A 111686-nucleotide genomic window follows, 5' to 3' on the forward strand; every position below is an offset into this window, starting at 1 on the left:
GCAGAGGGAGAAGCAGGCTTCCCACGGAGCAGGGAGCTTGATGCGGGGCTCGATCCCAGGACCCTGGGATCATGACCTGAGCCGAAGGCAGTCGCTTAACCAACTGAGCCACCCAGGCGCCCCTCAGAAATTTTTTTTTAAGACACAAAAATGTCATCTTAGATTATGATTATTTAAGTGAATTAATTTTTTAAAAGAACTATGCATCTCCTATAAATATCTATTTCTATTATATTTCTATTATTTTGATATATTAGTTATGTATTTGTATTAGTTTGACAAACGCTCTAAGGTATAGACAACTAGGAGCTATGTACTGAGTACTCACTATGTCAGCTGGGTTGCTGGGATTCAAAAGGGAGGACCCTCACTCTCGTGGGCAGGTGATGAAGTAAAGAAATATTCACGTCAATGTAGTAAGTGTAGAAAGGTCTTTAACATTCTGTTGGCACACAAAGTTCAATCAGATTATTATTTGGTGAGGCTTTTTTTTTTAAGATTTTATTTATTTATTTGAGAGAGAATGAGAGACAGAGAGCATGAGAGGAAGAGGGTCAGAGGGAGAAGCAGACCCCCCGCTGAGCAGGGAGCCCGATGTGGGACTCGATCCCGGAACTCCAGGATCATGACCCGAGGCGAAGGCAGTCACTTAACCAACTGAGCCACCCAGGCGCCCTGGTGAGGCTTGGATACACATCACAAAGGGCGACACAAGCTGGCTCCAAGTGTGACCAAAAAAGCAGGCAGTCTCATCAAGCAAATTCATGCATAAGCAGGTGGGAACTCAAGAAAGGGGCTCCGAAAGTCTTCCAATTTGGCCCTATTCTTTCACGGTGAAGTTTCCAGACATAGCAGCTATGGTGTGTGCAAGGTCGCCCATGTCTAGTGCCTTATCCCACCTGACAAGGTGCTAGGAAAGTTTTGTGTTACCTGGCCAGGTGGAAACCAAACTCTATACTCAACGCATTAGAGAGATGCTTTCGATTTCTATTTTATTTTTATACTATGTTCTACTAGAGTTGTGGTTAACTTTTCTGATTTAGGAAATAAGCTTCGGGTTAGCAATAGGCTAGATACTTCCAGCTCGAGGGTAGACATTTATGTCAACCATAGGGGTCATGAATACATCACATGTGCCGAGGGAATATGTGTTAATCGAGAAGACCCTAGGATGCTTCAGATTCTTGTTTGTCACTGAAGGATATGCCAAATAGGAAGAAGATTGCAGTGAATTGGAAATGAAAATTAGGTGTCTTCGAAAGGCAAATTATTTCTTTCCTTTTCTTGGATTCTCTTTCATGTGTGAGTATTGTAACGCCTCTAGTAACCAAGGGATCCAGAAGCAATCTATCTCTCTGTTACCTGCACTATTTTGTTAAAAGCAATGTTTTTTGATTTTATCTCTTTCTTTTTTATTCCTTTTTCTTTTCTTTCTTTTTTTCCCTCTTATTTTCATGGTGTGATACTTAGAAGCCCCTAGTGCCTTTGGCAGGCATGTTAGCCAGAGATACCCTACAGTTTCTTTTAGTGATATGTTAGAATCCTTCTCGTTCCCCCTTGGAGAGCATTTCAACTGACTAAGTTTTGATAGTGCTGTTTTCACGTTTGGATGGCAACATGCAGATGCATTTTCCCAAACGTCTCACATGCCTTGCAGCCAGGGGCCACAAGCTCTAACAGGTCTAGAAGGAAAGTGAAAAGTACGAGACTGTTTCCAGTCTCTTCTTTATGGTCAGTTTTCCAGGTGATCTTGAGATGGTCCCAACTGCGTAAAGCATAATGGGGATAATACTACTTATGGATAGGTTTGTCACACGGATAAATAAGGTTATGTCTACAAAAGATTCTCAGCTCCTCAGAGGATGATGATATTATGGAGCGATAATGATTACAGCAGTTAAGAGTCTAATTGTTTTTAGTGAGATCTGCTCTAGTGTACCTTGTCCCTGTCTGGTTTCATTATAACAGCAGCTTTCTCAAGGAAGGGGGTGCTTCATGAGAACATGAACAGATAAGAGAATTAAGAATACCAGTCCATGTGTAGGATGATGTGTTATAATCATGCGTTTTCTTCACAACTATTTTTAACAACTGGTCTCCTAGAGGCACTGGTATGGCCCAGGGTGATCACTTCTGCATTCATCAAGGTACTTCAGGAGGTCCTCATGACCTTGTCTACACCACTTTGTCTAGTTGGCACATATTCCTAGGGTCTTTGCACTTGATCTTAGCCAAAAGGGCGAGAAGCGATTCCTAGTGTCTTTGGAAGTGGAGGACAGGACAAGTAAATGCGGGCTGAGGAAGCCACCTTGTGCATTTCCACCCTAGACTTTGACTTCAATCCACAGCTTGAACAATTTTGAGGCTTCCAGGTGGTTGAATGGGTTTCAGATTGCACATCGGACTTCTGGAAGAAGGTACTCAAATGAAAGCTTCCTGCACATGGGAGGCCCTTTCATGGATTGACGGATAGCCATTCTCTGGAAGGCCACAAGATCTTACAGGTAGCTCAGGGGGTCTGTGGGGGTAGTCAAGGCCAATGACACGGAGGACACTGTGTTCAATCCTTTTCCAACACTGTGGGACCCTTATGTCAGAGGTCCTCAATGCTATGAGACCTAACAACCTTCCTATTACAAAGGGGTAACTCCCCTTTACTGTCTGGAAATGACATTCACAGATAATAATGTATATAATTAAATACATGTATGCATATATACACATGTACACATCACATATACATCATATATATCATGTGCATATATATATTCCAAACTATATATATGTAAATATATGTATATATTCCAAACTAAAATAGAAGTAGAAAAAAAGTAGTTTATAGAGAAATACCACATAATATGTATTTCCATATGTAGTTGTTCTATCATGACTACACTAGAAAGCATAATAAAAGAGCCAATGCTTATACCTGTATGTAGAAGTTAAAGTTATACCTACTTGTAAGTAATACTTTTGGATTTAAAATAAGTGAGAAGTTCTGAATACATTCCAGATGAGGACAGAAAAATAAAGGATAACATTTCAGGGTGGAGGATAGACTGAAAACTAGCGCTCAGGTAAGACAGAGCAGACTTATTTGCATATGTAAAGCGAAATGCAGAACTAATCTTAACATAAGCAGGGATAACATGTCAGGACAAATATACGTCTGAAGAGGGACATGGTGGACATACGAAGTACCCATGTGCTCCCCAGCAGGACACAGACGGCACGCTTGAAGGAGGAGGTGAAGGATGTTTCATGAAGGTACAGGCAGGCTTCCAGGAAACCATCAGTGAAGGCGGAGGCTCTCAAGTGGCTAGCAAACATTCCTGCAGTAATGGATGGAACTCAGGGAGCTGTGGAGCTGGCTACACCAGCACTGTAGCCGTGGGCGCAGGAACTGGGCCGCCACCAACCCACCGCTGGGTGGGGAGGAAACTAGAATATTAAGTAGCCTGACCTCTCTCCTTCTACCCTCCATTCTCTTCTCAGGGCCTCACATTGGCCAGATCCAACAGGAGCCAGGGGGCAAAGAACATATGAAAGCTGTGTGGGACGTTGGCTAGTTCTTTCTTTTGCACGACTGCCTTGCACATTGCTCCACCCCCAACCACACTTCCACAGATTTCCAATATGGCCTCTGGGAATGGTACCCCGCTAAGAATCACTGCTTTACCTTATGAGACTGAAAAATGCTTACTTTGCCTCGACCCTTCAATGGCCTTTGGAAAATAGGTGGATGACAGTCATCTGCAGCCTGTGTCTAAGGGTTAGTGAGTGGGTCTGACTGTGGAATTGCTTTAAAGGTGCTCTAACTTGTCACAACAAACTGGCTATACTGGTTTTCTATTCCTGCATAACCAATTACACCAACCCCTGGTGGCTTACAGCATAGTAATCATTTCTTATTTCTCACTGTTCCTGGAAGACAGGCATTTAGACAAGGCACAAACGGGTGGTTTATCAGACCCAAAGCTTTGTTTGTGGCTGGAATCGGCTGAAAGCTCCTTCACTCACACGTCTGGTAATTGATGCTGGCTGTGGGCTGAGGGCCTGAGGCACCCAGGGAAACAGCCACACATGCCCTCTTCTCATGTGGCCCAAGCTTCCGTACAACATGGTGACTGGGTTCCAAGAGCAAGAAAGAAGAGAGCAGAAGCTGTATGACCTGGCCTCAAAGGTGACGGCTCATCAGTTCTACCACATTCTGTTCATCAGAAGCCCACACGTATTCAAAGGTGGGGCCAGGCGAGAATTCTACAGGGAGGGGATTAGGTCCACCCTTTGAGGAGAGGCATTTCAAAGAATTTGTGGACTTATTTTAGAACTACCACACTGACCTTCCAGAAGATCCAGCTCCTGCCCTCTATACATACAGGAAGGGGAGAGGGTATGTCAGAGCCTCATCTTGTCCTTCCTTTATAACCCCAAAATTATATGCGAAGCCCTTCATCTGTCTGAATGCTTGCGAGCCAAGGGACAGCTCCCGGTCGTCTGGGTAAGTCAGAAGGCAAACATGGGTAAGTCCAGCTTCGTCTTCTCCAAAGGGGACCTTGAGACAGCTGTGAAAAGGAGGGATCTGCAGGGACTCCATCTATTCAACTTTCCACTTCCTCCCAATGCACTCACTGGAGTGTCACCACTGCTCTGGACCTCCAGTTGACTACCTTAGTTAGCTGTGCCGTGGTAGCAGCCTGACTGTACTGGTCATTCTCTGCAGAATCCCCTCGGGCAGCAGTGCCAGAAGCCTTACTGTGTGGCCTGGCCTTTTGGGAAGACCACTGCTGAGAGAACACTGAGCCTTTGCCAAAGGTGGGTCGTGGGCTGGTGAGTCTAAGCAAGCATCTTAAGCGACCCTGGTGTACCATGTGTCCCTAAGAAAATCATATGGTGATAAGCTTGAACCCATCACTTTTTTTTAAGATTTTATTTATTTATTTGACAGAGAGAGAGAGACAGCGAGAGAGGGAACACAAGCAGGAGGAGCGGGAGAGGTAGAAGCAGGCTTCCCGCTGAGCAGAGAGCCTGATGCAGGGCTCGATCCCAGGACCCTGGGATCATGACCCGAGTGGAAGGCAGACGCTTAAGTGACTGAGCCACCCGGGCGCCCCTAAAAACCACTCTTTTAATTGCATCTTGTTGCTTCTCTAATTAAATGCCAAGATGAGAATGAAATCTTAAATTTGAAGTTTGAAACCTAATTATTTGGGTATTTTATATCTTGCACTATTATCTATCTTTCATTTATCTTTTATCATGCCTTGAGGAAGATACTCTTCCCCAACAGTGATTATACAGAAAGAGAAACTAAGGGATAAGTAATATAATTACTTTAATATTTTTAATTAAGGTTTTAATAGGCACCATAAAATAATCACTTAAAATACTAACATGGCACAATGAGATCATTTACCCTAATTCAGAATGCATTAAGGACCAAATTTGTGTGAGGATTTGGTAGCCACACAGTGGTCATCTGTTTTCTCTATTTGGTAGCCATACACCCGTCATCTATTTTCTCTATCCTACTTATACATAGTAATGTATAAGAAGTATGTACATATCTGTTGAATGAATAATTTTATCTGAAATGAAATGCTTCCATTTGTAATTTATTAAAAGTGAAAAAATCAGTAGGTATATTTTTTTCTATAAAAGTATGTATGTTGTGGGGGGGGGTACCTGGCTGACTCGGTTGGTGGAGCATGACTCTTGATCTCCAGGTTGTGGGCTCGAGCCCCATGTTGGGTGTAGAGATTACTTAAAAAAATTTTTTTTTTAAAGATTTTATTTATTTGACAGAGAGAGACACAGAGATGCAGCGAGAGAGGGGGACACAAGCAGGGGGAGTGGGAGAGGGAGAAGCAGGTTTCCCGTGGAGCAGGGAGCCCATTGTGGGGCTTGATCCCAGGACCCTGGGATCATGACCTGAGCCGAAGGCAAACGCTTAACGACTGAGCCACCCAGGTGCCCCACTTAAAAATAAAATTAAAAACAAAACAAAGCAAAGGCATGTACATAAGTAACCAAAATGATGGAGTAAGAGACGCAGCACCTCCATCCTCTGACAAAGGTCAACAGTTAGACAAGTATCCGTGAACCAAAGCCGATCTGGGAGAGCTCAGGAGTCCCCTAAAGAGGTTTCAGCAACAGAGTGGAACAAAAAAACCTGAGAATAACTGCACAAAAAGAGTAGGAAGAAGAGCTCTATTTTGTCACCACCATCCCATCCCCCAGGCTGGCACCACTCAGTGCCAAGAGGAGCTCCCTGGCTTGAAAGAGTTCCCCTTGCCACTAATTAGTAACATGAAAACATATAAAATATACAATACACTGATAATGGTAGGCATATAGTCAAATTCAGAATACTCCAAACCATAATATGGCAGTGTGTTGATCACTTAACTCTAGTATAAAGGTTAAGAGACAGAAGTATTAAATATAGCTATAACCACATTAATTTGTTAATGTACACAATGTAAAAAAAAAGTAAATTGTGATATCAAAACCATAAAATGTGGACAGGGAGTAAAAGCGTAGAGATTTTGTACATCATCAAAGTTAAGTTGTTACCAGTCAAAAATAGACTGTGATATTTAGATACCCCAGGGTAACCACAAAACAAAAATCTATAGTAGATACACACAAGATAAAGAGAAGGGATTCAGAGTATACCAGTATAGAAAATCACCATCAAATCACAAAGGAAGAGAGATAAAGAGATAAAGAAAGGAACACAATGATAAAGAAAGGAACAAAAGAACTATGCAACAGAAAACAATATGGTGGCATTAGTAAATCTTTACCTATCAATAATTACTTTAAATGTAAATTAAACCCTCCAAACAAAAGGCAGAGTGGCTGAATGGATTTAAAAAACAAGACTCAACTACATGCTGTCTATAAGAGATTCACCTCAGCTTCAAGGACACACATAGGCTAAAGTGAAGGGATAGAAAGAGATACTCCACACAAATGGAAACTAAAAGAGAGCAAAGGTAGCTATACTTATATCAGACAGACTATCAAAACAGACTGTCAAAAACTATTGCAAGAGAAAAAGAAAGTCATTATATAATGAAAAGGGGGTCAATTCGTCAAGAGGACATAACAATTGTAAATATATATGCACCCAACATTATAGCACATAAATATATCAAGCAAATGCTAACAGATTTGAAGGGGAAATAGACAACAATACAACCATAGCAGGGGGCTTCAGTGCCCCACTTTCAACAAAGGATAGGTCATCCAGACTTAAAAATCAATAAGGAAATATTTAACTTGAACTGTACTTTAGGCCAAATGGACCTAACAGATATATAGAGAACATTCCATCCAACAGCAGCAGACTATACATTCTTCTCAAGTGCACATGAAACATTCTCCAGGATGGATCATATGTTAGGTCACAAAGTAAGTCTCAGCAAATTTTAAAAGGTTGAAGTCATATCAGATATCTTTCCTGAATACAGTGGCATGAAACTAGACATCAATAATAGGAGGAAAACTGGAAGATTCACAAATGTGTGGAAATTAATCAACACACTCCCAAACAACCAATGGGTCAAAGAAGAAATCGAAACACATCTTGAAGCAAATGCAAATGGGAACACAACATATAAAAATGTATAGGATACAGGAAAAGAAGTTCTCAGAGGGTGATTTATGGTGATAAATGACTACATTGGGAAAAAGGAAAGATCTCAACTAAACAACCTAACTTTACACCTCGAAGAACTAGAAGAACAAGAACAAACTAAGGCAAAGTTAGCAGATGGAGAGATAAAGATCAGAGCAGAAATAAATGAAACAGAGAATAGAAAAAGAATACAAAAGTCAATGAAACTTTGAGTTGGCTTTTTGAAAATATAAACAATGGACAAAACATCAGCTAGATTTACCAAGAAGAAAGAAGAGAGAGTAATCAATGAATGAAGTTATAAATGAGAGAAGAGACATTAAATAGATACCACAGAAATACAAAAGGTCATAAGATATTCTTATGAACAATTATATGCCAACAAATTGGACAACCTAGAAGACACAGATATATTCTTAGAAGCATACAACCTACCAAGACTGAGTCATGAAGAAATAGAAAATCTAAACAGGCCAATAATGACTAAAGGAGATTGAACCAGTAATCAAAAGCCTCCAAAGAAAGAAAATCCCAGGGCCAGATGGCTTTACTGGTGAATTCTACCAAATATCAAAAGAAGAATTAATGCCAGTACTTCTCACACTTCCAAGAATTTAAAGAGGAGGGAATACTTTCACATTCATTTTATGAGGCCAGCATTACCCTGATATCACACCTGAATAAGGTCACTACAAGAAAACTAGAAGTCCATAGCCCTGATGAACATAGACGTAAAAATTCTCGACAACAACAAAAACAACAAAAACAAAAACAAAAAACTGAAATGCTAGCAAACCAAATTCAACAGCACATTGAAAGGATAATACACCATGATCAAATGGGATTTATCCCCAGGATGCAAAGATAGTTCAACACTGGCTCGTGCAGCAAGAATAGTGTACTTTTGGTGGGATGCAAACTGGTGCAGCCACTATGGAAAATGGTGTGGTGGTTCCTCAAAAAGTTAAAAATAGAACTGCCATATGATCCAGCAATCTCACTTCCGGATATATATCCAGAGGAAACGAAAACAAGATCTTATAGAGATACCTGCACCCCCATGTTCACTGCAGCATTGTTTACAATAGCCAAGAAATGGAAACACTCTAAATGTCCATCAACAAATGAGTGGAGAAAGAAAATATGGTATATACACACAATATAATATAATTCAGCCATAAAAAAGAAGGAAATCCTGCCATTTGTGACAACGTAGGTGGATCTCAAGGGCATTATGCTGTTTGGAAATAACTTTTAGATACAACACCAAAAGCACCATCTATGAAAGAAGAAAGAGGTAAGTTGGACTATATTAAAAGAAAAGACAAATCATGGAGTGGGAGAACATCTTTGCAAAACACATATTTGATGAAGGGCTATTATCCAAAATATACAAAAACTCTTAAAAGTCAATAAGAAAACAAAGAACCCACTTTTTTAAATGGGCAAAAGAATTAAATGGATATCTCATCAAAGAAGTTATATACATGACAAGCATATGAACAAATGCTCAACACCATACATCACACGGGAATTATAAATTAAAACAACAGTGAGATACCACTACAAACCTGATAGAACAGCTAAAATCTAAAACACCCAATGCTGGTGAGGATGTGGAGCAACAGGAACTCTCGTCATTGCTGGTGGGAATGCAGAATGATATAGTCACTTTGGAAGACAGTCTGGCTGTTTCTTACAAAACTAAATGTAGTCTTATACAATCCAGCCATCACACTCCCAGGTATTTAAAAAAACAAGTTGAAAACTTATGTCCACACAAAAGCCTGCGTATGAACACTTACACCAGCTTTATTTGTATTCACCAAAAATTGGAAGCAATCAAGATGACCTTCAGTAGGAGATTGAATATACTTACCGTGGTACCTCCATACAATGGCATATTATTCAATAATGAAAGGAAATGAGCTGTCAAGCCACAAAGAGCATGGAATCTTTAATGCATATTGCCACATGGAAGAAACCATTCTGAAAAAGCTGCATACTGTATGATTCCACCTATATGACATTTGGAAAAGACAAAACTACGGAGATAAGAAGACCAGTGGTCACCAGAGGTTTGGGGGTTGTGGGTGGGGATGAATAGAGCACAGGATGTTTTCAGGGCTGTGAAACTATTCTCTTTGAAACTATAATGGTGGATACATGACAGTATGCATTTATCAAAAACCTATAGTTTTGTACAACACAAAAAGTGAATCCTAATGTAAATTATGGACTTTTAGTTAACAATAATGTAATAATAGTGGTTCAATTATTACATAGGTGGTTCAATTACTACATAGGTACCACACTAACTTAAGATGCTAAAATAAATATTGTATAAATAATAGATACAAGAGTGTGTGAGTATGTGTGGTTATATAACATATAGAGATGTACTATTTAAGACAATAGTATCATAAGGAAGTGAAGGGAATGGATCTATACTAGGGAAAGATGGATATATTTTATCCGAATTCAGTCAGTATTAACTTGAAGTGGGCATCAGTTAAAAACACGTATTATAATGCCTAGAACAATCCAAAAGAACCTAACAGAGAAAAGAGGAAACAACAGCGTTCTTGAAAGTACTTGGTAGAGTCTCGTGTTGCTGTGGGTGTCGTCCACGGGAGTGTGGCGCCTTTCACTGATCACATTGATGGGAAAACTGAGAAACTACCAAAAGCCACAGGGAGAATTGGCAGCTGACCCCAGGAGCACATAAAAAGCAGGTTTCTCTAGACTCTGCCACACCTTTCTGGGGACTTATTAGGGGAAAAAAAAAATCCTTTAAGTCCTTGTGAACCTTAATTTGTGATTTCCTTTGGGGCAGGGAGAAGACGAAACAAAAATTGTCACCAGAATTTAAGATGTTGACCTAATTAGCAGAGTTTCCAGGTCCTGAATCTAATGTACGTATTTTAATTATTTGGCGATTTTTCCAAACCCACCCGACACTCTGGATAACAGCTGGATAAGTGCTCCATAACGCACTTATGTTTGAATCAGTAAGATGGAATCCTCTTGAATATTTTTTTTTTCAACTTGAAGCTTTCCTGTACTTGAATCTTAAATGCTTGGTCTGAGAACAGGAAGAAGACTTTTGAGCACTGATGCAGTATAATATGTGAGTAACACGGGATAATGAAAGCTGTGATTTGGACAGTCATTTAACATAACATGTTGCTTGCTGGCCTCCCAATGGGCATTTCCTCTCTCACCAGCGCCAGAGCTGACCACCCTGCAGACACCTAACCCTACGGCAATTCTGGGTATATCTTTGTGCCAGCAATCCTTGTCACATCCTACAAACGTCCCTGTTATTCGTGGTGAGTGGAATGCAAGGTGAGCCCCAGAGCACCCACTCACCTTCAGGCTGGCCACCCTGGGGAAGTGCTCACCTTGCACCTTATCTTGTGGGTCTGCTGGACCCCAGCAAGAGCTTGATTAATATAGGTTCATTCACTAATGTGGTCAGCACACATTTGCAGGCTTTTTTTTTTTTTAAGATTTATTTATTTATTTATTTGAGAGCGCAAGAATGAGAGAGAGAGAGTACATGAGGGGGGGGGGGGTTAGAGGGAGAAGCAGATTCCTCGCTGAGCAGGGAGCCCGATGTGGGACTCGATCCTGGGACTCCAGGATCATGACCTGAGCTGAAGGCAGTCACTTAACAACTGAGCCACCCAGGCGCCCCCCACTTTTTTTTTTTTAAAGAGACAGAGAGGGAGCAGTCAGAGGGAGAGGGAGAAAGGGAATCTTAAGCAGGCTCCATGCCCAGAGCGGAGCCCGATGCAGTGCTCGATCTCACGACCCTGAGATCATGACCTGAGCTGAAATTGAGAGTCTGCCGCCTAACCAACTAAGCCACCCAGGCACCCCACATTTGCAGCATTTTGATTGAGTGGGGCCAAATGGATTACATTTTCTACATTACAAACACTCCCCAAGGCTCTGCACCCCACACTCTTGGTTCTAGGTGGGGTCCTCGCCATCTCTTACCTAGACATTGCAGTAGCTCCCTAATCAGACTTGCTACCTCTGGTCTCATCCCTTCTGAGCCCAGCCCACACACTGGCCAGAGTCATCGATTTAAAACTCAGACAAGGCCAGCTCTCATCCCTGCTCGGTGCCCTCCAGGGGCTCCTGCCACTGTGAGCTACACTGCTCAGTTAAAGGTACCAGAACTTTCATAGTCTCACTCCCCAAGCAGGCCACCCCATTGCTGCAACCTCACCAAATCCTCCCGCAATGCTGATTCATGGTTCTTCACGCATTGTTTTAATTACCTCCTATTCATCACGCTGGTGAGGAGGGATTTCCGGCTCAGGTTATGAGGTTGGCCGAGTACACACACATGGCATCGGACAGATAGAGATGGAGGGCAGTTTATTAGTCGCATATACTCACAGCCCAGGGAGGAGGACCCCGCATGCCATGCCGGGGCTGCACTGGAAACAGAGCGAACGACCTGTTTTCTGTGGCGGTTGGCTTCGTTAGTATCAAGAGGATGGGGTGACCTCTGGCTCAGTGGGAGGATGTGGCTGGCTTGCTTGAACAATTCCGTGGGCTCCCAGATAGGCAGGAGGTGCACCTGCTCCCCTCGACAAGGAAGGTTGTTTGGCTAGGGGACCTGATCCTCGGGAGCAGAATGGGGTGGGGAACTTGTGGTTGGGGCATTTGGGGCTTTCCCTGTTCTACCAGATGTCATGGCAGCACTAATATTGGCCCTGATTTTAGACCCTATGTCACAGGCCCGAGGGTTCCTTCTCTGTGCTTCCCGATTGCCCTGCTCCCATTTGCTCACTGGGCTAACTCCTGCTTACCCCTTATCTGTCAGCTCAGGCACCCTCTCCAGCAGGACACTCTCCCGGACCTCTCTTCTCCAGTGGGCTCACTTCCCTATCCTAAGTAACCCGCCTTGCGTTCTCTTGCCCAGAAGATAAAAAACTCCAGTTAATTTTCTGTCTTTCCTCTAGAATATAAACTCCTTGGAGGCAGGGGCTCTGCACAACTTACTTGTTTTTGAACCCTCAGTGCCTGTCCAAAAGAAAAAAAGGATGGTACATTTTAAAACTATAACTCAAAAATTTACTTTTACAAAAGAACAAATTCACTTTTACTAAATTTTATAGTGCCGGAAAAAGCAAGTCAGTTGGAGTCCCTCAGAGGAAACAGGCAACAATGAAAATGCTAAATGCTATAAGAAAACTGTGAGGGGGGCGCCTGGGTGGCTCAGTCGTTAAGCATCTGCCTTCGGCTCAGGTCATGGTCCCAGGGTCCTGCAATTGAGCCCCGCATCCGGCTCCCTGTTCAGCAGGGGGCCTGCTTCTCCCTCTCCCACTCCCCCTGCTTGTGTTCCCTCTCTTGCTGTGTCTCTCTGTCAAATAAATAAATGAAATCTTTTAAAAAAATAAAAAAGAAAGAAAACTGTGAGGGGAAGTTGTTTAAGAACTGTTTTGCGAATACATCCTCTCCCTCTTCCTCTTCTTCACAACGTTTAGTTTGACCCTCCCCGAACACCTGCCCTCTGGCTGGCTGGCCTTGGTCATTTTGCTGCCTTTCTTTTAAAGGCACAGCGTAAGCCCAGGTCAGAGAGAATTTGTCATTCTAGAGCACCATTCCAAATCAGCACGCTGGTAACCAGTTCACACGGACAGGAGTTGAGCTCATCGTTGGTAGCATACAGGGTGTATTGGAATCAGCTGTGAATGTTAGCTCAGTGAATCCAGGGCCCCTGGGCTGAGCCATTTGGAGTGGGTTCCTCCAGAGACTTTCAAGGGGGAAACAAACACAGGGACAAAGCTGTCTGTAGAAGTGTCCAACATCTCATGACTAGTCAGGGGCAGAGCCAGGATTAAAACGTAAGTGTGCGGGCACCTGGGTGGCTCAGTCCATTAAGCGACTGCCTTCGGCTCAGGTCATGATCCCGGAGTCCCAGGATCGAGTTCTGCATCGGGCTCCCTGCTCAGCAGGGAGTCTGCTTCTCCCTCTGACCCCATCCCCTCTTGTGCTCTCTCTCTCTCTCAAATAAATAAAATAAAAAAAACAAAACGAAACAAAACCCTAAATGTGCCCAGCTCCCGAGGCTGGCTTCCAGATCTGGGCTGTGCAGGAAAGTGGACAGAGTGAACAGGCTGATGTGGAGGGTCACAGAGAGCAGAAGGTACAAGCTAGCAGCCTCAGGCCCCACCGGGACAAGAAATAAGTTTTGTTTGGCCTGCACTGTACTTTAACCATTTTTCCCCAGCGTTTTTAATTGTGGTAAAATACACATAACATAGAACTTACCATCTTAACCATTTTTCTTTAAAGATTTTATTTATTTGTCAGAGAGAGAGAGAGCACAAGCAGGGGGAGCAGCAGGCTCCCCGCTGAGCAGGGAGCCCGATGTGGGGCTCAATCCCAGGACCCTGGGATCGTGACCTGAGCCGAAGGCAGATGCTTAACCGACTGAGCCACCCAGGAGCCCCCAACTTAACCATTTTTAAGTGTACGGTTCGATGGCATTAAGCACCTTCACACTGTTGTGCAACCATCCCTACCAACCATCTTGTAAAACTGAAACTCTGTCCCCATTTAACAATTAACTCCCCACTCTTCCCTCCCCAGGCCCTGGGAAGCCATCCCACGCTCTAGAGAATTTCTATGAATTTGATGATGCTAAGTACCTCATGTGAGTGGAATCATACCGTGTTTGTCTTTCCGGGATTGGCTTATTTTGCTTCGCATGGAGTCCTCAAGGTTGTCCATGTTGTAGCATGTGCCAGAATAGCCTTCTTTTTTAAGGCTGAATAATATTCCATTACGCATATATCACATTTTACGTGCCCATTTATCCATCAATGGACACTCGGAGTGTTGTTCTGTTTTTGCTAATGTGGAAAATTCTGCCATGAACATGGCTGTACAAAGATCTCTTCAAGACTCTGCTTCCAATTCTTCTGAGTCTAAACCCAGAAGTGAAATTGCTGGATCATATGGTTGTTCTATTTTTAATTTTTGGGTGAATAGCTGTGCTGCTTCCCACATCAGCTGTGATATGGTCTTCCCGACAACACTGCACAGGAGTTCCAATATGTCTACATTTTTGCCAACACTTGTCATTTTCTGTTTTTCTCCTCTTTTTAATAATAACCATCATACTGGGTGTGAAGTGGTGTCTCATTGTAGCTTGAGTTGCGTTTCCCTAATGCTTAGTCAAGTGGAGCACCTTTTCACATGCTTATATAATGCTTTTCTTGATAGCTGCCAACAAGAAAAATTTGGAAATTTCACAACTTCACTGACTGAGCCACCCAGGCACCCTTGGACATTTCACAACTTCAGATTCCCGGCCTCTTTGGACAAATCAAAAGATCTGGCAAAGCTGCGCACTCATTCCCACGAGGCAACCGTTGGCTACAGGGGCGGGGCTGCTTTCTGGAAGGGGTAAGCATTCTCCCGTTCACCAAATTTCTGCTGCTCCCTGTGGCCTCACCTGGGGAACACGGGAGTTCGCAGGGATCCCTGTGGGGGTGTTCAGCATCGCCCTCAACTTGTCGATGTGTCCAGATCTTTAGGTGAATGATTCACCCCAAACCAGCCTCACGTGCCACCTGCCAGGCCCCTCTGGAAAACTACTGGGGCAGCTTTGGGGAGCACATGTGACTTGGGCCTTCACTTCTCCATAGGCTTCTTGTAATCATCTCCAAACTGGAGCCAAACAGTTATTTGCCAAACAAATAATACAGAGGAAACTTTCCCCATAAAACTCAAATCAGTCAAGAATCTAGGTGTGACCAGGGAGTGACGTCCTAAGCCCGAATGATTTGGGGAGAAGCTGCCAGAGGGCTTTTTAAAATAAAGAACAGTCTGAGTGCGGCGGAGCCAAGCACGCAGCCCACGTTCCTGGCATTATGCTTTTATGGGCCCCGTACTTTTGAGTAAATGGCAATGGATTGATGAGACTTTCTTGAGCTGACAAAGCCTGGAATACCAAATAAGTTGCCGGCGTGGAATCTGTCTGTTGCTACATCCACTAAACCAATGTGTGAGAGCTTTGCTAGGTGACTAATGCCCTGACTATGCCTCCCAGGAAGGAGCCCCTGGGTCCTCTACTCTCCCACGGCCGGCAGCCAGTACCCAGAACCCAGCTGAGGACACCAAGATGCAGAGCAAGAAGTCAGGGATCCTTGCGTGTCTGGGAAGATGGGCAGGACCCTCAGTGCTGGCTCCCAGACTGAACCCGGTGAATCACCCAGCATCTCACGGTAAGGAAGGCAGAAGTGTGTCGGGCAAACCCAGCAAGGAGAGGAATTATCTGGGGCTCCCCTCCCTGGGACTTCCCAGTCAGACCATTATGCAAGGCTTTTCCACCTTAATAGGAATGGCTTCTCCTTCCTGCCACCCTGAGGAGGTGTGCCCATTTCACAGGGGAGGAAAATGGAGGTTTGTGTCACAATGGCATGTGACCTTGGACACGAACTATAAACACTATTAAGGGTCTGTCTGGCCATTTTGGAATTCCGAGTTCCTAGCTAAGTTGATTAGGTGCAGCCTTTATCAATTATGGTTTAAGCAAAAAAAATTGCTCAAGCTACTTACGGCAGAAATCTCACCATTTTGCAAATGTAGGATGGCCCCAGACATACTTAAGGGGCCAGGCGTATCAGAATAAGCCTCAAGCTGCATTATTATTGTAGTAACAATAAGTACGTTTGCTGAGTATCTACACGAAGCACCTCCTACAGGCCAAGCGCTAGTCCATACAATATTAACTCCTAGAAGGCCCTTGAGGTCATACTGAATTCAGACTGTGCTTCTATAAAAGAATTGCCCTTTGCTCACCCCGCCTGCTCAGAGCACCATTCCAGAAGCAAATCCATCCCCCATGCCCTTATGGAACACAGTGCAGGGAGTGCTGCTCTGGGACCTGGTGAGGGTCAGCAGCGTGGCCACAGGGGTGTGGCAGAGGCAGGTGCTCAGGGTGCCCTCCCCCGGGCCCGGGGCCCGACTGTCTACCCACAGTGGGTCATCAGCAAATTTCAGATGGATGAATAAGCCCATTCAGGAGCTCTTCTACGTAGCCAACTTTAGATCACTCACGACTTTCCCCTCTACTGCTCCACACAGCACGCAGTCTTCATATATTGGATTAACATCTTTGTAAAATACGTTATCGTTTTCCTGCCCCCCCTTTCTTTTGCTTCTTCAAGTGCCAATTTTTATTTTAGCAGTTTTGATGGAAAATTTTCTAAAATATACATTTCCTTATGTTTCACTCCCCCCAGAGCAGCTTAGAAAAACCTTTATTATGAATTTTGAAGGCACACAAACAGTTCAGAGTTGAACACTATCCATCAACCTCGCCTCAACCTCTACCAGTGGTGGTGTCTGCCCAATACACCCTATCACCCTACCCAAGGACCCTGGGCCCGCACCAATTCTGAAGCAAATCCCAGACATGATATCACTTCACTTCTAGATATTTCTGCATCAGTCTCTAAAAGAGAAAGTTCTTTTTAAACATAATTGCCCTACTGTTATTACATGTAATAATTAATCATAATTTCTCAATATCATCATATATCCGGTTGTGTTTACATTTTCGGTTGTATCACAAATTCAGACTTTAAGCAGTTTTTTTTTTTTTTTGAGGTAGGGGGGCAAGTTTATTTAGTAAATTCAGGACTGCTGATTTTTTTTTTAAATCAAGATTCAAATAAGGAGCTCACATTACAATTGTGATACGATTTTTTGTGTCCCAATCTAAAGATTTGCCCTCCATCTCTTTTTTTCTTTGCAATTGATGTGTTGAAGAACTCTGAATTCTCTTTATCAGAAAAAAAAAATTTTTATTGCTCACGTTATAGACAGAGAGCAGAGAGAGTTATTTGTCTTTTTTTTTTTTTGATGCTTTGAGATTATCACATAAAAGAGCAGTTACTGTTTGTTCTCTGCTGTGACAGGAGCCCTTTCAGGGCTCAAGTGCATGGGAGTGCCTGAGGGCTTGTACACCTTCTTCTGTCCTACCTCTGCTGTTAGGGCCGCCAGTCACTCCACATGCCGGTGGCTGGGGCCTGTAACAGCCACCCTCCTTCTCCCTCCCCCAACCAGCAGCAGGCTGCACACATGGCTCACCAGACTTGGGGCCCGCCCCACTCTGCCAGGGAGAATGAGCGAATGTGCTACTGGTCTTGAACTTGAGCCTTGGTGCGAGACTCTGAAACAACCTTGGCTTCTTACCGCTTCTTACTGTGTTTACTCTCTCGGGTGGTATTTCTGACTAACCCGGCTCTGGCTGGAAGAGGTCTGTGTGGTAATAAGGAAAAGCAGCTAACAGCATTGTTTGTCTTAATAAGTTTTGTCCAGAATCCTATTTTCAACGATCGCTACTCTTTTGAGGCTATCAAAACAATAGCTCGCGTTTAATTGAGCATGTATGATACGCCATGCCCTGTTTTGAGCATTCCACGTAGATCTCATTCAATCCCACAACCACCTTATGACGCAGGTACTTCTGGACACCCATCTTACAAATGAGGACACAGACGCAAGGGGTCCATTCCCTTGTCCTGGGATGCCCGGCTAGCTGATGGGGCCGCCGGCACCCACACTCGGGAGGCTGGCCTCAGAGCCGCAGATTCTGACTAGCACTCTGTTCATTAATTAACAGTCTAATACAGTGGGGAGAGATTCAAGAATGCTTGTTTCCCCCTTCCATCCCCCCAAAAAAGAATGCTTGTTTCCATCATTCTCTGGGCATTTAGATGAGTAAATTACCTTCTCTCTTTTACTATCAGTAAATGGGAAGCAAATTATATTGCCTGAGCAGCATTTTACAATCTGTTGAAAATGAAGACAACTGGGATCACTTACAAGCCCTACCAGACCTCATTCGAATTATTCAAATATAGGAATTATTTCATCATTTAAAAAAAAGCTTTCAGCTCTTCAAGCTCACTAACTCTGGGCAGGAGTGAGTTGGTGTAAGCACCCAGGAGACCTGCCTGACACAGTTTCCAAGCCAATCACCCTCTGAACCAGCAAGTCCACCTGTATATCTGTACACTCAAGACAGATGAGTGCCCAGAGCCACCCAAAGTCACGGGCAAGAATGTTCTCGGCAGTTCTGCTTGTACCATCCTCCACCTGGAAACAGCTCCAACGTCCACCAACAGGAGGATGGACAAACTGTGGTTTATGGACACAACAGAATCTTTTACAGCAATCAAGATACTTGAAAGAAACATGCACACAACGAGAAGGAACATACTCCTGCTACACCCCACGGCGTGAGTGGATCTCACACACGTCACGGGGAGTGTAAAAGGCTGAAGCTGGCAGAGGGCACGCGGCGGGGTTCCGTTCCCGGGAAGCGTGACGACACAACCGCGGGGTCAGGTGTCCACTCACATGGCGGTTACCTTGCAGTTGGGGAGTGACTGGGGGGAGTGACCAGGAGGGCTGCTCGTGTTCTGTTTCTTGATCTGGTGCTATCCACACAGTGTGTCATTGTATATTGTACACTCGCATTTCTATGTGTTTATGTCATAAAAAGGGTTTTTTCACTGCTAAACATATATAACATTAAAAACAGAATGACTGCCAAAGACCTGATGGCTGTTAGTGGGCGAAGAAGCTGACAAAATGAGAATCATCACATGGCCTGCTTCCCCATAGCACAGCGACTGTCAAGGAGGGGTAAACTCTGGGTCTAACTGGTGCACAACGAGGAGGTGAGGACATGGGAGCACCCCAAGAATCATCTGGTTTTTGACCCAATCTCATCCTCAAATAAAACTGACCTTCTTCCTTAAAACTCAGAATACGTCCCATACAAAATTCTCTCCTCGTGGTAATGTACTTAAACCCTTAAATAGCACTTACTCATATGTTAATTATACTTCATTTAATCCTCATAACAACCCTTTGAGGGAGGCAGTTAGCATACCCATTTGACAGATGAGGTGACTGAGGCCCAGAGAGGTTTTAAATAACTTGACCAACGTGTCCCAGCTGGTGAGTAGCGGAGTGGTCGGGTGGGGGCAGGGAGGAAGGTCAGTGTGGCGGAGGGACCGGCGCCCAGGGCATGTCGCAGGGGAAATGGCTGGTAGTGGAGAAGCTGGGCTCATACCAGATGGAGGAATGATGACATGGGATCCTTAGGTTAGCCATTATCAGGGCTCCAGAAAGGATGTCTCAGGACCCAGCAGAGACCCCACTGCTGCATGGGGGTTGTGAGGCAGGACTTAAGTCTCAATGTGTCTGGGAAATAGGACTCTTCCCAAATCCCTGGCCTGGACCTGCAGAGTCATCTGCCTGTTGGACTTCCACTGGGCCTGCCCAGAGTGGAAATGTTCCTCCCTGGCTCCAGATCTCCTCCCCAGCTGCCACTGGCTCTTTGGCCAAGTGGCAGCCTCCCAAAGCCTCAGCTCTCCAGGACTCCTTCTCGGGCCCTCCAGCACTCCACAGGGATTCAGCAGCCATGTCCCAGCATCAGCACAGCCACCACCTGCCTGGGAGACTGGGGCACCTTACTCCTTCATCTGTGAATGCTGTGCAAAGATGCTAGACGACTGGGCTTCAAGTGCCCATATCGGGCATCTAGTAAATGCTCATTAAGTGTCAGCCAACTTTCCTTCCTTAATCACACCCGGGGGCTGCTGGGTGATAGCTGGGTGCTCTCACCGCGAGGGTTGGGCTGGTCAGCTAACCCATCTCCTTCCCTTAGACGGGTTGTTCACTCTACGATCTGGCAGAGTGCATCCACGATCTTAACTCCAGATACAATCCTGTCTTTCCTCTGCTTAAAACAATTTTCTGTTAAGTTTTATGCTGGTGGGGAATCAGCCATTGGGACCCAGAATAGAAAGCAGAACCCATTGGAGCTGTAGACACAGATTTCCAGGAGAGAACCAGGTGCTCCTTGCATGGATCTGCAATGAATCCTGGAGGAAAAGTAAATGTGATTCACTTACACGAGAAAGTAGAATTATCAGTACTTGCAGGCGATGTGACTGCATATCTGGGGACCCAGGAGAATCAACTGAAAAATAAATAATAAGAAAGTTCAGTAATGTGGCCACTTACACATTTAATATACAGAAAGCAATTGCTTTTTGATATACAAAAGACCTGGTTAAAAAATACAATAGAAGAAAAATTCCACTTACAATACCCACTGAAGTCAGAATACCTGGGAAATAAAGTCGATTAAAATGAATCTAAATAAACCCAAACTTTAAAACTTTAGCAAAGAATCTTTTTAATTGGACAACTGGTGAGACACACCCTGTTTTCAGATAGGAAAAAATCGTATTGTATTTTTTCTCTCTGAATTTATCTAAAAACTTAATGCAATCTCAATGGAAACATCTACTTTTAAATTAGACAAGCTGATTCTAAAGTTCATAAGAAAAGTAAAATATGCAAGTATAGCCAAGAAAATTCTACAAAAGAAGGCTACCAGGGGAAACTATCCCTTCCAAATAATAAAAGGCATTATAAAACTATACTTAGGGGCACCCGAGTGGCTCAGTCGGTTAAGTGTCTGCCTTTGGCTCAGGTCATGATTCCAGCGTCCTGGGATCGAGCCCCACATCAGGCTCCCTGCTTCTCCCTCCCCCTCTGCCTGCCTGTTTGCCTACTTGTGATCTCTCTCTCTCTCTCTCTGTGTCCAATAAATAAATAAAATCTTAAAATAAATAAAACTATACTTAATAAAGAAGCTTGAGGGGCGCCTGGATGGCTCAGTCAGTTAGGCATCTGCCTTAGGCACAGGTCATGATCCCAGGGTCCTGGGATCGAGCCCTGCATTGGGCTCTCTGCTCAGAGAGGTGTCTGCTTCTCCCTTTCCCTCTGCTCCTACTCCCCATTTGTGCTCTCTCTCTCTCACTCTCTCTCAAGTAAATAAATAAAATCTAAAAAAAAAAAAAAGAAGAAGAAGCTTGAAAGAGCATATGAATGTACAGATAGACCAATGGAACAAATCAGAGAACTCCAAAATAGACCCAAATACATATGGAAAGGTGGCATTTCAAAGCAGTGGGAAAAAGATGGATTATTCAATAAGTGGCTTCAGGACAGCTGAGTGTCAGCTGGAGCCATACCTTACTCCTTACACCAAAGTCAATTCCAGATGGATTGAAGTACTTTTAAAAACATAAAAGTACCAGAAGAAAAGTCGAGGGTTGTTTTTGATCATCTCTAAATATGGAAGATCTTCCTAAGTAAGACATAAAGGAAAAGGCTGCTATACTTATGTACATATAAAGTCTATTTAAGGAAAAATATTTATTTAAAAAGTTTTTGAAAATGAAAAATTAAAAAAAAAAAACGTTTGCTTCTCATACAACAAAAACCTGGTTGCCTTAATATACAAAGAACTGTTATTTAAAAACAAGAAGAGATGGTAAATATCAATAATCCAACCACCTGAAAAAAAATGAGCAAAAGACAAGAACATGCAGTTTATAAATGAAAAGGTGCTCAGCCAGTTAAGCATCTGGTTTCAACTCAGGTCATGATGCCAAGGTCCTGGGATCGAGCCCCTTGTTGGGCTTCCTGCTCACCAGGGAGTCTGCTTCTCCCTCTCCCTCTTCCTCTGCCCCTCCCCACCAGCTTGTGCTCAGTCTCTCACTTTCTGTCTCTCTCAAATAAATAAAATCTTAAAAAAAAAAAGAGAAAAGAAAAGGTATTCAACCTAACTTACAATGAAAGGAATGGAAATTCCAACAATGGGACAGCAAAATTTAGAAAGATCAGTAATTCACATTGGAGGCAGGTAGGGAAGAGGCACAGCTGATGAGAAGTCAATGGCTGTGATTTCTTTCCAAGGCCATTTTGCATTATTTGTCAAAAATAAAAATGCATCTACCTCTTGATCCAGCAGTTCTTTCTTGACTAGTGGTTTACCCTACAGACATACCCTGAGGGCAAAACCTGCTAAATGAAGATGTTACAGAAACATTGTTTATAATAGCATTGGATTGGAAACGGTTCATATGGCTGCTGGCCAACCGTAGAATTTTAGAATGAGGATTGACAAGCTTTTCTTAGAGGGTCAGATGGTATTTTAGGCTTTATGGGTCAAAAGGCAGAATAGAGGTTATTATGCAGGTATTACTTTAAAACTATCCTCAGCTCAGGTATGAAAACAGGCAGGGTTTGATCTCTGGCCTAGAATATCCACACAATGAAAAGCTATCCAAGGTAAGATGAGATATGTCTAAATATTGATTGTGTGGAAAAGTCCCAATGCATACATTTTAAAAAGCAAGGGATGGGGGCAGTGACTGGCTGTTTCCGTTGTTGGCTTCTCCCTGCAGGAATTGTATTTTGAAGACAATGTCTGGAGGCTTCTACCTTGTAATTGTTGGCCACCATGATAATCCAGTTTTTGAAATGGAATTTTTGCCAGCTGGAAAAGCAGACTCCAAAGATGATCATCATCATCATCTGAACCAGTTCATAACTCATGCTGCTCTCGACCTCGTAGATGAGAGTATGTGATTGTCCAGCAACATGGACTTGAAACCTGTGAACAAGTTCAATGAGTGGTCTGTTTCAGCATTTTACTGCAGGTCATATGAGATTTATTATGCTTTGTGATGTAAGGCAAGAAAATGGAATAAAAAACTTCTGTACTGATGTCTATGATTTATACATAAAGTTTGCAATGAATCCATTTTATGAACCCAATTCTCCTACTTGATCAAGCGCATTTGACAGAAAAGTTCAGTTTCTTCAGAAGAAACACTTTTTAAGTTGAATGCAGAAAAATTTGGAAATAAACAATGTCACTATAATGGGGTCTTCTCAGGAGTGTGTACATTGTGAGTAACTTGATTAAATAGCCTGGAAAAGTGTTACAGTTTATCTAAACCTAACGAAATTCCTTAAATATTTCAAAACAGTACATTCAGTTTCTTACGATTGTCAACAGATCAATATTTGCTTGTGAACAGTGTTATTTATAAACTCTTTACAACCTTGAAAATACCCTTATTCTAAAAATTAAGAATGAGCTTTTGGCTTTACTCATTCAGATTGCTTGATCTTAATGTCCCAATCTAGAACCAAATGTCATTGTCAAGATTTGGGTAGACAGATTTAAAACTTTAGAACAAAGTATAGTATGAGCTACATTACCCCATGCAAGGAATTGCAATCATTTGTAATATGAGCTAAGGGTTCATTTGTACAAACCTGGGAAACCAAAACAACCTGTTAATACTAAGTCAGCAAGGAGCAAAGCAAGAAGGAAAGTGTCAGTTACCTTAACAGTTGGTTTTTGTTCTTTCTCCATAGACACGCAAGTCTGCTTCTCTCTACATACCGTAAGTCCATAGGTGCCTTATGAAACCAGACCATTCTGAACCTTAAAGGTAAACTTTTTCTATGGAACCTAAAAGAGACCTGCTTCCAAATGTATTCTGTCCTTTTTATAGAAGATTTTTTAAAAAGATTTATTTATTTATTTATTTTAGGGAGAGAGTGTGCGCTCATGAGAGTGAGGGAAGAGATAGAGGGAGAGGGAGAGAGAATCTCAAGCAGACTTCCTGATGAGTGTGGAGCCGGGATGGGGGCTTGATCTCACAAACCTGAGATCATGACCTGAGCTGACACCAAGAGTCAGACACTCAACCAGCTAAGACACTCAGGTGACCCTTATTCTTTCCTTTTATAAAAAATTTTTAGATTTAGAGAAAAGTTGCAAAAATAACAGAGTTCCCATTTACATTCTCCCAGCTTCCCCTAATGTTAACACCTTGCATAACTCTATCAAATTTAAGAAACTGATATTGGTACAATACCATTAGCCAATCTGTGGACTTTATTTGAACTTGAGCCTTTTCCTCCACCTTTGCATTTACGTGTCCCATATCCTCAACTCCTCCAATCTGAGACAGTTCTTCAATTTCTCCTTGTCTTCCATGACTCTGACATTATTGAGAAGTACTGATCAGTTATTTAGTAACATATTCCTCAATTTGGGTTTGTCTCAGGATCAGATGTAGGTGATGCATTTTTGGCAGGCACACCCTGGTGACATCGTGCCCAGCCTGGTGTTTTCCCTTGGGGGGCATCATGCTGACATATGCTCTTACTACTAAGGAACTTACTGTTCCTTTTGATGTCTTGGATAAGGTGGCATCTGCTGGATTTGTCCACTATAAAATTACTGTTTTTCTCTTTGTAATTAATGAACATCTTCGCAGAGATATTCAAGACTGCAAATACCCTGTTTCTTCTCAGAGTTTGCTGACTGCTTTTAGCATTCACTGATCCATCAGACAGTTGTCAGGATGGTGACTTCAAGGTGGTTTTCTGTTTTCCTTGTGCCTTCTACATTTATTAATTAGAATTCTTCTGTAAGAAAGAGCTGTTCTTTCTCCCTTATTTACTTATTTACTGATTTTTAAAAAAGATTTTATTTCTTTATTTGTCAGAGAGAGAGAGAGAGAGAGAGAACAAGCAAGGGTAGTGGCAGGCAGAGGGAGAGGGATAAGCAGGCTTCCTGTTGAGCAGGGAGCCTGATGTGGGCCTCAATCCCAGGACCCTGAGATCATGACCTGAGCCGAAGGCAGATGCTTAACCGACTGAGCCACCCAGGTGTCCCAATTATTTACTGATTTTTAAAACTCAGTTACTTATATCAATATGTACCCATGGATGTTTACTGTTATTTATTTTGTTCTTATTGGCCATTAGGAGCTCTTTGAGGTTGGTTCCTGTGCCTTTTGACATGTCCCCATCCTCTCTAAATTTTTCTTTACCTAATGGCCCCCATGATGCTTCAGGCTCATCTTGGTTTTCCCTGACCCAGTCCTGGGATAGAAACACAAATAGTACTGCTGTCTAATTAATCATGAATAAAACAAAACATAATTATTTATATCTGCATGAGAGAACTAAAATAATATACCAGACCTCAATATCACCACCATTTAGAAACTCTGTAATTAGTTTAGATATTGTGGTTTTATTTTATTGTTTGGCCATTTAAGGAACATCTAGATCAGTGTGTGACACACCATGGGTCATAGCGTAACAGCTCTGAGGATGCATAGTCCACACCAGCATCTTTCTTTCTTTGCCTCAGAATAATTATCCACGAGTCCGAATTTATGTTTCTCTTTCTTTAGAATATGGAGAAAACAGTTGAATTACATTTCTGCTCATTTCGGGTCTTAAGCTCAGAACAGCCCTCAATTCTGGGCCTTCGTTGTGGAAACCAGGCTGGGAACAGTAAGGAAAAAGAAGGCAGGGCTCAGGAAGGATGCACAGGAGAATCAGAAAGTCACCACCTCTGGAGGGCCTCCCAGCCTGCAGGCCCAGCCAATGGGCCTCACCAACTCATTTTCCTGGTTGTTATTGTTGTTGGATTTGCTATCTCAACCCTGACACTATTCAAATCTTGTCTAGAAAGAACAAGAAAGCAAAGCAAGCAAACATAGGGATTTTTCTCTGCAAGTGTTTCTTGGGTATTTTAGCTCTGGCATTCAACCAAGAAAAACATATATGATCCAAGAAGCATCACCCTCAGCCAGGACCTGCCACCTGTCAGTGCAGAGATTTTCTTATTTTGCAGGCAGGGGTGAAGAAGATAGAGATTGGTTTAGTCTCAGTCCTTAGGCTCCTCAGCCTGCAGTTCTGCCCCCATGCATGGTAAACTTGTCAGAAGCTTAAGACAGGGCACTGCCAGGCACACTTCCCATGGGAGCCTGCAGAACAACAAAAAGCAAAGAAATGAAAAAACTTGAAGACTGAGGTTTGAGAACCCTCCCCCAGGTGATGCAAAGATACTACTCACTTTCTGGGTCCTTGAAACTATTTTTGTTTGTTTGTTTGTTTCTGTTAGCTGATAGGAAGCTGCATAGCAAGAATAGGATCTAGGATCATGCCAAGCTTACTATGGACTCGAACCTGGAGCTTTGGGATAGATCTTATTTTCCCAGTCAATGACAGAGCTTGCTACAAAGGAAGTATTGTTTCATTTTTTTTTTTAAAGAATATGAAAGGAGTGTAAGAGAACTCTTGTATTTCTTTATATCTCTATAATTTTGTATGTCTTCATTCCTGGGAAACTGGAAGCTAGATGAGAAAAATGTACTGAAACCAGGGCACCTGGGTGGCTCAGTTGGTTAAGCGTCTAACTCTTGATTTCGGCTCAGGTCATGATCTCAGGATCATAGGATGGAGCCCTGCATTGGGCTCTTCACTCAGCATGGAGCCTGCTTGAAATTCTCTCTCTCCTTCTCTCTCTGTCCCTCCCCCTGTGCATGCTCTCCCTTTCTCTAAATAAATAAATAAAATCTTAATTTAAAAATGTACTGAAAGCATTGGAAGTGTAAACAGCTGTTATGAATTTCATTGTGTCCCTACTGTAAAAGTGATGTGTTACATCCAGTACCACAGTGACCTTGTTTGGAAATACAGTCTTGACAGATTTAATCAAGTTAAGATAAGGTCACTGATGTTCTTATTAAAAGGGGAAATTTGAACACAGACACACACAGACAGGATATAGCTAGGTCTTGCTTTTATATTTAGTTTGATAATCTCTGCCTTTTGATTGAAGTATTTGGTTCATTTATATTTAATGGAATTATTAATATAGCTGCATTTTAGTCTACCATTTTGCTACTTGTTCTTTATTTGTCTTGTCTGGTTTTTGCTCCTTGGTTTCTTTTTTCTTACACTCTTTTGTTTTAATCATATATTTTATTCAAATTGCCATTTAGAATCTCAGATTTTCTAAGCAATTGCTCAAGCCAGTGAGCCTCAAACTTAGGGTTGTGAACTCTGATTTTTGAAATAGCATGTTTTCTTTACCATCCATGACAATGTTTATGAAGTTAGCATCAGGCTGGATTATATTCAAGTCTCAAACCGGGGAAGTGAAGTCTTCAAAGTTATTCATTTGGGAGTTGACTGAAACAGTAATTTGTGAGTTGTTACTGTATAGAAATACCTCCATATGACCCATATAAAGGAGAAATTACATAGCTTAAGATAAAAAATTGAGTTTAGAGAACCAGCTTAGAGAAGCCAGCTTGTAGGCAAGAAAAATTCAGCAAGAACAGCAATTATCATCTAGCTTATTGGCACTATATTTTGGGGGGTTTATTAGTGCTCTCCAAAATCAGATGGCATGTCCGTGATATGTCTGGTTTTGGAAATGAGTAGCAAAAATGTTTGCTGGTATTTCTTTGACCTCGTTGACTTATATAAAATAAATCAAACTTTGTGGCTATGTCTCCCTTGATTTGCCCTCTTATATGGTAGATGAGGAATTGGCAGAAAGCCCATAAGTGTCTAACAAACATTAATTGATTGATATTTGCAGCTTTAGTTTCATTGAACAAAAAGTCAGAATATGCAAAGATTAGTTAATGCAACTTGGTGACTGGGTAAGCATGGGAAAAAAGACCCCCACACAAAAAAGGGAGGGCAATTAACATTTACTGAATCCTGACTATGCCCCTGGCAAGGTACTGTGAGTGTTTAAGATCAGGATGGATCAATGGACCCTCACAGGAAGGTTGGACATATCAGATGGAGAAATGCACATGGAAGCTCCTTGAAAACTATCAATGGGGTAAATGCTGTCTTCTGTTGGGTTGCTTAGAGCAGAGCCTGAGCCAGGGAATCAGGTGCACAGGATAGACTGAGGAGGTGGGCTCAGGAGAGGGAGAGAGAGGAAGATAAGTTCTGTGTCTTCATTTCCTCATTTGCATGTTGGGGATAAGTATTGGAAATTTTTCACTGACTCAACAATTGTTTTTGAGCACACTATACACGAGGCACAGTTCTAGGTAGGGTGGATAATACAAACCAACGAAACCAAGTCCTTCTCATGGGTGACATTCTTGTAGATTCCATTACTTCCTGGTTCCCTTTCACCCCTCCTGGGAGTATACTGATTAAAGTGCCTTGTTCCAAGGCGTTGCCCTGGAGTGAGGGGGACACAGAGCCTTGACTGGCATCTTCTGAGCAACCCCGAGTCCTTGCTTGATCCGTGTCATCCTCATGTCTTCCCAGGGAGCAAGGAATAGGGTAAGTATTATTTCCACTTTGCAAGGAGGGGACTGGTGGTCCCATGACCACCCCACCATCACCCCTGAGACCCAGTGGCAGAAACGTACTACAAGTTATGTCTCTTGTGTTCTAGACTGCTTCCTTTAGTCTTCCAGCAACCAGCATTTGAAGTGAAGATGTATTAGATTTAATATGAAGTTGAGCTAATCAAAATCCTTCTGTGACACCTCTGATTCCTGACTACACTGCCTCCATCCTGCCTCATCACTGCCTGTGGGGCCAGTCCAAGGCTAACTTATTACCTTGGGCATAGGATAAAACCTCTGATCCTTCACAGTTTTTGACACACAGAAAACTGTTTATCACTGTAAATCACTGAGTTTGAGAGTGGTTTGTTACACAGCAGAATTGTGGTGATAGCTAACAAATAGAGGGGTCTGTTCATTAGTATAATTGGGCAGACCTGGTCAAAGGCCATGGCTATTTCAAAGTTCCTGATGCATTTTGCCAATTTGCTTTCCAGAAAGATTGTTGTGATAGATGCTCCTGATATGATATTTGACTGGATTTTTCCTACGGAAACACTAAGGTCTTCTATCCTTTTCCCCTTGCGTGCTCCCATCAAGTAAGTTTTGCCTTCTTGCCATTTTGTTTTGTTTTGTTTTTCAGTTGGCAATAGGACCCAGGAAACAGGGCAAATTCATTCATGAGTGTGTGAAGGCAGCGGTCTGTTAAGTGATCTTATGAACCACATGTGGGTGGATGTGTTGCCAGGAATAACATCACAGTGACTCTCTGCAAGGCTCTGGGCAATGCCCCGGTAAACCCTGCCGGCCTGCTAACACCAGCCCCAGATTTATATAATAAATTGCATCTCATTATCTCCTCTCTGGCGCCTTCCTGAGTAATTGCCAATGCACGCTTGGTGGAAAGCGCTAGAAGAAATGGCAAGCTTGCCAGAGCTCAGCCCTGAGGCCAACACTTAATAACTTACTTCAAACAGGACTGTTTTGTGACTGTGCCCCTTGTGGCGGGGAGGGAGCCAGCTGTCTCTCTGTGTGGGCCTTTCATTCCCAGAGGACGTGTCTGCTCTCTCAGCCCCTGTTCCTACTCTGAGAGATTACAAGTTCAAACCCACCCCACCTCCCCAAATGAAAGGCCCCCAGAGGCTCAGCTCTTGAAGACCAGGATGAAAGCCAAGGAAAACCTTGGAAGTCAAGGGGCTTTCACACAGAGAGAATACTGAGGGCATTTAAAAGTGCCACCACCACATCCTCAGAAACCATTCCCCACCCCCAACGTCAAAGCAGTTTGTTTGCATTAAAGCATGGCCTTGTTGGTGGAGGATTTAGAAAACCTAGAGCAAGGACTGGTAAACTTCTTCTGGAAAAGGCGAGATAGTAAATGTTTTAGGCTTTGTGGGCCATATTGTCTCTGCTGCAACCCCTCGACTCTGTCACTGTAGGTGTGAAAGGAGCCATAAACAATATGCAAACCAATGGGTGTGGCTGTATGCCAATAAAACTTTATTTACAAAATCCTGTGGTGCAAAGGCGTAGTTTGGTGACTTGTGACTCAGGAGACGGTGGTGAAAAAAGAAGCAGAGCCTTGCCTTTAGACTTATTTTCATGTTTTCATTTAACAAACACTGAAATAGCCTCATTATGTTCCAGACATTTGGAAGAGCTTTATAAATATTGATGCACTTAATTATCACCATAACCCTATGAGGCAAGTGCTATTGGTCTCCCTGGTTGGATACAGAGAGGTTAGGTAACTGTCCAAGGTCACACAGTGGTAAGTGAATGTCAGGATTTGAATGCAGGCAGCCTGTGTTCTTACCCTTCAGCATGCGCTGTGGAGAGGCAGGTTGGCCTTCACGGAAGGAACGTCCACTGTGCACCTTGCTCGGCATTAGCCTAGGGGGGAAGGGAATGGGCCAGTGGTGATTAAGACTTAGTCCTACCCTCAAGGAGCTCCAGCCCTGCAAATTAACAAGTATGAACATAGGAAAGCATGGGATTCAGGATGATTCCATTTCTATGACAGCCAGGAACCAGCCAAACTCATCTATGGAACAAAGGTGAGAAAAGAGGTGACCTTGGACCATGCCAAGTAGGAGAGGCACAAGTAACTTTCCACAGTGTTCTTCATCTAGGTGTCTGGTATACCTAGGTTAAAAAAAAAAAATCGTCAGGCTGACTCAGTAAAACATACACATTTAAAAGAAAAATGGAGGGCGCCTGGGTGGCTCAGTTGGTTAAACCGCTGCCTTCGGCTCAGGTCATGATCCCAGGGTCCTGGGATCGAGCCCCGCATCGGGCTCCCTGCTCACACGGGAAGCCTGCTTCTCCCTCTGCCTGCCGCTCCCCCTGCTTGTGCTCTCTCCCTCTCTCTCTCTCTCGCTATCTCTCTCTGTGTGTCAAATAAATAAATAAAATCTTAAAAAAAATAAAAATAAAAGAAAAATGGAGGGGTCCCAAGGTGGCTCAGTCTGTTGAACAGCTGGCTCTAGATTTTGGCTTAGATCATGATCTCAGGGTCATGCGTTGAGCCCCGAGTTGGGCTTCATGCTCAGTGGGGAGTCTGCTAGAGATATTTTTCTCTCTTTCTCTGCCCCTCCCCCTGCTCACTCACGTGCGCGCGCTCTCTCTCTCTCTCTCTCTCAAAAATAAATAAATAAATAAATAAATAAATAAATAAATAAATCTTAAAAAAAAAAAAAAAAAAAAAAGACCTGGAAAATGATTATCCCAAGCCTTGGGATTGAAAGAATACCTTCAAAAATTGGCCGGGCCCTTGCTCCTCCGAAGGAAAGCAGGCTCTGCACTCAGTGTCTCCAGCTCAGAGGACCACGTTGCTCATGTCTCCTTGATTGCAAAGGCTATCTCATTCCAGTGTAGACCTCAAACCTCAGGCCCTCAGCTGGAGCTTCCAGGAAAGGCCACCTGGAGTCTCTGATTTCTTTATTTCCTGCCCCTCAGCTTTAGTAGAACCCAAGCAGAGATGAGGTTGCATGGTCCTGAGCCCACCATATTGTGTACTTGACGACAACCCATCCACCCAGCCATCCAATCACATGCACACTGAGGCCCCTGACCATCTATGGAGTCACCCATCCACAAGCCCACTGGCATGTCACCTCCAACTTTCTGTCTCTCCTTTGAGGAGCTAAGGGTCTTTGGAGATGATTTTCTTCTTTTTTCTTTTTTTTAAAAGATTTTATTTATTTATTTGACAGAGAGAAACACAGCGAGAGAGGGAACACAAGCAGGGGGAGAGAGAGAGGGAGAGGCAGGCTTCCCACTGAGCAGGAGCCTGATATGGGGCTCGATCCCAGGACCCTGGGACCATGACCTGAGCTGAAGGTAGACGCTTAACAGCTGAGCCACCCAGGTGCCCCGATTTTCTTCTTCTTGAGGTTGACTGCTGTGTTGGGGGTTTTTGGAGAGGATGACATCCTTGAGGGCTGTCTTCACAGTCAGGAAGCCCTCACGGGCTTGGAGAGATGGGAGGGAGGTTGACTACATGGTCACTGGTGTCTGACTGCCTAGGTTCACATCCCCCACTCGCTGGCTTCGTGAGCTTTTAAGACACCTCTAGGTTCCTCACTCTTCTGACCTGCAGAAGCCAGTGAGGTAGGTTACCAAAATGCCCACGAGGCTCCACTCCCCCTTGTATCCATGCCCTTCACAGTGTGATTTCGCAGCTCTTTCCACGGAGAGATGGAGCCTGTTTTCCCACCCCTCCAATCTGTGACTTGCTTTGGACAACAGAATGTGGCAAAAGTGATGTTGTGCCAATTCTGAGCTAGACCTAACAAGCCTTGGTACCCCCTTGTCTTCCCCCCTCTTCTTCCCCACCTGTCTTCCCTCTCAGTCCTGCCCCCACAATGTAAACAAGACCAGGCTAGCCTGGTGGAGGATGGGGTGCCCCCCAGATCAAACCCCCCCCATCGCTGCAGCCACCCACAGCCAGCCAACTCCCAGAAGCCGAGCCTCCTAGCTGACCCGTGGCTGACACATGATGGAGCCCAAGCAAAACCAGGAGGACTGCCCAACCGAATGCTTCACTCACAGAATCGCAAGCCAACGACAAGTGGTTAAGTGGCTGTGTTCTGGGGTGGCCTTATGCAGAACTATTGCAGCAGTAGGAAAGCGATGTAACAGGATTCTATGCCTCTGGTACCTCACAGAGTTGCAGGGAGAATAAAATGGAGTGGTCTGTGTAAAAAGGTTTAGTTCAGCGGCCGGCACAAGGCAACAGTCCGTAAATTTTTTTTTTTTTTTTTTTTTTTTTTTTTTTTTTAATTTTTTATTGTTATGTTAATCACCATATATTACATCATTAGTTTTTGGTGCAGTGTTCCATGATTCATTGTTTGTTCATAACACCCAGTGCTCCATGCAGAACGTGCCCTCCTCAATACCCATCACCAGGCTAACCCATCCCCCCACCCCCCTCCCCTCTAGAACCCTCAGTTTGTTTTTCAGAGTCCATCATCTCTCATGGTTCGTCTCCCCCTCTGACATACTCCCCTTTTCTTCCTCTCCTGTTATCTTCTTCTTTTTCTTTTTTCTTAAAATATGTTGCATTATTTGTTTCAGAAGTACAGATCTGTGATTCAACAGTCTTGCACAATTCACAGCGAAAAATATGGAACGCTTCACGAATTTGCGTGTCATCCTTGCGCAGGGGCCATGCTAATCTTCTCTGTATCGTTCCAATTTTAGTATATGTGCTGCCGAAGCGAGCACAACAGTCCGTAAATGTTAACTGTTAGTCTCGGTGTGGGGCCTTGAGTCCCAAACCAACAATCTCTGCCAAACTAACTGTGCTAGAAGTGGACCCCACCTGAACATCCAACAGACCACTCATGGACCATATGTGGCCCCACCTACAGAAGCCTGGGGTCTGCGGACAATGTCTAGGCAAAACTTTTTACAGTTACATAATCCACAGGCACTCATGGACTAGCTGTGAAAGGATGTGTGAATTTGTGGGACTCACCTGCCATGCCAATATGGGGCACCTGCCACGAGCCAGCACACAGGTTGCAACAGTCTCTTTGTGCCCCACTTCCTCGCGGATATTCCGGCCCTCCTCTGGAAAAGGCTGGGACTGCATGCAGCAGGACGAGAGCAGATGGCCCCTGGAGACCAGCCTTCCTCCCACTGCTGAACAGCTTTGAGTGTAAGTAGATCACGAAGAACTTGTGGTGCCGACTCTAATTCCAGTTTCAGAAGTGAGTCACAGCCTCGGCACCTGTATAGTGGGTTATACGCACAAGGATGCTTTTTGCTTCCTTGTGTGTAGCGGCAAAAAACTGGTAACTGCTGGAGTATCCATCGTTAGGGAGGCGGGCGAAGAAATTATGATAGTCATACACCTGTGGAATATTATGTAGCTGTGTTTAAACTTAGGTCTTTTGACCTGGCAGGAATCTCTATGATGTATTGTTAAGGGAGAAAATCAAGCTGCACAATAATTAATGCACAGAGAATGATCCCATTTTTATAAAACAACAAAATCCCATCTAAGTGAATACATATTAGTATAAGTTTGTGTGTGGTATGGAGAAGGTATGGAAAAGGTATGGAAGGATACACACCTGGAGGAGTGGGGTGGGAGAAGCTTATTAGCTTATCCTTTCTTTTCATTTTATTTTTTATTTGCTAAATGATTCATATATGTTCCCACCCCCATCCCTCACTTTCTCCCTCTCGTTCTCTCTCTTGCTTGGGATCTACACACACACACACATAGACACACACACACAGTTTTTTCTTAAACCATTATCAAGAACACTACTCATTAGAGAGTAAGTTACATATGTCATGGAAATTCACCCCTAAGTAAGTACTTCAATGTGTATTTATGGCCCTAAGAATAGGACCACAGTGCAGTCATCAGCTTCAGAAATTTAACATTAATACTAAGCATGTTCTCCAATCCCAAGAAAATTAAACTAGAAATCAATAACAGAAAGATATATGGAAATTTTCTGCAAGATATGGAAATTAAATGACCCACTTCTAAAAAACCCATGGGTCAAAGAGGAAGTCATGGGGAAATGAGAAAATATTTTGAATATAACAATGTTAAAGAATAATACTTCTATCTAAGCTACAGATTCATGTTTCCTTTATAGACTGTTTATAATTCATGTCCTTTACCGTGTGACTTTATTTATTTATTTATTTATTTATTTATTTATTTATTTTGAGAGAGAGAGAGAGATCAAGTGTGTGTGAAGAAGGGGAAGGGCAGAGGGAGAGAGGATCTTAAGCAGGTTCCACGCCCAGTGCAGAGCCAGACACGGGGCCCCATCTTATGACCCTGAGATCATGACCTGAGCCAAAACCAAGAATCTGATGCCTTAACCGAATGAGCCACCCAGGTGTCTCTGTCATGTGAGTTTATACACCCACCCACTGGAATGGGTAGAGGTTAGTTTCCTTCCCTGCCAATATTGGGCTGGGACATGTAACTTGCTTTGGTCAAAGGAAAGGGGTCAGAGTAGTTCCTGACCAAAGCCTTGTGTTTTTCCAGTGTCTTCTGCCTCTGCCTTTGTCATGAGAAGAGCTTGCCCCTGGCACCTGATGCAGTGTTGCCTCAGGAACCAGAAGGAACATGTGTGGGGCAGACCTGAGCTTAACCCAGCTGCACACACAGATCTACAGCGGCCCAGCCAACCCCTAACAACCCATAGATGCATAAGAAATAAACACTTACAGGGGCACCTGAGTGGCTCAGTCAGTTAAGCATCTGCCTTTGGCTCAGGTCATGATCTCAGGGTCCTGGGATTGAGTCCCACATCGGTCTCTCTGCTCAGCAGGGAGCCTGCTTCTCCCTCTCCCTCTGCCTGCCACTCCCCCTGCTTGTGCTCTCTCTGTCAAATGATAAATAAAATCTTTACAAAGAAAGAATGAAAGACTTATTGCTGTAGACCACTGAGATTTTTTCATTTGTTATACAGCAATGACTGATCAATGCAATAGCTAATGGTTATAAAACAATTTAGGGATTGTTGTCAGACCTTTACTTATATTAAGTCATTATACACACAACAGTCCTTTTTCACATATGAGGAAACTGAGTTTAAGTTGCTTGCACAATGTCACCTAGTTAATAAGCTAAAAATTTATGTGACCATGGGACATATTGCCTCTGGACTTCCGCTAGAATGACAGTAATTGGTGGTGGTGGTTTGAGCCACTTTGAGTTGGGGCTTATCTTACTTGCAGCCTAACGCATCCTGCCTGATCCACCTGCGCAGCCTTCCCCCTGCCTCACCTCCTGACCTCATCTTTCAGCCCCAGGGAATCTCTGAAGACCTTGGGGAGAAAGCTTTGCTTTCCCCAAACATTAGTTTACACCTGGGATCCTCCAAGGTGCTCCAAGGGCTTAGACTTTTGGAGCACAAAAGACAGTGAGTCTGGTTTCCTGTCTATACATGGGCAGAGAGGGTGAGAACAAACACCACTATGAGGCTAAAGAAAAGGCAGTTGTGAGCACAAGAGGAAATTGAACAGCGCCAGCTTCTACCTAAAGAAGAGAAAGCAGGTCCTTCTCTGGCTTCTGTCAGAGGAGGTTGGTTAGCAAATGCTCAGATGGACCAGCCTTCAGGCTTGGAGAAGGCATGCATTTCAGAAAGAGAGATGAGGAAGCTTGTACCTGGGAGCCCTTCAAGGGCTGGGCCAAGCACAGGGGTGTTTTATCGGGGGGTACAGAAGGTGTGAGAGGAGGTATGCAGATTTCCATCCTTGGTTGGTCCCTCCAGCCTGGGGTTCTCCACCTTGAGCATCCATTAGAATCGCCAGAGCTGGGAAGCTTTTAACAATCCCTGCACCCTGGCCATGCCCCAGACCTGCTACATCAAGTGCTCTGTGGAGGGGACCCAGGCCCTGGGGTTTGTGTGGGCAAGGCTGGGGTACACACAGTACCGGCCCCATTTTAACTGGGGCTTCCTCCACTCCCCTGAGGGCAAACACCATTATTGCGTGCCCACCAGCTACCAGACAGCATGCCAGATACTCCACATGGTATCACAGGTGTTTCCCACAACAAATGACATTTTTTTTTTAAGACTTTATTTACTTTATTTGACAGAGAGAGACACAGGGAGAGAGGGAACACAAGCAGGGGGAGTGGGAGAGGGAGAAACAAGCTTCCCGAGGATGCGGGGCTCGATCCCAGGACCCTGGGATCATGACCTGAGCCGAAGGCAGATGCTTAACGACGGAGCCACCCAGGCGCCCCAACAAATGACATTTTTAACAAATAGGGAAACCGAGGTACAGTTAGCAAGTGGCAGGTGCAGGAGTCAAGTCCAAACAGTCCAGAGGCCAAGCTCTCTTTTTAAAAAATTTATTATTTTTAAATTTTTTTAAAGTAGGCTCCACACCTGATGTGGGGCTTGAACTCAGGACCCTGAGATCAAGAGTCTCATGCTGTACCACTGAGTCGGCCAGCTGCGAAGGTTTATACAGCCACACCACATACCTCTGTGATTCAAATGACCTGAGAATTAGGACAGAAGACAGAAATTTCCGCAAGGTTCAAAGCAGGGCCTGGTTTGGGTGGGCAGAAAGAGCAGTCCACCGTGGCTGACTGGAGGAACCCAGAGAAGGATGCCAGGTTTCTGGTGTGGCCAGGCTTTCGAAAGCCTAACCAGAGCAAAGAGACAGGGGAATCAGGCTAAGCAGCCCAGTTTCTCCTGACAGTCTTTGTTCCTTGGACTCAGAACGAAGTAGTGCAGTGTAGTGCAGTGTAGTGCAGTTCGTTGAGGACCAGCTGAGGGTCTGGAAAAAATGCTACAAGACCTGCCTATGGGTTGTTTTGGTTTTGCTTTGGTCCCTCCCTGCTTTTGCCCTCCCTCCTCTCAGCACTTCCCTCTTTAAGATGAAAGAAACTTTCAAGGGACCCTCCCCACAAATTCCTGAGATGGGACCAGCCCTGTTAGACTCAGAAAAATCACTATTTCGACTGCAGAAAGAACGGATATAAATAAATAAGGAGAACCACCAAATTCCCCTATTGCCTTGAGATTAACAGAGGCCACCAAGAGTTTATTTTTTTTTTTAAGATTTTATTTATTTATCTGAGAGAGAGAGCACAAGCAGGGGAAGCAGCAGATGGAGAAGCAGGCTCCCCACTGAGCAGGGAGCCTGATGTGAGGCTCCATTCCAGGACCCCAGGATCATGACCTGAGCTGAAGGCAGACACTTAACTGACTGAGCCACCCACGTGCCCTTTATAAAAGAAATGCTACTAGGAAACAAACAAGAGAAAATGTTCAAGCACACTAATAATTTAAGTGACAAATTATTGCTTATTTGAAAATTAGACAAAAGTGCTTTGAGTGATAATACCCAATCCTGGTAGTCTGGGGGCAAGACTGACACCTTAGTCCATTAAGAACCATATTGATGAGGAGAAAGTGGCAATAAAATGTTCACATCCTAAAACAAACAAAAAACGTTCACATCCTTTGACTTAAGGTTCCACTTCTGGGAATCTATCTGGAAGTTAAACAATTCCAATCCATGGCAAAAATCCTTAAGCACAAATATGTCCCTGCAATGTTATTGACAAAAGGAGACATCTTAATGAGGATCAACAGAAGAATACCTAGGAAAATGGAGCCACTGAAAATTGGTCATGAAAACCATTTAGCAACTGGAAAAAATGATGAGGATATAAACATTAAGTGATACTCTCAGGGCGCAAAACTTCACGTGTATCATGATTACACTGTGCTTAAAAAATAAATGGACTACCCAAAATGAAGGCAATTGTAGAACGCAAAATTGTTTTTTCCTTTTTTAAAAAACAATGTTCTCTATTGTGTTTATAATAATTTACATACAAAACATCCAGTTTTCTTTAAAGAAGTCCAACCACCTGGCGGCAGGATGGAAGGTGGACAGGAGTAGTGGGACATGGAGAAGGCTCACACAGCAACTCGGGCAAGAGATGCCTAGAGAAGGTGATGGAAAGTGGGGAGGGGAGGGTAAGGTGGGTCAGAGTGGAGAGACATTTAGAAAGCTGAATAGCAGAACGTGATCCTGACTGGCCAGCAGGAAGTGGGATGGGGTAAACTGAGGCTCAAGGTTTTAGTTTGGGCAACGCACTGAGTGCAATGCTGCTCTTGGGTGGAAAACACAGCAAGGGGAGCAGACTGCAAGCAAAGGGACCTGGGGTTTCTTTGTCCTTCTGCTCCTCCTCTTCTTTCTCTTCTCCTTAAAAAAAAAAAATTAACAGCTTTATTGTGCTATAATTTACATACAGTAACATTGACCCATTATAAGTGTAGGAGTCAATGACTTTGTAGCCTATTTAAAAAGTTGTGTGACCACCGCCAGAATCCCATTCTAGACCATTTTCAAAAAGAAATGTTGTACTCATTTACAGCTACTTCTCATTCTTATCTCCACACTGAGTAACCCCTAATCTTTCTGTCTCTATAGATTTGCCTTTTCTGGATATTTCATCCAGAAATATGGATCATGCAATAAGTATTCTTTTGTGTGTGGCTTCTTTTAGTGAACATATTGTTTTGAAATGCTTTCATGCAGGCTGTTTCATCCATGTCGGAATATTTATCAGTGCTTTGCTCCTTTTTATTGTTGGATGGTATTTCATTGTATGCGTATACCATATTTGTTTATCCATTTATCAGCTGATGGACATTGGAGTTGTTTCCATTTGGGGGCTATTCCGAATAATGCTGCAATTTACATTCATGTACAAGTCTTTGTGTGAGCATATGTTTTCATTTCTCTGGAGAAGATTGCTGAGTCATATGGCAATTTCATGTTTAACATTTTTGAAAAACTGCCAAACTGTTTTCCAATGTGACTGCACCATTTTTACATTCTCACCAGCAATGTATGAGGGCTCCAATTTCTGCACAGCCTTGCCAACACGGATTATGTCTCTTTGATTAAAGCCACACTAGTGAGCATCATTTGAATTTCCCTAATGACTAATGACGCTGAGCATCTTTTCAATGTGCTTATTGGCCATTTGTACATCTTCTTCAGACAACTGTCTCTTCAAATCATTTGCCCATTTTTTTTTTAAGAATGTGTTTATTTGAGGGGCACCTGGGTGGCTCAGTTGTTAAGCGTCTGCCTTCGGCTCAGGTCATGATGCCAGGGTCCTGGGATCTAGCCCCGCATCGGGCTCCCTGCTCTGCGGGAAGCCTGCTTCTCCCTCTCCCACTCCCCCTGCTTTAGTTCCCTCTCTCGCTGTGTCTCTCTCTGTCAAATAAATAAATAAAATCTTAAAAAAAAAAAGAATGTTTTTCTCCCAGACTGGGGGAGGGGCCAGAGAGAGAGGGATAAGCAGACTCCCTGCAGAGTGGGGAGACCAACGCTGATCCCAGGACCCCGGGATCATGACCTGAGCTGAAGGCAGATGCTTTACCAACTGAGCCACCCAGGCGTCCCCATTTGCCCAGTTTTAAATTGGATTGTTTGTCTTTTTTAAAATGGATTTGAATGTTTTATGGATTTTGAATTTGAATTAACCAGAATGTACAGAGATTTCCATATAACCCTGCCCCCATATACACATAGCCTCTCCCTCATTATCAACATCCCACATCACAGTGGTATGTCTGTTACAGGATGACCTATACTGACACATCATTATCATCCAAAGTCTATAGTTTACATTACGGTTCAATTTTTTTTTAAATTTTTTTATTGTTATGTTAATCACCATACATTACATCATTAGTTTTGGATGTAGTGTTCCATGATTCATTGTTTATTCATAACACCCAGTGCTCCATGCAGAATGTGCCCTCTTTAATACCCATCACCAGGCTAACCCATCTCCCCACCCCCTCCCCTCTAGAACCCTCAGTTTGCTTTTCAGAGTCCATCATCTCTCATGGTTCGTCTCCCCCTCTGACTTACTCCCCTTCATTCTTCCTCTCCTGCTATCTTCTTCTTTTTCTTTTTTCTTAAAATATGTTGCGTTATTTGTTTCAGAAGTACAGATCTGTGATTCAACAGTCTTGCACAATTCACAGTGCTCACCGTAGCACATACCCTCCCCAATGTCTATCACCCAGCCACCCCATCTACGGTTCACTTTTGATGTGCATTCCATGGGTTTGGACAAATACAGAATGAACTTATATCCATCATTATATTACCATACAGAGAATTTTCTCTATCCTAAAAATCCTCCGTGCTCTCCTTATTAATTCCTCCCTTCCTCACTAGCCCCCAGAAACCACTGATCCATTTACTGTTTCCACAGTTTTATCTTTTCCAGAATGTCATTATAGTTGGACTCATACACTATCCAGCTTTTACAGATGGGTTTATTTCACTTATTAATATGTGTTTATGTTTCCTCCATGTCTTTTCTGCTTGATGGTTCGTGTCTTTTTAGTGCTGAAAAATATTCCATTGTCTGGATGTACCACAGTATTTTCTCCATTTACCTACTGAAGGACATCTTGGTTACTTCCAAGTTTTGGCAATTATGAATAAATGTTGGTGTGGATAGAAATTGTCACCTCATGTGGGTAAATATGAAGGAGTATGACTGCTGGATTATATGGTTAAGACTATGTCTAGTTTTGGGACGCCTGGGTGGCTCAGTCAGTTAAGTGTCTACCTTTGGCTCAGGTCATGATCCCCGGGTCCTGAGATCGAGTCTCACATGGGGCTTCTTGCTCAGGGGGGAGTCTGCTTCTCCTTCTTCCTCTGCCTGCCACTCCCCCTGCTTGTGCGCTCTCTCTCTCTCTCTCTCTCTCTCTCGCTGTCAAGTAAATAAACAAAATCTTAAAAAAAAAAAAACACCCATGTTTAGTTTTGTAAGAAACTGCCAAACTGTCTTCCAAAGTGGCTGTACCATTCTGCATTCCCACCAGCAGTGAGAGAGAGTTCTTGTTGCTCTACATCCTCACCGGCATTGGGTGTTGGCAGTGTTCTGGATTTGAGCCTAATTTTTAATAGATGTGTATTGGTATTTCATTGTTGTTTTAATTTGCATTTCCTTGGTGTCATGATGTGGAACATCTTTTCATATGTGTATTTGTTCTTCATATATCTTCTTTGGTAAGGTGTCCTGATCTTTCACAAATTTTTTATTTATTTTTTAAAAAGATTTTATTTATTTATTTGAGAGAGAAAGGAGAGGGAGAGAGCGCTTGTGCATGAGCAGGGGGAGGGGGCAGAGGGAGAAGGAGAGGCAGACTCCCCGCTGAGCAGGGAGTCCAATGCAGGACTCCATCCCAGGATGCTGGGATCATGACCTGAGCCGAAGGATCAGAGTTCACTTTGCCAGAAATGGGACTAATTGACAGCAAGGGTTTCCTCAGCTGTGCACTAAGAAGACCTCAACATCGCATCCAGGGCGTTCCTGCCAAAGCCACATAGGACTCTGAACAGGAGGTAACAGCAGCTGCCCCTGGACTCGGGGACACCCTGCAAATCAACTAGCCAGTGCTCTGCAGAAGTGACTAGTCTCCATCTAGAGCCTGTAGATTAGGGAACAGCATAGTGTCAATATTAACTTCCCCGATTTGGGTCATTGTGCTGTGGGTGGGTAGAACATTTCTTGCTTTTAGAAATGCATACTGTACTATTAAAAGGGGCATGATATATGCAACTTCTTTTTTTTTTAGAGATTTTATTTTATTTTTTAAGATCTATTTATTTGACAGAGAGAGAGAGAGACAGAGCAGAAGCAGGGGGAGCAGGAGAGGGAGAAGCAGGCTCCCAGCTGGGCAGGGAGCCCGATGCAGGACTCAATCCCAGGATCCTGGGATCATGACCTGAGCCAAAGGCAGACGTTTAACCGACTGAGCCACCCAAGAGCCCCTAGAGAATTCATTTTTAAGGAATCTCTACACCCAGTGTGGGGGTCAGAGTCACATGTTCTATTGACTGAGCCAGCCAGACACCCCTGCAACTTACTTTTAAATGGTTCAGAAAAAAAGTGTATGTACACACGTGTGTGTGTGCCTGTGGAGGGGGAGAAAGTGTGTAAAATATTAACATTTGTACTGTTTTGCAACTTTATGTCAAGCCTGAAATTATGTCAAAAGTAAAAACAAAACACTTGAAACGTTTGGTGGGTCGTTTCTTTTGAACTTCTGTCCCAACCACCCAGCCGGCTCCAGTCCGAACGGGGCTTGCTACTTCTTTGTGGCTCACACACCTCTGTGAACACTTGAAGCTTCAGGCCCCTCTCCAGAAAAATACTCAGATGCACACGCTCACATCACATACACCTGCCTTTGCAAACCACCGCCGCCAGTCGTTCTCTCCGGCCTGGGAGACCAGCAAAGGAGGGTCAGCATGCACGGAAGCTTAAGGAGGCACCAGCCACGGAGTGACTGTGGAAGTGAATAGTGTGGCTCCGAACCACAGGACGCCATTCAAGGTCCAAGGAGCCTTTGGCCGGAGTGAGGGCCCCTCCTCCATTTCTCACGCCTCTGCGGACACAGAGGGGCAGGGGCGAGGCCATGCTGTTGCTGTAGTGACAAACTACTCAGACACGAGCCCCCCACCTAAGGCTCAGGCCCCAGACGCCCTAGTCACCCACAGATCTTGCTTTTCATCCTACCTGGAGCCCGATGCCTTTTGTTGGACAGACTTTCTCATTTAATTTAGCCTTTACCCATATTCGGTTTAACTAGAGTTCTAGACATTTTGGCCAAATGTAAACCTACTAGCAGCTTGTTTGCTTTTCAACTGCTGCTCATCTTCACTTCGAAACTCTCTCAAAATGACACGAATTCTAGGGTTGCCTGGGTGGCTCAGTTGTTAAGCGTCTGCCTTCATCTGCCTTCGGCTCAGTCACGATCCCAGGGTCCTGGGATCAAGCCCCACATCGGGCTCCCTGCTCCGCAGGAAGCCTGCTTCTCCCTCTCCCACTCCCCCTGCTTTAGTTCCCTCTCTCGCTGTGTCTGTCAAATAAATAAATAAAATCTTTAAAAAAAATGACATGAATTCTAAGGTGTCATTCCAAGTGAAGGCAGGTCTGTCTTGAACCCCTGGAGTATCCGCTGCAGAGGAAGAGAACAATACTGCAGATCTGTGGTGCACAAGCATACCCCCTCAAACTGCCCATCTGCGCAGACTGCCAACTCGGCCTAAGGCTCTGGGTGAAAAACAAAACAAAACCAAAAAAAATCGTTATTTTAACATTAAAACAGATCTACTTCAAGAGTAGAATGTAAAATACCTGTAATTCTAAAATCCTAAACCTTAGTGGGGGTCCTTGCAAGATCAGGCTAGGAAGTACCCGCCTAGTTCTCTGGGGAAGGGAGGAAGGTGATTAAGAGTCCAGAGGACTCGTTTCCTGGAGGGAAGTCGTCATGGTTTTGGGGGACTTGGCAACTGAGTGACTCCCTGCGTCCAGCCCTGCGCAGGCGCTGGGGAGGACAAACATGGCGCACGGCAGCCTCTGCTCCCAGAGGGCCCCGCGCCTGATTAGTAGAGACCGCCGCGCGCACCGCTGCGCGGAAGCATCCCGCGGGCACTGACGCAAGCTAACATTTTATGCAGTCTGTTCACGTTTCCCAAGTGAAAATACAATGTGGGGAGGCATCAGCAAATGGCCTCTCCATTGTTCCTTACGTTCATTTTTTTTTTTCCTTGCATTTTAATAGTTTCAAAATTCCGTAATGTAACTTTGATCAAGTTGCTTCCGTTTTTAGAGAGATTGGTTAAAAACATACAGCTCCTAAAGACCGTAAACCGCAAGGAACACACACCATTCCCTCTGCGGCCGTTGCCACGCCCCGGTGACTGGCCGACCACTGGCCCCGGGCGGCCGGCGGACACGACGGGGTCTGAGACTGTTGTCCTGTCGTGACGGGAAGGCAGAGGCGGCCCAGCACTGCTCCCCGCCCATCCTGGCGCCTGAGCCAAAGCCCATCTGCACGGCCCGCTGGGTGCAGGGGAGACATGGGGCACGTCTGCCGGGGGCTTAGTGAAGTAAATGACCTTTAGATCAGTAGGAGAAAGATAAAGGAATATGGCACTGAAGATTGAGATTGTATACCATTTCCCCCCCAAAAAATCTCTTCAAATGTTTCCAGGAGAAAGTTGGTCTGGCTTCCATGAAGATAATTTTTTAAAAATATCAGATATTAGGTTTGAAATCATTATACCCAATTCTTGACCACGGGTGTTCACTAATTGTAGTTCTTGACTGTCACCCACAAGAAAAGCAGTTGATGAAAGTAGGTGATATTGAAACTTTTTTTTTAATTCAAAAATTTCTAACAGTTGAAAGTCTAGCAGCCCATGATGTATTTCTCCCGGACACATGTAATGTTGATAATTGTGAAAACAACGGAATTTGAATCCAGAACAATTCTTTTCTAGCGAAGTCTTTTTAAGTGCTGGAGAAGCTCCAGAGAGGTCTCTGTACAGCAGCTCAGAGGCCACAGTGGCCGTGGACAGACAGATGGATCAACACGTAAGGCTGGAACGGAGGGCTCCTTGGGCCTCCAGGAGCCTCCCTGACCTCCCCGGCCCAGCCTCCCCGGCAGCTTGGGCCTCACCTGGACTCGCAGGGCCACGTGTATGCGCCTCGGAGGACTGTAGGGCGAGCAGCCAGCCCTGCTCTCCGAGAGCCCAGGGCAAGCTGCATGCAGGAGCTGACGGTTAGATTTCCAGGGATCTTGTGAGCCATTATTAAATGTTGAATTACATAAACTTAAAATTACATGAATCACGTTCAAAATCAAGGTAATAAATTCTCAAAACTCACCACTGGCTGATTTTACCATGTGACAGTTAGCTCTGCTCTCGAGGTGGTTTCCATTCATTCTATCTATATGACAGCAATGCTGTGTGATGGTGTGCTACGTGCATGACTTTGCAATTCTGGGTTCAGTGACATCACATTGGTAGCTTTGGATCTGCCATGGTGAGAGTGTTTACGCCATGGAAATCAGCAAATGCGGCAGATCGGTTGTTGACTTACTGCTCATGTCTCCCTGACCCTCGCCCCACCAGTGGTCAAACATTTATCAGCACACCTCTGGTGGCATGACACCGGAGACAAACACCTAGGGGCTCCAGCTGCCCCGAGGGCTGAGGGCATTCCACTGGAACCATGCTTGGACGGGTGGCCTTCATGACACTGACGCATGCTATAACATCACCCACAGTAAGAAACCATCTAATGAAGCTAGAAGGGGAGGCTGAGCTGCGCTCTACATCCGTGGGCTTGCCTGAAGCACACCAGCCATGACAGTGCAACCAGGGGTCCCTTCCAGCTCTTAACCTGAGCAACCTTCAGTCTTCTCCTTTAGCTCATTGCATCCAAATCTGGTTACGGTCTCTGGTTACTCTGGTAGGATTTCCCTAGCCTAGGTGAACCTGTGTAGAGTATTGTAAGGTTCCAAGAGGTACCTAAGAGGTACCTAAAAGGTAGGAGCCGCCTTTATCCATCCAGGCAGAGAGAAGGGGCCTGTGCTCATGCAGACTCCAAGAAGTGAGAAAATTTTAATTTGTGATAAACAGAAAGAGTCTGTGCATGTGAGATTTGGGAAGTGGAAAAAAAAAAAAGAGAGTCACTACTGAGATCTTGCCCCGCACCGGGCCCAGATGCACACAGTAAGACATTTTGTTTTCTCCTCACTCACCCAAGCCTTAGCGGGTGCCCTAAGCCTGTGCCAGGCAGTTCTAGGCACTGCAGGTAGTGGTGAGCCGACCACATGCTGACCGGTCTGAGGACTCCCACCTACCACCCCTCATCCTGGGGCGGGGCCCGAGCGGGGAAGGCCGCAGGCTAACACCAGACGGCCTGGCTTTGAGTTCAGCATCCTTCATTAGCGATTTTCTGGGCCTTGTTGTGCCTATTGTGGCAAACCTGCCAGGCAGGTATCATCAACCCTCTTATAAGGGAACAAGCTGAGGTAAGATATTGTCTGAGTTAATTTATTAGCATGTTCCCCAGAGTCCAGCACATGTTAATGAACGCATAAGTATGAGGTAAGTGTGTACCAATGAAGAGTCTTACAACCACTGGCCATCCCCAGTACTGAGATATACTTTTTTATCCCAATCTCCTGCTAGTAGATAGCAAATGCACATCTTTAACCAAAAAGTGTGCCATGCAACCCAGCCCCTGTGGAGTGGACCCAGGATGCTTCCCCCTAGGGTTTAGTGGGGACACCGAGCTCACTCGAAGGAGACAGTTCCAGGGAAGGCCCCAAGGAAGTGTGGCTTTTAGGTGATGAGCATTTTGCATAAAGTATGTTAACTACATTTTAGAAAACTCAAAATTATAGTTTTAGTCCTCAAACATCCTGCTGCAAAGAGCTCAACCTCCCTAGGAAGACTCTGGGTAAATAAGGACATAGTTAACTCTGGTCTCACTCCTATCTGCATGGGGCCCCTGAAGGCCCACTCAGCTACCACAGGCCACCTCCCCAGGGGCAGGGAGGCCTAACTACAGGTCAAGGACCACCCAGACTCCTCAGGGACACAGAACTGAAGATGGGGTTCCTCAGCTTTTTAAAACTCACACCCGCTTTTGTAAAACAAAAAACAAGCCCTCCTCCTTACTTGGGAATTTTGAAATTTTGAAATAAATTATAACTGAAAGTCCACCAAAACATGGTAATTTGAGAATGCTCTTCCACACCTCAGCCCCCACCCTATGCATCAGTAAGTATCACTTTTGGAGGGTGGTTAGAGGTTTCTGTAGTGTCAGCCTGGGGGAAGGCCAACGGCAGATCAAAACTAGCAGCTGCTTGCTATACTGGGGTCACCAGGCCCATCTCTGGAGGTAGCCCAGCCCTGACACTGAAGCAGGACTGCACAAACAGACTGTGGAGACAGGGCCATCATTCACCTATGGGACCCCCACTTGGACACTGACCCAAACAAATCACTGTAAAGGCACTTTTGAGGCAATCCCTAACTGTGACTACATATTGACTACTAGCTAATTCTGAAAATGAGTTCACCTTGTGAGTGGTAATAGGCATTAAGGTTATGTAAGAAAATACCCCTATTTTTAGAAATATCTACCAAAGTAGGTATGAAATTATATGATATCTGGGATTACCTTAAAATATTTAGCAAAGGGCAGATGAAGCAAATGTGGCAACAATCTCGATAATCACTGAATCTGAGTGGGGGGGGTTGTTGCAGCATAATTTAAAAACGTGGGGTGCCCGGCTGGCTCCGTCAGTGGAGTATGGGACTCTTAATCTCAGGGTTGAAGTTCGAGCCCCACATGGGGCGTAGAGATCGCTATAAAAATAAAAATATAAAACAAAGAGTCAATTAAGGCAATCACAGAATTCCTCAGCTCTTTGAAGTTATGGAGATAGCTGCTTCTGCCACGTTCCGCAGCAAATGTTCACGTACAACAATCACAAGCTGGTTTCCAAGTTTGGAAAATGTCACTTCTTCCATTTTACTTGTTGGGGTCATAATCCCCAAATCTTTAAAAAGTAGAGAACCCTCAGGAAGAAGGGCAGGAGGAGGGCTAGGAAATGCTGCTCCCGGCCCTCACGCGGCAGACCGGAGCCCGGGCTGCTCCCTGAGGACAGAACCAGGTTGGCCCTCAGGCAGACGTGCCACTCCCCGTGAACAAAGGGATGCGGGGCTAGCTCTACCTGCGGGCCTGGAACAGAGGCTCCTGACTGAGGACCACAGGTCTCGGAATCAAGATTTTAAATGTGCACGCACAGTTTTCTAGAGAGTATTCAGCTTTCTTTGGATCTCACAGGGATCCATGTCCCACAAAGTTAAGAACCACTGCTCTTCATTAAAGAGAGTTTGAAAGCAACTTGGTTAGATTGAAGCTCTGGCCATAGATTGTCACAAGGAAAGATTTTTATTTGAGAACATCTGATACTTTTGGAGAAGTTCCTGCTGGATCCAAATCACCCCGCCTGACAGTCCCTCTCCAACACGCCCCCCAAACCTACCAGCCTGGTCCTGTAGGCACCACGGGCTCTGTCCCCCGCTGGTTCTGCTTCCGCCGCCCACAGCCCCAGCCAGCCGCGCAGACCCTGCGACCCCAAACCAGGTGCACGGCCACGGTGGGGGGTGGGGGGGGGTCCGCCGGCGGGAGAGATGCTAACAGCAGAGCAGGTGACATGCTTGTGCACACAAACACTGTTTATTTCGACTGTGGCCAAAGTCAGGGAGAGATGGCAGAAGCTCAGTGCCCTAGAAGTCCTCCTGGGTTCAAGGGTTCAATGACGGCTCAGTGCCAGGCAGGAGAGTGCTGGCCTCCGTGTGTGCTGAACCTCCCGCCCATTCGTGAAGGGCTATAGCCCTGCGGGCACGACCTCCATCGCCGTGGCTACCGCACTGCCTCAGCCTTTACATTAGGCCGGAGTCTCTCTGCGGAGCACGTCGGTTTAGCTACTCCTTTACTCCTGCAGGCTGCCGAGGGGAGGGCAGTGGCATGGTGCAGGTCTAGCGGAGTCCCCAGGTGGAGGCCGAGGCCTCAGCAGATGGGACAGGACAGTGCTTTTGCTGAGGGGCTGCTCACTCCTCAGTGCCACCGCCCACTGCCTGTCTAGCCTCCGGGGAGAGGTCTGAGGTTAGGCCCACGGAGACAGGAGCACCTGCCCGTGGGCCTACGTGAGGACCCACATCGAACAGCTCACGCGTCTCTGTGGAGCGCTGCATTCACCTCAGCGCCGGAGCCTCAGGAAGAATGCGTGTTTACACTCTGTACTCTCCAGGGGGTAATACTTATCATAGAAATCTAAGACGTATTCTTCAGTCTTGAATCCAAACTTCTGGTAGAGCAGCATAGCGGGGTTGCTTGCTGAGACGTGAAGGGTCACATCCTTGCCCATGCAGGTCTGCCAAAAGGGTGGAAAAGTACCAGATGAGAATCAAAGAGCCTGAGGGAAATGAGTAGGTGAGGGAAGTCTGTGAAGTGTAGGTAGGTAGTTATGGCAACCGAGGACAGCAGAGCTGGCAGCTGGGACGCCCAACACCCAGCAACAGCTGGGAGCCCCAGTCACTCTGCGGCCGAGCCACACGCTCACGGAAACGTTCGAGACTGAGGAAAGGGATGGCGTGCTGGTTGTTTTTGCTCTCTGAAGCAAAGGGCCCAGGGGGATAGTCTATTGTCAACTGGATTATTTTACTTATAATTCAATTACACTTCCAAATATCACACATATCAGTACCTGGCACTCTGACAATCTTGAAGAAGTTGAGAACAAGATGAGAAGTTCTGCTTTTTAAAACTAGATGTTATCTTGTACTCAAACTTGTAAAAATGCCCTTCCTACACCTACTAGAAAAGATGCTGTTATGAAGCTGGATACAAGGTATTAGGACTTTCGTTTAGTTATGAAACCTAAAGACCTGGTACAGACCTTCGGAATCCCACAGGCCCCCTGCCATCCCTCCCAAACTGGCAGAACTAGCTTGTGGTTTCTGTATTCAGCACTGCCCTAATCCTAGGGGGTGGGTTGGGGGGGGGAGGTAATCTTCATTCCGTTAATACGAGGCAAGTTCTTAAGATTCTTTAATTAGCTACAAATGAAAAAAACCAAAAGTCATATAAACTAAGACCTTGTTTTCTAATGAGGAAGGCACCGAAATACTGAGGTTGACAGGGTCCTTGAGATTTTATAACCCCTGGGTCCCCACCAGGCCTAGATTAAAGAGGCCTCTCAGGTAGACAGCTCTCCTCTTTTCTCTGCTTCACTCACGTTCTGGGCCCAACAGCACTACTGTGAGTGTATGAAATGAATTTCGTGGAGTAATGCTAGTGTTCTGTGCATGGTCCAACCACGGCACCTTTGAGTACTACTGCCCGGCTGAGCAGTACTGTCTGGGCCTAGGGCTTACAGTCTGGCTGAGGGCCGGGCTCTATGCACAAGGATAAACACTCCCGCACCTACCTGCTGAGCACTCAGTAAGGACTGACCCTGCACCAGGCCTTCTCTGAGGCGCACACAGGAGTGTTGGCCCAGCACTGCCCGTGGGCCGTGCCGCTGAAGGGAAAGGCAGCAGTGCTCCTGGCAGGATGATGGGGTGGGGGTGGGTGTAAGGTCATGGGGGTGAGTGGTGGGGGATGGGGTGTGGTACAAAGAACTCAGAGTCTCAACACAACACCAGGGAGCTCGTGTTAAGTGCCGAGTGGGGAGGGAAGAAAGCAATTTCTAGAAAACAATTCCAGATTCCTGGAATAGAAGTATTGAGCACGTTTCATTAAAAACTGGAAAAATGGGGCACCTGGGTGGCTCAGTAGGTTAAGCGTCTGCCTTCGGTTCAGGTCATGATCCCAGGGTCCTGGGATGGAGCCCTGCGTCGGGCTCCCTGCTCGGTAGGGAGCCTGCTTCTGTCTCTCCCTCTACCCTTCTCCCCTACTTGTGCCCTCTCTTGTTCCCGCTCTCTCTCTCAAATAAAATCTTTAAAATTGGAAAAATGACACTTTATCTTCTCCTTCCTCTATTTAAAAGGAATCTTGCCCGTGTAACACACAATCCTCCATGCCAAATGGCTTCTTTTCTTTTTTTTTTAAAGATTTATTTATTTATTTATTTATTTGAGAGAGAGCGAGAGAGAGAGAGAGAGAGAGAGAGAGAGCAAGCGAGCACACAGAGGGAGAGGGAGAAGCAGGCTCCCCACTGAGCAGGGAGCCCGATGCAGTCCTCGATCCCAGGATTCTGGGACCATGACCTGAGCTGAAGGCAGACACTTAACACACTGAGCCTCCCAGGGACCCCCAGCCAAATGGTTTTGAGATAAAAGTTTACCAGAAAGACTCTGGGGGGAGGGGCGCCTGGGTGGCTCAGTCGTTAAGCGTCTGCCTTCGGCTCAGGTCATGATCCCAGGGTCCTGGGATCGAGCCCCACATCGGGCTCCCTGCTCTGCGGGAAGGCTGCTTCTCCCCCTCCCACTCCCCCTGCTGTGTTCTCTCTCTCGCTGTGTCTCTCTCTGTCAAATAAATAAATAAAATCTTAAAAAAAAAAAAAGGATTCTGGGGGGAAATTCCTTACATGTTTTTCTGATGTTAGTTTATAAATATACGGTATATTTTCTTTAACAGTGGTACAGATATATCAAAGGATGAATTATAATTCAATATTAAAATCAAGTCTCAAAAGCTTATACGGCTCATACAGTAATAATAAAGTGAAGAATAATCAGCGATAATAGAATATGTAGTCCTGGTTGATACAGTTTGGCTAAAATGTTTTAAAAATACTTAAAAACTTTTGCAACAGCATAGGTGGCATTACACTCAGTGAAAGAAGTCAGACAAAGACAGGTACTGTATGATCTCATTTATATGTGGAATCTGAGAAACACACAGTGAAAGCTGAACTCCCAGATACAGACAACAGATTGGCGGTTGCCAGTGGCAGGGCTGGGGGCGGGCGGTGAACTGGCTGCAGGGGCGTCCAAAGAAACAGACTTGTAGGTTATAAAACAAGTCAGTCCGGGGGCTGTCCCCTACAGCATGGAGACTAGAGCTCACAACACTGTACTGCATATCTGAAAGCTGCTGAGAGAGGAGATCTTAAAAGTTCTCATCCCAAGAAAATAAATGTTTGTAGCGATGTCTATGTGTGGTGACGGATGGTCACTAGACTCACTATGTCAGTTATACGCCAGTACGGAAAAGCCCCCAAAGACCACAGTTCTGCTTCCGCTCCTCAGAGTCATGCCAGCAGGCTAAGAGCAGCAGGAGTTACTAATAGGGGTCGGTCCTCTGAGTGCTCTGGGCTCTCACTTCTGGTATTTTCTCATTTTGTTTACTATACGTGTTTACAACTGGTTTCTTTGAAGCCTGGGCCTGAACGGTGATCTTATTTCAGAGGGGCGAAGATTTCTGTGTGTTAAGAGCCTCAGGAGGGATAGTGACTAGTGTTTTCTCACTGGGTTTCCGAGACCACCCATTCTGTTGGGCCGTGCGGGGAAGGTTCAGCCCAGCATCATCCCTCCATGCCTCCTCCATGTCTTCCAGGGGAGCCCAGAGGCAAGCTGGAAGCACAGACAGCTTACCTGAATCAGATGATAAATCATGAATGTTGCAATCCCTGCTCTTCTCCATTCAGGATGGACAAACAGAAATGAAATGTAAGCTTCATTGTACTTTACGTCGGGAACCATGAAGCCAAAGGCAATGATGACTTTTTTATAAAGGACAACAACACTGAAGTCTGGATACTGCAGGCACTCAGACAGGTCAATGCCTAAGGAAAAGAGATAATTGGAGATTCAAACTCTGTGCCTTCTGGAATTAACGAACACCAAGCTGTTCAGTCTGGACTTACAACTACACCTGCATGCTAAAAAAAAAAAAAACCCAAAAAACCAAAAACAAAACTGAAGACAAAGATATTAGCATAGACATCATACATTCAGATCATACAAATAAAGTGAATTTTAGAAAATATCAAAACTGACACCGTCTTTTCTAAGTACACACGTTAAAAGAGAAGCAGGATAGGGCTGGTAGCAAAGGGCGCACAGGTCTAGAACTGGACATACCTGGCTTTGAACTCAGCCTTCTCTACAATGTGTGTCAGCCGACACCCCTCTAGATGTGGGCCTCAGCGTCTGCACACCCAGACCTCACAGGGTGGGAGCAAAGACCCCAAGAGCCCATACTGTTGTCTTCTTCACCTCATACGTGTAGTTTACAAGTCTTTTGTACAAAGGCTACATTTTACAGTAAAGGGAATAAGCGAACAATGATTGCATGCATAAGGTATGGAGGCACCCAGAGTAAAGTCAGGAAGTAGTAGATGCTCCCAGAATGCTCCTTTTGGCCCCCATACCACTCCTAAAAGATGAGCACAACTCTGCCACCACACGTGCACTACTCCATGATTATCAGACAACAAAGATGACACAGCTCTACTCCCAGTGAAATCTTATCTAACATCTGGAAGACATGTAATATTTCCTTTACATTTCAAAGCAGCACAGTAAGACAGATCCACAAAGAACGTGTTTATATTTAGCGATGAAAATGCATTCATTCTTTACTTGGTGGCTTTGGTCTACAGAGAGAAATATATTGAGGCTGATAAAAAGACAAATCATATCGGGTTTACTCGTATTTTCAAATTGGGGCATTTGGGGGCGCCTGGGTGGCTCAGTCATTAGGCGTCTGCCTTCGGCTCGGGTCGTGATCCCAGGGTGCTGGGATTGAGCCCCGCATTGGGCTCCCTGCTCGGCGGGGAGCCTGCTTCTCCCTCTCCCACTCCCCCTGCTTGTGTTCCCTCTCTTGCTGTCTCTGTCAAATAGATAAATAAAATCTTTAAAAAAAAAAAAAAGTTCAAATTGGGGTAGTTGGCTTTTCAAAAATGCCTTTTGGCTTTATTTATACTCTCCCCAAAGAATAGCTAAAAAAACAGAATTACAGAATTATTAAGCAAAAAACCAAAAGTGTCCCAACATGCCCAAGCTACCACTCAGTGTATCACTGGTAGACACTACCTGGTACCTAAACATATGTAGAGGCAAAACAGGATGAATCTTTTATTCTGGAAGCAGAGACAGACAGGGAAGAGAAACATACAAAAATACTGTTTATTACTTTAATTGCTGGCTTCTTGATCTTAGGAAGAAAGATGTGTTCATATCTTACTATTTCTATGTTAGCAGAGACAGACTAAATGAAATCATGAGTAAAGATTTTAGAGTCACATGACATACACTAATTTAAAAATATCACTAAAGCGAACTACACAGAAAACTGATCTGCCTAGTCTGGGAGGGGAACATACCAGGCCAGAAAAACTCCTGACACATGGAGTTGATCGTTGGGATGTGATTTGGCCGGACATAGCAGTAATCAAGAGGTGCCTCGGCTTCCGGCGTCCAGTGAGGGTCACTCCTGTGCAGGTGGGAACGAATCTGTGACAGGAGCTGCAGTTTGGGTGGCTTTGTTTCATAATCACGCCTCCAGGATCGCAGAAAAAAACAAACTCAAGTCAAGAAAAATACTCCACATCATTCCTAGCCAAGTGATTCACATAAACTCTTTACTCTGCTTGAAATTTTAAGCTAACTTGTGCTACTTTCTATGGCAGATAGCTTGACAACTTGAAAGCCTGCTACTTTTCTGGTATGAAATTTAAAATCTGCCCTCTGCACCTGCCAGGAACCCTACTTGTGCTGGCGGCGAGCCTTCATGAACAGAGTGAGGGACCAAACAGCAGCCTGATTCAAGCCTGCGTGCTCTGGCCCAGGACAGAGCCCAGGGAGGGAGGGTGCAGCTCTGCCAGGGCCTCGGGGGCAGGCCCGCACACTGCCTCTCACAGTCCTGGTGGATGGCAGTGCTGGGCAAGGAGGATCACGTGACTCTGCAGCAAGTACCGTCAAGAAGACAACACACTTTCTCAAGACAGCACCGGGGGGCCTCTCTAGTCAGCTCAGCTTCCACAGCACTGCCGAGACAACAAGACTCATCATCCCCAGATGTAAGCCCAACTGAGACGTCTCTCCAATTTTTTTCATTTTGCAGATTACTAAATATATACAACTTTAAAACTTAAAAGAGGGAGCCTGAGTGGCTCAGTCGGTTGAGCGTCTGCCTTCAGCTCAGGTCATGATCCCAGAGTCCTGGGATGGAGTCCCGCATCGGGCTCCCTGATCAGTGAGGAGTCTGCTTCTCTGCCCCTCCCCTCGCTGATGCTTTCTTTCTCTTTCTCTCTCTTGCTCACTCTTTCTCAAATAAATAAATAAAATATTAAAAAAACTTAAAAGAAACACAATGAGTATAATACTCATAATGAAATCTAACAGAGTTAACTTATTCTTGCCTCTTTCAAAGGACTGTCCTTTCTGCAAAAAAACCCCAAAAACTACAGTCGAAACAAGCCAAGGATAAGACTGGACACGGAGCACAGACTCAGTCCATGTTGATGCCTGCTCCCAGGGGAGGGTCTGGACTCACTCCAGTGGGGGACCATGGTGCAGAAGCCACCAATGCCCTTCCTCACAACACACTCAACATCACAGCTCTTCTCCGTGTACCTGATGTAAGGCTTCAGGATCCGAGAAGTGTAAGGGCTGACAATACTCTGGTCCACGGCCAGATCTTCCGATCCCACCAAACGATACAGAAACCTAGTGGTCTGGTGCCGAAACCCCTTCCTGGATGGCAAGGCAGTCTAGGAGAAAGAAACGCTGGTTATGTAGGAATTAAGTCACTCAAAGGATTGGTTTAATTTCACAGGGATAATTAGTACGTAGGACATTTTTATGTGTCGGAAAGTAGGTCTTTTTGTATTACCTACTTGGAACGCTCAAATTTCCATACAAACCTCATAGGTACCTCTCATAAAATCAGATACGAAAAACCAATGCTGGTTCTAACAGTTTATAAAACTGAAATAATTTAAAACATTTTAAAGTTACTTAAAAATTTTAAGTCGTTTAAGTGAGTGGAATGCAGGACTGAGCACCGGATTTACAGCTTCTGTAGGTTGCATTCTGCCTAGTAACACCTCTCAACACGTGGGTCACGCCGCAGGAGTCTGTTATCCACACAGCAGGAGGGGCTGACTACTGCTGCCCCTGCGTATGGGTTTAGTAAAACAGGCCTCTATTCCACTGGGTATATTTGACAGGAGCAGGACTGATGTAGACAGTTGTCCCTATGACAAATCACGAGAGCGGAGAGGCCCTCCCAGGGGTCGACCGAGGAGGTGCTCTGGGTTCTGCAGGTGGGTGTCCAAACAGAACAGGTAGGTTTCACCCTGGGAGCCCGAACAGAGATGTCTGTTTCCGGGAGTGCTGCTCCAGGGCCCTCAGTCGTGTAGGAACAGAACATGTGCAATTAGGGTTTTACAGCAAAGAGCCCAGATGGAAGATTAAAAGGCACATTTATAAAGTGGTTTGCCAAGGGCTGGATGAAGTTTAGAAACCTGAGTTGTTTTTGGAGAGTCCGTTTGCTCTTTAGCCTAGAAAATAACTTTGTTGGAAGAAGAGCAAGAATTCCTTCTTTTATAATTTGCTCTCATTACTTTCCCCAACTGGACACCAAAACTTTCAAAGGATGACTTTGAAATTCTTCCAGGATTTTCAAATAGGTTTCAGAGGGAAATTCAGAGCAATGGCATATAGTTTCCAAACATAGCCTCAACACTTCCTCCCGCGCCCGTGGGGACGTGTGGCTCCTCCTGTCAAGCGGCAGAGTCTATTCCCTCCCCTTGAATCTGGGTGGGCCTTGGGACAGGCCTTGACCAATGACAAAGTGTCAGAAGTAACATTCTGGGACCTTGAGCCCAGTTCTTAAGAGGACCAGCAGCTCCCACTCTCTCTCTCTTCCAGTCCAGCTGCCATGGTGTCTAGGCTAGACCCCAGAATGTCTAGAGGTCACATGGAGATGGGCTCTGGAGGAAGAGAAGCCATCCTGATCATTCTGATCCTGACTGAGCTCCCTGCTAAAGGCAGCCACGGGCATGACCTCAGCCTTCAGCACATGGGGTAGAACCACCACCCAGTTGAGCCTAGTCAACCCACAGAATCCCGAAGATTAAACACTGCTTTAAGCCTCTAAGTTTTGGAGTGGTTTGCAATGCAGCAACAGATCACTGAACCACTGGCCCATGATGGACGATCTGGTTCATGTCTCGAGGTGAGTTGTGTGGAACTCCACAGATGTCATCCAGTACCCTAACTTCTTTCCACCTAGCCCACCTGCAACGTCTGCCTGGATCACTGCCACCCATTCTCCACACAGAGCCAGATGCTTCTTTTAAAAACAAATACATTCACTTCCCTTGGTCAAAACTCCTATGTGGCTTCCCTTACAATTCAAAGTCCTTACCTGTGACTGCAGGATCTACCTGTTATCTCTGGGGCCTCATCTCCCACCCACTTCTTCCACCACCACTATGCTCCAGCCTCACACACCAAACTGTGCTGCCTTGGGGCCTGCCCCTGGGCCTTTTGCCCTGAACCTTCTTCAGCCCGGCTCCTCCTTGTGGAGAGGATGGATGGGGTCGAGTGCTACCTCGGGGGACACTGTTCCAAGTGGTACTGCTGCCTTCTGCTCTCCCACCCACTACAGCACCCACCCTGCAGGAAATGATCCTGTTTAGTAAGTTAGTCCTGTTACCGCACTGCTCCATCAGGCGGGCACCTTCTGCCCTACTTCACTGCAGCATCCCCAACTAGAGGGGTGCTTGGCACACACGAAGTACTCAACTTAGGTCTGCTGAATGACAAAATGGTGGCAGGGGGAGGGTAGCATCCCAAAGTCGAGTAAGTTTGGAAAATATTAAATGAGTTTCTTCTAACTTCTAGTTCTAAACAAAATGGAGCACTAGGTGGGCTGCTGGGTCCCTTTCCCAAACCCATTCTGAAAGACACCACAAAAGTGAGAGGGAAGATGGAACACAAAGGCTATGAGAAACCTCGGGAGAGATCCAAGGTGGCGAGGTACAGGGGAGGCAGCAAAGGGCAGCCTAGGGCAGAGAAAGGCTTTCTACCATGGATGGGGATGGGGGCACTTCCTAGTCAGTACACTTCCTCTTGCAAGCTCTGCTCTAGTGGATCTCTGCCAATCAACTCTGCCTGCAAGCATCGGCTGGAGGGGTCACAGCAGGACACCTGGAGTGCTGGAGACTTCAATTTGCCAAGAGGACAAGCTAGGAACCAGACTTTTGCCCCTCCCTCAGGTGTATACACCAGCAAAGGCACCTGGTTACACCAAGAGAATATTCATTCACAAGGAAAAAAACTCAAGATATGTCAACAAAGAGTATAAAATAAAACAAAGTAAACAAACTGTACTGGAAAAGGCAGAATTAATTTACCAGACAGTCAAGCATTTTTAAAAAAGCAAATAAACAGTCATCAGGGAAATGCAAACCAAAACGACAATGAGATACCACTTGACACCCACTAAGATGCTATAATCAAAAAGACATAACAACAAATATTGGTAAGGATGTGTGGAAAAGTCAGGTTTTCATAAAGTGCTGGTGCAAATGTAAGATTGTGCAGCTAATGTGGAGAAGTTTGGCAGTTCTTCAAAATGTTAAACACGTTACCATTTAACTGAGCAATCCCACTCCAAGGTATATACTCAAGAGAAATAAAAACCTATGTCCACACAGAGACATCTACACCAATGTTCAAGCAGCATTATTCACAAGAGTCAAAAAGTGGAAACAACCCAAATGTCCATCAACTGATGTATGGATAAACAAAATGCATCCATACAATGGGGTACTATGTAGCCATAAAAAGGAATGAAAGTGCTAATATATATTACAACATGGATGAATCTTGGTGAAAACATGCTAAGTGAAAGAATGCAGTCAGAAAAGACCACATATTATATGATTCTATTTATGTGAAATGTCCAACAAAATAGGTAAATCCATAGAGGCAGAATGTAGATTAACGTGGGCTGGCTGTGGGGGGTTGGCCAGTAACAACTAAACCATTTAGGGTGACGAAAATGTTCTAAAATTGATTATGGTTATACAACTCTGTGAAAACAGTAAAACCATCAAATCGTACACTTTAAATGGGGGAATTGTATGGTATGTGAATTGTATCTGAATAAGACTGTTTAAAAAAAAAAGCATAATAAATAGGTTCCAAGGTAATAAAGGAACTTGAAAACAGAAATGAGTGTAGTTATGAAGAATCTCTTATTCATTACTAGATATTAAATACATAATCACTGAAATAAAGCACTCAGTGAATGAGTTAGGGACAGATTGAGGATCTCTTCAAACAGGCAAAGGAAGAGATAAAGGAAAGAATGAATGGTGTCAACACCCATATTAGAAGTCCATAAAAGAGGGGAAAAAATAAAAGAGGAATATATTTAAAGAAGCAATGATGAAGAATTTCCCAGATTAAAGAGCAAGTGAGAGGACTTCCAGTTTCCCGTCCAGCATATAAGGAGAATGTAAGCTGTCGCTGTACCCTAACAAGTAAATTGTTGAACAAACTGAAAATCAGCAACTCTTTGTAGATCCATCAGAGAATTGTGATCACAGAGCAAACTACTCCTCCCCCCAAACTGTAAAGACAAACAGGTGGATACAGAGAAGCATTACTTCGCAGAGTAGAAACCTCCAGGAACAAACTGACAAATTGATGGAGGCACAGTGTGGACAAAGGGGAGACAAAAACTCCAGGGGGTGTGGGGGGGGGCACATTTTTGTGACTTTTACCTCCAGGAGCTCTACCAGGTTCTCACGGTAAGGATCAAAGAAAAATGTCTTCAGGCTTCCAGCTGGGAAAAGGTAGCTGTTTTGAAAATACCTCAGGAGTCCATTGTTCTTCTTAACAAGGTCTGCCGTCAAGAGAAACTATTATACCAGAACCTAACGTATTAGGTTTTATCAGAACCTAACCAACTTGTGGAAAAGGAACTAGCCACCTCCAGCTCCCGCCAGCTATTCCACACCACCTAACTGGGTAGGCAAATCTGAGAAGCACTGTGATAGTCACCAGCCCATGGACACATGTTCACTAAAAGACTGAGAACTAATCAAAGGTCCACAGAACGCTTCTCACCCTACATCTCACCACTATACCACTAAAGGTCTATTTTCCACAGTTCCTTTTACCTAGGATAACATATTTGGCTTTCGAAAACAAATTACAAGGCATACTAAAAGGCAAAAGACACCGTCTGAAGAAACAGAGCAAGCATCAGAACCAGACTCAGACATGGCAGAGATGTCAGAATTATTAGACTGGGAATTTAAGACAACTATGGTTAATATGTTAAGGGCTCTCTTAGACAACACCCAAGAACAGATGGGCAATTTAAGCAGTGAGATGGAAATGCTAAGCAAGAATCAAGAAGAAATGCTAGGGATCAAAAACAGTGTAACAGAAATGAAGAACCACCTTTGGTGGGCTCATTAGTAGACTGGGTAGGGCTGAAGAAAGAACCTCTGACCTGACAAGAGGAACTTCCAAAATTGAAAAGCAAAGAGAAAAAAAAGACTAAAAAAACCAGAATGGAACAGAATATCCAAAACTGTGTTACAACTACAAAAGGTGTAAAATACACATAATAGGGATACCAGAACGAGAAGAAAGAAAGGAACAGAAGAAATATTTGAAGCAGTAATGACTGAGAATTCTGCCAAATTAATCAGACACCACACCAAAACCACAAATACGGGAAGCTCAGAGAACAAAGGCAGAATAAATGTCAAGATGAAACCGCTTAAAAGCATAAAGTTGAACAAAAATCAAAATGGTTGCACTAATGCTTCAGTGAAGCTCAATTTTATTTTATTTTTAAAAGATTTTTATTTATTTATTTGACAGAGAGAGAGAGACAGCGAGAGAGGGAACACAAGCAGGGGGAGTGGGAGAGGGAGAAGCAGGCTTCCTGCTGAGCAGGGACCCTGATGCGGGGCTCGATCCCAGGACCCTGGGATCATGACCTGAGCCCAAGGCAGACGCTTAACGACTGAGCCACCCAGGCACCCTGAAGCTCGATTTTTAAAGTCACCTTGTTCCTCTCTTGCACAACCATTCCCCTTCCCTTCCTAGCCTTTTGTTTCAGGAACCCGATACTATCCTGAAGACATGTCCAATGAGGTTGGCAGCACATACACAATACCTGTCAAAACCAGCTAGATCCTGTATTTCCCTATAAAACTCCCAGCCCCCTCCTTGGGACCGGCTTGCAGTTTTGAAGGCCTTAGCCTGCAGCAGCCTCCTCTGCCTGGCAAAGCAATAAGCTATTGTTCCTTTTTATCCCAAACTCTGTCTTTGTGCTGTACTTGGCTCTGAAGCACAGAGGTTAGTGGTTTTTGACAACAAATCAGCATATAAGACACCTGTGACTGAAGGAGAAGCTCTGTCAAACAAGATAAATGAGATAAAAAAAAAAACTTTTAAATGCACAAATAAAATTAAAGATTGGAAATGAAGACAAAATTCTGAAAGCTTCCAGGGTGTGGGAGAATAAAACAGGAGACTACCTACAAAGAAACAAGAATAAGACCAACAGTGAGGCTCTCAGCAGCAACACTATATGCAAGATGATAATGGAGAAATAATTTCAAAATGTTGAAGGAAAAAATAAAATTACAATTTTATATCCATCTATGCTATCATTTAAATGCAAGAGTGAAATGAAGATAATCTTAGGCATACAGGTATTGAAAATTAATCTCAAAAAGACCATATTTTAAAAAACTGTTGGGGTGCCTGGGTGGCTCAGTCAGTAAGCGTCTGCCTTCAGTTCAGGTCATGATCCCAGGGTCCTGGGATTGAGCCCGGCATTAGGCTCCCTGCTCAGCGGGAAGCCTGCTTCTCCCTCTCCCTCTCCCCCTGCTTGTGTTCCCTCTCTCACTGTGTCTCTTGCTCTGTCAAATAAATAAATAAAATCTTAAAAAATAAATAAAAATAAAAAACTGTTAAAGGAAGTAGTCTGATAAAAAATTAATCTAGGAAGAAATGATGGGAAATAAGAGTAAACAATTTAGTGAGGTTTACTGTTATCTAAATAAACAGTACAAAAGAAAAAAGACAGATAAGAGCATGCAAAAATATTCTATTTGGAAGAAAGACCACATGATAATACTAAAAAATTAACAGTGCTCACTTCGGCAGCACATATAATAAAAAATTAACAGAGAAAAAGAAATATATGTCATAAGTTAGGACCTACAAAAAGAATAAAAATAGAGCATGTAACTTTCTTTATAGCAAAGAATCAACTTCATATACACTATTTTCTGACCACAACATAATCTGATTAGAAATTAAATCAATTACTAAAAGAGACATTAAAAGTTCCTACATATCTAAAAACCAAAAAAAAAAAAAAAAGCAAAAAGCACTAAGTCGGATTACAGAGGAAATAATGAGAAAAATTACAAACTGCTAAGTACTGATTGATAATAAGCTCACATCATTTCAAAGGTCCTAAGTCATAGCTAAAGCAGTATTATAGGGACATTTATGGCTATGACTGTATTTATCAGAAAACAGGAAGGAGTATGGATGGAACAAGTGCACTGATAGCTGCTCCCCTGTGTAACTGCATTAAAGTGATACTAAAATTCCAGGTTAGGATGGGGGATTAATCACACAATTTTATCCCCTCCCAAACCCACTAAAACTATAGAATCAGCCTAAAAAAAAAAATAAAAAAGAGAAGCATACAAAAATAGAAAGATCAGGGGAAGAAACATCTGGGAAGCAGATGGACAAATACTAACTGCTTTAAAGCCAAAATTCCAAGCTGGCTTTGGGTAAGATGAGAACCAGGCCAATCTGTACTGCAGCATCCTCCTAAAACCTAGGGGCAGCACCAGACTCCTCTGGAGCTAGGAAAAAATGAGGCAGTAGAATAAGGAGCGGGTAAAAGCTGTGTGCACTGCAGTTCGATCCCCAGACCCTCATCCCCCTGCTGCCAGGTGGCTGCCTCCCCACAGATGTCTGGATGTCCCATCTCTAGAGAAGGTATAACTGGCTCTCTGGGAAGGGCAGCTCCCATGGCGTGGAGGTATGAGTCCCATAAGTTGAAGGCTAGGGTCACCCTGACCCTAGGAGGTAACCAGGGTTCCAAGACTGGAAGACTGGCCCAGGGGAAAGACCCCAAGGAAGAGACAGTGGGGGTCCACATCAAAGGATGCTCCCAGATAATGGGTCTGGAGACAGATATCCAGGTTGAGCCTCGTTTTCCCTCAGAATGGGAAAGCACCACTCCAGTACTGCTCAGGTGTGTCTCAGCTTTACCCAACGCTGGCGTGGGATTTTGGCTGAAGTTCAAGATCTTTCGGACATGTAAGGTCTTTAATTTTATTTCCCAGGCAGTTTTCCTCCAGAAGCCACTAAGAATGCGCTCCATGAAAGCAAGGGGGTAAACCTACAAAAAGGTGAAGCTGAGAGGCACAGGAAACTAAAGATTAAATACAGAGGAAGGGCGAGTAAGTCTCTAGTGAAGGGAGGTCCCTGGACCACTACTGAGTGACAAGTGTCACTCGAGGGGCAGGCACACCGAGGCCATCATCTTAAGTCCCTGCTGCAGCACATCATCTTTTATTTAGTTTTGTCATTTTATTTTTTTAATCGGAAGTGCCCTCCTTAATTCCCATCCCCTGTTTCCCCCTTCCCTCCACCGCCTTCCCCTCTGGCAACCAGCAGTTTGTTCTCTATAATTAAGAGTCTGTTTCTTGATTTATCTTTTTTTCCCCTTCATTTGTTTCTTAAATTCCATGTGAGTGAAATCATATGGTATTTGTCTTTCTCTGACTTATTCTGCTTAGGATTATACTCTCTAGCTCCATCCATGTTGTTGCAAATGGCAAGATGTCATTCTTTTTTATGGCTGAGTAATATTCCGTGGTGTATGTGTATTTATATACATATATATATATATATATATATATATAAAACCCATCTTCTGTAGTTTGGCTATTGTAAGTAATGCTGCAATAAACACAGGGGTACATATATCCCTCTGAGTTCATATATTTGTATTTTTTGGGTAAATACTGGACCATCTATTAAACCCAGGGAGTTGTAGCCCAGAATCTCATCAGTGCTCAGTTGGGTATCACCATGTACTCTCAGACTCCTCTACTCCCTCCACGCCCACTCCCTGGATCAGCAGAGGACAATGAAGCACATCAGTTGGGAGGCAGGAAATAGAGGGCCCCGCTGCCCCTGCCCAGATTTCTGCCACTCTGTGTAATATACACTGCAGCCCTGCCTGATGCTCAGACTGTGGTAAGCCTTATGTTTCCCAGGACTGCCTAATGACCTTGAACACTGACTTCTCTAGAAAGGGGTCATAGAAGCTGCAGCCAGAACATGACTGTGTGAGTTTCCTGGGGCTGCCATATCTATGGCCCACAAACCTGGTGGCTTAAATAACAAACTTATTCTTCCACAGTTCTAGAGGCCAGAAGTCAGAAATCAAGGGGTCAAGCAAGGCCATGCTCTCTCTGAATATTCTAAAGAAGAATCTACTCCATGTTTTCTCTTACCTCTTGGTGGTGCCAGCAATCCTTGGTGTTCCTTAGCTTATAGACACATTGCTCTGCTCCAGCCATCACATGGTAGTCTCCCTGGGTCTGTCTGTGTCTCTTCTCCTCTTCTTATAAGGACACCAGTCATATTGGATTAAGTGCCCACCCTGCTCCAGTGTGACCTCATCCTAACTAATTACATTTGCAAAGGCCCTATTTCCAAACAAGGTCACACTCACAGGTACCAGGGGCGAAAACATCAATACATTCTTTGGGGGGGCACAATTCACTCTACAACAATGACCCAGAGAGACTGCTCAGCTTACCCTCTCCTGGAAGCCTCCCTCGAATAGTGGCAAAGTCCTTACAGAGCTAGACGGGTGCCTCCTACTTAGCTTTTTTAAAACTAAAAGTGACATAAAAAAACTCAGAGTGGCTCCCTTTGGTGGGGGGGGGAGTGGTGGGGGTAGGAAGCAGTATACAGAATTTCCATTGTGCTTGTAATGTTCTGTTTCTTTCTTTCTTTTTTAAAAGATTTTATTTATTTACTTGACACACAGAGAGACAGAGAGCACAAGCAGGGGGAGCGGCAGGCAGAGGGAGAGGGAGAAGTAGGCTCCCTGCCTCTTAACCTAAGAGACAGATATAGAAGCATTTATTTTATTAATCTATAAACTATACTGACATGTTCTACGTATTCTTCTATAGTTATAGGGCACATTTCACAATTTAAAAAGTTAAGTATAGGGATTAAAAAGACAAACCCAAAAGAACAAAGAAAAGGTGAGGAGAGATGACTGTGATGAAAGTGGATGAGTAAGTGACAAACGGCTGAGACCAGAGAGCCAGAGCCTAAGGCAGCAGTGAAGACAGGCCAGGAGCAGCATGATTTACAGGCAGAGCCTCGGAAAAGACAGCAAAGCAATGGGTCCTGCTAATACTTAGAGTGGGCAAGAGGACTATGGACTGAGAGTCTCTTAAGAGGTTAAAGCCTCCAATTACACCTCCACTGCCCACATCCAAAAACAGTCTTTCCCTCCATGAGCAGAAGGCTAGACTGTCCGGAGAAGCTCGGCAGAGATTCTGGACTATTGGACCTCGTGGCACAGCCAAGGGTGGGACTGAAAACAGGGAGCCTCAGGGAAGTTTGCCAGCTGAATGATAGGCTCCCGGCCCTCCCTACTCACCCCTAGGGTGCAGGCCGGCAAGTTACTACCTCCCAGGACAGATAGAAAATAGGAGGAAAAAAAAAATTAAGGGATCCATCTAGAGTAGGGGTTGTTGGCAAACTATACCCCACAGGCCAGACCGGGCCTGTTGTAGTAAATGATGTGTCACTGGGACACAGCCACGCCCATCCATTATATCTTGCTCTCACACAACAGCAGAGTAGAGTAGCTGCAACTTAAGACTGTGTGGCTGCAAAGCCAGAACCATCTACTGTATGCCCCTTTACAGAAAGCCCGACGACCCTTGGTCTAGACAGTACAATATCCAGATAATAGGTGTGTTCTAAAAAGACAGAAGAGAGAAAATAGAAGACAGGAAATGAAGATGTTCCAGAATTCCAGGAGAGTGTCAAACTGAAAGGGCCCACACACCACATGGCCAACACAATGGAAGAAAAAGCCCCACACATGGTACATTACAGAATAAGAACAGAACACTGGCAGTATCAGCCCACTAGTTTCCAAAGAAGACAGAAAAATGTGCAAATAATCCAAATAGGCAATTCACCAACAGAGAAACAATTAGGAAACATGAAAAATGTTTTAAACTCACCTGTAAACAAAGACATATAAATAAAAAATAAGATTTCACTTCACAGCCATCATATTAGCAAAAGTAGTTAAGGCTACTTAGGACCAAGAGCTAGCAAAGATTCAGGAAAATAAGACCTCTCATTCCTGCTGTGGAAAGGTGTATTCTTGAAGTTCTGAGTGGAATTAATTATTCCTGGGAGCACTCACAGACCTGGATTCCTCTGGATATTCTTGAGCAGCGATGACATGCACTCATCTACTCTTATGTGTGGTCTCCTACCTACACGGATGTTTACGTGTCCTCAGAGCCTGCTCAGCACATGGTCTGGCATATCCTATGCCCTCCACAAAAGTGTCACTCAGAGCTATGACACAAACCATGTGCAAACTCAGTACCCGCCAGGGACTAGGAGAGACAAAGAAAATGTCAAGGCTCTGTCCTGAACACCCAAAAGGCAACAAACAAACCCAGATGTATTAAGGGGTATTCATAATGAATAGTTTCAAAACATAAAGCCCAGCAATTTTTGTATCTTTCTCCCTTACTGTTTTCTCTCTCTCCCAGAATCACTCAGGAGTTTAAGCCCCAGCACAGCTGTGCCCACTCCGTGGTGCTCCCTGCCCCACCTCCACTACCGGTCCCAGAGTCTCACCTGGTATCGGTCAAGAATTCTGAAGTCCTGACAGGTCGTTCTGTATGTGGCTTGTCCAGCTGGAAGCCTAGAAACTCCTCCTTCTTTGGCTCCATAAATCCCATCAACTAACAGAAGAGCGGCATTAACAACTTGATCCAAGTCAAAAAGTGGTAATCCTCTATCCCTTTTCGCTTGCCTGACAATCAATTTCCGCTTCAGTCTGCGAGCTTCCGGCGTCATGGCTACCGCACTGGGGCAAGCTTCCAGCCGCTTCAGGAGCAGCTTCTCCTCGTAGATGCTCACAGGGGTGTACTTGGGCCCTTTAGGCTTCCTGTCCTTCTCCAGCTGAGGCTTCCTCTTCTCTCGAGCCCTGGTTTGCAAAGATGTGTTGGAATCTGTGTCTTCACTGTCAATGTCCATCCTGTCGGGCTTCTCCTCCTCACTCTCTACCTCCTGCTTTATCTGCTCCGGCGCTCTGACCTTCTTTCTGCCCCCGACTACTGCCCCGGACGCTGCTGCCCCAGCGGGGGGTGGAACGTACTCCATCCCTGGGTCTATGACCCCATCACCTTCCATCTCATCATCATCTGTGCAGAGCACAAGACAGTGTGATCAGGACTGAGGAAAGAAGAAATGTAGGGCACACTGCCCACGAGGTGAAAACACATGCATTATATCATGGCCCACACATGAAACCAAAGATGCAAGAAAGGCAAGTCTTACCATGAAACAAGGCTTGTGGTGGCATCACATCTGGAATCAGATCTGCTTCTGAAAGCAAGCTGGGTGTGGCCGAGTGAGAGGCGGGGGTCCCAGGGGCGGAGAAATCCAGAGATGGAGAAGGAGATGGGCTGGTCAGAGGGGTCCGGTCAGAGGAGCTCAAGGATGAGAAGTCGATCACTTCTCCTTTTTCTAGAATCACGTCTGGCCTGCGGCCACGGCTTATGAACTTCACCGGAGTCGAAGAAGTACTCCTGTCAAGAAAACCAGCCGCTTCCTTCTGGGCTCTCCTAATGTCCTTTGCTTCCTGAGTACGAGACCTTTTCTCTTTTAATTCCATGGCAGATTCCACAGGATTCCGACTGGCCCGTTTTCGAAGGCCCTCAACAGTAATGATGGGATCTAAAGTTGGTTTTGAGGCTGCCAGGAAAGAATAAATACCTAAATTTTAAATAAATACCTCAGCTTTCGCTTCTTTTGCTAATTTATTATTGTGAACTTGCTACCATGTTCAAAATAGAGAAATGTTCAATGAATGCCCTAAACTAAGACTTAGAGCTTTCTTAAAAAAGGGATTATAACACAAATTTAAATGATTAAGTATTATCTTTTCCTTATCGAAACTGGTAAACATTAAAAGTTTGGTAATGCTCAGCAAGAATATGGGGAATGGGTATTTTCATGCCTTTCTAGTAAGGCATACATTTTATTACAACTTTTTGGAGGGTAATTTGGCAACACCAATTAAAATTCTGAATAAATAATGCCCTTCAATACAGCAATCTGTTTCCAGGAATTTTTCACAAATAATTTACACACAAATGTGTACAACTGTAGTATTGTTTAAAATAACAACAACGAGGTAGAAGTAACCAAAACATCCATCAACAGGGGAATGGCCTATTATATATCACCATATTAAGGCCACTCAATGGGATACAATGAAAAAAAGAAAAGAAGGTAGATCTACATGTACTGCTATGGAAAGATGTCTAAGGTATCCTCGTAAGGGGAAGAGGGAATAGAGAACAGGTATTATAGTATGACTTTATTTTTTCAATAAAAATGCTTAAATATGCAGAAATAACTTCCAAAAGTATTCACAAGAGATAGCAGTGGTTACTGTGGGGAGTGAAAAAGCACAGGTGTAGGTGTGGGGGAGAGGGACACTGTCAGGCTTTCTACTTTTCAATACTATTTGATTTTTTTCTCAATTATATTTTAAAAATTTTAAAGCTCACTAAAACTTTTTATTTTTATTTGTTTATTTATTTTTAAAGATTTTATTTATTTGACAGAGAGAGACACAGCGAGAGAAGGAACACAAGCAGAGGGAGAGGGAGAAGGAGAGGGAGAGGGAGAAGCAGGCTTCCTGCAGAGCAGAGAGCCCGATGTAGGGCTCGATCCCAGGACCCTGGGATCATGATCTGAGCCGAAGGCAGATGCTTAACGACTGAGCCACCCAGGCGCCCCTAAAACTTTTTAGATTAAAAAAAATCAGATCAATGTGTGACTGTAAGGAGTTAATTTTTTTTTTTTCAGCATGAGAATGGCATCACAGTTAGGCTACAAAAGAGTTCTTATCTCCTAAAATTAACATACTGAGATGTTTTTTGTTTAAGATTTTATTTATTTGTTTATGAGAGAGAGAGCTCACAAGAGAGCCCACGAGTGGGGGGTGGGGCAGAGGGAGAAGCAGGCTCCCCCAGCTGAGCAGGGAGCCCGATGCGGGACTCAATCCCAGGACCCTGGGATCATGACCTGAGCCAAAGGCAGACGCTTAACTGACTGAGCCACCCAGGTGCCCAGCATACTAAGATGTTTAAGAATTAAATGTTAATGCCTGAGATTTTCTTCTAAATAATCCAAGGGGTGGGATGGGTGGAGGGTTGGGGGAAAGTATCCAGGGGTCTAAATAAAATGAGACTGCTAGCAGTTAACTGCTAAAGCGAGATGAAAGGTACATAGGGATTCGTTACATTACTCTATTCATATTGGTGTATGTTTAAAAAATTTCCATACTAAAAAGGTGTAAAACTAAATGAGATTGGAACTAGAGAACCTTTCAGATACCAAAGGAAATTTACAGAACTCATAACTTGAATGCTCACCTTGGGAGCACATATACAACTGGCCACTTGATTAGGAAATGATCAAATATTTTTTGTATGGTGTTTATTTATAGCACACACAAAATGTGTTATAATGAAATTGCCAAAAAGAGTCACTCCAGAGAGGCAGACGGGCTATGCCTGGTACAAGCAGGATGTCTCGTAAGCTCACACTTGCTTGGCTTCAGGCTGGTCATCATGTCCTGTACCTCTCTCACAAGAGTACCTTTTACTTTCAGAGTCGAGGCAGACAGCTTCTCTCCTTCAGGCTTCATTGTTGGGGGCTTGTTGTGAACAAGCTTCCACCATCCTGGTTCTCCGAACTCCTGAGCACCCGAACGGAAGAACATCGGGCTTCCCACGCTGAGGCAACCTGCTACTGTGCTCCACCAAGTCGAAGTCTTTTTCCTGGACAGTCCAAGAATTTAAAAATTATTGGCTTTTCAATTCTCTCATTATGTAGAAAATACACTCTGTATACTCTAGGACTCAAAGCCTATGATACGCTAGGGAACCTCCAATCTTTGAAGGAACAGAGCCTAATAGTCAAGAGAGAGGCTCTGGGGGCACCTGGGTGGCTCAGTCAGTTGAGCCTCTGACTCTTGGTTTCGGCTCAGGTCATGATCTCGGGGTCATGAGATTGTACCCCACGTGGGCTCTGTGCTCAGCAGGGAGTCTGCTTGAGATTCTCTTTCTCCCACTTCCTCTGCCCCTCTCCCTGCTCACGTGTGTTCTCTCTCTCTCAAAATAAATAAATAAATAAATCTTAAAAAAAAAAAAAAAAAAGGAGAGGCTCTGGAGCCTGTCTGGCTCTACCACCTTCTGGCTGCCTCAGTTTCTTCTTTAAAATCAGGATAACAGAACTTAGCTCATAAGGTTGCTATGGGGATTAAATGAAATAATTCAAACAAAGCTCATAATAAAACACTTATCACAATCATCATCATGTTATGGAGTTTCACAGGCTAATTGAAGTGAACTTGAGTTGCTTTTATATGTGAATTAAACAGGAAACCAAGCAAGAGAATCACTAGCCCTGGTAAACAGTTCATTTTACCCCAGGAGTCGGATGCACTTCTCAGTCTGCTCCTATTTGCCTGTACATAGTAGAGTGGAATAAAACTATACAGTATGTTCCACAAATAGAGTTGAACTCTGGGGGAATAACCAGCTTTGAAAAAAAAAAAAGAAGTATATAACAAAAACTTTAAATGATACGTAAAACGTCAACTATTCAGATTCCTGTTGAAAATGCTTTTAAAGGCAACTGTTGTATTTCCACCTTGAAAACATAATTACCAGAAATCCTGAAACACAGTCTCTCATAAGAAGACCAGCCTTAACAGTTGGAAAATATTGCTAGGGAGGCAAAAAGAAAAAAGCATTCTTATGGACAAAGATGTGCTAGAAAACAAAAACCACAAATATAAACTTTAATAGGCATGAGCACTCTCTGAGAGAGGACAATGACACCTTAGCTTCTGCCCCAGTGTTTTGGTCCCAGAGCACCTCTCCCACATTCACACCTTTTCCTAACCTTTCCAAACCCCACTCTTGCCCAAAGGATATTGTGGGGTGGGGAGACACGTTCCACTTGCTTTCTCACACAGCAGGTATGTTGGTCCAGCTGCTGGTGCCCCTTCCCCAGGTCCCTCAGGCTCTGCTCACAGTATAACTCCCACTCTCCTACTCTCAGATTCGCTTACTCTTTCTTCAGCCTGCTCAAACCTGCTTCTGAATCCCTGCAGGGAATTTTTCATTTCAGCTACTGTACTTTTCAGCTCCAAAACTTTTCTGGTTTCTTTTTAGGTTTTTCATTTCTCTGCTGATATTTCTGTTTTGTTTAGACTTCATTTTCTTGACTTTCTCCACATCACTTCTTTGGGCATCTTTAACACAGTTGCTTAAAAGTCTTTGTCTGGGGGTGCCTGGGTGGCTCAGTCAGTTAAACATCTGCCTTCCACTGGAGTCATGATTCCGGGGTCCTGGGATCGAGCCCCGTGTCAGGCTCGGGGCTGATCCCTGAGCAGCGGGAAGCCTGCTTCTCCCTCTCCCCCTGCCTGCTGCTCCCCCTGCTTGTGCTCTCTCTCTCTCGTCAAATTTATCAGTAAAATCTTAAACATAAATACATTTAAAAAATATAAACAAACAAACAAACAAATAAATGTCTTTGGTAGATCTACTGGTAGGTCGTTTTCAGGGACAGTTTCTGTTGGTTTATTGTGCTTTCCTTTGAATGGGCCATACTCTCCTGTTTCTTTGTATTCCTTGTAATTTTTTGTTGAAAACTAGGTATTTGAATTTAAAAATGTAGTAACTCTGGAAATCAGATTATTTTCCTTCCCTGAGGTTTAAGGGTTTTTGTTTTTCTGATTGTTGTAGGGTGTCTCTGTATCAAAGATCAGCCTGAGGTATAAATTTAAGTTCTTCTCTGGCCATTCCCCTGGGCATACACGGTGACTTTCTAATTTTCTCTGTGTATGTGGTTACTTTTGATTGTCTCAGTTTTCAAGGTCTGGCTCCAAAAAGGGGACAAAGAGAAAAATGAAGGCGGGGAGGAAAGTGCCGGCCTTTTAAGTCCCCTTAAAGTCACTGCAGCCAGAGGGAAAAAGGTTTACAACAATTCAGGGCAGGTGTAACCCACCTCTTCATATTCATTTCTGTGATCAGAAGCAGCAATCAGTGATCAGAGCAGATTCCTGATATTTGGAGGACAGGGTCCTTTTTGTCTACCCTGACTCCCACAAGCTGTGTATGAGCTGCTTTGGGAACAAGTGCATTGCTGGCTGCCACAGGGCTGAAAGGTGTGGAATGGGGAAATGTCACTGTGCTAAGAGCTGAAATCCACCAAAATCAATGCAATTTACCTTCCAAGCCTCCCCCTGGAAGTTGCAAGCCTTCAATATAGACCCAGTGATCCAAAATAGTTACATCAGACAGATTCTGCCATTTCAACTGTTTTCTAGGTAGGGAAAGACTTCTGGTGCTTCCTACTCTGCCCTCCCCCTAGAATCCTTGTCATATAATAAATACTATGAATGTGTTTTATCATATTTCATCAAATGTAAGATTCACTGACTTTAAGATATACTATTTTATGTACAACAAAAAAAGAAAACTAGCCATCAGTTATGACACACTATCCCTTAAAAGATTATATCCAGCTTGTATCCAGTTATCAGAGATGTGAAAATTTAAAAATGTGTGCATCGTAAAAATCAATGAAATATGGTAACAGAGAAAAGTATTCAAAGTATTCTTCACTGGGGCGCCTGGGTGGCTCAGTCGTTGGGCGTCTGCCTTCAGCTCGGGTGTGATCCCAGGGTCCTGGGATCGAGCCCCACATCAGGCTGGCTCCCTGCTCCGCAGGAAGCCTGCTTCTCCCTCTCCCACTCCCCCTGCTTGTGTTCCCTCTTTGGCTGTCCCTCTGTCTAAATAAATAAATAAAATCTTTAAAAAACAAACAAAAAAAAGTATTCTTCACTAATCAAAGATACACCTCCTATATACTGAAATTAATAGAACACTCTATGTTAAACTACACTGGAATTAAAAAAAAAGTTACAGCTCCTAGAAAAATTCAAGGCCAGGATTATAAAAGCAGATTAAATGATCACACATACAAAGGCAATTAAGCTGCAGCAATTAATTAAGGCTTTTGTATACGTTTAAACTTGTTTTCACAATAGGTACATAAAGTCACTTGAATAAACCTTTACGTATTTCAACTTTAGTAAAACATTAAAGGCATAAAAGCAAAGCCTGTAAACATCTGAAAGAAAATGTATTCAAATCTTATACTTCATTCCACAGTATACTATACTCTTAGATTCTACGGCAAATGAGAAATGCTTATCATTAAGAACTTAAAGAATGTTCTATGGATAGAACAGAATTAAAATCTTCAGTAGCTATGAAAAAACTCTAAATGTGCATGTCCTCTGCAGGCCACTTCCCTGAGGCATAGTGATTCTGTGTATGTTCAGACACAGAGATATGTCAGTATGTGGTGACTGCCTCTGGAGAAGGGTTTCAGGTAGGTGGCTTTTCCAATCACATATACTGACAGCAGAGTTCCCAAAGCAAAGGACAGCACTGAGGCAGGAAACTGAGTGACAAGGAATCACAGAGTAATTTTTTTTAGAGAGAGAGAGAGAGCGCACATGTGAGCTCGCAGGTGCAAGCAGGCAGGGGAGGAGCAGAGAGAGAATCCACCCCCAGCACGGAGCAGGCAGGGCTCAATCTCACGACACTGAGATCATGACCTGAGCCAAAACCAAGAGTCAGAAGCTTAACCAACTGAACCATCCAGGCGCCCCACACAGAGTAATTTTAATGATCTTTCATTCCTTCTGGTGAGATCAAGGAGAAAGTTCATTGCTTTAAGTTCTCCCCAACACACGCTACTACGCTTTTTAATCAAGACAGAGGGCCCTGATTGCCTTTACAGGCCTTGGGATCCAGCTATAATTTAATAGCACTGTTTTATTTTTAGCACACCTATTTTTATAGTGTCATTCTATGTATGGCAAATGATACGGGTTTTCTACTTATCATGGTGGTTTGAAGTTTCTTTTTAAAATGAATGTACTTATTTAAAAAAAAGTGACTGGATTTAAATAAGTAAATGGTAATTCAAGTGATACACTAACACGGCCAAAACCCACTAGTTTAATGGTTAAACTACACAGAAACTGGAGAGTAATTAATGCCTTTCAGTAAAGTAGTAAAAAGAAAAAAAGCCTTGGCTGATTCCTCTCAGAACATGCTATACAAATGAACAAATGAAACAACTGAACAACTTATGTTAAAATATGGCAAAATCCTTAAAAACAGGCAATTTAAATCCAATTTCTTCCAGAAGACAATCTACTAAGCAGAATGGCACTGAGAGATCAGGAAAACATTCCAAGATCTAATTTTATCAGTTTTTTTCCCTTTCTTGCACCTTATAAATGGGGTATATTAAGTTCCATAAATAGTGCTAAATCATTAAACTAAGACAACAGATTTCCTTTCTTTAAGAAAAGAACCAGTTATACTGTCAATTCTTTTCTTAGTAGCACTAAATAACTCAAGAACAAAAATAACTCCTTTTGTACAACTGTACTGAATCTCTTCTATTTTCTCCCCGCAGCCGAGCCTTCAGAAAGCCGCCGTTCCTGTCGGCGGCCCGCCCTGAGCTCCGAGCGATGCTGGCGGAGCTGACTTCTCAGCGCCCCAGGAAACAGAGGCTGCAGTGCCTTCAGAGTGAGGGCAGGTACAAACTCCCTGTTTTGATTGTGATCAGAGCCTGTGGCACGTCTACACTGACCCAATTAGGCAAGATTTATGAACTTCACACGGGACTTCAGACGGCAACTAACAATCAGCATCTCACACAATTTGCCAATGCAGTTGCAAACTCACTAATCCCTAACAGCAATAAAAATCTTGTTGATCTGCAGAGACCTTCAGTTAAAACATATGGTCTCAATATCTGTGCACTGGCATACGCAGGTCTGCCGAGCCAAAGCAGAGCACCAAGGAGGCATGCTCAGCAGTAAAGTCAATGCACTATCATGGAGAAGAATGAATGAACAAGCTGTATGTGTATTAACGCGCCTAAGACTTTGCTAAGCGCTATAATACCAAAACGTATCAACAGGTTCTACCTGCTAGTTAATAAAAACAAATACTGAACCGGTAAGAGTCTTTTAATGAGGAGCAATTTAAATACGTACAGTCCGTCACTGCCACTGTTTTTCTTCCTCTGACCATCTAAGATATTGATTTCAAAAGGACATAATGATCCTATATCCTCACGTGACAGAGTTACTCATCCAACTATTAAACAGCCTCATGCAATCCAATGCTCTATTTTTTAACTTTCTAAGAATCTCTTCAAATCTCTTCATGCTCAGTAGAAACTAAGACTTTCCTCTAAAGTAGGATGAGAAAAGTCTGGAAACCTATACTTGTTTTTAAAGATATTATTTATTTATTTAAGAGAGAGACACACACACACACAGAGCACAAGCAGAAGGGAGAGGCAGAGGGAGAAGCGGACTCCCCGCTGAGCAGAGAGCCCAATGCGGCACTTGATCCCAGGACCCTGGGATCATGACCTGGGCCGAAGGCAGACGCTTAGCCGACTGAGCCACCCAGGCGTCCCTGGAAACCTATACTTTTAATGGTATATACTTCCAATTTGGTTTCCGTAAATAAGTTTTTTAACTTAAAAAAGTAACATCTTCTGGAATTAAAATATTCTTTGTAATTGCCACAAGTACTAATTCCTAAGGGGCTTCGTTAGGCTGTCTCAAACCTCATGTACTTGTTCTTTACTTCTTCATGGAAGTATAAGTTTTTCAAAAAATCACATTACCTATTCCCTAGTAAGAAGGTCCAATGTTTCTCAATAAAGGCACAGATATCTTCTTTCCACCGGAAATAACCTTGCCGGCCACTTCCTTCCAGAGACAAGTTGTACATTGCCAGCATGACAACCTGGAACACAAACACAACAAGCGCTGGGAGAAAAGCATGACTAGGGATGTTAACCTGGGGGAAATGTTCGTTGTTTTATAATCTGAGCAGGAATGGTGGGGAACAGAGGGGTAAAAGAAAGGATAACACCTTGGAACAGTCTCAGTAGAGAATTTTATTTCCTGTTTTGCTTTCATTAGATGAACAGCACTGATCCACCTAAGTATGTACAGTTGTTCCTTACATGCCGCATATGCAGGGCTGAGATGTGGCTGAACTGATTATGATAAACAACTGCCATCCTAAGCAACTAAGCAATCTACCTGTTGTACACCCCCACCCCCAACCCCATCCCTGCATCTCTCCATCTTACACAACGCGGCACTAGATAAGGTGATAAACTCTGGCCATGTGGCCTCCAGGTACCTGCTACAGCCCACATTTTCTGACTGATGGGGCTGATCTTTATTAAATATTTTGAAAGTCACCCCTGCCTATATATTTTTCTAAGCTCTGTACGGAGCAGAAACAAAAGACTCTCAGAATTTCAAAGCTGAAAATAATGTAGTCACCATCTACTCAGTGTTTGGCCATTTTCATACGTGGAAACCTTTCTTTGGATGACATTAGCATTAGACAGGGGCCCAGAGCCGAGAGGCCTGGCTGCTCAGCCCACTCTCAGAGGCTCCAAGACATCCCCGGAGCTCCACGTGAAAACTCCTCATCTGGTCCAACTTCCTTGTTTACAGGTAATGAATTCATGGCCCCGAATTGGGAAGTGTTTTCCAGAAATATAAGTAACACATGTTCACTGTAGAAGATTTCAATAATAGAAGAGCAAGGGAGGAGGTAAAAATCACTCTAAATCTACCATCAAGAAACAATCACTTCTGACACATTCAATGACTATGCTTTCAGGCATTTCTTCTTCCATCTATAAGCAATTCTGAATTATGTAACTTCATGTAAATGGACAAAATGATACCAGCTATTCAAAACTATGTTTTCAACCTAATAGAAAGAGTGATTGATTTGGGGCCACTGAAATTGAAAAGGGGACAGAGAATCCCTGAAAAGAATCTAACTTGATTCTTCTTTCCAGAAAGCGCATCCTGAAAATGTAAGGGGGCTAGTAAACTACATCTCAGGCTCCCCAGCACCTGTGCTCACAGCTTGAGACCCCCGACGGTCCATGGGAAAACCTCTGACTCCAAGGGCCTGGTAATGCTGACACTTCTAATAATGCTGACACCTCTAATGCTTCCATTACCCGAGCTCTCCCCACCTTAGACTTGTGAAATCTACAGATAGCCCACCATCAACAGAGTTTTCAAGTTCTTCCACGCATTTTTGCAGCAGGTACACATCAGCCAACAAACATCTTCCTTAAAACAGTTAAACTGTCCACGGGGACTTACTATTTAATGGATATGGAATTTCAGCTTGGGAAGATAAAAATGTTCTGGAGAAGGATAGCGGCAATGGTTGCAAAACACTGTGAGTGTACTTAAGGCCGCTGAATTATACGCTTAAAAATGGATGAAATGGTAAACTTTCATGTTATATATATTTTACCACAATTTAAAAAAGTTATTGTTCAAGAAATACTTTAAGGAGAAACTGAAATGAACTGCTTCTGCCTACTCCCAGACCCCTAGAGTACCTCGGACACATGTATTCACTGTTAATCTCAGTGGTAGAGACATTGTCTGCTACTTTATTTCTGGTGTGTGTGTGTGTGTATATATATATATATATATTTTTTTTTTTTGGTATGTGTGAAATATTTCATGACTTTAAAAAGTAAAAATTCATATATTTACTTGAAAATAACTTTTTCTATAATCACTTAATATTTATTGCACAAACTACAAACTCAATATATGAAGGATGTGGTTTTCCTCCTCCCCTGGAATCTGTAATCGGAAGAAAAGGAATCCCAGCAGGGTTTTCTGCTCTCCCACTAGCAGCTCAAATCCATCAGTAACAGTGTGTCCCCAGGGAGGAGCTCAGGGCTGGCTGAGCCACAGTAGGCACTTTACAAACACCTGCTGGAAAACACCTAGAAAAATAATGAGTACAGATCATGGTATATTCTTTACCTGCCATGGAAGTGTCCAGGATGAGAATATAACAAGTACCTACCCTTGCCAAACACATGATAGAGTTTCTCCTGCATTTCCAACTGTGGTTCACAAATCACTAAGGAGGAGAGGACACAAGAAAGGGCATGGAAGAAAGGTCAGGAGACCAGACTGCTTTACTAATGGTATTTTGTGATCAAACAAGCATTTCTACTTATTACTTGGAAAAATCAACAAAGTTTAAGATTTAAAAGGATAGAAAACCTACCTATTTGGTGACATCAATAGAATCTATCCAAAACCATCTGATTCTCTTTCAGCTCTTTCTTGAGAGTCTCGGTTTTTTAGGTGCAACTAGAAATACTGGTCAGTAGTTTACCAAGACCAGATCTACCAAGTGTCTGATCTGCCACTTCATCATACCAGGGTATTATCTCCCATCAATCTGTCTTCTGGCAGTGAAAACATAATTTTCAAGTGATGTTAGTCTAATTAAAAGTGCAAACTGAACCAATATTATATCTTCTAAGCAATATAACCAAAAGCTAGTTGTTCTTTTCAAAAGAACCTCCACAGAAAACTCGTATTCTTGCAAATAAACTATACATACTTGCTATTTCTTCCACTTTACAGCTTTTTCAGAAGCTACTTGCAGATCAAACACAAATCTGCCGTGGGTATATGCATCAGAATAATCTATTTTTTTTTAAAGATTTTATTTATTTATTTGACAGTGAGAGAGGGAACACAAGTAGGGGGAGAGGGAGTGGGGGGAGAAGCAGACTTCCTGCCGAGCAGGGAGCCCGATGTGGGGCTCGATCCCAGGACCGTGGAATCATGACCTGAGCCGAAGGCAGACGCTTAACGACTGAGCCACCCAGGCGCCCCAGCATCAGAATAATCTATTAATATTAATCTGACCTTGCCTAGATGCAATATCCCATGTACATGTTGAGAAAAACATCACAATTACATTTATGAGGCTATGTCCTCAGTACAAACTTCCCTTCATTTTCTACTTGCATATTTTCGGCTAGTCAAAAAAGGCTCCCTAAATTCACCGACAGATTTCATTAGTACATCTCCTAGGGAAGCACTGATAATTAAAATAACAGTCTAAGCTGCTAAAGCAACTGCAGTTTATAAGGAATACCTTCAGTGGCTAAGATCATTTCGTCTAAACTCTTTCTCATTACCCTGCTTATTTCCTAGCAAAAAAAGTGCTATGGGTAATTAACTTATTTGTTTGTCTGCTTATTGTCGAAAATAAATGCCTAGAATGCCAGCTCCCCAGCTGTCTCACTCAGCACAGCAGTCTCCAGGCCTACGACAGCACCCGGTTTGTCCGAGGCACTCAGTATGTATACTCCAGTCGTTTTTAGAACTTACTGTTATCGTTGGTACCCTGTTATAGACATATTAATATAAGAACAAAACCAAAAAAATTTAATGCAAGCTGGAGATCAGTAAAAAGCTATTGTTCAGGCTATAATTGGCTTGGACTAGGGTGCTGGTATGAGAGATGGTTAAAAGGTGGCCATAGGTATTCATTGAAAAAAATTTTTCAAGCATCTGTGTTCAAATACAGAAAAGCTGGATTTCTGTTGGTTTCTGCCACATTATACCTTTCAACTATTTCTAATGTGGCCATCTTTACATTTTTAAAAATGGTTTTATTGTTCTAAACATGGGTGCCAGAAAAAATGTGAACCTCACTTTAATTCCATTAAAATCAGAGTTTGGTATTATAATATATAAACGAAATTCTGTGTGTATCTGAGGTTTTCAAGAATCTCAAACCTAATTTACTAAGTTAGCGTTGAATATTTTTACAAAGAACTCCTTTCTCCATATAGTTGGAATATTATTTTGTGAAATAGAAAGTCACTCTCAAAACCGCTCAAAAGCCTAGAAGTAAGCTCCTCATTCTCTGAATATTCATTCCCATAAATTCTTTGGAGGATCGACCTCATGAATTCGAGGGGGAGAGCTTTTTACTCACTTGCTGCCACGTGAGCTTCAGCCTTTCATACTGCTCCTTTCCATCTTCCGAGCAATCAGAACAAGTGAACCTAAAAAAATTATCACCCTTAAGGTAACTGAGCTGTTCCCTCAGCTGACCTAGGAGAAAAGCAAAAAGGCACATCATAGGTTTATCTACAGCAGCGTTTATCGTTTATCAACCAGATTTTCCATGCTTCCCATGTTTTTCCTCTTTTTTAGCCAACCCATGACATTAGGATGGGAATGGGGAAAGTAGAAGAAAAGATTTTTATTTTTCTAACAGCATATACCTGTTGAGATCTGTGATTCCCTAACTTTTAGGAGAAAGATACTGGAAAAGCAAGTTTTTATTGCTGTCATTGGATTTCCAACTGTCGACATTCCTGACTCCTATGGGTCTCTTGACACATTCTTTCAAGAAATATCTGAGTTCCTGCTGCAGGCCAGGTACTGGTATAGGAACTGGAATACACAGTACCCAAGGCAGGTCTGCTCTCGGCATTTTACAAATTTTGAGGGCCACAGATGAGGAACTAGGTCATCACAACAGCACAGTGGCTCTCCATCCTCCTGGAATGAATCAATCTCTGAAAGTGGGGTCTGGGTCTCTGCCTTGAATCACCAGAATCAGGTGATGCTGATGCTCTGAGAGACAAGACAACCACTAGAATAGAATGCAGTGTGTGCCATAGGGCAATGTGAGGGCACAGAGAAAGGAAGCCCAACCCATATTAGGAAGATGGGAGGGCTAGAAAAAGTGGGGGTCTTCAGGTGGCCTGAAGGATGACTAGAATTGGTCAGGTGAAGAGGGGTGCCTGTGTTTGGCAGGGAGGCCAGGGGGGCTAGAGAGACACGTATTCCAGAGAGGAAATGAAAATGTGAGAAGACCTTGGGGTAAGAAAGAAATGTTTGTGAAGGAAAAGCTCACCCTAACTGCAAAGTTCTGGTTGTGTGGCAACAGGACACTGAAGAGAGAAGCTGAAGTTAGCAGGGACCCTATCGTGAAAGACAGTTTAAAATACATCCTGAGAGGACAAGGGGAATGCCACTGAGATTTTCAGGCAGGTGTGTGAATCAATAAGCAGAAACTGCTCAGAAGCAAACACTAGCTAAGGCATAGAAAGTTCTGGATTGTTTCCTATGAAAATGTTAATTTATTAATAGTAACTATTATTCTGAATAGTTAAATCCATCTTAAACACATTTCCACATACCAGAAAATGACCCATTTCACATGTATGTATGTGTATACACATACACACACACAGAAATTTCTCTGACCTAGTTACAAACTATTACACAAAGAATTCCTCCGGTACATATGTCTTTACTAGTCTCTGCCCAATGGGAAAATCCTGTTTTGGTTAAAACTCATGATGGCTGGCAGAGCATGCTCCTTGAGAGCCAGGAAGCTGGCAGATGCAAAGGTTAAGTTGAAAGAGTGAGGTATCAGGAGCATGTGTGTGTGTATCTCTTGTCAGCAGATCTAGGAGGCCAGCAAGCAGAAAACAAGAATGGTCCCAGAAAAAGAGCACAAAATACTTTTAACCTGCTAATTCTGACTTACTTCAGCATACTACAGCAGTTTTCCATGGGAGTTAAGTATTACCAGAGTGACTTGAACTTTAATTCTATACTGGGCCTATTATTTGGCCCCAAATCCGTAACATGATCTTGTTAGAACAATGTGGCTAATTCTTTAAATAACGCAGAATTTCCAATTTTCTGATTTTTATTGGGTTGCCATCAAGAACGTTAATTTAACAACGTGAGAGGTTGACAGTAATTTTTATTAATACAAATGTGTGTTTTATATAAATCTGTCATTAACCAACTAAACTAATAATAAATATAATAATTATCTTTTTATTTAGGTCCATTTTACATTCATGTTTGGTTCACAGGTTAGAAAAACAACCTTCACGCAGGAATTGACAAATCAAAGGAATTGAGAGGCTCCTTACTGGCCGGGATCCATTTTTGGCACTTGTCACAGAAGTAGGACAGCTGCTCCTCCATCCACGACACATCTCCTTCATCACTGTTGAGGGAATCCCCACTCTGATCATGAGATAAGTCCACTGATGCCTGGTCCTCCGATTCCACGATCAGGAGAGTCTCCCCCTCCACCTCCCCCTCCTCCAGCCCTTCTGAGGTAGATGTTCTCGTGGCTTCATCATCGTGCCGGCTTATCAAACTACTCAGGTGGATGTTACTATCCATCCCTTCCTCTCACAGCTCCAAAGTGCTTTTCACTAACTATCCTAAGCTCTAGACACCAAGCTTACCGGGGCTTCTACCAGGACCACACAGACAAAATTCTTCAGAAGAGTGTCTGCCTGCTTCTTGACTCAGAAGGGACTTTTAAAGCAGTAATTTAGAATATATGGTCCACTGTCCTTTTCTTTGGTCAAGCTGGAAAAGACAGTCACCAAAAAAATGTTGAAGACCTCGCTAAGCTATTCTCTATCCACACTCGCACACCCCCACTTGACACTGTCCCATCAATATTTGACATCCATTTCAAGTCATGTTTTTTGAGATCCTTTTGCCAATAACATCTTCTCTCTTTCTGCTTCAAGTTGCTCAGTCAAAATAATCTGTTCTCCCAAAAGACGAATGTTTTCTTTTTTCCGATTTTGTCTCTCAATGTCTCTGATCACTCCATCATGAAGCCTCTAAAAACGTAAGAAACAGATTTCAGTAACACCTTGAACAGGTGGTTCCCATCCTCGTGCCATTCAATCCAAGTAACAGTGCTACTAAAATACACTGAAAACTTTCAGACTCCAAATACCCAATTACTATTTCAAGTTTCTGCATAAATGTAAAATGTAATAAACCATCAGATTAATTTGGTAGTGTGCTCCACTAGTGTTATTACCGAAATGATTTCTTACCGTTATTTTAAGAAACTCCTGAACATTCAGTATAGAAACTTAATGGGAAATAACGTTAACTTAAAAAGAAAAAAACTGCTCCTGTGTTGAACTTTAAAAGCTTAACTGATATTCAATGCTTTAAAAGACTTGGTGAGATTTACTATAGTAACTCTATGAACCACTTTCATGTTAGCAATTATCCTCGCTGAATAAAAAACATCAAAGAAAGAAAAAAAAAGGTTACTGAAATTTAAAGTCAGGACGCAAGAAAGGAAAGAACTTGGTTTTTTCTAGTGTGTAAAGAGAAGTAAAAATTATACAGAATTACTAACCAGTTACATAACTGAGACTCTGCTACTACCAGAGGAAAAAATAAAGGCCCATCAGTGGTACTTTGACAAGCGCTAAAAGATGGGCAGAAAATTCCAGAACATGGACCTAGCACTTAAGGTGAGACTTTTTAAAACAAAAATCCAGTCATTACTAATAATTACCATTTTACAGTTTTTAGGTCATAAAATACTCTAATTTTTTTTAAAAGCGGCCTTGTGAGGTAGAATTAATGGGGGTGGGGCCCAGGCTTGGAGTTGTTTTTTTGTTTTAAATTATCAGGTCTATTTTTAAAACTCACAAAGGACCTACTTGCTGGACCTCCTCGCTGGACCTCCTCCAAACCTACAGTGACATTCGCTCTTACCGAGGAGTTTGGGGATTTTAAGAGTTCTGGAAGAGACAATACAACCGAAAACCAACTTTTTGGAACACGGCTCCTCGACCACATCTCCAGAGACATTTGACTCCTCCCTCTCCAGGTGTTTGGTCCTGTGCTCCATAAACCATGACACACCCACCCACACTCCCACCCCACCTCCCAAAGCACACACCATTGGCTGGAATCATTCTTCCCACACCTGCCTCTGAGATCCCACCCTTCCTTTCTCAGACTTCAGCATATGGCTTAGGAGCTTGCTGTCTGGCCACCATTTGCTAACTTCCTCCAAGTTTCAATATATGCTGATTGCCTGTGACTTCCACTTAACTATCTTCCTAACCTCTAAGACCTCTTAACCATTACCCCTATAGCACTACTCTTTTTGCTGGGTTCCTGTAAGGACGAATGTCAGTACCTGGTATGTGGTAGACAGTCAAAAATGATAGAAAACCACAGTCATTATTTTATTTCTTGCTTCCTTGAAACTTCCAAGACACCCACAGTGTCAATCTTTGTTTTACTCCCTCCCAGGCGAGAAAGAAAGTCCGCGGTGAATGACTGGATGTAAAATAAACACAGGTTATTCTGGTCAATCTTCTCTTCACCTAACTTCCAAATATCTAGATCTTTCTGTTCTTCCACTCTCTAGCAGAGTGATATTCAACCCGGCCTGCATGTTAGAATTCCCTGGATAGCTTTTAAAACATACCTAAGCCGGATCCCCCATCTCCAAGAGATTCGGATTTAAGAAGTCTGGAGTAGGTTAGGTTGTAAAAAACTTCCCAGGAACACGAGATGTGTGGCTAGTTCAGAACCAAGTTCTTACCCATCCTACCCCATACTCTGAAAATCCCTGCCTTCACTGACCTCAGAGCGAAATCCTCTACTCCATCTCAAATTTCTTTTGATCACCCTCGTTTCCTTTCACTTCTTAGAAGAGGAACTCTCCTGCCTGTGTTCCAAAAGCTACCCCCCTCAGAAGCCATACTTTATTCCCAAATCTCTAACCTTTCACACCTTGTCATGATTCATCCCAATAACCCCTCCCCAAAATTTTTACACCATCACACCTTTCTCTGATTTCCACAGACTGTGAACAAGGACAAAGACCTCATCTGCTTCATCTCTGTATACGAAGCACACTGCTCAGCCCAATGCAGGAAAAGACTGTTTACTAGTTCATCCAGTTCATTACTTCCACCCTTACCAAACTAAGCTCAACCCTAACACACGCGCTGACCTAGTTGCCTGTTCTCACACTCAAGTTCAGCGTTGCTGTGAATCAGTTACAGACTCAGGGACACCTGTCCTTCCTTATCTTTGTGTCTCAACGTGCCTAGTGTGGTGCCTGACACACAGAGATCGGTCATTAAACATGCGCCAACTAGAGTAAAGAAAATAGGAACTGAGAGACAGAACGGACGGCCATGTCTACCCATCAGTAAGTCACGGTTATTTCCTGAAATACAAGTACCGAAAAAAAGAAAATATGGACGCTGGTATCTCTAGTTCCTGGAATCTGGTTTCCATAGCAAACTGCTCCTTAAAAGACAAAAGAAAAAAAAAAAAGCATCTATCAAATTACCTTGGCCAAACACGGAAAGTGGATGCGGGGAAGCCTCCTTAATCCTGGGATAAAATCTCACTAGCACTGAAACACATTAGGATTGAGCCTCAACCCTGGGCCTGGGGTTGGGGAGAGGCCGACAACTTGCTGAGTGCACCCCACGCAAACCCCTTCCCCGCTTCGACTTTGCAGCGGCCCAGGTGAGACGCTGAAAGGTCGTTGTCACTGCAGGTTGGCGGTGACTTGGGAAGGGGACCGCCGACCACGCCGCGGGCGGGCCTTAGCGGGAGCCAGGCGGCTGCGGCGCCGAGGGCCGGAGCTCCCAGGCGCCGGCCAGGATGGGGTCGCCCGGGGCCTCCCGGTGCACGCGGCCGCGGGGACTGCGGCGCCCAGGACCCGGCGGGCGGCTGCCAGGCCGCAGTCGCGAGAGCGCGGGGGAGCCGGGCCGCGCCGCCGCGGAGCCTACGAAAGAAGGAAAGACGAGGAGCAGCGGAGAACCACGCGGAGAGAGACCAACAGGCCCAAGGTCGCCGTCGCCACCGCGCGAGCCCCGGAAGAGGCGGTCACGTGACACCGACCTGCCGGTCCTGCCGCTGCTTCAGATGCACGCCGGCCACGGTGGCCGCCGTCAGCACCACCGAGAGGCCCAGCACCGCCTTCGAGCTCCTCGACATCCCAGCGCCGGCCACTGCGGCCTCCTCCTACCCGCCCCGGGCCCGGGGCCGTAGCTGAGCGATTCTCTGCGGGTGCGGGTCAGGCTCGACCGCTCGAGCGCAGAGGCCGCCGGGTGCGCCGCCCGCCGCGCCAGGCTCGAGCAATCGAGAGCCGAGCGGCGTCTCGCTCCGCGGAAAACGTGGCTGCGGGTGCGGTCCTGGGACCAGGGTGCTTCTGCCCCTCCTCCCCACCCCCCCCCCACACACCCACACACACACACACACACACCCACACACACCCACACACACCCACACCCACACCCACACCCACACCCACACACACACACACCTGTCCCCTCTGCGGGTGCGGTCCTGGGACCAGGGTGCTTCTGCCCCTCCTCCCGACCCACCCACCCACACACACACACACACACACACACACACCTGTCCCCTCTGAGCGCGATGGTGATCCGGGTCTTTTGCTCCATACCAGCTTCCCCAAACGCAGCCTCATTGCCCCTTCGGAGGGGCAGGTGCCACCAGAAGATGGAGTTCTTGCTTGAAGATTCATATAATTAAATGTTGTAGACACTGTCACCTGTTTTCATCTTGATGCTGTGTGCTGCCTGGTCAGGCTGTGATTTTTCTTAAAACCGAAAGCCTCTGGCTAAAGAGCATGCTAACTCTGAGCAGCGACCCCTCGTTGCCTCCAGATAAGAAAAGCGCTGGTCAACTTGTTTCCCGTGTAATCTTTAAGAGATCACCTTTATACCTTTGGAACTTCAGTTCCCGCACCAATAAGACAGGATTCCCGATTCCCACATTACTAGGAAAATGAATAAATGAATGAATGAATGATAGAATGCGTCAGGCATTGTGCAAGACATCATTTTCACTTTTCCTTATGGTAGAAAGAAGTTTGGCTTTCCAGAAACTATAAAGTATCTAATAGAGCAGACAATGAAGAGAGTATTCCCATTAAGTCATTCTTTCCCACTGGAATTCACAGGGAGTAAGCTTCTTCCTCTGGAAACAACTGTGGACAATGTTGATTAGGGCCAGGTCTTGGTTAGGATCACCCAAGGGCTTCTCCATCAGTCATTTCTGTAGTGCCTTGCTATTCCAGTTTCTGTTATTTCAGCGTAAATGGCATGAGGTGATTATTGCTCTTAAGAAACGTAATAAAATAAAAAACATTAAATACTCTTTTCAAATCACATTTTGTCCACAGTATTTTTCTCAGCCAGAGGAGGATGTACCACTGAATTGGAAAACTGGATTCCTGCCTTAACAGACCGTGGAGTTAGAAGAACTTTAATTCAAGGTATATTTGTGTGCTTTTTTAATAGGAAAAAAACTATATTGGACTGCTTTTTACTTGTGGTGGACTCCAGGTATTTTTCTCTTGAGTCAGTGAGCCTTCAGCAGAGCTACATGGCCTTAGAACTTGTCAGAGTTAGATGGCCTTTCATTCTATTGTGACTAATTTTTCAATTTGTCTTCTTTAAATGTAGTTTTATTCTACTTTTAAAAATCCTTTATGTGTTAACAATGTCAAATGAAAAAGTGGATTATCTGTTTAAATATTTATGACCCTTGGCAGGGTATTTTGTGTGATTACTGTCACATAAATGACTGAAATGAGAGAATGACTACAGACCCCTATATCCAATAATCACAATAAAAAAGACAGGGAGACGGTTAACAAGTAGCATTTGTTATGGACTGTGCTTTTGTGTCCCCTCCTAAAACTCTTATGTTGAAATCCTAACCCCCTAGTTATAGGAGATGGGGCCTTTGGGAGGTAGTTAGGTTTCGATAAAGTCACGAGGGTAGAGCCCCCAGGAGGGATTAGTGTCCTTATAAGAAGAGCAAGAGACTAAAACTTGCTATCCACCACGTGAGGACATAGCAAGAAGCTATCTGCAAACCAGGAAGGGCCCTCACTGGAACCCAACCAGGCTGGCACCCTGATCTCAGAATTCCCAGCCTCCATAACTGACAAATCTCTGTTGTTTAAGCCATGCAGTCTTTGGTATTTTTGTTATAGCAGCCCAAGCTAAGCAGCAATGAACTGTTCCCCAAAGTTAAGTGTGGGTGTGGATTCCAGCTCCAGAGTCAGTATCACTTAATATAGAAGATTCAAGACCCACTTCTCTGTCAGAACCTTCCAGCAACTCTCCTCCAGGAGCCAGGTGCTGATTGGTCTTGAATTCCTCACTCTCTTTTTCTCAATGGTAAATCATCACGTATGCCAACTAAATGGAGAAGTCCTGCCTAACCATTGGAGAATCTCGCTCGGTAAGAGGTGCTCCTGAAATAATCCAAGAGGTAAGTACAGTCAGGGCTCCTACTACAAGGTAGAAGGCATAAAATTGAGATCCACCCACCCACAGGGAGGGTTAAAAAAAGTCACTTCATAATATTGGCACTTAGCACATTAATGTGCTACATGCATTTCAAAGCTGTTTATCTCTTTACCAGGATCTATTTCCTCCACCCCCAGCTCCCACTCTTCTACCCTCCGCTTCTGTGAGTTTGACTTTTTTAGGTTCCACATATAAGTGAGATCATACAGTATTTGTCTTTCTGTGTCTGGCTTACTTCACTTAGCATCATACCCTCCAGGTTCATCCATGTTGTTGCAAATGGATTTCCTTCTTTTTCATGGCAGAATAATATTCCTGTGTGTGTGTGTGTGTGTGTGTGTGTGTGTGTGTGTGTGTGTGTGTGTGTGTGATATTCTTTATCCATTCATCTGTCAGTGGACACTTACAGTGTTTCCGTATCTTGGCTATTAATGCTGCAACTAATATGGGAGTATAGATAGCTCCTCAAAATCCTGATTTTATTTCCTTTGGATGTATACCCAGAAGTGCAATTGCTGAATCACATGGTAGTTCTATTTTTAATTTCTTGAGGAATCTGCATACTGTTTTTCATAGTGGCTGTACCAGTTTACATTCCTACTACTTTACTCCACATCGTCACCAACTCTTCTTACTTCTTGTCTTTCTGATGACAGCCTCTCTAACAGGTGTGAGGTGATACCTCTTTGTGGTTATAATTTGTGTCTTCCTGATTTTCCTGACAATTAGTGATGTTGAGCACCTTTTCATCTATCTGTTGACCATTTCATTTATAAGACGAATGAGTTGTGGAGATCTAATGTACAGCATGGTGACTAGAGTGAATCATACTGTGTTGTATACTTGAAATTTGCTAATGGAGTAGATCTTAAGTGTTCTCACCACACACCAAAAAGGTAACAATTTGAAGAGATGGATGTGTTAATGAGTTTGATTGCAGTCATTATTTCACAATGTGTAGATGTATCAAATCATCACATTGTACACCATAAATATAAACAATTTTTATTTGTAAATTATTCCTCAATAAAGTTAAGAAGAAAAGAAATTGTGAGAAAAATTTTAAAGCACCAAGAAGAAAAAATAAATTATACATACACATATACACACATCAAAAGAAAAGACAAGAAGTACTGATATAGCCATTTGCAACAATGTGGATGGAACTAGAGGGTATTATGTTAAGCGAAATAAGTCAATCAGAGAAAGACAAATATCATATGATCTCACTGATATGAGGAATTTGAGAAACAAGACAGAGGATCACAGGGGAAAGGAGGGAAAAATGAAACAAGACAAAACCAGAGAGGGAGACAAACCATAAGAGACTCTTAATCCCAGGAAACAAACTGAGGGTTGCTGGAGTGGAGGGGGGTGGGAGGGATGGGGTGGCTGGGTGATGGACATTGGGGAGGGTATGTGCTATGGTGAGTGCTGTGAATTGTGTAAGACTGATGAATCACAGACCTGTACCCCTGAAACAAATAATACATTATGTGTTAATAAAAAAAAGTTCATTTAAGAATGCCAAAAAAAAAAGAATATGCTATATGATATATGCTACAACATGGATGAATCTTGAGACCTTGAAAACAGTATGCTAAGTAAAAGAAGCACAAAAGATCAGGTATTGTAGGATTCCATTTATTTAAAGTGTCCAGAATAGGCAAATCCCTGTTTGCCAACGGTTGGGGGATTTGGGAGTTGGGGAGTAATGGCAAATGAGTTTCTTTTGGGGAGTAACGAAAATGTTCTGGAATTAGATCATGGGGATGGGTGCACAACTCTTGACTCTGCTAAAACCCATTGAATTGGGTACTTTAAAGGGTAAATTTTATGATATATTAATAATTTCACTGAAGCTGTTAAAAGAAGGTGAAAAAAGGCTGTTTATATGTATCAACTCATTTCATCTTCACAATGAACCTACAAAATGGGTGCTGTTCATGTCCCCATTTTACAGGTGAGGAAACTGAGGCACAGAGCAGTATAAAACTTGCCCAGAGCCCACAGCCAGAAAGTTACAGAGCAAGCGAATTGGTTTTTAATTTTGTTTTCAAAGACATAAAAGATTAAATTTGCCTGGTTTAAAGTTTAAAACAGAGAACATATATCTTCTGTCAATAGATACAAGGAGAATATGTGTATCTAGAATCTTCCAGTCCTGTATTTTCACGACTTAAAAAGTGGGAGGAGAGAGCTAGGCAAGAGAGGGAGGAGAGGAAAGGAGAAGACTAGGCACTGATGGGAGAGGGGAGGGAGAGAGAACCAGAAGAGAACAGAAAAACCCCCAGGAATCCTCCATAGGTTCTGGGAGAATAGCATTCACCTCCCTGGGATGTTCACTGGAAAATGGACTTCTGAGAGATAATGCCCCATTCATATGGCCCCTTGGAATTCTGGTTTGGGGTCTTCTATTCCTCCTTTTGATAGGAGAGCCTTGCAGCATCCAGCAGAATATTGTTCTCAGAACATAGTCTCTGTGAGCTAGGCTCTGCAGGAACAAAGAGGTGGGAAGCAGGGATTCTGGCTTCACTCAGGGGATAATCCCTCGGTGACATCTCAGCAGGGGCAGCAATAAGGCCCCTCACCAAGCTTGCCCAAATCATAGATGAGTTTCATCGTTTCCAAATACATGGTGTGACTGAGTTCTTTTGGATTCAAAATCCAGTCACATTATCAGAAAAAAAAAATGTCAACATTACCATTGTTAATGGAAGAAAACAGCTATTAGAGACTTTAAATATAATTTCGACTGCTCGGGGCGCCTGGGTGGCTCAGTCGGTTAAGCGTCTGCCTTCGGCCCAGGTCATGATCCCAGGGTCCTGGGATCCAGCACTGCATCGGGCTCCTGGCTCAGCGTGGAGTCTGCTTCTCCCTCTCCCTCTGCCCCTCCCCCTGCTTGTGCTCTCTCTTTCTCAAATAAAGTAAAAAATCTTAAATCACAAATCTTAAAAAATCTTTAAAAAAAAGTCTTGATCAGGATTTATGTGCAGACCTTTTATTTTTCATTTTTTTCATTTTTGTTTTTCTTAAGTTTATTTTTTAGTAATCTCTATACCCAATGTGGGGCTTGAACTCACGAACCTGAGATCAAGAGTCATACCTTCTTCGGACTGAGCCAGCCAGGTGCTCCTCTGTGCAGATTTAAACATAAAACTTGGTATAAAAAAGACACAGAGAAACAAGCTGTAGTTTTTCATTTAAAAAAAAATCACAGAGTTGTTACCAGGAAATTTTACATGGATTCAATATTTAAATCTGCCCCCACACTTTGTTTTTGTTGCTCTTCTCATAATTATAGAGTATCATAGATTTTTTTGTTTTTATCTTTATTTTTTTAAGAATATATATAAAGACAATGTAAATAATGATTATCCATGAGGTTGCATTTAAGAGTCTCATGCTCTACAAACAGAGCTAGCCAGGTGCCCTTCCATGAAGCTCCATTTAGAATTATCCAAGCTCCCTCAAGCTGATCCCATTGAGCTATACAAATACCCCTTTTTTATGTATATCAGGATTGGACAAAGATTTGGAAACATGGCTGGTTAAAGACAATTTGTTTTGTGGGCCAGAACTTCTGAACCTCATGTCTCTGCCTTTCTCCTAGTGTCCTGGTATCCTGAGATCATATGAGCTCCCACCCCTCTCAACTTTGGACTGACCCAGATGTGCCAAGAATAACCACTGCTCTCCCCATAGAGGGACAATAGTGCTCCATTCACAACTCCTGTCCCTTCAGTGTCGGTTCTGTTGGGCATTGGAAACGGGGCCAGTGGTGACATTGAAACAGGAAGCCTCAGAAGCATATCTGTTCAAACTCAGGTGTGCTGGACGCCTGTGGGCTTTGAGGATACCCCACCCTTGCTGAGTTGTTTTCAACCCTTGAAGTCCCTTTGAAATTGATTGCTTGCATGATCATTCTTCCTATGTAAAAGCACTGGGAGACACCACCTCTGCCATCAGCCTGAGCTTAATTTCTAAGACAAAAATAGAAATCTGACCTTCTTAAAAACCTCTATGGCTCTGCACTCCTAGGGGATGAAGTCCCATACTGCCCTCTGCCCTCCCCTCCAGCCTTTTCTAAGGAAAAGGAAACATCAAAAAGAAGTACAGGTGGAAATCAGGGGCTTGGGGAAGAACCAAGAAATGAAAACCAAATCGGAGGAGTACAATCATCTCCCTATGTTTGAACAATGTGGTCACACAATACTTCTTCCACTTTAACTCATACAAGGGCAGGATTTGGAAAAAAAAAAAAAAAAAATGCCTTCACCACCCAGTGTGTAATTTGGCTTGTGTTTTGTGGGCTTGAATCGGGGCCAGGTCTTTGCAGCTATTATGGGAAAGCTGGGTTTCCAAGTCACTTCTGTTTTAGGGAATATTAATCATCAGTACTCTAGTAGGAGATATTAATAGGAAGGCATAGGTTTAAAGTGGGATAGATGGTGGGCGCGAATGTAGCAGGTGAGGGCGGGCACCTAAGGCAGTGGATGAGAAGGCTATATGGGGCAGGTCTCTGATAGAAAGAGGAGGCAGCGAGGGGGCCGATTTGTTTAGGAAGAAGGTGGAGGGTGTCAGCTGCATTGGCACCAGCATCTGACCTTTTCGTAAATGTTCCAATCTCAACACCAAATGAGTGCGGAAACATCACATCACATGATAGCCTGTAAAGCACCCTTAAGACTTCTTGAAAAGCAAACATGGAGCTCTGCCTCGTGTATGGCCCTGTAGTGGGCTTTAACAGGCAGGGAATTTAACAGGGCCCCATCATCTCCAGGTTTAAATCTGAAGTCAGCCCTCAGCATGTAAAGCAAAAATCACAGTCGAAACTGCCCTTGAAAATCCCGGAGGAAGGTGATGTGTTGGAATCAATAGACTTCATTTCAGTAAGTCCAACACAGTTTTTCCTCTGGCACTGAAATTGATCGCTGTGAATTCAGTGGAGGATCTATTTAATTTACTTGGAATTCTGTGTAGGAGATTTGTCTCTTCTCTCCCATTTAGTAATGTATTCAATCATTTATATCAATGTGGACTTACACATACTTATTTTATACTTTGGTTTATAACACAGCATTTCTTTATCTTGTGGCTCAAATTGTGGCCGTTTTGGCCACTGGGAGCTCTTTCAGCAGGCTCCTGTACCCTTTGACACATCCCCACCAATGGGTCTTTTTTTTTTTTTTTTCTCATACTTGCTTACTCTCTGGCACTACAAGATACTCCAGCATCATTTGCTGTGAACTTGACACCCTTGTTAAAAATTATTGGCCATATACGTGAGGGGTTACTTCTGGGCTCTCTGTTCTATCCCATTGGTCTGTATGTCTGTCCTTATGCCAGGCAGAACAACACTATTTTGATTACTGCAGGTTTATAATAAGTTTTGAAATCAAATCTGAGTCCTCCAACTTTGATATTTTTCAAGAATTGCTTTGGCAATTTGGGGTCACTTGAGATTGCATATGAATGTTAAGATTGGTGTTTCTAGTTCTGCAAGGAATACCACTTGGATTTTGATAGGGATTGCACAGGGTCTGTAGATCACTTAGGGGAATATTGTCCAGTGCTAAGTCTTTCAATTCATCAGGAAATGTTTTTCCATTTATTTATATCTTTCTTTAATTTGGGGGGTAATATTTTGAGTTTCCAGCGTACAAGTCTTTCTCCTCCTTTGTTAAATTCGTTCCTAAGTATTTAATTATTTTTGATGTTGTTTTAAACAGAATTGTTTTCTTAATTCCTTTCATGGACTGTTCATTGTTCATGTATAGAAATGCAGCTGGGGGTGCTGACGTGACTCAGTCCGTTAAGCTCCTGACTCTCGATTTCGGCTCAGGTCATGATCTTGGGGTCCTGAGAGCAAGCCCCGCGGGGGGTGGGGTCCATGCTCAGTGGGGAGTCTGATTGAGATTCTGTGCCTTCCTCTCCCTCTGCCCCTCTCCCTCCCTTGTGCTCTTTCTTTCTCTCTCTCTTTAAAATAAATAAATCTTTAAAAAATTGCAGGTGAGGGGTGCCTGGCTGGCTCAGCCATTAAGCGTCTGCCTTCAGCTCAGGTCATGATCCCAGGATACTGGGATCGAGTCCCACGTGGGGTTCCCTGCTCAGTGGGGAGCCTACTTCTCCCTCTGCCTGCCACTCCCCCTGCTGTGCTCTCTCTCTCTCTGACAAATAAATAAATAAATAAAATCCTTAAAAAAACGCAGGTGATTTGTGTACATTGATCTTGCATCCCACAACTTTACTGTATTTATTAGCTCTGTTTTATTGTGTATAGACTCTTCAGGGGTGTCTGCATATAAAAGTGTATTACCTGTAAATAGAGATAATTTCACTTCTTCCTTTCCAATGTAGGTGCCTTTTCTTTTTCTTGCCTGGTTGCCCCGGCTAGGACTTCAGTACTATGTTGTGCAGAAGTGGTAAAAGTGGGCATCCTTGCCTTGTCCTGGATCTTAGGGGAAAAACTTTCAGGCTTTCACCATTGGGGATGATGTTAGCTATTGGTTTTTCATATATGGCCTTTATCATATTGAAGAAGCATCCTTCCATTCCTAGTTTATTAAGTGTGGGGAGTTTTTTTTCTTAAAAAGTTAGGTGTTGAATTTTGTCAAATGCTTTTTATCAGCCAAGATGATTATGTGGGTTTCTCTTTCATTCTGTTAATGTGATGTATTACACTGATTGATTTTTGTATGTTGACCCAGGCTTGCATTCCAGGAATAAATCTTACTTGGTCAAGACAGATAATCTTTTTTAATATGCTGCTGAATTTGGTTTGCTGGTATTTTTTTTTAACAAATCCAAATTTTTATTTGCAGGGCCAGTTATCATTTGTATTCAGTTTGCTAGTATTTTATTGGGAATTTTCCCATCAAAATTCATCAGGGATATTGGTGTGTAAATTTCTTTTCTTATAGCGTATTTGTCTGTTTTTCGTACCAGGGTCTCATAGCATAGTATTCCCTCTTCTTCAGTTTTTTAAAGAATTGGGGAAGGATTGGTGTTCATTCTTTAAATAGCTGGTAGGATTCACCAGTGAAGTCATCTGACCCAGAACATTACTTTGTTGGGAGGTTTTTGGTTACTTATTCAATCTCAACAATGTAGGTATATTTGGATTTTCTATTTCTTCATGATTTAGTTTTGTTAGATTGTTTCTAGAAATTTGTCCATTTCATCTAGGTTATCCTGTCCATTGGCATATAAACTTTCATATTTTTATTTCCACAAAATTTATAATAATGTCCACACTTTCATTTCTGATTTTGATGATTTGAGTCTTTTATATCTTTTTTTCCCCAGTCAATTGAACTAAAAGTTTGTCTAGGGCCACCTGCCTGGCTCAGTTGGTGGAGCAAGCAATTCTTATCCCAGGGTTGTAAGTGCAAGCCCCACGTTGGGTATGGAGATTACTTAAAATAAAATCTTTTAAAAAATAAAAAAAAGCTTATTTCATTGATCTTTTTGAAGAATTAACTTTTAGTTTTATTGATTTTTTTCTGTTGCTTTTTTTCTATTGTTTTTTCTATCCTCTATTTCATTTCTATCTCTGCTTTAATCTCTATTATTTCTTTCTTTCTGCTGGATTTGGGTTTGGTTTGCTCTCCTTTTCAGTGTAAGGTTAGGTTATTGATCTGAGATATGTCTTCTTTTTCAATGTATGCATTTACTGCTATAAATTTCCCTCTTAGCACTGTTTTCACTGAATCCCATACATTTTGGTATGTTGTGTCTTTGTTTTCATTTGTCTCAAGGTATTTTCTAATTTCCCTTGTGATTTCTCCTTTGACCCATTTTTTATTTAAAAGCATGCTGTTGGGTGCTTGGGTGGTTCAGTCAGTTAAGCATCTGCCTTTGGCTCAGGTCATGATCTCAGGGTCCTGGGATGGAGCCCTGCATCAGGCTCCCTGGGGGGCAGGGAGTCTGCTTCTCCCTCCTCTCCTGCCCCTCCCCTCTGCTCATGCGCTCTCTGTTTCTCTCAAATAAATAAATAAAATATTTAAAAAAAATAAAAGCATGCTGTTTATTTTTTCTTTTTTCAAGTTTTTATTTAAATTCCAGTTAATTAACATACAATGTAATATTAGTTTCTGGTGTGGAATTTAGTGTAAAAGCATGCTGATTAATTTACACGTATTTGTGACTTTTCCAGTTTTCCTTCTGTCATTGATTTCTTGCTTCATTCCATCACGATCAGAAATATAATTTGATTTTAATCCTTTAAAATTCATTAAGACTTGTTTTTTAGCCTAATATATGGTCTTTCTGGAAAATGTTCAGGAAATCAGTTGAGAAAAATGTATATACTGCTGTTGGGAGGAGTGTTCTGTATATGTCTGGTTAATGGTGTTGTTAAAGTCCTCTAGTTCCTTATTGATTGTCTATCATTGTTGGAAGTAGTATGTGGAAGTCTTCTACTATTATTATAGAAATGTCTATTTCTCCCTGCAATTCTGCCAATGTTGCCTTCTTATATTTTGATGTTCTAAGGTTTGTTGTACATATGTTTATAACTGTTACATCTTCTTGGTGAATTGACCTTTTTATCAATATATTTTGTGCTTCTTTATCTCTTATAACAGTTTTTTACTTAAAATCTGTCTTGTTTGATATTAATGTAGGCACCTCTGCTCTCTTTTGGTTGCTGTTTGCATGGAATGTTTTTTCCCATTGTTTCACTTTCAAATTATTCTGCATCTTTAAATCTAAAGTGAGTCTGTTGTAGACAGCATATAGTTTGATCATGTTTTTTAATTCATTCTGCCAATCTATGCCTTTTGATTGGAGAGTTTAATCTGTTTCATTTAAAGTAATTACTGATAGGGGACACCTGTCTGGCTTAGTCGGTAGAACATGTGACTTTTGATCTTGGCGTTGTAAGCTTGAGCCTCATGTTGGGTGTGGGGATTACTTAAAAATAAAATCTTTTGGGACGCCTGGGTGGCTCAGTTGGTTAAGCGACTGCCTTCGGCTCAGGTCATGATCCTGGAGTCCCAGGATCGAGTCCCGCATCGGGCTCCCTGCGCGGTGGGGAGTCTGCTTCTCCCTCCGACCCTCCCCCCTCTCATGTGCTCTCTCTCTCTCTCTCATTCTCTCCCTCAAAATAAATAAATAAAATCTTTAAAAAAATAAAAATAAAATCTTTTTTTTTAGATTTTATTTATTTATTTATTTGAGAGAGAATGAGAGAGAGAGAGCATGAGAGGGGGAGGGTCAGAGGGAGAAGAAGACTCCCCGCTGAGCAGGGAGCCCGACGTGGGACTCGATCCCGGGACTCCAGGATCACGACCTGAGCCGAAGGCAGTCGCCCAACCAACTGAGCCACCCAGGCGCCCCCAAATAAAATCTTTTAAAAAAGTAAAGTAATTACTGATAAAGAAGGACTTACTTCTGCCATTTTGCTATTCATTTTCTGTAGGTCTTGTAACTTTTTTGTCCTTCATTTCTTCCATTACTACCTTCTTTTGTGTTTAGCTGATTTTTTGGCAATGACATATTTTTATATCCTTCTCATTTACTTTGATGTATATTCTATAGATTTTTTTTTGTGATACCCTGGGGATTACATATAAATTCTTACAGTTATTACTGTCTAATTTGAATTGATACCACTTAACTCAATTACACACAAAAATTCTACTCCTATAAAGCTCTATCCCTCTTCTTTATGTTCTTATGTCTTGATGTCACAAACTACATCTTTATGTAATTTTGTACATACTAACATAATTATTTTTGTGCATTTGTCTTTTAAATCCTGCAGCAACTAAAAAGTGGAATTACAAACAGTATTGCAATAGGGGTGCCTGGGTGGCTCAGTTATTAAGCATCTGCCTTCAGCTCAGGTCATGATCCTGGGGTCCTGGGATCGAGCCCTGCATCGGGCTCCCTGCTCGGTGGGAAGCCTGCTTCTCCCTCTCCCTCTCCAACTCCCCTTGCTTGTGTTCCCTTTCTCACTGTGTCTCTCTCTGTCAAATAAATAAAATCTTTAAAAAAACCAACAGTATTGCAATTATAAAAGTGTAAAATGTTGAAGTTTAATATAATAAAATATGAAATATTATCATATGGTATGGATTTTATGTTTATTCATGTACTTACCTTTACCACAAAACTTTCTCACCATTGAGAAAGTAGTTTTTTCTTGATTGAGTGTTTGCTTGGTTGCTGAAAACCTTTTGTTGGTTTCTAGAGCTCCTACCATGTTTATTCAGACAGCTTTTTGTTGTTTTCTCAATGTTTCTGTGGGTAAATGAGTTCCTGAGTAAGAAGCGAAATTCCTGAGGTAGGGCTTTCTAGTCCACCATTTTACCCATGTCACTCGCTTCGTTTCCTTTTGTTGTCTCATTATAGCTTATTTAATCTTGTGGAGCTCTAATTTGTGTTCTTGAGCTTCCTTTGTTGAGTGTTGTAAGTCATGGCAATATGTATGGTCAAATTTTTGTCTACTCCTAGGTGACATTTTTCTGGCGAGAGTTCTTCATCTACCATTTTTTTCTGTTATTTTTCTCCTTTTTTTTTTTTAAGATTTATTTATTTATTTTGAGAGAGAGGGACAGAGCACAAGCATGAGCAGGGGGAGGGGCAGAGGCAGAGAAACTTTCAAGCAGACTTCCCGCTGAGGAGCCTGCCATAGGGCTCAATCTTACAACCCATGAGATCATGACTTGAACTGAAAGCAAGAGTCAGATGCTCAACGGACTGAGCCACCCAGGCACCCCTCTCCTTTGTTTTCTTGTGGGTATCTGTATATATCCTTTAACATTTCTTCTTCTTCTTCTATAATTATTATTATCATCATTTAATCTTTGAAGGAAGTGAGTTCTCTCTGGTGCTATTTACAGGAGAAATGTATGGAAGAAGGGTCAGGACATAAGATAAGACATCAAGAATTCTACTCATGGGGGAAAAAAGAATTCTACTCATGACATAAGGTTCATGGTTAGTGAATTGTTTTAGTCTTTACCTCTCCTCAACCAACCAAAACCAATTCTGCTCACAATCAGGAATATCTCTTCATCCCCTCATCCTCCCCAGCCTCACTGATAGATTGAGTCTGCAAATAAGAATTCTCTTGTGACTTCTCACTCAGCCTTGTCTTCACTCTTCATTCATTCACTCCTTCATTCAACAAATATATTTTTTTAAAGATTTTATTTATTTATTTGACATAGAGATACACAGCGAGAGAGGGAACATAAGCAGGGAGAGTGGGAGAAGGAGAAGCAAGCTTCCTGCAGAGCAGGGAGCCCGATGCAGGGCTCGATCCCGGGATCCCGGGATCATGACCTGAGCCGAAGGCAGACACCCGATGACTGAGCCACCCAGGCGCCCCTCAACAAATATTTTTTATTGAAGTATAATTGACATACAATATCCTTTTTCAGATGTATACTGATATTTTTATACACTATGAAATGATCCCCATGATAAGTCTAGTTTCCATCTGTCACCTTACAAAGTTATTACAATATTATTCACTATATTTCCTATACTGTACATTATATCTCCATGACATTTATTTTACAACTAAAAGTCTGTCCCTCTTAATCCCTTTCACCTATTTTGTTGCCCACCCACCCTCCTGTCATCAATTTGTTTCCTGTACCTATGAGCCTAAATTCATTCAACAAATATTTATTTGGTGACTACTAATTGTCAGGTACTGTTTTAGGTACTTGGGATATATGTATATAAACAAATCTGATAAATATCTAACCTTAAGGAATTCTTGTGGAGAAAACAGATGATGCAAATATACATTGAGAGCTTGAATTGTATGTTGGAAAGTGATAAGCAAAGCCGAGCAGTGTGGGAAGACTAGGAGTGCCAGTGAGGAGAAGTCTGATTACAATTACAAATATGATGATCAGTGTTGGCCTCCACTGACAATGTGATATTGAGCAAAGAAGGGCAGAAGCTGACAGGAATTGTGTGGGCCTCTGGGAGAAGAGTGTTCCAGACAGAGGGAATAGCAGGTCCAGAGGCTCTGAAGAGGGGCCATGCCTAACATGTTTGCAGCATAACAACAAGGGCAGTGTGGGCTAGAGTGGAATGGTCAGGGTTGAGAATGATAAGAGAAGGGATCAGAAAGGTAATGGTGGGGCCAAATCATTTAGTGTCCTGTACAACACAGGAAGGATTTTGGCTATATGGTGCCATTGCAGGGTTCTCAGAAGAGAATCGGCACAATCAGATTTACTACTGAAAAGCATCACTCTGGCAGCTGGGTAGATAACAGATGGTAGAGGGTAAGGATAGAAGCAAAAGACCAGTCATAAGTCTGTTTTGATAATCCTGACAAGAAATGGTGGTGGCTTGCTCCTGGATGGAAACAGTGGGGATGATGAGAAGTAGGTAAATTCTAGATGTGCTTTGAAGATGGAATCAACCAGATTTGCTGATGGGTTGGGTGTTGGGTTTAAGAGAAGGAGACCATCCAGGATGACTCCAGAGTTTTTGGTTTGAGCAATTGGAAGAATGAGCTCACCATGGGAAAGGCTGTGGATACAGGACCTTGTGGGCAAAGATCAAAGGTTCAGTTTGTGCATAAGTGTGAGGTGTGTACTAGGCATCTAAACAGAGATGCTGAGTAAGCATTTGAATACACAAAGTCTAGAATTTGAGATTGAAGTCTATATGGATATATAAATTTGGGGTTTTTATATACCTGGAATTTGAGGTTATATGATTGGATGACATCACCAAGGGAATAAATGTAAATAGAGGAGACCAGGGAAAGAGTCTTTGGACACTCTAGCATGAGGTAGTTGAAGGTGAAGAACCAGCAAAAGTGACTGAGAGAGAATGGCCAGTGAGTAGAAAGAAAACCAAGAGACCAGATGTCCTAAGATCCGGTGAAGTAGAAGAGTGATCAACTGTGTCAAATGCTAATGGTTTAAGGAAGAGGAGGACCAAGACTGGATTTCTCCATGTGAAGGTTACTGGTGATCATGAAAAGAACTGCTTCAGGGGTTTTCTCTGTGAACATGGAAGCCAGAGTGGAGAGGATTTAAGAGAGAATGCAGAAAAAAACTAAAGATAGTAACACAGACAACCCTTAGGAAGAGTTTGGCTGCAAAGTAAAGACATAGAGTGTTAGATGATCATTAAAGTAAAATTAAGATAATTTTTTTGTTTTGTGTTATTTTTTAAGATGTGAGCAACAACAGCATACTTGTGTCCAGATGAGAATGATCCAGTAGAAAGGGAAACATTGATGGTGTGGGGAAGGAAGGGGAATCACTGGAGTGATTTCTTTGAATGAACAAGAGAAGATGGGATCTAATGTTCAAGGGGAGGGATTGGCTTTAGATAAGAGCATGAATAATGATTGCAACATCTATGGTGACAGAGTATGCGGGTGCCAATGGTAAAGGTGGGTAGATGGGGCAGTGGGAGATGTAGAAGCTACATGCTAAGATTCTAAGATCCTTGCAATAGGAAGCAAGGCCAACAGTTGAGAGTAAAGACAGAGAAGGAGGTGACAGCTGTTTGAGGACAAAGGAGAATCTGTGCAATAGCCATCTAGGAGAATAGGGGAGTGAATGGACAAGGGAAGTATAATATGAATCCTGGGCAGTATCAGGGATCCAGCTGAAGCTGTTGATGTGCATTGGAAGTGTTTTTCAAAAAAAAAAAAAAAAAAGAAAGTGTTTTTCCCCAGCTTGTTCAGCTCCACGGGCATGAAGCCAGAACAAGTGGAGAGGTGGATTTAATCAGTCTTGAGGTTTTGCCAAGTGAGTATGCTGAAGTGAAAGAGGGATAAGCAAGGGGAGGGTGTGATGATAATTACTGGTCATGGAAAAAGTAAGCTGGGTGGGGATGGAACAAAAGGCAAGAGGGGTAGTGAACAAGTGACCAGATTAATGGATTAGGGGTTCTGGTGGGTCAAACGATTGTTGGAGATACCTTAAGGGATGGAAGTCAGAAGTGGAAGGCATGAGAAGAGAGATTATGTCATCACACTTAAAAAGATACAAACAAATGGGCACCCGGCTGGCTCAGTCAGTTAAGCATCTGACTTCAGCTCAGGTCATGATCTCAGGGTCCTAGGATCGAGCCCTGCAGCCGGCTCCCTGCTCAACTGGATGTCTGCTTGGGACTCTCACTCCCTCTCCCTCTGCCCCTCCTCCTCCTGCTCTCTCTCTCTCTCTCTCTCAAATACATAAATAAAATATTTTTTAAAAAGAGTGAGATTATGTCACAGAAGTAGTTATTGGTAGTGACAAGATCTAGGCAGGGCATCTCAAGCCAGCTAGCCGGCTGCAGTGATAGAGCATGTGTTTTTCTTTTTTCTCCCTCATGCAATCCATCACAACCCCCCCTACACACACACACACACACACACACACACACACACACACACACACACACACACACACACACACACCTGGAACAAATGGAGTTTTTTCTTTTTTAAGACATTTTAAAAAATACACTGACCCAAAAAGCACTGATCACATGGTTGGATGTCACAGCAATGTCAAATTGCTATGAAAGTATCTAAATGCTTCCTCTAGAATTTCTGTGCTTACCTCATGAGGACTAGTAACAAGAGTTTGTCCACTAGCACTTGCCCATGGCCCACACTAAGTAGTGCTGGTCTACTGTGTGACCATGGAAATGAGTGGCTGAGTTAAGATGAAGGCCAAAGTTGTAGAAGAAGTTCAGGAAAGTGAAAGGCCAGAGGTTGGAAAGTCACCTACAGGTATATTGAAGTCACCCAGAATTGAAAGTTATAGACAGAGTGATTTTGAGCCAAGGGCTAAGATTGCCAAGAAATAAGGGGTGGGGAATATCCCCAGGGAAATAGGTATAGCCATAGTGGTGTAGTGGGTGATACAAGGTGATAGAGGATATTTAAAGCTGAGATTTGCAGGGGAAAGAGGAAGAATGATCTGGAAGCAGCAAGGAGGAGCAAGGAGAGGACACTACCTCACCTCTTGCCCAGTGTGGAAGAAAAAAACAGCCGCCCTTGAGAGGGACAAAAGGGATAAAATGTCCTCAGGGGAAAGTCAGACTTCCGCTAGAGCAGGAAGGGGGGAACTGTTGAGAGAAGTTAAGGATACAGGGGATTTTGTTGCGCAGTAGAAGAGAGGTTTAATGAGTAGGCAGTGGTGGGAAAAAGGACAGAACAAAGAATGTGCAGAACTTTTCTGGGATGGGAGTGCAGGTGATGAGGGGAAGCTGCGCCTCCAGGGCTTCTCCAACAGGAGTAAATGGCATAATGATGTACAAGGCACGTTGTAAAGCAAGGATGAGTGTTGGGCATAGATAGGAATGGGGGTCTGGGGATCTCTCCTGATCCTCGTCCCTGGAGGAAAGGAGAGCTGAGGACGCTAGGTTCCCTCTTGATGCCAATGATGGCAATAAAAGGCCTGAGGAGTGTGTCTCAAGACTTCTACCTGAAGGGTCCAGGGAAGATGCCACCAACAGCCTATAGAACTCTTTCCTGCTGTTGCGACAGGAGGTTGTTGGTTTTAGAGTCTCAGGGTGCAACACTTATTTTGGAAAAGTGTTCTAGGCTGATTATTTTCTATCTCTGCAGTTGCAAATATCCTTTTTCCATATCTTTCCTGCACTTTGTTCTAACCCCATCTTTTGGCTTAAGGTTTCAGAGCAGTCTAAACTTTCCTGACAATGAGTTTGTATTTCTGTTTCTTGGTCTCCTTATTGATTTGGGATATTTCACATCAGAAAGAAGAAATGTTGATTCTGTTTCATCATTTTTTTTTCAATTACAAGGACTCATTTTTTTTTAAGGTATCTCATTCTTCATTTCACTGGGGAACCCTGAATGTTTATATCTACAGGTCTTTTCTCTTATGTTGAGAATTTCTCCAAAAAAGAATCTTCTAATGTCCTGACTGGGAGATAATAGGTCTGGCAGTCAACATCCTAGGAGTCCAGCAGGAGAAAGATGCCAGAAATCCCCCATTAGTAGGTAGACTTTTGTTCAGTTCTGCTGTTTTCAGTAAGGCCTCATATGTGCCTGGTGTCCCCGAGTGGTTCAGGTTCTTCATTCCTGGGGCTGGGCAAAGCAAGATGGTGGATAGCATGGGACATGGGAGAGGCCTTATGATTCTAACTGCATCTTCCTTATATAGATATCCATGTAATATGTCCCATCTCTTATTCTTATGGTAAATTATGTTTCCCCAAATGGCCACACCAATATATATCCCACTCCATAAATACTTTTTACAAACCAATATTGACACACCTCCATTGAGAGGTGGGGCTCTATGTTCCCTACTCTTGAATCTAGATGGATCTTTGTAACTGCCTTGACCAACAACAGAATGCAGCAAAAGTAATGCTCTGTGGCTTGGACTTTTTCCTGGACTTTTCTTCTTTCATGGGATGCTTGCCATGGAACCCAGACTGAAGAAGCCCAGGCCACACGGAGAGGCCACTTGTGGGTTCTGCCCAACTAGCTCAGGTCCCAGCCAACAGCCAGCATTAACTGCCTGTGAATGAACTCTCAGGTGACTCCAGCACCCACCTTTGAGTCTTTTGACTGAGTCCCAGACACTAGAGCACAGACCAGCTGTCTTCACAGTGTGCTTTGTGAATTCCTGACCCATGGGAACCATGACCAATAATAAATTATTCTATTTGTTTTAAGCCACTGAGCTTTAGGGATAATTTGTTACTCAGTAATAGATAACTAGTACACCACTGCCTTCAGCAATCTCTTGTACTTTTAATTTGTGGTCTTTTCCAGTGTTCTGATGTTTCTTGCTTCTCCATCAACTTTCCGTCTTTCAAAACTGTGCTGACATCTCTTGTCTGCATGTTGTCACTTCTATTCTCTGTGTCCTAATAGGGTTTGCTTGGTTTAATTTATGGTCACCCCTCTTTGATTGGGTTAATCTTTTTCTGAACACTCACAACATCATATGATTTAATTTTGTGGCAAGAAATAGAAATGAACTCCAGCTAGTTTATACACATACATATATGAAGCATATGAGTTCTTCAAATAATTGAAGAGTTGAATGACCAAGACAGGGAAAGGAAAGATGAAAGAAATTTTTCACTGGATAAATAAAAAGAAAAATTTCACTGAATGTTCACAGATTTCTCTTTATCCAGAGTAGTGCTGTCCAGGAGATAGATCATGAGACACAGATGTAATTTTCCATTTTCTAGTGTTATATGTATTTAAAAAAAACAGATGAAATTAATTTTTGTATATTTTATTTGACCCAATATATCCACAATATCATCCTTTGAACATGTAATAATATACTACACTTGATCTTAGCCAAAAGGCCGAGAAGCGATGAACATGTAATAATATAAAAATGTATTAATGCGATATTTTGCATTTTGTTTTTGTACTACGTCTTCAAAATCTGATGCACTTACAGTATATTTTAGGTACTTAATAGGCACATGTGGCTAGTGGCTATCATATTGGCAGTCAGGTATGGAAAAATAATTGTTACCGTCCTTGAAAAAACTCAGCTCCAGAATTTTTTTTGCCTGCCTCTCTATGTTTGAAGTATCAGATTTCAGAAGAAGGAATCTCATTGGTCCATCTTGCGCTTACTCTGGACCAATCAGCCGTGACCATGCACCACCATGTAATATTGAAGACTGGGGGCCATCTTGGGTATCAGAGAAGGTGGAGCTGTGTATCAGAAGCTCTCACAAGAAGGAGCAAATACATTCACATTAATATTTAATCATTTCACATATTGTGGGAAACATATTTTTTATCTATATTTCCCGATGATGTGACATCTTGCTGAACCCAGGGCTAGCCATTCCTAGAGATAGTGAAAGAGTTACCAGCAAGTGCGCCTTTCACATGCAAACCACCAATCCGGAGTCCACACCCCAACCACCTTTTTGTCAGGCTTTTACACTACAGCCAGATAACAGGAAAGTAAGGACAGCCCCTATGCCCCAGAGCCCACCGAAATGATCAAACTAGCCAATATCAAGCCTGCTCACCCTACCTCCCCCATTCCTTAGAAACCACAGTAAAGATGCTTGCCCACCTTTTCCTCTTGTCTCCCTCTGCCTCTTGACCAACTCTGATGCTTCCCTGAGTGCTTCCCCTGCATGCTGTACTTCCCGTTTCTAGGGGACTACGAGTGCAAATTTCTTCCTCTGTGAAAGTCATTTCCACGTCTGTGTGTCCTACCATAACTGATTAAAACAAATACTGTGTAAAAAATAATAATGATAAAAATAAAATTAAAAAACCAAAAAAACCCCCAAATTCTGTGTACATTTTAAAACACATTTGTTCATTTCACAAGATTCCCAAGAGGACCCTCAGTGAAAGCTTTTCTTCCCATTTGCTCAGTTCTCTTCCTGACCCGATAACCCATGTCTTAGTTTTTCATGTATCTTTCCAGAGTAAATATATGCAAGCAAATACAAATATTTTCCCTCCTTTTAACCAAAAAGGCAATAAAATACAGCCATTGCAATCACTTTTAATCATCTTATATCTACTGGTGTCACTTCTGTTTTTGATGTTCTTGTAGGTGTCTTAAAAAAATTCTTATATACTCCTGTGTAGTTTGCATAATTCTTGTACTATTATTACTACTTAATTTGCCACACCTGTAGATTTCTTCACTGCTGTCACATTTTAAATTCCTGGAGGCAAAAGCTGGGTCTTATTCGTCTTTGACAGTGTATCATTTATTATAGTGCTTCCCACAGGGTGAGAAAAGGAAACGAAATTTAAAAAGATGATGAACAGATCTTTGTGGAACAAATGAATTAGTATTAGGGAAATGCATGCAACATCTATCCTTTTCTAATAGTAATTGATTTCATCAATGTTGTGCTTTTTAAACCATTTAAAAATATAGTTGTCAACGGGCGCCTGGATGGCTCAGTTGGTTAAGTGTCTGCTTAACCTGGGATCAAGCCCTGTATCAGGCTCTCTGCTCAGTGGGGAGCCTGCTTCTCCCTCTCCCTCTGTCTGCCGCTCTGCCTACTTGTGGTCCCTCTCTCTCTGTCAAATAAATAAATAAAATCTTTTTTAAAAAAGTTAAAAAAATATAGTTGTCCTGGGTTCTTTCTGTTTGGAATGATTTTTTGCATTTTAAGGTTAGGCTGTATTTGGAAGCATTTGGGAGCTTGGCAAAAATACATGTAAAAATTATATCAGAACATCATTCAAACCTAACATATGTAAATAACCTCCTCAAACAAAGGAATTGCGGGTTAGTACTTTTCTTACATTTTTATTTGGGAACTTTCCATGAGGAACATGAAGGCATAAGACAAAGAAAGCATAAATCAAACTAACATGGGGACAAAGAGAAAGAACAATATGTTTCCAGAAAGCTCTACTAGAAGTTAATGGCACACAAACCCCCTGCTCCTCTGATCATTCTGGTATGAATTCTGATCCATGCTTTATTACAGTCCATGGCAAGTTTTTCCTTTAGAAGTGGTCTGCAGTAAGTATGGTCTAATCCCCTCCCACCCCCATTGTGGTATTATAGGTACTTTTAAAAAATCTTTTTCCTCTTGAGGAAAATGGTCATTTGTTTTTCTCATGCAGTTGTGTTTTCACCAAGCAGGAGCAAAATGTTATCCTGAATTTGGGGGATTCCAAATATCAGCATTCTCCCCTTTGCTATCAACAGCATTTTCGCCCTGCTGTGTCCCTGGAGCCTAGCACAATGCCTGTCCATGTTTGTTAAGTGGCGATAAGAAGCCCACTCTCAGGAGTGTCTGGCTGGCTCAGCAGGTAGATCATGTAACTCTTAGATCTTGGGGTCATGAGTTCAAGCCCCATGTTGGGTGTAAAGTTTACTTAAAAAGAAAACAAAAGGGATGCCTGGGTGGCTCAGTTGGTTAAGTGTCTGCCTTCGGCTCAGGTCATGATCCCAGGGTCCTGGGATTGAGTCCCACATCGGGCTCCTTGCTCAGCAGGGAGCCTGCTTCTCCCTCTCCCACTCCCCCTGCTTGTACTCTCTCTGACAAATAAATTAATAAAATCTTAAAAAAAAAAAGTTGACTGCCCTCGAAGGACCAACAGCCAATAGGGAAGTTTAGCACTTTGTATAACACCACCTAGACATGGACAAATCAGATTAAAATCTAAACCTTTTAATCAATTAAAAGCATGTATACAAGTAAAAGTACAAATCTTAACTATACAGCTTAATGATCTTTTACAAGTGAAAAATTTCATGAAGCCACCACCCAGTCAAGAGGGAACATAGTGTTAGCACCCTAGACTACTCTCATGTATCTCCTTCCAGGGACGTTCCCGACCTACGTCATCCTAGATTGATTTTGCCTGTTTGTGAGCATTATATAAATGGGATCATACAATGTGTTCTCTTTCGTGTCTGTTAATATTACGGGAGATCCATCCACACTATTGCATGTACCAGTAGTTTATTCTTTTTCAGCTCTTGGTAGTATTTTGTCATGTGAACATAGCATGATTTACATATCTATTCCCCTGAATGGACACCTGGGACAGCTTAGGCTGTCATAAATAAAGTGCTATGAACACTCTTCTATGTATCTTTTAAAAAAAAAGTCAATTTATTTATTTATTTGGGGGGAGAGTGACATTTTATAAATTTTAACATGTGTAAAGATTTATACCATTGCTAAACAATCAAGATACAGTCCCATCACCCCAGATAACTCCCTGTTCCCCCTCATCCCTAGTGCCAGACAACAACCAACCTATTCTCCATCACTATAGTTTTATCTTTTTGAGAATGTCATATAGATGGAATTATATGGTATGTAACTGTTGGAAGCTGACTTCTTTCACTTGGATAATTCCTTTGCTATCCATCAACATTCCTTTGTATTGTTGACATGATTACATGCCTTTTGATGGGCATAAGTGCTCACTTCTGTTGGGTACATCTGTAGGAGAAGAATTGCTTGATCACAGTTTGTTTGTTTGTTTAAGTACGGCCAAGTGTTTTCCCAAAGCGACTGAACCAGCACTGTAAGAGAGTTTCCGTTGTTCTCTGTCTTCACCAGCATTTGGGAAACATTCTGGTCAGCGTGTATGTAACCTTTTAGCCATTCTCATAGGTGTGTATGTATTAGATTTTAAGGTTTGTCATAATTCACGGGAAGAATTAGTCATCTTCTGTAGCAGATGCTGTTGGTGCCTTGCTCGGATCCCCTGGGGTCCCTTTTACCATCCCATAGCTGCTGCAGGTGCTGTTGCTAAGGGCTCACACCTGCGACTTTATCCAGCACTTGCCCTTGGGCCATTAGAGCTGCTGCATGGATTTTAAACCCCCAGCCCCGAACACAGGGTGGTCCCAGCCAATGGCTGGCTTTAATGGGGTGCAAAAACCCAGTTCCCTTGCCTCAAGGCAGACAGATTCACAGTGTTTCCATTTATACTTCAGAGCTCCCTGTGGGATCAAGCGGAGGCCAGCTTTACCTGAAACTACATCCATGTTTGGCTTTTCCACCTGCCGGGTCCTGTTCTCCTTACTTCCTTACAAGGTTTTCCTGTGAGCACCGCCCGATGAAGCACCCAGACAAGAACCCCCATTTTCAGCTCTCCTTCGAGGGAACCTACTCCAAGACAGCTTTGCAGCATCCATGTTTCTATCCTCCCCGCCCAAAGGCTCCACTTTCTGTGTATATGTTGAGTTAAAAACAAAAAACAAACTCGACATTTGACCAAGACCGACCAAAAAAAACTAATAAGCAGTAGCTTAAACAAACAAACGTTTGTTTGTTTTCTCAAGCAGTGTTAGCCTCAATGTGACAAGTGCCAGTTAAGTTGTAGGCTTGCAGGCAGAACTCTGAGCTAAGCGAAATTACCCTTGACCATCGCACTTGCTCTTCAGGACCCTTCTGCCTGTGTCGGTCCTTCTTTCTACTTGCTTCCCCCGCAGTGTGTCCCAGTTATCTTGGAATGCTCACTCCGGTCTTTTCCAAACAGTACCTCCTGAGAATTTTCCGGGTGCTGGGGTGCTTCAACAATTCTGCACACATAAATTAATATTTTATGCCAAACAATAGAAAATTTTAAATCCTGAGATTTTTATCCATTGGCAAATTAATAACTGGGCAGTTAATTTCATTAAGCTTTTCAAGACATCCCTCTAGTTATTTCTCTTCATAGAAAGTGATCAAATAAACTTGTTTGTTGCTCAGGTGTTAATGACATTCATTAATTCTTTGGTTCAATCAGTGTTTATAGAGGTTCTGGTCCAAGCTCCTTAATTAGCTGGGTTACAAATATGAATAATATACTGGCCTCTCTTTTAAAGATTATATACGGGGGTGCCTGGCTGGCTCAGTCAGGAGAGCATACAACTCTTGATTTCAGGGTTGTGAGTTCAAAGCCCATGTTGAGTATAGAGATTACTTAAATAAATAAAATTAAAAAAAATAAAGACCAAAAAAAAAAAATAAAGACCATATATGTACACATATCATTGCATTTTTCACTCCATCGTAATTATCAGTTTGTGGTTTCTCTCATTAGATTGTAAGCTTCTTGAGGTCAAGGCCCATGTATTATCTCTGTACTCCTATAACTAGCATGGTGACTGGAATTCCCATACATGTGTGTGGAAAGCAGAGTGGCAGAGAGGACTGATGGAGGGCAGAGAAAGAGAGGCAGGTAAGGGAGGTGTGGTAGATTAAAGATGGCCACTAATTCTTGGCATTTTTCCCCACTGAGGGGCAGGGTCTACTTCTGCAGCTCCTCTTGAATCTGGGCTGATCTTGTGACTTGCTTTGACCAGTAGAACATGGCAGCCATGATGCCATCTCAGACCTAAGCTTTAAGAAGGTCTGTCAGCTTCTGTTTTGCCCCCTAGGGGAAGCCAGCCCCCTGTAAGAAGTCCAACTATCCTGAGACTACCAAGCTATAAAGGAGCCCAAAATAACCTCCTGGAGAGGACATGCAGGGGAGAACAGAGGAACCCAGCCAACAGCAAGGACTGAAGCCTAGACATGTAACCCCAGTTGGATGGTTCCAGCGAGACCTCAGCTATTTGAACTATTCCAGCTGAGGTCCCACATATCACAGAACAGAGATGAGCTGTTCCCGCTGTGCTCTGATCAAGTACTGACCCCTGAAATCATGTTCAAATGAAATGCTGTTGTGAGCTATTATTTTTTTGGGG

The 111686-nt window shown here is 43.2% G+C and overlaps 2 protein-coding genes, 1 non-coding gene and 2 pseudogenes across 5 annotated transcripts; 1 reads left to right on the top strand and 4 right to left on the bottom strand.

Moving 5' to 3' along the window:
- The first annotated feature begins 15667 nt into the window (after positions 1-15667).
- LOC113938061 lies at positions 15668-23402 on the top strand (annotated as a pseudogene).
- Positions 23403-33325: 9923 nt separating this feature from the next.
- LOC118357308 lies at positions 33326-33432 on the bottom strand. The gene has a single exon (XR_004820270.1). It is a non-coding gene; the product is annotated as a U6 spliceosomal RNA (small nuclear RNA).
- Positions 33433-48469: 15037 nt separating this feature from the next.
- On the bottom strand, positions 48470-82635 carry KAT14 (lysine acetyltransferase 14). Of its 3 annotated transcripts, XM_027623090.2 has the most exons (12): positions 82345-82363; positions 80379-80497; positions 78645-78828; positions 78438-78494; positions 76192-76313; positions 70051-70232; positions 67717-68133; positions 67012-67580; positions 55654-55790; positions 54402-54577; positions 52669-52859; positions 48470-49502 (listed from the first exon to the last, which is right to left on the bottom strand). In XM_027623090.2, exons 4-12 carry the CDS (start codon positions 78450-78452, stop codon positions 49329-49331), a joined length of 1983 nt encoding a protein of 660 aa, XP_027478891.1. In that variant the 5' UTR covers positions 78453-78494; positions 78645-78828; positions 80379-80497; positions 82345-82363; the 3' UTR covers positions 48470-49328. The 3 variants fall into 3 exon arrangements, with proteins under 3 accessions (XP_027478891.1, XP_027478892.1, XP_027478890.1); XM_027623091.2 differs by lacking the exon at positions 78438-78494; XM_027623089.2 differs by lacking the exons at positions 78438-78494; positions 78645-78828 and having other exon boundaries at positions 48481-49502; positions 82345-82635.
- LOC113938021 (protein PET117 homolog, mitochondrial) lies at positions 82547-86343 on the bottom strand. Its single transcript, XM_027623092.2, has 2 exons — positions 86120-86343; positions 82547-83058 (listed from the first exon to the last, which is right to left on the bottom strand). The coding sequence occupies exons 1-2, from the start codon at positions 86213-86215 to the stop codon at positions 82909-82911; spliced, it is 246 nt and encodes an 81-aa protein (XP_027478893.1). The 5' UTR covers positions 86216-86343; the 3' UTR covers positions 82547-82908.
- Positions 86344-105649: 19306 nt separating this feature from the next.
- LOC113938851 lies at positions 105650-105861 on the bottom strand (annotated as a pseudogene).
- Between the last annotated feature and the right edge of the window lie 5825 nt (positions 105862-111686).

The sequence above is a fragment of the Zalophus californianus genome, chromosome 8, assembly GCF_009762305.2.
Source record: "Zalophus californianus isolate mZalCal1 chromosome 8, mZalCal1.pri.v2, whole genome shotgun sequence".
In the NCBI taxonomy this organism is placed as follows: Eukaryota; Metazoa; Chordata; class Mammalia; order Carnivora; family Otariidae; genus Zalophus; species Zalophus californianus.

Excerpts from the sequence above, each read along its gene's own strand:
- KAT14 (XM_027623089.2), bottom strand. The coding sequence starts at position 82,603 with ATGGATAGTAACATCCACCTGAGTAGTTTGATAAGCCGGCACGATGAT. Across the intron at positions 68,134-70,050 it reads CTCGACTCTGAAAGTAAAAG|CCTCAAAACCAACTTTAGAT; the intron begins GTACTCTTGTGA and ends CTTTCCTGGCAG. Across the intron at positions 49,503-52,668 it reads TGATTTATCATCTGATTCAG|ACCTGCATGGGCAAGGATGT; the intron begins GTAAGCTGTCTG and ends CCCTTTTGGCAG.
- LOC113938021 (XM_027623092.2), bottom strand. The coding sequence starts at position 86,215 with ATGTCGAGGAGCTCGAAGGCGGTGCTGGGCCTCTCGGTGGTGCTGACG. Across the intron at positions 83,059-86,119 it reads AGCAGCGGCAGGACCGGCAG|AGGCTTCATGATGGAGTGAT; the intron begins GTCGGTGTCACG and ends TTACGTTTTTAG.